The following is a 144,179-nucleotide window of genomic DNA, read 5'->3' as shown; positions in this document are numbered from 1 at the left end:
GACTAAAACCAAACAGACGAACAGATGGAAAGTCCAGACAACAAGCCGAGTCACAACGTGACAGGCAGATTTACTAATACAGAGGTATTCCTTATTAAGTTGACTGTCGTGGCATGCTACATAGTTACATTACTATGCTCTTTGTGTAACCCAGCAGTCAATACAAAAGAATAGGCTTATACAAATATCGTAAGCAAACACCTGTGGCGCACCAAACGTTCATTAGGCGCCTATCCCATCTGTAGTTAGACAATGCAAGCTTAGACTAGACGGTCTTAAAATGTACCAGATTTATTACAGTAACTTGGGCTGGATGATACATTTGATGCATCTTTAGATACCTTTAACCCTTTCTCACGCTGTCTTTTTATTTTATCACTTTCACTTTTACCTCCTCAGTTTCCAAAAGTCATAGCTGTTTTATTTTTCCGATGATATAACTATATGAGTATTTGTTTTTTGCAGGACGGGTTGTATTTTTCAGTGGTTTATTTAACATGCTATTAGAGATGAGTCAGCACCAGAATGCTCGGGTGCTCGAGCCAAACTTTTTGTGATGCTCGAGAGCTCGTTTCGAGTAACGAACAACATTGAAATCAATGGTAGACCCGAGCTTTTTTCAACAATGGTCTGCCAGCACCCCTGCATTGTTTTTCATGGAAGGGCTCTACATATAAGTCCCTCCCTGAAAAACAAGGATTTTCGTGTAAAAAAAAAAACTTAGCTTTCCGCGGCTGCCGTTTCCCCAGCTAGTAAAAAAAATTCCCTGCTGCTACATCTGCCACATCTGTGACAAATGCAGCAGAGGGATTCTTCAATTACCAATTGATTCTGCTGCTGGCACACCGTCAATGGATTTCAGAGAAGGGCTTTGCATATAAGCCCTTCCCTGAAAGTCCAGTAAAAGTGCTGTAAAAAACAAAAAAATAGATACTCTCCTCCCTTCAGCTGCTGGGGCTCAGCCATGTCTTCCCCTCGCTGTTCCCGACTCTATAGTGCTGATCTATCAGCAAGCTGGGATTTAAAATCCCCGCCTGCTGAAAGAGCTGATTGTGACTGGCTGAGGTGCTCAGCAAATCACAGGCAGCTCTCGCCTGTCATTCATTTATTTTTTTTTACACTTAAATCCTTGTTTTTCAGGGAAGGGCTTATATGTAAAGCCCTTCCATGAAAAACAATGCAGGGGTGCTGGCAGACCATTGTTTTCAATGGAGCCGCTGGCAGCAGCTGCTGCTCTATTGAAAACAATTTAGAGTGGAGAGGGTGAAATGTTCTCGAGCACCCGCTCACCGCGTGATGCTCGCTTGAGTAACGAGTACTATCGAGTATGCTAATGCTGGAACGAGAATCAAGCTCGGACAAGCATGCTCGCTCATCTCTACATACTAGATAATGTATTGGAAAACTTTAAAACATTTTTAACTGGGAAGAAATAGGAAAGGTGCAATTGAGCCATTCGTTGGGGAAGGAGGAGGGGGGTGGTGGAGTTGTCCGCAGTGCAGTACAGATGACATGCTATCTTCATTCAGTGGGTCATTATAATTACGGCAATATCCTATTTAAATAGTTTTGTCTGTAGTACTGCCTAAAATATACCTTTTAATAATAAAATAATAGCTTTCGGTTTCCATCTTTTGACCTCCAATAAGTTTTTTATTTTTCCATTGAAGGGGCTGTGTGAAGGATCATGTTTTTGTGGGATGGCCTGTAGTTTTTATTGATAGTATTTTGCGGTACATACAACTTTTTATTTGCTTTTTTCTTATATTTTTTCTTGGAGTTGGGCTGACCATAAAAGCGCAATTTTTTATTTTCTGACAGTACTTACTGTGCAGAATGAATAACGTGATATTTTAATAAATTGAACTTTTGCGGACACAGAGATACCAGTTTTTTACAATTTTTTTTGATGGCATAACTGGGAAAAGTGTTTTTTTTTTTTTTTAACTTTTACTCATTTTCAGTTTTTCTCATAAGTAAAATAGTTTTATTTTGCTAATTTTTACTGTTTTTTAAAAAAATCCCCAAAGCGGACTTGAACATGTGAATGCCTGATCATTTATACAGTATAATGCAATATTGTAGTATTGCATTATACTATTTTCATTACTGAAAATCTTCAAACATTTAACAAACTGGAGAGGCAACAACCCAAGTCCAAAACATAGATTCGGCAAACGTTTCTCGGTATATAAATAGGCAGTTGTCAAAAAGGAGTACATATTTTTATACAAACCTAATTGCTTACATATGAAATAACAAAATATTGCAGGTAGAGTGTCCACCACCATTAAACAGGGTACCAGTAGACGCAAAGGTTGACCATGCTGAAATATCAAATCGTGTTGCCTGATGTGACCTGGGAATCCGGCACAAGCAGCATAATCACCATCAATAGAACAAAATAGACAGTATAAACAACTACAGACAACTAAAGGGATTCGTAGTGAGATCTCTGTCCAGGGTGCCGAAGAAGAAAATATGGAAGTCTTAGCAATGTGAGGAAAATGTGGGAGATAAGAACTGAATAAAAGGATGGTAACTAGAGTTAAGCGAACATACTCTGCCAAACTTGTTGCTCGTTCGAGTATTAGCATACTTGATGGTGCTCATTACTCGAACGAGCATCACGCTGTGTTCGACCCCGCCCCAGTTTTTGGCTCCTCCCAGCTGTGATGTGCCTGTTTTGGCCCCTCCCCGCATGATGCAGTGTGCATCATTGGCAAATTTTTTGTCTGGCAGGCTGGGGAGAGAGAGAGAGAACACAAATCAAGAAAAAAAGAAAGCTCGGGACCTGGCGTCCCGCATACAAAAAGGCTCGAGTCTCCCATTGTAGTCAATGGGGTTCGTTACTTGAGTAGAGCTCTTGAATTTTACGAAAAGCTTGACTCGAATACCGCGGACCCGAGCATTTGGGGGCTCGCTTATCTCTAATGGTATCCTATTCTTGTATAGAAAACAGAGAGAACAGCACTGGCTTTGGGGGCCTCTCCTGTTATATGTTTGAAGATTTTCAGTAATGAAAATAGTATAATGCAATACTACAATATTGCATTATACTGTATAAATGATCAGACGTTCACAAGTTCAAGTCCACTTTGGTTTTTTTTTTAAAAGAGTAAAAATGACACGTTGCAGTGTGAGCAAAATCAAAGATCATATTCCCAAAAGAAAAAACAAAAAGGTAAGACCACCAGAAGTGAAAATAAGTGGCCTTGAGGCTGCAACCGCTCCACTGGAGAGATATAATAGTTCATCTTAGCAAGCCTAGTTAGGTGCCAATGCATAAATATTTTCTGAAAGGTCTCCCAGTGTTTAATTTCATGTGATACCTTTTTTGTCTAGAAGAGAGCAGATGACCTTCAATCCTCCAATCAGAATTGTGGTTTAAAATTTTGCTCCCACGGTAGCACATGTGAAAACTTACTTTGATTCAGGAACGCTATTATTTCTCCTTAGGGAGAGCGCCTAAAATGTGAGTGAGGAGACGTATAAGGCCATGCATGCTCCTCTGGGTAATATGTAAATAAGGGCGATGGAATTCCTCTGCAGCGCCACCTATTGGAAGGCAGCAACTTACTTTGAGAAACTAAGAAATACCTTTGGATGCATGAGTAGACAGGGAAAGGCAGACCTGGGAAAAACGGCTTGTGAGCATCATGGGTATAAAAAGCATGCTGCAGCCTTAAGAAGGCAAAGAAACAAACTACTAGGTAACTAGAGTGATTTACATAATGCAGAGAAGTCCAGTATAGAGTTATTTTCATATTCACCTATTTTTTTTATTCCCAGAGATTTCCAGCTACCAAATTCAAAGTCTGCAAGAATGGAGTAAAGGAAACATAGAGAAGGGCCAAGATCAGAACCAAAGGGGGCGATAAAAAAACAAAGTGACGGCAAACAAAAACAGAAAATTGCAGACTGTATTCTGACCAGCATTCTCCCAAGCCCGCCCCATACACAGACACACATGTACAGAGCATATCATGAAGGGGTTAACTTTATACCAACTAAGGGCTGGTTTAGATGGGCATATAATATGTAGCGTATTTACATGACCGAAAATCACATATTTTCTGCTTATCTCAGTCTTTCCGCATGTTTTTGGCAGGTAAATATGCAGTATATTTATGAGTGCAAAACAAAAACGAGAAGCACCTATTGCGCAAATACACAGGCCCATTGACATCAATGGCCCATTTTGGTGCATTGTACACACCAAAATAGGAAATGCCGCATAATTTTTCGCGCGATCGAGAGTCCTGAAAAAATATACATATATGAATGAACCCATTGGAATTATTGGGTTCTATTCACTTTGTATTATGTGCGTGTAATATATGCATGTAATATGTGGTGTAAATAGGGTTGTGTAAACAAGCCCTTGCAGTTGGATTAGTTTACACCAGGTTTTTACATCAAGATTTTGGTGCAAATTTTGCACAAAATATCACATTTAGCCATTAAACCTTTACCCTAAAGCCATGCCCCTTTTCAGAACAGGGGAAAAAAAGGTGTAAATTGGCTAAAACACATAAAATATGTGATGTAAAGCATGTGAGACAAATTTCTGGTGCAATTTGCACGAAAAAAAACCTGTCATATTTTCAATTGTAAATCTGCACCATTGATTTCTATGGGAAAATACTGTGGCCATAGCCAGAGGTAACTGTGCAAGGAGGGGAAGGAGGGATATGGAGCTAACCCGTCTTATCAGTTCCTGTATGTGCTGGAATTACTTATTATCCACTGCCAGCTTTATGACAGAGGTGATGAATAGAGATGAGCGAGCATACTCGTCCGAGCTTGATGCTCGTTCGAGTATTAGGGTGCTCGAGATGCTCGTTACTCGAGACGAGCACCACGCGGTACTCGTCTCGATTAAACGAGCACTGACCATTGAATTCAATGGAGCCGGCAATACAGCCGTCTCCATAGAAAGCAATGGGCTGCCGGCGATCGCGGGATGAATTGTCGGGAAGGGCTTAAATATATAAGCCCTTCCCTGCAATTCATCCAGAAATGTATAAAAATAAAAAAAATGTAAAGGTGAGTATATATATATATATTTTTTTACACATTTCTGGATGAATTGCAGGGAAGGGCTTATATATTTAAGCCCTTCCCGACAATTCATCCCGCAATCGCCGGCAGCCCATTGCTTTCTATGGAGCCAGCTGTATTGCCGGCTCCATTGAATTCAATGGGCTAACATCGTTCTTCTCTTCCACAGCTGTTACAGCTGTGGCAGAGGAGAATGATCTTTACGCTGACAGGGGGGAGGGGGGGTCTCACTCTTGCCACTATTGTGGCTTAATAGTGGGACCTGTGAACTTGAGATGCAGCCCAACATGTAGCCCCTCGCCTGCCCTATCCGTTTCTGTGTCGTTCCCATCACTTTCTTGAATTTTCCAGATTTTCACAAATGAAAACCTTAGCGAGCATCGGCGATATACAAAAATGCTCGAGTCGCCCATTGACTTCAATGGGGTTCGTTATTCGAAACGAACTCTCGATCATCACTGAACGTTCCACTCGAGTAACGAGCACTCGAGCATTTTGGTGCTTGCTCATCTCTAGTGATGAATTAACCTTAAATTTTAGGTTGGCCAAACACCTGTCAGCCATACATGTACAATTTTGATCATGTTATCAGTTGGAAATTTTCTGCCAGAAGCCATAGCAAAAAAATGTTCATGTTAACTTTGCGGCCACTGGTCGACCAAAATAGCCAAAATCAGCTATTATGAGTGACTTTTATTTCATTCGTATGGCCATCTTAAAGGACCACCTACTGTCACCTTATCTGTCACCTACTTTTAACCCTAGAAGCTAAGTTCATTGGCTGATAATAGGTGACCCGCTGAGTCCGGCGATGTAAGTTTTATATTTATCTTCCCCGTAGTTCCCGGTGTCAGCGCTGTAAACCGCCTTTCAATGCATTGAGCGGCGCTGCTGCATAGTCCACCATGTCTCCTTGCTGACATCATCTTTACAGGCTGCAGTAGCCTGAGCCATCTCCAAGCAAGCTGCTGCAGCCAATGACAGCACTCAACAATTATTACTTAGCACTGTCATTGGCTGCAGCAGCAAGATTACAGAATGTCACAGGCTAACTGTAGCCTGTGAACAAGGCTGCCATGACAGCCTGGGGCCTTCTGAAGGCCTAGGACTGCTGTGGCTGATTGACTATCAAACTTTGCCTGTGATGTTGCTTTATGGACTGCCTATCAGAACGTGGTATAATGCAATACTGTGGTATTGCATTATACACTATGAGCGATCCAACAATCGCAATTTCAAGTCCTCGTTGGGGGCTAAAAAAAAATATGTAAAAAAAAAGTTTTATTAATTATTAGTAAAAATAAAAGTAAAAAAAAACCCTTTCCCATGTTTATAACAAAAAAAAAAAAACATATTTGGTATCGCTGCATCCATAAAAGTTCAATCTATCAAAGTAATGCATTATTTACCACGCACAGTGAACATCGTCAGAAAATAAAAATACGCAATGTCAGAATTTGCACTTTTTCTGGTTACCTGTCTCTAAAAAAATGTATTAAAAAGTCGTATGTACTCCAAAATGGTGCAAATAGAAACTATACAATATCCCACAAAAAACGAGCCCTCCCACAACTATATCAACAGCCCTTTGTCCGCAGCCAGCAATTGGATGGGGGCAGGATGGGGCAGAGCTTAGCACCACCCCTGTCCCACCCCCTCCTATCGCAAACAGCCGGAGGGGAGGAGAGAGGCAGAGAGCTGGCGAGGGAAGACAGCTCACATTGTAGCGTATATCAGCCGCCCTTGAAAACGGCGGCCGATATACGCTACTTTGAATAAGCCCTAAGCCTATGCACCTGGAACATAAAGGGGTTAATATACTGCAAAGTAATGACCGCTTCCCTTTAAAAGCTATGTTTCCGATGAAAACCCAGTTTATACAAGAGGTCGTTCACTGGTGACACATTCCCCATAAGCAACAGGTCATTTTCCGACGGCAGCGTCCCTTTGAAAAAAAAGTTTTTGTTTTAAATCTGCACTAATCCCCTTTCCCTGAAACATTTACATAGATGGAGTATTTGGCAGTAGTCATTGGCAAGGATCTCTTCTCGCTTGGCCCATTCCATTCATCTGCTCAGTTGTCTGATCTTCGCCCGCTCCCTGTCTACGAAAAGAGTCCAGAAGATTTCGTTATTATGTGTTTCACTAAACCCAAACCGCTAAATCCCGAATCCCCGTCTCTGAAAAAAATAGCATCTGAATAACCCAATCCTCCTCGGATTCTTCAGTGGGTGTAAATGGCTGCGGCTGGGAAGCATATGCTAAGAATTTAGATTAGAATCTCGCTAATTTGTGAATGGTATGCAAAATAGTAGTGTGCACAGCCGAAGACATGCCGGCTAATTTCTGGTGGTCGCCTTTAATTGGAGATGAATGATGGCTCGGTTATTTCCTGGGGAAATCAGTGCTTTTCTGCTTTCAATTTGCAAAGCTGTTTAGGAGGATCCCAAACTTTGGCCACATTTTTGCAACATTCATTTTAGTATCCAATGAAGATCCTGAATGCAACTTTAATTACTTACTGTAAACTCTTTTTTCTCCCCCAGCCAATAGTTTCTGAAGACTTTTCCGCCAAACGTTCTCCTTAGAATGCACTCATTTTGCAATTCAATATCATGCATAATTTCCCCCGCTGAACGTGTTAAATAAATGTCTCTGCCTAAATGCTCCAGGGCAAGTTTAACTTATTATGTTAATGACTATTTGCCCTACTGAGCAGGCTTGTTCCATCATGATTCTTTAGACTCATTCAGAAGGCTGAATAATGCCAATCTACATGTACGAGCAAGCCGAGAATCAGCTGCACAAATTGCAGGGGACGACTGTGAGACTGGAGTGATCGTCAGCAGCCGAGTACAAAGAGTGCCAGAGGGAGAAGTTTTTATGGACAGTACTAGACAGTTCTGGTCTTGTCGTCCTTGTAAAGCAAGAACTATAGATGGTATATGCAATCGATAAATAGATCTTTGATGACGGCCAGAATAGGCTCATTATGGGTTGAGGACCACGTCTCTGTTCTTTCATCAGCTGGCCTTACAGTTTTTCAGTATGTGGTTTGTGTGAACTGAATGAGATGTATCATATACGATAGTGTGCGAAAGTTGTAGGCAAAGATGCTGCGAAGGAAGAAGGATTTCAAAAATAGAAGCATTTATAGTTTTCGGGACAATGAACAAAATGCAAAGTGAAGGGAAAAAAGAGAAATCTAGATCGCATCAATATTTAGTGTTGCCGCTCTTTGACTTCGCAACGGCATCAGTTCTTCTAGGGACACTTGCACACAGTTTTTCAAGGAACATGGCAGGGAGGTTGTTCCAGACATCTTGGAGAATTAAGCACAGATCTTCTATGGATGTTGCTCGCTCCAATCCTTCTGTCTCTTTATGTAATTCTAGACAGACTCGATGATGAGATCAGGGCTCTGAGGGACCAAATCATTACTTCCAGGACTCCTTGTTCTTCTTTACGCTGAAGATAGTTCTTAGTGACATTGGCTGGATGTTTTGGAGTTGTTGTCCTGCAGGATAAATTTGGATCCAATCAGACGCCTCCCTCATGGGATTGCATGATGGATAAGTATCTGCCTGTATTTCTCAGCATTGAGGATACCATTAATTCTGACCAAATCCCCAACTCAATTTGCTGAAATGCAACCCCAAACTTGTAACCCCCACCATGCTTCACTGCTGCCTGCAGACACTCATTATTGTACTACTCTCCACCATGCTTCACTGCTGCCTGCAGACACTCATTATTGTACCGCTCTCCACCATACTTCACTGCTGCCTGCAGACACTCATTATTGTACCACTCTCCACCATGCTTCACTGCTGCCTGCAGACACTCATTATTGTACCACTCTCCCCCATGCTTCACTGTTGCCTGTGGGCACTCATTATTGTACCGCTCTCCACCATGCTTCACTGCTGCCTGCAGGCACTCATTATTGTACCGCTCTCCACCATGCTTCACTGCTGCCTGTGGGCACTCATTATTGTACTACTCTCCACCATGCTTCACTGCTGCCTGCAGACACTCATTATTGTACCGCTCTCCACCATACTTCACTGCTGCCTGCAGACACTCATTATTATACTGCTCTCCACCATGCTTCACTGCTGCCTGCAGGCACTCATTATTGCACCGCTCTCCACCATGCTTCACTGCTGCCTGCAGACACTCATTATTATACTGCTCTCCACCATGCTTCACTGCTGTCTGCAGACACTCATTATTGCACCGCTCTCCAGCCCTTCTGTTACACCCAGATAATTCATATTTTAGCTGATCAGTCCAAAGCACCGGCTGCCATTTTTCTGAACGCCAGTTCCTATGTTTTTGTCTATAGATGAGTTGCTTTAACTTCTTTCTATGTTGTTTTTACATTGAAGGTATGGCTTTTTGGCTGCAGTTCTTGTATGAAGATACTTTTGGCCAGACTTCTCCGAACAGTAGATGGGTGTATCTAGGCCCCGCCGGTTTCTGCCAGTTCTGAGCTGATGGCACTGCTGGACATCTTCCAATTTCGAAGGGAAGTAAGCCTGATGTGTCTTTTATCTGCTGTAATTAAAGGCTCAGTACAATCCACATCATTTTGGTATAGATTTGGCCACTGTGGATTTCTAATATATTTACTGCAGGTTTCCTGCTGTGGAAAGTCCATAATAGATACACGCTGTGTGAAGGCGCCCTAAGGGCAGTTTTCAGATGCATGCATTTGCAGAGGCATTTCCATCCATGAACATCTCGCCTGTATAACGCGACGAAGCGAAGGCATTGATTGCAGTAGATTTGTTCAGACGAACGTGTTTTTGGCGCGCAAAATCTTTGTACGAGAAAAGATGGGTCCTGCTCTATCTTTATCCATGTTACGCAGAAAGCTGCTGTAGAAGTTTATGGCTGCTTAAAAAAGGGAGGAGGAGGGCGTTACCCTGCGTAGAATGAAGGTAAACGAAGACAGCTGGCCCTAATTTGACATTTAATTGCCTTACTATTCCGTGGGAAGGCTGTAACATGCCAGCGCAAAACTGGCATTTCAAGTGCTAAAATAACAGAAGTATATGCCGGCATGGATGTATCAGTCAGTTTGTTGCCCTCTCCTAACCGCGTATACAGAGGCGTAACGTGAAGCTCCCGGGCCCCGATGCAAAACTTGTAACAGGGCCCCCAACTATAATGGTTTATTCATAGTACTGGGCTACCTATATGGAGAAGAGAGGCCTTATGGGCCCCCTAAGGCTCCTGGGCCCGGGTGCAACCGCATCCCCTGCATCCTCTATAGTTACGCCCCTGCGCGTATTGGCGCAAATGCGTTCCATACCGGTGAAAGTATTTGCACATATGTTCGTCTCAAACTACCCTAAGGGTGCATTCACACAAGTGGAATTATTCTGCAAGATGCCCTGAAACACACATCGTAGGGCAGCTTCAGATGGCCATAGGCACAACCACACTCGCCGGTAGTTGCGCCTCAATGAAGTTTTTCTCTGGCTTTTTCAAACTCTGCACCATAACGGGAAGATAGGTCCTGCATGTAGTTAATACCATGTGCGGGGAAGATAGGGCAAGTCTTATCTTTTTTTGCCCGTACAATAAACGGGCAAGAATCCCGGTAGTGAAAACGAAACCACTGAAATCCATTAAAATTAATATTTTCGTTTCACCCCGTTATGCGGCCGTGATCATCACGGCGGCATAATGGGAGGAAAAGACGTTGATGCGTTTAAGCCCTTATAGCTACATGTCTCACCATTCACATCAGGCTTCCCATTTATTCTTTCCCTTACACTTTAGGAGTTGCCTCATTTCATTGAAAACATGAGTGTTCACTACTATATCCCACATTAGCAGTCAGTTTATGGAGTCATTAGCCGGTTAATCACATGGAGAGGTTATAATAACACATTACATAATGCTGGAGCGGGTATTGCTCCATTGATTTGCAGCATCTGAATTGACTTAGAGAACCTGTTCCAGTAATGTGAAGAATTAAGAATGAACTCCATACACATTCCCACACAGAGATAGCAGCTACACCCAAAGACAGAGCCTGATGAGAGAACACTACAGGACAGGAGAAATCAGACACCCATGTGAATAATATCTAGGGTAACCTGTTTACTGTCTTGGAACACAAGATGATGTAATGCATAGTAGTAATTATATGGTTTTGGTTGCAGGGCTATTGAGAGAAATGCAGGACTGCACTAAACAATAATGCTGCAGACGTGTGGAGGGACTGGGGGATTATTGGATCCCAGCATCAAGTGTCAAGGTGTAAAGAAGAAACGGTCGAGACTAAAGAGCTCAGAATAAAGTGGATAAAGTAGTAATGTGATCAAATCCAGGAAACGGAAGCGAAACTTAAAGCGACCCTCTAGTATCAGGAGAGAATTTCTGGAGGAGGATGGGGTATATTACTTGTTCTTCTCTGACGGTTCTCCGAACCTCAGATTTCGGATCACCCCATAAGGCCAACAAAATCCTCAGACTACTTCATTGCCCAATGTGCATGTTTAGTTTTAGACTACTAATGCGCTATACCTGCTTTCTGATTGGCTAGAGTTGCTCTTGTGATCAGCTCTGGCCAATCAGGGAGCAGTGAACAGTGTTAATTAGGTAGTTACTCCACTTGCACATGGGAGTCCCTCATATCTATACTGAACATTCTATATATATGAACATTGGGTTTTGTCAAGAAATTATCATTATTCTATTCTGGGTAACATGTTTGAAGGGTTTCTCAGAGATGTTATCCTGGAGAACCTCAAGGAACATAGCTGTATAACTCTGTATCAGCATGGGTTTATGAGAGAGCGCTCCTGTCAAACCAATCTGATCAGCTTCTATGAGGAGGTAAGTTCTAGACTGGACCGGGGAGAGTCACTGGATTTTGTGTATCTGGACTTTTCCAAAGTGTTTGATACTGAGCCGCATAAAAGGTTGGTATATAAAATGAGAATGCTTGGTCTGGAGAAGAATGTGTGTAAGTGGGTAAGTACCTGGTCAGTGATAGAAAGCAGAGAGGGGTTATAAATGTTATAAACTCTGATTGGGGCACCGTTACTAGTAGGGTACCACAGGGGGGCAGTAATGGAGGGGTCACCATACTAGTGGGGTACCACAAGGGGCAGTATTTGAGGGGTCATCATTACTAGTGGGGGTCGGTTTTGGCCCTAATCTTTTAATTTATATTTATTAATGACCTGCTGGAAGGATTATACAGTAAAATAGCAATGTTTGCAGATGACTCAAAAATATGTAAAATAATTAACACAAGAGAGGACACAATGCGGTTGCAAGAGGATCTGGATACGTTGGGGGCAGAAAAGTGACAAATGAGGTTGAACACTGATAAATGTAAAGTTATGCCCATGGGGGCAGAAATACATGCCCCCATTACACAGTAAATGGGAGATCACTGGGTCAGGGTGGTTTCACATCTACACTCAGGGTTACGTTTTCCTGCTCCATTCAAGGAGCAGCAAGGGGGAATCCCCATGGCCAAATGGCTCTGTTTCAGGACCGAACCAAACAGCGCTGGACAGACTATGTGGCCCTGGATCTGTCATGCATTACATGCCCAGCATGGGTTCACTCTGCTCCATTGCCATTAGAGACGACTGCCGCCATGTCTCCAGATGATCTGACGTGGCTCCCCTCACTCAGCTCTGTGGCTCTGCACTCATAGCACAGCTGTCATTTCTTATACAGCCAAGATAGCCACATCATTCAAATGAAGCCGCGGGTTTCAAATCTTATATTTAACCATATGAATAACTAGAGCTCTTCTAATTGTCAGCCATATTATCCGCAAAACCTCCTACATACGGCTGCAGGTGATAAGAGTAGCATACCTAATGGCTGGCTCCAGGACAGCTCTATGCAGCTTTTGTATAAGCCATGAAATATACGAAGAACCCCTTAATTCAATAATAATATATCTAGTAGATAACAAGACAGTCATTAAAAGGAAGCAATTCACTAATTAGGAAATGAGCCACAGATCACCCTGCTGATTCACAGAGTAAAGAAATAATGATGTCTGGATCCTAAGGAATGGACAGCTTCATATAAAAGACATATACAGGAAATGATAAAAGGGACAATGTCAAAATCATTTGGTGCAAATGTAGTAAATGTTAACTTGACACTTATCACATTCTAACTACAATATACTATAATGCTGTAAATCAAGTGTTACAATGTGACAGCCATGTTTAAGGTGTTTGATGACCTTTTTCGAGCTGATGACCTCTCCTCTAGATAGATCATCAATAGTTGATGGACGGGGTCCACCGCACGAGATGCCCATCCATCAGTTGATTGTCTGGCCCACTATCCAGTTCAGTGGACAGGGGAGAAAGTGGAAGTGTCGGCTTCACTTTCATTGAAATCACTGGGAGCACATGTTGGCTATTACACTTCCTGCTCATGTTACTGACATCCTGTCTTAGGCAGGAAGTGTAATAGCAGGCGGTGCTCCCATTGATTTCAATGGGAAAGGAGCCGTCACTTCCACTTCCTCCCCTGTTTGCTGATCACGATATATGGTCTGGTGTATTGGACAGTCGGCTGGATGATCAGCTGATGGATGGGGATCCTGAGTAGTAGACCCCTGTTCATCAACTGCTAATGAGATGACCTTGTCAGAGAATAGGTCATCAGTTGAAAAAAGGGCAAAAAAAACTTTAATGATTGCTACATCTGTAAGTAACTAATAACTGACTTCATAGATCTCAGATAAAGGAATCCAAGAAGTAAGATGTAAAGATTACGGTTTTGAGCATTTGTTAGTGGATGCATATTATTACTATGTCTAGGTCCCGCGTAACGTCATTGACTTTAAAACTTTCCGTTGTCCCTTTCAGATCCCTTCCAGTTCTGCCTCAGGCTCTTGCTTACTTTACCAACATGTTCTTCATATTTGGTGCCCGTTAGGCAGAACATAAGAAATAACACTTGGATACACAAGCTACTGAAAAGTATAACTACTCCCTATCTGCAGCTAAAAGGGTCAAATTGCCCAACTTCTACATGTCCGCTCCTTTGTTTGATCATTGCCCTGTTTACATAGAATGAGAATGAGCGTACTGCCCACATAAAAGGACTTTATAAGAGATGTCTCACTTCTAAGATTGATGACCTATCCTCAGATAGGTTTTGAATTGCTGATCAGGATCCATATTGGTTATGTGATTGCAAGGCTGGTGTTCTAATGTATGGAGCTGCTGTGTTGCGGGAAGCAAACGGGTCTGAATATTATGCCGAGGCCTGATATGGTACTGCAAGCTGATTCCCATTGAATTGGATAGGACTCAGCCTCCTGTACCATGGAGGGCTACTTAGCAATGTATGGAGCTGTCTGCGTCCGGCAACAAAGTAGTTCAGGTACAGTAGAACAACGGCCCCCTCAAACAACTGGCTGCCAGGGGTCCCAATGGTATGTATGGGAATAGAAGTACCAGTACTATTGTTGGGGTGGAAGTTATAGTTTCTGATGTTCTATGTGCAACAGTTTCATTCAGTTTATGTTACAGACCCTTTTCTGGCTACTTGGATATAGTGTGTATGGTCTTAACCCCAGTGAGGTGGTCATTGCAGGTTGGCATAACTGGCCACTACACTGGGGTAAGGCAGGTGAGTTTGGTGGACCAATGGTAGGACAAAACTTGTCTTCAAGAGAGGTTTTCAAGAGAGGTGCCTGTGTGTGGTTCAAAAGGTGGGGTGTGACATGCATGTGTGGACATAGAATGAGCTTCTGTTGTGGAGTTTGGTAGCAAGTATTGGGTGCAACTAACAAAAATGAGCTGTGAGAAACCACTGGAGCCTCCTGGCCGTGGAAACAAAGAGAGCTCCGGTAAGTGACCTGGGAGCCTCCCAAATCCCAACTAGTGTTGAGTGAACCAAAAAGTCAAATCTTGTTTTTGGTCGAACTTTGGTGCAAACACAAAGCTCAGGCAGTTCATTGCAGCTGAACCCACTAAAATGCTCCTTTGTCCTGTTCAAACAAATTAGAACCCAACCAAACATTTTGCTAATATTTGGCAAAACAACTAAATTTTTGAAAAATTTGTTCATCAGTATTCGCAACCAAAACGTGCACGATCCCCTTGGATTGATGGATTTGATCTAGAAGATATGCTAAGCCAGTAATGCACACAAAGAGACTGTATCCTGATCCTATCAAGCAGTTCCTCAGTTGCTAAATTCTAGAGATTGTGTTGCCAGTTTTTCTACCTAGTAAAAATTGCTACTGTTTACTACAAAGGGGAAATTTACCAAGCCTGGCATTTCTGACGCTGGGCTTAGTAAGATGTCTTCCGAAGCATGGTGCCGCGGAATACACTAACAGGCGCACACCTTTCTATGTATTTTGCGCATCTCTGGCTCCTCCATATATGCCAGGTCCAACCGGGTGTACATTTTTGGCATAAATTATATATAAACCTATGGGTACGGACAGCCATGCCCCTCCCGACAAGCTCCATCCACTTTCGAAAGGTGCTAAATGTTGCATATTTTTGTGCAACTACCCACTTGTGCATAAAATTGCAACTTTTTAACACCAAAAACTAGCGCAAAACTTTTTTTCAGTGTGTCTCAATATGTGCTACGTCTCTTAATTCCCCTAGCTGAGGGGTTCAACACATGAGCCCCCTCTAATCAGCTATTGATGACCTATCTAATAAGGGGAATATAGTCTATATAAATTCTAGGATAGTTGAGTTATCGGATCTCATGTCTATCGTGCCAAAGAATTCCGGTTTCCTGAACGCTCACATCTTCCTCTCCACGTCCGTCTCTCTCCATATAGCAGTGATTTGTACTGTGTTTTCGTCTCATATATTCTGACTGCAGATGCGGCTGTGACATGGATCTGTTGTGAGCTCAGTTCGAGGTTATGCGGAGTGGTTGACATTGAGTATAACGAGCTCTGGCAGCTTATATGCTGTTTTCTAGTCTAACGTTATATGAAGTGGCAGCAAGACAAACTTAACTTGCAGTTGATAATTTCAAAGGAATACATTAATGTCTTACTGTAGGTAGACTCTCATCCCAACTTCTGATACATACATTGTAGTTGGAACAAGAGAACACAAAGACGCTCACTTGACATAAACCCAGGAGGTCCACGGAATAAGACGGAAATTAGTTACATTTGCACATAATGGTTTGGAAGCTTTATCGCCGTCCCATTGCAGCCCTTTTTGGGTTTTTTTGTTTCCATTTTTCCATTCTCACTTTCAAAAAATTGTAACTTTTTTATTTTTCCGGTGACTTATCTGTATGAGACTAATTGTGAACATATACAGTTTTGTTTTTAATAGAACACGCTTCATATTAACACTGTTGTGTCTGACCCAGCAGCCTGGAATCCCCTGTGATCCATCTCTGGTCAGCAAGTGGAGTGTGCCCCCCCTGGCTCAGTGGGCCCTAGCATCTGACCGAGTTTGCCGGGTTCTGACGCTGAGCCTGTTTACAATATAGATGTATGAGTTCTTAAACAAACATTTAACATGCAAATGCTGTTTACTTTGTGCGCTGAAGGATCGCTCAGTGCCTTACACTATTTGTGTAGCCCACTGCAGTCTAATGACTTCTGCAAATAGTGTAGGCATGCTGCAATATTGGTGCAGCACATAGTGCCAGTTCATGTTTAAGAGGAATGCACGTGTATAAAAAACCCTTTTTTGCATGTATCGCATTAGGGCTTAGTCACACGAGTGCATGCGGGCACCGATGCACCCGTCTTCCTGCACGAAGAAGACGGCCGCACCTGCAGTCAGTCATGTGTTCTTTCTGCCAGCGGTGCGGAGAATCGTCCGTACTTGCAGTGCGGCCGTCTTATCCTGCAGGAAGACCAGCGCATGCGCCCGTTTGACTAAGCCCTTATACTATATTTTAACAGGCAACCTATTAAGACATGCCATAGGCACGTCTTAATAGACCAACAATTATAGCAGCCCAAGTAAACTTCAAAAGGCATTACACTCAAATGGTGCCTCGTGATCTCTTTGTGGGGGAACATTTGGGACACCTTAATCTAGATTGGGCCGCCGACCTCATTGAGAACATATACTAAAGATCGTTCTTCTCTGCCACAGCTGTCACTGCTGTGGCAGAGGAGAAGGATGTTCTCCCATTGAATCCAGCCGGCTCCATTGAAAGCAATGGGCTGCCGGCAAGCGCTGTATTCATTTTCGGGGAAGGGCTTCAAATATAAGCCCTTCCCTGAAAACCATCCTAAAAAATTGTAAAAAATAGAAAAAAAATCAATACTCACCTCTCTGCAGCTGCCAGGGCTCAGCCTCGTCCAGCCAGCTCTTCTCCTGAACTGCTTTCAGTAGTATTTAGCAGGCAGGGATTTAAAATCCCCGCCTGCTGAATGGGCTGCCTTTGATTGGCTGAGCATTTGTGACCAATCAGAGGCAGCTCTCAGCTATTGAATCCAAGCTATTGCATTACATGCACCCAAAAATGATACCAAAAAACAAGCCCTTATATGGCCATGATGACGGAAAAATAAAAAAGTTATGGTTCTTGAAAAGTGGAAATGAAAATCACAAATATTCGTTGCGTCCTCAAGCCCAAAATAGGCCATGCCCTTAAGAAGTTAAAGGGGATATGTAATCAGAAAATACCTCTTGTATAAATGAAGCTTTTATTTTAAATTGTAAATATGTTATTAAAGATTTTTTACATTATTTTCAACGTCCCAGGAACTGACCCTCTGACTTCTTTGGGAGAGTGTTTTGGGCACCTCTGCACCTGCTTTGATTGACCAGTGCTGCCCATATGAGCAATATCTTACATACTATACACAGTGTGCATCAGATAGTCATAGAAGTGGTTTGGCCATCTTTGTTTCTCCAGGCCCAGAGTTTCACATTAATTGTCGCTCCCATAGGAGGAAGGCATGGGGGGGGGCGGAGGGAGGGCTTAAAATAAAAGCCTGCCCCCAAAAATAATCACTAACCACACTACATGAAAAAAAAAAACATTACTCACCTAGCAGTTGCCATTTGAGTCCCTCTCGCTGAGCTGCAGCGTTAGGCCAGTCTTCTGTGTAGTCCTCAGCACTGAGTGAGCATTCTCTTCTTGGTAACTGGGCTTGAATAGCCTGCTTCCAGTAAGAGATTGCTGTGATTGGTTCAGGAACACCGCCTGAGCCAATCAGAGCCGTCGCTCGATGAATTAATCAAAGCCATTCAATTATGTCATTCAAGTGTAATGCCTACACTTAGGCCTTGTTCACACAAGCGTGCATTTGCACGTGCGTAGGTGCGCACAAATCCATGCGTCCACGCACATACTAAAACACACGTGAACAAAGCTCCATGCAGAATTGCTCTCAATGGGGCTGAGCGCTGCCTGTGATTGGCTGAGTGGCTGAATGGCTGAGCGCTGCCTGTGATTGGCTGAGTGCTTAGCCAATCAGACATAGCCCTTTCAGTAGGCGGAGATTTTAAATCCCCGCCTGCTGAAATAGCTTCAGAGCAGTGCAGGGAGAACAAGCGGCTAGATGCGCCTGAGCCCCAGCAGTGGCAGGCAAGTGGGTATATGTTTTTTTATTTTTTACTACAGCTAGGGACAATTTTCAGGGAAGGGCTTCTAATTAAAGCCCTTCCCCGAAAATCACTTCGGGGTGCCGACATCCTATTACTTTCAATGGGACCGCCGGCAGCGGCATCCCCATTTAAATCAATGGGAGGGCTTTGTGATCCTCAGCCACAGCTGTAATAGCTGTGGCAGGGGATTCCTTACTCCCCGCTGGGAGTCCCCTTGTCACTGAACACTGTGATAGTGCTGTCACAGTGTTCAGTGATGAGGGGACATCCCGCAGAGATGAAGAAATCCTCTGCCACAGCTGTCACAGCTGTGGCAGGGGATGATTTACTCCCTGCGGGGAGCACCCTAATCACTGAACACTGTTACAGACCAATTTCAATAAGAGTAAAGCCAGCGCTCCCTTTTTCTGTCTTGTCTTGAGATGACGGCGAGCAACTTTCTGCACCAACAGCGGGCCACACAATCAGCTAGATGAGAATGTCTTTCATCAACTACTGATGACCTATCCAGAGGATAGATCATCAGTTAAAAAAAGGTGAAATACCCCTTTAAGAAAGTTGAATCTGTTATATAAAGAACATATTTTATACCCGGAATACACAGAAAGAATAGTTGTTCGGATTTTCAGATTTCTGGATAATTAAGCTGTCTGAGGACGATTTCAGTTTTCACAAGGTCAGATAGAAAATAAAATTTAGATTTTGGCTGTGTCACAATACGTGGACTTGTGTGACCTTTATGGATACAAAGTGAACTTTTACTTGACAAGATAAATGAGATTGTATTATAAAATGCCAAAACGTTGCTCTTATTTCTTTCTTCATTTGAAACCTACTTTCTTTTTTCTGTGGTAATGTGCGAGATCTTACATTGCATAGATGTATTTTTCACACCCGTCCTCCATCTCTACACAGTAGACTCCTCCCCATTGCCTTAAGATGTGGCAGCAGAGGTGTCTGACATCTGCTCATTCCCCATCCCCCCCCCCCCCCCCCTTCCTTCTGTCTTTTCAGGTTTAATCACTAATTATTACAAGAAGTGTTGAGAGAACTAAAATAATCTACCCCCGTTTTGGATGAAACTTTGCTAACTGTTTGGTCTAGCACGAACCCGGACCTCAGGCGGCTTGTCTCAGTGGAACCCACTAGAAGAGGAAGAAAAGGGAATTGCAAGAAGAGGAAAGGGAAAAGAAGAAAACTTCTTCCACTTCCTCTTCCATTCTCCATATACTCTTGATATTGTTAGGGCACCTATATACAAGCATATGCACATTTGTAAGTGCAACAGCACTGCGATTTTGCGGAAGGAACAATGCTTTCTTGTGTGCATATCGGCGTACTTTACTGTACTTTTCCTGCCCACATCGCATGTTCGTTGCACTGCTTGAATTTGCTGATTTGAGATGTGTTCTTTTCCCAGCGGAATTACGCAGTGTGTTATGCATATACTTGTGCCTTGTGCGTACCTTCATTGACTTCTAGGGGGATTGTGCAGAAAAATAGAGCATGCTGCATTTTTTTTTTGCGCAACCAAAATGAATGCTCAAAATACAGAAATGTAAATGAACCCAATGAAATCAATGGGTTCTATTCTCTGCGTATGGCGCATGCAAAATTTGCGCACAAATATGTGTGTAAATACGTCTATGCGAAGGAGCCCTTACATGAGAAAACCCAACTAGCACCAATGCCCATGACTCATTGGAAGTTGCTCAATATTAGGGCTTAAACAGACGGGAGCATACGCTCGCCCCTACGGAGCATATTAGTGCATGAAGCAGGGGATTTTTTTACTATTCAAACTCTGAAAAAAAAGCTGGAAGGTAGGACCTGCCCTCTCTTTCTCGCACATAGTATAAACACACAGAAACCCCAATAGTCAAAACAATGGTCTTGTTTCGCCCATTTTACGGCCGCGATTTTCACGCCCACAAAATGGGCCAAAATCAAGGTCAACTGCATAGAGTTGAGCGAACATACTCTGCCAAGCTTGATGCTCATTCGAGTATTAGCGTACTCGATGGTGCTCATTACTCGAGCGAGCATCAAGCTGTGTTCGACCCCGCCCCAGTTTTTGGCCCCTCCCCACCATGACGCAGCGCGTCAATGCAAATTTTTTGTCCGGCAGGCAGGGGAGAGAGAGAGAGAAAGAGAGAGAGAGACGAACCTAGGGAAAAAAAAAAAAGCTCAGCACCCGGTGCCCCACATACAAAAATGCTCGAGTCTCCCATTGTAGTCAACGGGGTTCGTTACTCGAGTAGAGCTCTCGAATTTTATTTATGAAAAGCTCGACTCGAATAACGCGGACCCGAGCATTTGGCTGCTCGCTCATCTCGATTTAAGCCATTATTTCTTTTACTCATTTGTGTAGCACCTTCACAGATTCTCATCACTTACTGTGGGTCCTGTCTCTGTGAGGGCTCACAAGCTTTATTTTGCCCATAGTTTGCTTATGGAGTGTTGGAATAAACCCACGCAGAAACAAGGAAAGCCTACAAACTCTATGCAGATATTGCCCCTGTTCAGATTTGAGAGCAACCACCAAGCCACCATGATGCCCAATCTGTGTTACTATGTTCCTACTAAAGCTGATTCATGGATAACTTGTCACGTGATTTTATGCTGCACTCCAGGCTGTAATTTCTATACATGAAAGCTCCTATTGTGAAAGGGCCAGGGACTCTAATCTAGTGGCCATCAATTAGACCCCTCACTCTAACTAAAGAGCCCCCAGCCCAGTGGTAAGGGGTGTCTCTTGAGTTTCAGCCTGTAAACCAGTGGTCCAACGGATCGGTGCCCTCTATGAAGAAGTGGCAAGAGCAGCCTGTGAGAGCAGTGACACCTGGTTAAAATGGACTTGGTTGTAATGAATAGTTAGTGAACCGGCTCCTCTATTCCCGTCCTTGTCGAATCAACCCAAGCAAAGTGAAGAACTGCCATAGACTTTATTGTTACTACTGTTGCTGAAGTAGCTTTGCATCCAGATTATATGACCTTCCCGGGAACCCTTCTCTGTACCCCAACTGGTCTGATATACTTCCTCATCCCACCAACTGAACTTAGATTCCTCATCCCACCAACTGGAATCCAAGTCAGAGCTGTACACAGCACCCATGCCAGTAAAGAAGAAAGAGAGGACTGTGGTTTGCAAAATTAAAACGAGAGGTGAGATGGTTGGCCCCTATTGATCCTGGGAGTTTGTGCCACCAGCCCATACTTCTCCCGGCCAACTACAACTCTATCTGAATTCTAGTTTCACATGCATACTGCCAGGGTGATTGTTAGGCATTCCAGAACTCTCGGTGAACCATTTAGTTCTAGGTTCAAGTGCAGTTTCCGCCAATTATGCACAACTAATGTCACCTTGTATTCATAAAAGAGCAGAAGTTACTAATTAACACAATGTAACTCTTTGTACACAAGGGCAGTAATTAAATAGCACTGTCCTTGCTGTGTACTGAATAAACTTCTTACGAATGTCTTTCAAGGGTAGGCATCTGGATGTTTAGTCCCTCGCTGTGTTTGAACACTCCACTGACCAAATTTATATTCCGTATACAGAAATCTGCAATATAACAAAATACTTGGTCCATCCCCTGTATAGCTGCATTTTTCACTTTTAGATACACAGAGGAAGCCACAACAAACTGAGGTTGTCTTAAATGAGCCTCTGCATTAGAAATAACACTATTTATGACCATTATATGACTTGGAAAAAAAAGAATCCAACCAGCAGCACCAAAGGCATCCCACACTGGGTCAGGCCAGAACATGCAGTAGCCAGGAAACGAGTTCAAACCAGGAAAACTCCAAAAGGTAGATAGTCCGATACAGAAATGACTGGCAACATAAGCGGATGTAGTAGAGAATACTTTATTGCCCCATCACCACAGAAGCCACGTTTCGGCCAGAATGACCTTCTTCAAGCTTGAAGAAGGCCATTCTGGCCGAAAGGTTGCTTCTGCGGTGATGGGGCAATAAAGTATTCTCTACTACATCCACTTATGCTGCCAGTCATCTCTCTATTGCATTATATGACTTGGGTCGAACTGTACATTTATTTCCAGTTTTCTGCTCTGCAGACTCCATCTCTAATTTTCAGTTATCTCTAAGCTGGTAGGTGTAGACTAGCTGCTCTGATGCTTTGTATACACTGCACATGGAGAAAACTACAGATTCTGCTCCCTAAAACACAAACAGAGAAATAACTGCATCAGTGAAGATGATGGCAAAGTACTGAGCAGTGTAGATGTGATTTTAGTAGCTCTGTGATATTAAATCACTCACCATTAGCTCCAGCAGCCCCACCTCTTTGAGCATTCTTCTCTGCTTCCTTTTCTCCATCTTGCCATCTCTGTTACCAGAGATTGACCTCACTTGATATCAGTCAATAAACAGAAAGTTTAAATAGAGATGCCTAGTGGTCATCAGGGGCACACACTTTACTGAGGCACCCAATGGTAAAATGAACAGCAGCAATACAAATTCATTTTTAAAGGACCATCCTGCACGTGAGGGGAATTTTCCAATATTCCACGTATGAAAGTTGTTTATGCTATGTTACGCATGCAAATCATGCTTACCCTTTTATCCTCTCCTCCATTTCTGCTGTTTCCACACATCACTATTTTCCAAGGTGGCTGCCGCATGCTTGTCAATATGCAGCTTGAAACTTCAGTGTGCCAAATGTTGCGTCAAAATTATTGTGTGTGCCAAAATTTGTGTCAAACTTCTGTGCTAAAGAGCCTAACATGGTTAAAGGACAGTTGCTGATTGTTTGAGACTCCTAGATAAAATGGACAATTTCTGGCTATACAACAAGAGAGCACAAGGTGTTATGTAATGAGTTGGAGGTGCTGCTGGAGCACTGCTGAAGAGGGGTGCAATGGTCTCCAAAGAGTGGCTGCCGGGAGTGGAGAAGTAGTGGAAGCTACTGAGAGAGCCCAGTGGGTGCAGGATTAAGGACTGAGAGACTGCTGCTACTGGAAGCCACCAGAAATGGAAAGAGAGATTGATCTACATCCTCAACTGCATTGGGCATTTGGACATCAACAAGGATCTAAGGGATCGGGTTGGAGATTTTGAAGGGTCCTATTACGTAGAGGGACAAAAAGGTGTCCCAATTACTTAGAAAGGCATTATTATTTTTGTAGGGTGCAAAAGAGTGGGCTCTATTATTTTGTGGGTCCACAGGGGGGCACTGTTTGTTTGATTGGGGCACTAGCACTTTGATGGAGACATAGAGGGGGCTCTATTATTTTGTGGGTCCACAGGGGGGGCACTGTTTGTTTGATTGGAGCACTAGCACTTTGATGGAGATATAGAGGGGGCTCTATTTTTTTTTTTTTGTGGGGGGTTATTACATTTTGGGGATCCAGAGGGCACACTATGACTTTGTTGGGGCACAGAGGAGACACTATTACTTTGATGGGCACTGAAGGGGCACTATTACTTTGAGGGCAAGGAGGTATTACTTTTTAAAGGGTACTAAGTGGACATTACTACCTCGTGAGAGCACCAAGGGGAATTATTATTATGTGGTTGCACAAAAGAGGTCACTAATGCTGTGAGGCATTAATTATTTCTTGTGGTGGGAAGTATGTGGGACTTATCACTGTGTGGGGGCACTATTACTATGTGGGGAAGAGTGGGGGCACTACTAATGTGTAAGTGGCATCGGAGGTATTGGCAGGAGGGGGAGAGTGTGCGGAGCTGAGTTGAGGCTGGAAGATGTCTTCATGGTGGTCTGGGCCCAGATAGAGAAGTTAAGGGAAAGTGTATGTCTCCAATCATAGCTGTCACCTTTAATCACTGGAGCTGACTGCGCTGTATTCACTATCACTACAATGTAGACCAGTGCTGATATATATATATATATATATATATATATATATATATACACCTAACTAAGTGTCCTCCTCCAAAAAGTAATTGTCCTCCTTGCAGAAGCTGTAAAGTATGTGTTTTAAGTAAAAAGCTCACTGTCTCTATTTTTCCATATCTTTGATGTAATTTATGGACCTGGCAGTTCCAGGTGTCATAGACAGCTGTATAATTTAATATATCTTTTAACATTCCCCAGAGCACAGCGCCACGGACAGACGACAACACTGGTGATAAATTACCACAGAAAAGGACAACTTTACGAAAATATCCCTTCTTTGAAGCATTCCCTTCTGCTGAGCTCAGGTAGTAATCCTGCTGCCAGAGAGATATAAATTGCATCGCTGTATCTATCGCAGTGTGACGGTCGGGTTATTTACCTCCAGAGGCACCACTGTCAATATGTTTGCTGACTATAGAACATGTGAATGTCACATATCAATATAATTGGCATATAGATTAAGAGGAGGCATCCTTGCCCGTATACCCAGGCTTTAATGCGCTGAATAATGTAGATGTTGTCCTACAGAAATGTGATACTACGTTTTTAAAGTATAATGCTGGGGAATGTTTACATGCTGTAGATAATATACTTCACATTGGGCTAGGGCGTACTCAATCATAGGTACATTAGCAATAGTAATAATAATAATATAATAATAATAATCTTTATTTGTATAGCGCCAACTTATTCCGCAGCGCTTTCAGGCATGGATAAATGCAAAACAATACAACAATTACAATATAAGGTACATTGGGTTAGACACAAATGGGTTGAGGGTGGTACAGGAGGGGCAGGGGGTGGGGAACACAGGCAATAGGAAATATTATGTACAGATCATTTATCAGAAGGCAAACAGGGTGGAGCACCATAGTGAGGGGCGAGGGACTAGGTCAGGAGATTTGGTATGCTTCCCTGAAGAGGTGCGTTTTTAAGGCACGTCTGAAATTTCGTGCATCGGGAATTGTCCGGATGCCTTGGGGTAGAGCATTCCAGAGGATGGGTGCTGCTCTAGTGAAGTCCTGTAGGCGAGCATGTGAGGTTCGTATTACAGGGGTGTTTAGTCTGAGGGTGTTAGCCGATCGGAGTGAGCGGGCTGGGTGGTGTACTGACAGGAGGGAGGTGATGTATGGTGGTGCAGCGCCATGCAGAGCTTTGTGAGTGAGGTAGAGGAGTTTAAATTTAGTAAGTCCAACTACTGAAGGCGGAAAAGGAAGAAGAAGTAAAAGCAAGCTATATACTGTAAACTATAAAGATACATAGACAATAAGATAGATATAAGATAGATAGATATGAAATAGATAGATAGATATGAGATAGATAGATAGATAGATAGATATGAGATAGATAGATAGATATGAAATAGATAGATAGATGATAGATAGATATATAGATATGAGATAGATAGATAGATATGAGATAGATAGATAGATAGATAGATATGAGATAGATAGATAGATATGAAATAGATAGATAGATAGATATGAAATAGATAGATAGATGATAGATAGATATATAGATATGAGATAGATAGATAGATAGATAGATAGATATGAGATAGATATGAGAGAGACAGAGATAGATAGATATAGATATGAGATAGATAGATATAAAATAGATAGATAGATTGATAGATAGATAGATATACTGAATGACCCAGTAGAGACTCTGGCCTTCTCACGATTGGAGCTTCCCTATCTGGAACTGACCCGGTGTCCCCGGAGTGCAGTATAAAATCACGTAACAAGTTTTCTGTGGATCAGTTTCAGTGTGAATCCACATTAGATGGGAAAATCCAGCGATCTGAGCGACTTCCAACAAGGCCTGGTCATCAGTGCTAGACTAGCTAGATAGATAGATAAGAGATACATAGATAGATAGATAGATAGATATGAGATAGATAGCTAGATAGATATAGATATGATATAGATAGATAGATATAAATTAGATAGATGATAGATAGATAGATAGATATAAATTAGATAGATAGATAGATATGGGATAGATAGATGGATAGATAGATATGTGATAAATAGATAGATAGATAGATATGAGATAGATAGATATGAGATAGATAGATAGATAGATAGATAGATAGATAGATATGTGATAAATAGATAGATAGATAGATAGATAGATAGATAGATAGATAGATAGATAGATAGATAATGAGAAAGATAAATATACTGAATGACCCAGTACAGACACTGGCCTTCTCACGATTGGAGCTTCCCTATCTGGAAATGACCCCGTGTCCCCGGAGTGCAGCATAAAATCACGTAACAAGTTTTCTGTGGATCAGTTTCAGTATGAATCCACATTAGATGGGGAACTCCAGCGATCTGAGTGATTCCAATGAGGCCGGGTCATCGGTGCTAGACTAGCTGGGGCCAATATTTCACTGTCAAACTTGTGGGGTTGGCACAAATCTATGAGAGAGCACACGGGACTCTGAAAAGAGTTGTATTTTCGTGCGTTGCATGGACTTCAATGGGCTATAGTGCTGGATCGCGAGAGCGAGTGAATATAAAAAGTACATCCCCCAGCTCCCTGTCACTTCCCCTAATAGCACCATAAGTTAGTTTATAGTGCTTTGACAGGTTCCCTTTAAAGCATATTTCTACAACACGATCTATAAATGTTCTAATCATTAACCTGTCACCTCTGATTAGCACCATAAGTTACGGTGCATGTAGGTCAGATCCCGCTGAGTCTGGAGACGTCATTTTTTAATACTTACCAGGCTCCATATTCCCCCACTCCGTCTATCAGTATGACTGTTTCCATTCCGTCTGTACACTCTTTATGGGAATGCGGACTAAACAAAAACAGTCGTACTGATAGTCAGAGCGCCAACTTCCCAGGGTGACGGTGCAGGGAAAGAAAGCCCGGCATATATAAAAATAACAGCGCCGGGCTCAGCGGGACCGGTACTATCAGCGCTATGACTTCGTTTTACGATGCTTATAGTAGGTGACAGGTTCCCTTTAATACAATGTAGCTGAGTGTATAATATGCATCCTAGTTATTATAGTCAAGTTGATATTTTTTGCCTGGGAATTCACGGACTTCTCTGCAAATCGCACAATGATTACTCAATTTATGTGACTTCTGTCATTTGCAAAAGAAATATATCATGATTTGTGTGAAAATATGTTTCATCTGACAACAAGCCTCAGGCTTCCCGATGTGTAATCCCAAGTGATGCCATTGTTCAGTAGCCTGACACCTGTACGGGGAGTTGTTTCATCACAGAAGCAATTGCACAATTCGGCCTGTAAGCATTTAGCCTTGTCAAAGATGTAAATAAATGTTGGCAAACGAAGACTTACATCTTAGATATGGGAAGAATAAGATTAGATAGTAATCGGGCAAGGGCTGCCTCTCCCGACCCACCCAGAGCCACGCATGCACCATTCTGCTAAGTGCGTATGTTCAGTGCAAAACAAAAAAAGTTTAGTACCGTGTTAGCCAATAAAGCAAAATGTGATTGTCCCCAGTAAGAGAAACCAAGTAATCTTCTAGATATGAGACCTTTTACTAGCTGAGAAAAATACATGATGTTACAGTGAGCTTTCAAGCCTACTCAGGGTTCTTCTTCAGGCATTATGCCTGAGGAAGAACCCTGCGTAGGTTCGAAAGCTTGCTGTAGCATCATGTATTTTTGTTAGACATTAAAAGGTATCATATCTACAAGATTACTTGGTTTCTCTTACTGAGAACAATCACATTTTGTTCATTGCAATGCACAAAGGATGAAGAAGACGCTGCCTGACTCTTCTCCTACAGGGACTCTTGAGCTTCCCATTTTTTTTGTCCCATTGGGAGACAGGTTGTCAATTCTAATGGGAACTGTGGAAGGGGGTTATCACACGTGGCAGATTTGTCTGGAACTAAAAATCAGTTCTATTCATCTAAGGCTCTGTTACATGTGTTGCTGGGATCTGTAGTTCTAAGCTTCCTAGCAGCATAGCCCTCACAGGGTTAATTGATTGAGCTGGCTGGGTGTGGTACTTCCTGCTGGCCAATCTCCTGGGTCTGTGCTCACATATAAACCCAGCTCCTGGTCAGTCTGTCTGGTGTTCAGGGTGAGCAATCATGAATTCTTGTCTGTTGAAGTTTGCTGTGTGACCTGCTATCTGTGTTTTGTTGCAGCTTGCTATGTGATCTGTGCCTTGCTCTTCATGTCCGTTTGTACATTTATTTTGTGTCAGCTTGGTCTGCTGAGTTTGTTTGCAATGTCTGCGCTAGATTGGCCCCTAAGGCCCTCTAATAGATGTCTCTTGCTAGTTTAGGGACTGCAAGATACGAGGGGCTTTGCCGGGGCTTGCAGCTTAAGTTCTTTGACCAATGTGTGAACTAACACCTCGCAGTTATATTCAGCTTATCATCTGCTATTAGTGTTTGCATTGTGGCTGCTGTATGCTGTGTATTCTGGCTCTGTGTGTCCTGTTGTTCAGTCCCTGTCATGTGGCATGTGAATGCATCCTGTTCTGGTGCGTGGCTCCTATGATCAGCTAGGGCCCAGATCCGAAGACCGCTGGGCTGCCCTTATTGGGGCAATGTCCCTGCTTAGGTAGGGCCAGGTCAATCTCCCGGTAGCACAGGGTCAGTTTGCCAGAAACCTGTGTGCGTACCCAGTCCTCTTTGGTCACGAACGCAACAGGGTCCTTTTAGACAAGACGATAATTGCTTGACTGAGCGAGTGATATCATCGGTAGCTCTTAGGAACTCATGCAGACAGCTTAGTCAGGTAAATACATTGTTGGCTCGTTCAAACAAGAATCATTAATTCTTTCATATTCACTGTATAAGCGAATGAGAGGGACTGAATGGGAGCTGTTTAAGGGCTCCTTCACAAGGGCATATTTGTGCACGTTTTTGTGCATATATAGAGAATAGAATCCATTGATGCTTTTCTCGGTCATGCAAAAAAATAGAACATGCTCTTTGTTGCACACCAAAGGGCTTCATGGAAGTCGATGGGGGGGGGGGGGTGCACAAATGAGCACATAATACACAAGGGTTTGTGCGAAATACGACTCAAAATCTGTAGGGAAAGGAACAGATCTGGACCTCATAAAGTGAACAACAAACAAAAAGTGAATGATTACTAGAGATGAGCGAACGTACTCGTCCGAGCTTGATACTCGTTCGAATATTAGGGTGTTCGAGATGCTCGTTACTCGTAACGAGCACCACGCGGTGTTCGGGTTACTTTCACTTTCATCTCTGAGACGTTAGCGCGCTTTTCTGGCCAATTGAAAGACAGGGAAGGCATTACAACTTCCCCCTGCGACGTTCCAGCCCTATACCACCCCCCTGCAGTGAGTGGCTGGGGAGATCAGGTGTCACCCGAGTATAAAAATCGGCCCCTCCCGCGGCTCGCCACAGATGCATTCTGACATAGCTGAGGGAAAGTGCTATCGTGTTGGAGCTGCTATAGGGAGAGTGTTAGGAGTTATTGTAGGCTTCAAGAACCCCAACGCCCCTTCTTAGGGCCACATCTAACCGTGTGCAGTACTGTGGAGGCTGCTTTTTGCAGTGTTGCACATTTTTTTTTTTTTGGTATATCGGCCGTGCAGAGCATTGTGCCCTGCAGTAATACTCCAGGGACAGACGTGCGTAGGCAGGGAGAGCGTTAGGAGTATTTTAGACTTCAAGAACCCCAACGGTCCTTCTTAGGGCCACATCTAACCGTGTGCAGTACTGTGGAGGCTGCTTTTTGCAGTGTTGCACATTTTTTTTTTTTTGGTATATCGGCCGTGCAGAGCATTGCGCCCTGCAGTAATACTCCAGGGACAGAAGTGTGGAGGCAGGGACAGAAGACATATTATTGATTGAATATAGGCAGTGGGCCTTTTCTAAAAAATATTGGGCAAAAAATCTATTTGGCCTGCCTGTCACTGTGCTCAGTGTTCTGGGTCTGTGTGTGCTGGGTGTAGTAGTTCTACAAAATCATACGCAGCCAGCTAAGTGTTACAGCAGGCTTGCGCCAAATTATTTCCTGGCGTTCCGTAAACGAAGTCAGCCTCCAACCACAGGCCAATAAGAGGCACATTTAATTACAGCGTTCTGTTTCTGCACTACTGGTAATACACCATGCTGAGGGGTAGGGGTAGGCCTATAGGACGTGGACGCAGGCGAGGACGCGGAGGCCCAAGTCAGGGTGTGGGCACAGGCCGAGGCAGTGCGTTGGCCAGGGGCAGAGGCAGGGCCAGACCGAATAATCCACCAACTGGTTCCCAAAGCGCCCCCTCACGCCATGCCACCCTGCAGAGGTCAAGGTGCTCTACGGTGTGGCAGTTTTTCACAGAGACGCCTGACGACCGACGAACAGTGGTGTGCAACCTTTGTTGCGCCAAGATCAGCTGGGGAGGCACCACAACCAGCATGCGCAGGCATATGATGGCCAAGCACCCCACAAGGTGGGACGATGCCCGTTCACCGCCTCCGGTTTGCACCACTGCCTCTCCCCCTGTGCCCCAACCTGCCACTGAGATCCAACCCCCCTCTGAGGACACAGGCACTACCGTCTCCTGGCCTGCACCCACACCCTCACCTCCGCTGTCCTCGGACCCATCCAGCAATGTCTCTCAGCGCAGCGTCCAGACGTCACTTGCGCCACTGTTTGAGCGCAAGTACGCTGCCACGCACCTGCACGCTCAAGCGTTAAATGTGCACATTGCCAAATTGACCAGCCTGGAGATGCTGCCGTATAGCCTTGTGGAAACGGAGGCTTTCAAAAGCATGATGGCGGCTGCGGCCCCGCGCTACTCGGTTCCCAGTCGCCACTACTTTTCCCGATGTGCCGTCCCAGGCCTGCATGACCACGTCCCCCGCAACATTGTACGCGCCCTCACCAACGCGGTTACTGCCAAGGTCCACTTAACAACAGACACGTGGACAAGCACAGGCGGGCAGGGCCACTATATCTCCCTGACGGCACATTGGGTGAATTTAGTGGAGGCTGGGACAGAGTCAGAGCCTGGGACGGCTCACGTCCTACCCACCCCCCGAATTGCGTGCCCCAGCTCGGTGGTGGTATCTGCGGCGGTGTATGCTTCCTCCACTAAACCACCCTCCTCCTCCTCCTCCTCCTACGCAACCTCTGTCTCGCAATCAAGATGTGTCACCAGCAGCATGTCGCCAGCAGTCGGTGTCACGCGGCGTGGTAGCACAGCGGTGGGCAAGCGTCAGCAGGCCGTGCTGAAACTACTCAGCTTAGGAGAGAAGAGGCACACGGCCCACGAACTGCTGCAGGGTCTGACAGAGCAGACCGACCGCTGGCTTTCGCCGCTGAGCCTCCAACCGGGCATGGTCGTGTGTGACAACGGCCGTAACCTGGTGGCGGCTCTGCAGCTCGGCAGCCTCACGCACGTGCCATGCCTGGCCCATGTCTTTAATTTGGTGGTTCAGCGCTTTCTGAAAAGCTACCCGCACTGGTCTTACCTGATCGGAAAGGTGCGCCAGCTCTGCGCACATTTCCGCAAGTCCCACACGTACGCTGCCACCCTGCGGACACTGCAACATCGGTTTAATCTGCCAGTGCACCGACTGCTGTGCGACGTGCCCACACAGTGGAACTCTACGCTCCACATGTTGGCCAGGCTCTATGAGCAGCGTAGAGCTATTGCGGAATACCAACTCCAACATGGGCGGCGTAGTGGAAGTCAGCCTCCTCAATTATTTACAGAAGAGTGGGCCTGGTTGGCAGCCATCTGCCAGGTCCTTGGAAACTTTGAGGAGTCTACCCAGATGCTGAGCGGGGATGCTGCAATCATTAGCGTCACCATTCCTCTGCTATGCCTCTTGAGAAGTTCCCTGCAAAGCATAAAGGCAGACGCTTTGGAATCGGAAATGGAGGCGGGGGAAGACAGTATGTCGCTGGATAGTCAGAGCAACCTCATGCCTATATCTCAGCGCGTTGAGGAGGAGGGGGAGGAGCATGAGGAGGAGAGGGAAGAGACAGCTTGGCCCACTGCTGAGGGGACAGATGCTGCTTGCCTGTCATCCTTTCAGCGTGTATGGCCAGAGGAGGAGGAGGAGGAGGAGGAGGGGGAGGAGCATGAGAAGGAGGGGGAAGAGACCGCTTGGCCCACTGCTGAGGGTACAGATGCAGCTTGCCTGTCATCCTTTCAGCATGTATGGCCAGAGGAGGAGGAGGAGGAGGAGGAGGATCCTGAAAGTGATCTTCCTAGTGAGGACAGCCATGTGTTGTGTACAGGTACCCTGGCACACATGGCTGACTTCATGTTAGGATGCCTTTCTCGTGACCCTCGCGTTACATGCATTCTGGCCACTACGGATTACTGGGTGTACACACTGCTCGACCCACGGTATAAGGAGAGCCTTTCCACTCTCATTCCCGAAGAGGAAAGGGGTTCGAGAATGATGCTATACCACAGGGCGCTGGTGGACAAACTGATGGTAAACTTCCCATCCGACAGCGCTAGTGGCCGAAGGCGCATTTCCGCGGCCCAGGTAGCAGGGGAGGCGCAGAGATCAGGCAGCATGTACAGCGCAGGCAGGGGAACATTATCCAAGGCCTTTGCCAGCTTTATGGCTCCCCAGCAAGACTGTGTCACCGCTCCCCAGTCAAGGCTGAGTTGGCGGGAGCACTGTAAAAGGATGGTGAGGGAGTACGTAGCCGATCGCATGACCGTCCTTGGTGACGCCTCTGCCCCCTACAACTACTGGGTGTCGAAGCTGGACACGTGGCCTGAACTCGCGCTGTATGCCCTGGAGGTGCTTGCTTGTCCTGCGGCTAGCGTCTTGTCAGAGAGCGTGTTTAGTGTGGCTGTTTGCCCACCTGCATTACAGCTGACGTAACATCAGCTGTGTTGGGCACTGCAATGGGATATATTTATGTACCGCCGGTGGGTTCCAGGGAGCCACCCATGCTGTGGGTCCACAGGGAGTTGTAACTGCATCTGTGCACTTCTAAAGAACCCCAGTCTGACTGGGGCATGCAGTGTGGGCCGAAGACCACCTGCATTAAACATGACATTACCTCAGCTGTGATGGGCAATGCAATGGGATATATTTATGTACCGCCGGTGGCTTCCTGGCACCCACCCATGCTGTGGGCCCACAGGGACTTCACAATAGGGAGTTGTACCTGCCTGTGTCTATGAATTAAAAACCCCGGTCAGGTTGGGGCATGCAGTGTGGGCCGAAGCCCACCTGCATTTAATCTGACGTTAGCTCTGCTGTCCAGGGCACTGCAATGGGATACATTTATGTACAGCCGGTGGCTTCCAGGGAGCCACCCATGCTGTGGGTGCACAGAGAATTCCCATTGCGGAGTTGTACCTGCCTGTGACTATTTATAAAAAACTGCGGTCTGACTGGGGCATGCAGACACCTTGACAGAATGAATAGTGTGTGGCACATAGGTTCCCCATTGCTATGCCCACGTGTGCAGCTCCAGATGGAGGTGGCACAGGATTGGATTTCTCATTGCTTCTGTACAGCATTGTGGACTATCGCCCCGCCCCTTTTAAAGAGGGTCGCTGCCTAGCCGTGCCAACCCTCTGCAGTGTGTGCCTGCGGTTCCTCTGGCAGACGCACTTATAAATAGACATGAGGGTGGCGTGGCATGAGGGCAGCTGAAGGCTGGGCAGGGACAGTTTGGTGTGCGCTGTGGACACTGGGTCGTAGGGGGGGGGGGGGGTTGGGCAGCATGTTACCCAGGAGAAGTGGCAGCGGAGTGTCATGCAGGCAGTGATTGTGCTTTGTTGGAGGTAGTGTGGTGCTTAGCAAAGTTATGCATTGCTAATGAGGGCTTTTCAGAAGTAAAAGTTGTTGGGAGGGGGGGGCACTCTTGCCGCTATTGTGGCTTAATAGTGGGACCTGGGAACTTGAGATGCAGCCCAACATGTAGCCCCTCGCCTGCCCTATCCGTTGCTGTGTTGTTCCCATCACTTTCTTGAATTGCCCAGATTTTCACAAATGAAAACCTTAGCGAGCATCGGCGATATACAAAAATGCTCGGGTCGCTCATTGACTTCAATGGGGTTCGTTATTCGAAACGAACCCTCGAGCATCGCGAAAAGTTCGTCTCAAGTAACGAGCACCCGAGCATTTTGGTGCTCGCTCATCTCTAATGATTATCGTTCCTTGTTCGATTGTTGGCTGTGTTTAGATTGAACGATTATCATTAACTTTCGCTCAACGATTTTTTGAACGATAATCGTTCCGTTTAAAAGCATCTTAAATAGTTGTTTTGACGACAAGGACATGGATTTCTGCATGCGTATTTAGACAAATGAACAGTCACAGAAAGTTCTGCAACAACTTTGCCATCTATGAATTTTGCTTCCTTAAGACTTTCATCTTTGAGGCCCGAAGGCCTTACGTATTTGAAGCTATGTGCTACCTGGGTCAATCCACAGACAGCACATGCCCCAATAAGAAGCTATAGGGATCCACTGCGCACATGCACATTGTTTCATACAGACCCATGATCCATAAATAAAATTTCATGACATGTCTCATTCCTGTCAGTTTCACAGGAGAGAAATAGGACATGCTAATGCGTGTCAATGTGTATTAACCGTATATCGGATAGCACATGGACGTCTGTGTGCTGTCCAATGCGAGTTGTGCCCGAGTCTCTCAAGCGTGATTCATATTACAGCAAATGTGCAACTAGCCAGTCGCTAGGGTGGTGCCGCAGTGGAATTGAACACTTGCTGACATTTACCTCCACAAGTTACAGCTGATTGTATAAAGAGGTTTTCTGGGAGTTGGGTATTGATGATATATGCTTAGAATAGGTTATCAAACTAAATACTTGTCCTTTGTATTTATGTGTGTGGGTGCTTCTCATGCTCCACCCCTGGTGATGTCATCGCTTCGCCCCTTGTGACATCATCGCAGGTCCTACAGCGTATGTAAAACACAGAGCCTGACTGACAGAAGAAGAACAATGTTAGAGCTCTTGGAAAGGGAGGACAAAAATAACAAAATGAGAATGCAACTAAGCTATTATTATCTCAGACACAACTCAGCAGTTCTGACAGAAGACACCGACCTACCGCCATCACAGAGATACGGTGGGCTGAAGGACCTGTGATGATGTCACTGTTATGGGAGGAGCTATTCTGGAGTTTGGTACAAAGTACTAAATACTGGATAAGCAGCTATCAGGACCTGTGATGACGTCACTGGCATGTGATCACCTATGTGGGTGGAGTCAGGGATCACATGACCAGGGGCAGATCACTGTATCCAGGAGTCTGCTGTGCTGGTGATGTCTGGAAATCAGGATGGATGTGGATGTACCACAGATGTGTGTGTGATGTGTGGGAATCAGGATGCATGTAGTAGAGCTGTGTTATGTGTGGGAATCACCATGGATGTAGTAGAGCTGTGTGATGTGCGGGGTCAGGATGGATCTAGTAGAGCTGTGTAAGAAGTCTGGGAATCAGGAAGGATGTAGCATGTAGTGCAGCTGTGTGTGTGATGTGTGAGAATCGAGATGCATGTAGTAGAGCTGTGTTATGTGTGGGGCTAGGATGGATGTAGCACGTAGTACGGCTGTGTGGTGCATTGCGCATACCAGAAACACTGGTACTATAATTTCCTAATAATTACTAGTCGATATCTGATTGGTGGAAGTTCACCGATCAGGATCTCTGGCAATCAGCTGTTTCAAGAGACTGTGGCACTCGGGTGACTGTCATGGCCTCTTCAGTGAATACCAGTCACTGGCCTTCACAGAATCCCGACCTAAACCTACTGAGCATCTTTGTGATGAACTAGGATGTCGGATCAGGAAATATGAATGCAGCGTCCCAGCGGCCACCTAGACATGAGGCTTACACTGAGAAGCTAGGAGGGTAGAGTTAGCACTTGTCATGGTGGCTCTTACAAGACTTCTTCCTGGAGGGACGCACGCAACCTTGGTCCAAGTACCGCTAGGGCTCTTCCGGACAACCCTGTGACAGAGATGGCCTATATATGTGTGGTGGATTGCAGATTTGTCACGCGTGACGCCACCATTCTTTACTCACCGGAATGAACCTCGGTAGAGAAATAAAGAAAGCCTACACACAGGCTTAACTTTTAGTACCTCAGTCCCTGGGAATGGTCAGGGCCTGGCAAAACCTTACTTGTAGCTTGAAAGATTTCAAATTAATTACGTACCAGTGGAGGCATGACAGTAAACTCAAGGTCAGGGAGGAAACTCAGGATGATATCGGTCCTGCAGTCCATGTTATCTGCCAAGTATCACTCCTAGAAGAGGAAGCTCTCTAGAGAAGGACAGGGTAGGAACTCTCCACAGACACTCACTTGACTCAGACTTATATCTCTCCACTCTCCTCACTCAGCTCTCTCTCTCTTTCTCTCTCTAATGGTTCCTGGAATTGGGGACCTCAGGTAATCTCTCTTTGTCTTCCATCACTCTTCACCACACAAGGGTTGGTAGTAAAAAGTATACCACAGAGAGTATCCAATGTCATTAGGTCCATAGTAATAACACATGGAAATAAATACTACTTTTGAGCCTTGCTCTAATGTCCAACTAATTCTTGTAGGATAGTGTAAACCAATATCCAGTCCAATTGGAAAGAATTAGGACGCTCTACGTGTCTTTAAAAAAAAAAAGAAAATATTTGGGTAGACTGAGAAACACAATGAAAAACTTCCTCTAAAATTCATAATTTCAGTATGTGAAGACCCAACACATCCCCTTTGTCATGAAAGGGCTAAAAAAGAACAAGAAGCACATCTCCCCGGGTCTCTGAGGTGTAAGACCGAATAAACTTTTAGATTTCAGCTTCATGTTTTCTACAATAGAGTGAAGTGTTAAAGTAACAGAGCAAAAAATCAATCTGCCCTTTAAAAATATATCACCTCTACGTCTGCCTGACTGCGAGACACATTGTCACCAGATGGTTCTGTTGCTAGGAGACAAGAACACAGAGTCACTAAATTTAAGGCAGGGAGGGGGGTATAATTTAATAAATGTAACTACAGTACAACAGGTTGCAGTCACAGCCAGACCAAATCCACAAGGAGCCGAAAAGCCCCTCTACCACATAAGATACCTGTTCTATAAATGGCACTTGCTATGTAGAGGGCCTAGTTACCGGTGTTGAATTAGGACCAGGAGCTCCTGGATATGCTTCTTTATAGATCAGAAGATGGACTTTAACCCTTTGCAATCCAATTTTGGATTCAGGGTTTCCAATACAATGGCACCACCTACTAGCTAGAGCTAGTACTGCGGTATTGGACATGCTGGAGGGGCCCCGACAACAGAGCAGCCAGTAATAAACAGTAAGAATACCCTGCCGGATGTCTCCTGACATCAGAAGCTGTGCAGCCTTCAATCAGAATGTCTTTAGACGTCAGACAGTGGATTGGAAAGGGTTAAAGGGAATGAGATGTGTCATCAGAAAAATTACCTCTTGTATAAATGGAATTTTTATGTTGAACATATTTTAAAGAATTTTTGGCTTTTTTTTTGAGTTTTCAATGCCCCAATCTATATTAAAAATCCTGAAATCCTGCAGTTCGCACACTGAGCACTAACCTTAATAGTAGTCTGACACGTCCTGTTCTGCAGTTTTTAGTAGTCACCTCATTATCATCACAGGCAAGATTATAATAAGAGATGACACATATGCACAGTGGGCCATAGAAAAGTAGCCCGCCTCGACCCCGGCAATCCTGAAATCCTGCAGTTCTCACACTAAGCACTAAGCCTAATAATCGTCTGATACTTTCTGTTCTGTAGAGAAAACTTTTTAGCAGTTATCTCATTATCATTATAGACAAGATTACAATGAAAGGTGACATTTACGCAGAGTGCACCATGGAAAAGTAGCCGCCTCGACCCTGGTATCACACTCTTTGGAGGACGTTCAGCCCTCAGCGGTATTAGGAATGCGAGCCGTGCTGTGATTGTTTGGCATGAGCAGCAAAGACAGATTTCATAAATTTTTCATAAATAGACATTGCAGACGTTGGCGCATGTGCAGTGAATGGAAGATTTCCAGGCGCAGTTATTCAGCTTGTACCCAGCTCGGGGCAACATACTCGGGCCAGTGTAGATGAAAAAAAGGAGACATGCTGAGCTCCATAGCGCTGCAACGCCCGCAGTATATACACAGCACAGTGAAGATTGATTAGCCCACTAAACGGAGCACAGGCTCACCGGACAAATAAATGACATAAATAAGGCAAAAGCCCTCGTATGCGCAAAGAATGGTGATATTTCAGACGCGATTATTTAACTGATGTGCGGATGTGCATGTTACGTGTGTTTTTGTTGCGCATGTGCATTTTTCTAACGTCTATGTTGTACCTCTGTGTCATCTGTCTTTCGCGGGTGCAAAAAAAAATAGTAGAAGACCCACGTGATATCTGTTTTGTCACAACCACAGAAAGCATTGCATGTAAAAATTAACGCAGTGAACGTGGATGCTAATGTCCACATGGTCACTTCGGGGATGCAGGGATCCTCTGACGCGGCTGTTACAGCCGAGGGAGCGGATTGCAGAGTTTCTCCCACTGCTTTCAATGGGGCCTGCAATTGAGAACAATGGGCGGTGCGATGCGAGATCATGCACAAACATAGTAACATATAGTAACATAGTATGTTGGGCTGAAGGGAGACAATGTCCATCTAGTTCAGCCTGTTTCCACCCCCTCATGTTGATCCAGAGGAAGGCAAAAAACCCCAATGAGGCAGAAACCAATTAGCCTCCTTGTGGAAAAAAATTCCTTCCCGACTCCATAATGGCAGTCAGAATAATCCTGAATCAACGTTTGAAAGTTCCTACCTGACTCCAAGACCCGGATCAACAACCCCGCTGGTATTTAATGTCTATATCCTGTATGTCATAGCGCTCTAAAAAGACGTCTAGTCCCATCTTAAACACTACTACTGATTTTGCCATCACCACGTCCTCAGGCAGAGAGTTCCACAGCCTCACTGCTCTTACAGTAAAGAACCCCCTTCTATGTTGGTGATGAAACCTGCTTTCCTCCAGACGTAGCGGATGCCCTCTTATTGCCGTCGCAGTCCTGGGTATGAACAGATCATGGGAGAGATCCTTGTATTGTCCCCTCATGTATTTATACATAGTTATTTGGTCGCCCCTTAACCGTCTTTTTTCCAGGGTGAATAATCCCAATTTGGATAGCCTCTCTGGATATTCCAGTCCCCTCGTTCCATGTATTAGTTTAGTTGCTCTTCTTTGAACCCCTTCAAGCGCTGCAACATCTTTCCTGAGCACCGGGGTCCAGAACTTTACACAATATTCCATGTGGGGCCTGACTAGTGCCTTATATAGTGGGAAGATAATGTTCTCGTCCCTCGCCCCTATACCTCTTTTAATGCACCCCAAGACTTTATTTACTTTTGCAGCAGCTGACTGACATTGGTTGCTCCAGTTGAGTCTGCAATCCACTAGAACCCCCAGGTCTTTTTCCATCTCACTGTTCTCTAGCAGTACCCCATTTAGTGTATATTGGTGACATCAGTTTCTCCTGCCCATGTGCATAACCTTACATTTATCAACATTGGACTTCATTTGCCATTTTTCACCAGATAGAACATGCCGCGATTTGTTTCCTGCATCACAATGCCATTCAGGAAAACAGCGCTCATGTGTATGGCCCATTCAAAAGAATTGGGTTCATACTTGTGCGTCTCGCAATGCAGAAATCTCACGTGATTTTATTGTCCGTGTGAAGCCGGACTATATCTAAAATGTTGAGGTTTTTTTTATTTTATTTTTTACAAAATTGCAAGTTTTAAGATAAAGTTACATTTCTTGAAATATCTTAAAAGATTGAAACTAAATAAATACAGTATTGGTTTCTGAAAATTGTCTGTATTTGCATAAAAGATCAGAGTTAATTATAGTCAGACCGTCTGTGAATCTTCTTGATTTTTTTGTGCTTTAATTTTAATTATCAGTGTTTGACCCTAATTGCTTGTCACGGAAGAGACGAAAAAAGATTAAAAAGTTCTTCCGTTATATACATCCAATAGAGGGATTATGTCAATGCAATTAGTGTTTTTTTTTACATGCACTGGGTAATTGTATAGCTTGTGCGTTAAGGAGATAATTGAATTTAGACTTTCATGAAAATCTATATGGATATAAAGAGTTAACTGCCTCTTCTCCCTATGGCGTAATCCTCCCGCTAGACTGTACCCGGCGCACTTTCTAGCATGTTATGATATCTAGAGATGAGCGAGCGTACTCGTCCGAGCTTGATGCTCGTTCCAGTATTAGGGTACTCGAGATGTCCGTTACTCGAGACGAGCACCACGAGGTGTTCGAGGCACTTTCATTTTCTTCCCAGAAAAGTTTGCGCCGTTTTCTGGCCAATAGAAACACAGGGAAGGCATTACAACTTCCTCCTGTGAAGTTCCAGCCCTATCCCACCCCCCTGCAGTGGGTGGCTGGGGAGATCAGGTGACACCCGAGTATATAAACTGGGGCCGGCCGCGGCTCGCCACAGATGCACGCTGAGAGACATTAGGGAAAGTGCCGTCCTGCTGTAGCTGCTATAGGGAGAGTGTTAGGCTGTTATCTTCGTCTTCAAGAACCCCAATGGTCCTTCTTAGGGCCACATCTGACCGTGTGCAGCACTGGTGAGGCTGCTTTTAGCAGTTTTGCACATTTTTTTTTTTTTTTGTATATCGGGCATGCAGACCATAGCGTCCTCAGTCTGTAGTCATTTTACTGAGTATAGGGGCAGTACTGGTGAGGCAGGGACAGTGGTACAGGGAAAGAGATATACTGGCTATATAGGCAGTGGGCTTTTTCAAAAAAATTGGAAAAAAAAAATCTTTGGGCTGCCTGTGACCGTGTTCAGTTTACTGCGTGTCTGCTGGGGGTAGTAGTCGCTCACTATTACCCAGCTAGGTGTTACTGCAGCCTTGCGCATATTTTTTTCTGGCTGCACTGTGCTTTCAATAACCACAGTCATCCTCCAACAGGGAAATCCATATACAGGCTATATAGGCAGTGGGCTTTTTCCCAAAAATTGGAAAAAAAACCCTATATTTGGGCTGCCTGTGGCCGTCTTCAGTTTACTGCGTGTGTGCTGGGGGTAGTAGTCGCTCATTATTACCCAGCTAAGCCTGTGACCGTCTATAGTTTACTGCGTGTCTGCTGGGGGTAGTAGTCGCTCATTAATACCCAGCCTTGCGCATAATTTTTTCTGGCTGCACTGTGCTTTCAATAACCACAGTCATCCTCCAACAGGGAAATCCATATACAGGCTATATAGGCAGTGGGCTTTTTCCCAAAAATTGGAAAAACATACTATATTTGGGCTGCCTGTGACCGTCTTCAGTTTACTGCGTGTGTGCTGGGGGTAGTAGTCGCTCATTATTACCCAGCTAAGCCTGTGACCATCTACAGTTTCCTGCGGGTCTGCTGGGGGTAGTAGTCGCTCAATAATACCCAGCCTTACGCATAATTCTTTCTGGCTGCACTGTGCTTTCAATAACCACAATCATCCTCCAACAGGGAAATCCATATACAGGCTCTATAGGCAGTGGGCTTTTTCCCAAAAATTGGAAAAAAAATACTATATTTGGGCTGCCTGTGACCGTCTTCAGTTTACTGCGTGTCTGCTGGGGGTAGTAGTCGCTCATTATTACCCAGCCAAGCCTGTGACCGTGTACAGTTTACTGCGTGTCTGCTTGGGGTAGTAGTCGCTCATTATTAAGCAGCTAAGCGTTACAGCAGGCTTGCGCATAATTGTTTCCTGGCTCTGCTGTGTCCGCTGCATTTGGTGTCTGTCTGGTTTTTCACCTCACCATTTTAAAAAATTGAAGCAAAATTCTTAAGGCCTACCACTGGCCTTTGGCCACTTGACTGGTTCTTCGCTGTGAATTCCAGTAGCTCAGTCATACGCACCTAGGTCTGACTACAGGCTTGCGCATAATTGTTTCCTGGCTCTGCTGTGCATTCCATAAGCGAAGTCAGCCTCCAACCACAGGCCAATAAGCGGCATATTTAATTACAGCGTTCTGTTTCTGCTCTACTCGTAATACACCATGCTGAGGGGTAGGGATAGGCCTAGAGGAAGTGGACGTGGACGCGGGCGAGGACGCGGAGGCCCAAGTCAGGGTGTGGGCACAGGCCGAGCTCCTGGTCCAGGTGTATCGCAGCCGACTGCTGCGGGATTAGGAGAGAGGCAAGTTTCTGGGGTCCCCAGATTCATCTCACAATTGATGGGTCCACGCGGTAGACCTTTATTAGAAACTGAGCAGTGTGAGCAGGTCCTGTCGTGGATGGCAGAAAGTGCATCCAGCAAATTATCCACCGTCACCACCCAGTCTTCTACGCCGTCCACTGCTGCATCCCTGAATCCTCGCGCTGCTTCTCCTCCATTCTCCCAGCCTTCTCCCTCCAAGCAAATTACACATTCAGAAGAGCAGGCAGGCTCCCAGAAACTGTTCTCGGGTCCCTGCCTTGAGTGCAAAAAAATGGATCTTCTATCACCTGAGGAGTTTCTCATGACCGATGCCCAACCTTTGGAAAGTTCCTGGGATCCAGGTGAGGAGACTGGGGACTTCCGGCAACTGTCTCAAGAGCTTTCTGTGGGTGAGGAGGACGATGACGATGAGACACAGTTGTCTATGAGTGAGGTAGTAGTAAGGGCAGTAAGTCCGAGGGAGGAGCGCACAGAGGATTCGGAGGAAGAGCAGCTGGACGATGAGGTGACTGACCCTACCTGGTTTGCTAAGCCTACTGAGGACAGGTCTTCAGAGGGGGAGGCAATTGCAGCCGCAGGACAGGTTGGAAGAGGCAGTGGGGTGGCCAGCGGTAGAGGCAGGGCCAGACCGAATAATCCACCAACTGTTTCCCAAAGTGTCCCCTCGCGCCATGCCACCCTGCAGAGGCTGAGGTGCTCAAAGGTGTGGCAGTTTTTCACTGAGAGTGCAGACGACCGACGAACTGTGGTGTGCAAGGTTTGTCGCGCCAAGATCAGCCGGGGAGCCACCACCACCAGCCTCACCACCACCAGCATGCGCAGGCATATGATGGCCAAGCACCCCACAAGGTGGGACGAAGGCCGTTCACCGCCTCCAGTTTGCAACACTGCCTCTCCCCCTGTGCCCCAACCTGCCACTGAGATCCAACCCCCCTCTCAGGACACAGGCACGACCGTCTCCCGGCCTGCACCCACACTCTCACCTCCGCTGTCCTCGGCCCCATCCAGCAATGTCTCTGAGCGCAGCGCCCAGTCGTCGCTGGAGCAACTGTTTGAGCGCAAGCGCAAGTACGCCGCCATGCACCCGCATGCTCAAGCGTTAAACGTGCACATTGATCAGCCTGGAGATGCTGCCGTATAGGTTTGTGGAAACGGAGGCTTTCAAAAACATGATGGCGCTGGCGGCCCCGCGCTACTTGGTTCCCAGTCGCCACTACTTTTCCCGATGTGCCGTCCCAGCCCTGCACGACCACGTCTCCCGCAACATTGTACGCGCCCTCACCAACGCGGTTACTGGCAAGGTCCACTCAACAACGGACACGTGGACAAGCACAGGCGGGCAGGGCCACTATATCTCCCTGACGGCACATTGGGTGAATTTAGTGGAGGCTGGGACCGAGTCAGAGCCTGAGACCGCTCACGTCCTACCCACCCCCAGAATTGCGGGCCCCAGCTCGGTGCTGGTATCTGCGGCGGTGTATGCTTCCTCCACTAAACCACCCTCCTCCAACGCAACCTCTGTCTCGCAATCAAGATGTGTCAGCAGCAGCACGTCGCCAGCAGTCGGTGTCGCGCTGCATGGCAGCACAGCAGTGGGCAAGCGTCAGCAGGCCGTGCTGAAACTACTCAGCTTAGGAGAGAAGAGGCACACGGCCCACGAACTGCTGCAGGGTCTGACAGAGCAGACCGACCGCTGGCTTTCGCCGCTGAGCCTCCAACGGGGCATGGTCGTGTGTGACAATGGCCGTAACCTGGTGGCGGCTCTGCAGCTCGGCAGCCTCACGCACGTGCCATGCCTAGCCCACGTCTTTAATTTGGTGGTTCAGCGGTTTCTGAAAAGCTACCCACACTTGTCAGACCTGCTCAGAAAGGTGCGCCGGGTCAGCGCACATTTCCGCAAGTCCAACATGGACGCTGCCACCCTGCGGACCCTACAACATCGGTTTAATCTGCCAGTGCACCGACTGCTGTGCGACGTGCCCACACGGTAGAACTCCTTGCTCCACATGTTGGCCAGGCTCTATAAGCAGCGTAGAGCTATAGTAGAATACCAGCTCCAACATGGGCAGCGTAGTGGGAGTCAGCTTCCTCAATTCTTTACAGAAGAGTGGGCCTGGTTGGCAGACATCTGCCAGGTCCTTGGAAACTTTGAGGAGTCTACCCAGATGGTGAGCGGCGATGCTGCAATCATTAGTGTCACCACTCCTCTGCTATGCCTCTTGAGAAGTTCCCTGCAAAGCATAAAGGCAGACGCTTTGCGCTTGGAAACGCTGGATAGTCAGAGCACCCTCATGTCTATATCTCAGCGCATTGAGGAGGAGGAAGAAGAGGTGGAGGGGGAGGAGCCTGAGGAGGAGCAGGGGGAAGAGACAGCCGGGCCCACTGCTGAGGGTACCCATGCTGCTTGCCTGTCATCCTTTCAGCGTGTATGGCCTGAGGAGGAGGAGGAGGAGGAGGTGGAGGAGGTGTTCCCTATCACCATAAAAACGGGGACCTTTTAGCTTCATCAATCTGTGTATTATATTCATCCTCCTCCTCCTGCTCCTCCTCCTGAAAGCTCACGTAATCACGCCGAACGGGCAATTTTTCTTAGGTCCACAAGGCTCAGTCATATTACTTTAGTAAACAATGTTTATACGTTTCAATTCTCATTAAAGCGTTGAAACTTGCACCTGAACCAATTTTTATTTTAACTGGGCTGCCTCCAGGCCTAGTTACAAATTAAGCCACAGTAACCAAAGCGATTAATGGGTTTCACCTGCCCTCTTGGTTGGGCATGGGCAATTTTTCTGAGGTACATTAGTACTGTTGGTACACCAATTGTTTTGGGCCCTCGCCTACAGTGTAATCCTAGTAATTTTTATGGGCTTCGCCTGCACTCATGGTACAGCAAGGTGTGTGGGGTTGGCCTACACTTTTGCTACATAAATGTAACTGGGGCCTTGTCTATACTGCAACTACTGAAATGTGAAAGAGACTGTTATCTCCCTAAACTGCTGCAACGGGGATGTTACTGTTGCCTGTCTTGACTGCTTCTACTACTGAAATGGAACTAATACTGTGCTCCCCCAATACTGCTGCTAGTGATATGTTACTGGGGCCTGTCTTGACTGCTACTACTACTGAAATGGAACTAATACTGTGCTCCCCCTATACTGCTGCTAGTGATATGTTACTGGGGCCTGTCTAGACTGCTACTATTACTGAAATGGAACTAATACTGTGCTCCCCCTATACTGCTGCTACTGATATGTTACAGGGGGTGTATTCGTCACACAAAATTTGCAAGCACAATACGCAATGAATAGAACCCGTTGGATAGGTTTGTTCACATGCACGTATTTTCCCTGTACGTATTTTTTGTTTTAGTGCATCTGATGCATGCGGAACCCAACTTTTAGCAAAGTTCAACCTGAACAGGGTTTGACTGCTTCAGTTTGCTTAACACTATTGCTAGTCATATTATAAGGCCCATCAGAAGGTGAGACATTGACACTAAGGGAAACGACTAGAGATGAGCGAGCACCAAAATGCTCGGGTGCTCGTTATTCGGGACGAACTTTTCGCGATGCTCGAGGGTTCGTTTCGAGTAACGAACCCCATTGAAGTCAATGGGCGACCCGAGCATTTTTGTATTTCGCCGATGCTCGCTAAGGTTTCCTTGTGTGAAAATCTGGGCAATTCAAGAAAGTGATGGGAACGACACAGCAACGGATAGGGCAGGCGAGGGGCTACATGTTGGGCTGCATCTCAAGTTCACAGGTCCCACTATTAAGCCACAATAGCGGCAAGAGTGGGCCCCCCCCTCCCAAAAACTTTTTCTTCTGAAAAGCCCTCATTAGCATGGCATACCTTTGCTAAGCACCACACTACCTCCAACAAAGCACAATCACTGCCTGCATGACACTCCACTGCCACTTCTCCTGTGTTACATGCTGCCCAACCGCCCCCCCTCCCCCCCACAGCGCACACCAAAGTGTCCCTGCGCAGCCTTCAGCTGCCCTAATGCCTCACCACCCTCATGTCTATTTAGAAGTGCGTCTGCCATGAGGAGGAACCGCAGGCACACACTGCAGAGGTTGGCACGGCTAGGCAGCGACCCTCTTTAAAAGGGGCGGGGCGATAGCCCACAATGCTGTACAGAAGCAATGAGAAATAGAATCCTGTGCCACCGCCATCAGGAGCTGCACACGTGCGCATAGCAATGGGGAACCTATGTGCCACACACTATTCATTCTGTCAAGGTGTCTCTGCATGCCCCAGTCAGACCGGGCTTTTTAATTCATAGACACAGGCAGGTACAACTCCCTATTGTGAAGTCCCTGTCGACCGACAGCATGGGTGGCTCCCTGGAACCCACCGGCGGTACATAAAAATATCCCATTGCAGTGCCCAACACAGCTGAGGTAGTAATGTCGTGCTTAATGCAGGTGGGCTTCGGCCCACACTGCATGCCCCAGTCTGACTGGGGTTCTTTACAAGTGGACACATGTAGGTTACACTCCGTGTGCACCTACAGCATGGGTGGCTCCCTGGAACCCACCGGCGATACACAAAAATATCCCATTGCATTGCCCAACACAGCGGATGTAACGTCAGCTGTAATGCAGGTGGGCTAAAAATTAATTTGATTACACTGTAGGCGAGGGCCCACAAAAATTGCTGTATCAACAGTACTAATGTACATCCAAAAAATTGGCCATGGCCAACCAAGAGGGCAGGTGAAACCCATTAATCGCTTTGGTTAATGTAGCTTAAGAGGTAACTAGGCCTGGAGGCAGCCCAGTTTAACGAAAAATTGGTTCAAGTTAAAGTTTCAACGCTTTTAAGAGCATTGAAACATATAAAAATTGTTTAGAAAAATTATATGAGTGAGCCTTGTGGCCCTAAGAAAAATTGCCCGTTCAGCGTGATTACGTGAGGTTTCAGGAGGAGGAGGAGGAGGAGGAATATTAGACACAGATTGATGAAGCAGAAATGTCCCCGTTTTGGATGGTGAGAGAGAACGTAGCTTCCATCCGCGAGTGCATCCTACGTATTGCTTACGTATCGCTGCTGTCCGCTGGTGGAGAAGAGAAGTCTGGGGAAATCCAGGCTTTGTTCATCTTGATGAGTGTAAGCCTGTCGGCACTGTCGGTTGACAGGTGGGTACGCTTATCCGTGATGATTCCCCCAGCCACGCTAAACACACTCTCTGACAAGACGCTAGCCGCAGGACAAGCAAGCACCTCCAGGGCATACAGCGCGAGTTCAGGCCACGTGTCCAGCTTCGACACCCAGTAGTTGTAGGGGGCAGAGGCGTCACGGAGGACGGTCGTGCGATCGGCTACGTACTCCCTCACCATCCTTTTACAGTGCTCCCGCCGACTCAGCCTTGACTGGGGAGCGGTGACACAGTCTTGCTGGGGAGCCATAAAGCTGGCAAAGGCCTTGGAGAATGTTCCCCTGCCTGCGCTGTACATGCTGCCTGATCTCCGCGCCTCCCCTGCTACCTGGCCCTCGGAACTGCGCCTTCTGCCACTAGCGCTGTCGGATGGGAAGTTTACCATCAGTTTGTCCACCAGCGCCCTGTGGTATAGCATCATTCTCGAACCCCTTTCCTCTTCGGGAATGAGAGTGCAAAGGCTCTCCTTATACCGTGGATCGAGCAGTGTGTACACCCAGTAATCCGTAGTGGCCAGAATGCGTGTAACGCGAGGGTCACGAGAAAGGCATCCTAACATGAAGTCAGCCATGTGTGCCAGGGTACCTGTACGCAACACATGGCTGTCCTCACTAGGAAGATCACTTTCAGGATCCTCCTCCTCCTCCTCTTCCTCCTCCTCAGGCCATACACGCTGAAAGGATGACAGCCCAGCAGCATGTGTACCCTCACCAGTGGGCCAAGCTCTCTCTTCCCCCTCCTCCTCATCCTCCTCATGCTCCTCCTCCTCAACGCGCTGAGATATAGACAGGCGGGTGCTCTGACTATCCAGTACCATACTGTCTTCCCCCGGCTCTGTTTCCGAGCGCAAAGCGTCTGACTTTATGCTTTGCAGGGAACTTCTCAAGATGCATAGCAGAGGAATGGTGACGCTAATGATTGCAGCATCGCCGCTCACCACCTGGGTAGACTCCTCAAATTTTCCAAGGACCTGGCAGATGGCTGCCAACCAGGGCCACTCTTCTGTAAATAATTGAGGAGGCTGACTCCCACTGCGCCGCGCAAGTTGGAGTTGGTATTCCACTATAGCTCTACGCTGCTCATAGAGTCTGGCCAACATGTGGAGCGTAGAGTTCCACTGTGTGGGCACGTCGCACAGCAGTCGGTGCACTGGCAGATTAAACCTATGTTGCAGTGTCCGCAGGGTGGCAGCGTGCGTGTGGGATTTGCGGAAATGTGCGCAGAGCTGGCGCACCTTTCCGAGCAGGTATGACAAGTGGGGGTAGCTTTTCAGAAAGCGCTGAACCACCAAATTAAACACATGGGCCAGGCATGGCACGTGCGTGAGGCTGCCGAGCTGCAGAGCCGCCACCAGCTTACGGCCGTTGTCACACACGACCATGCCCGGTTGGAGGCTCAGCGGCGCAAGCCAGTGGTCGGTCTGCTCTGTCAGGCCCTGCAGCAGTTCGTGGGCCGTGTGCCTCTTCTCTCCTAAGCTGAGTAGTTTCAGCACGGCCTGCTGACGCTTGCCCACCGCTGTGCTGCCACGCCGCGTGACAGCGACTGCTGGCGACGTGCTGCTGACACATCTTGTTTGCGAGACAGAGGTTGCGTTGGAGGAGGAGGAGGAGGAAGGTGCTTTAGTGGAGGAAGCATACACCGCCGCAGATACCACCACCGAGCTGTGGCCCGCAATTCTGGGGGTGGGTAGGACGTGAGCGGTCCCAGGCTCTGACTCTGTCCCAGCCTCCACTAAATTCACCCAATGTGCCTTCAGGGAGATATAGTGGCCCTGCCCGCCTGTGCTTGTCCACGTGTCCGTTGTTAAGTGGACCTTGGGAGTAACCGCGTTGGTGAGGGCGCGTACAATGTTGCGGGAGACGTGGTCGTGCAGGGCTGGGACGGCACATCGGGAAAAGTAGTGGCGACTGGGAACCGAGTAGCGCGGGGCAGCCGCCGCCATCATGCTTTTGAAAGCCTCCGTTTCCACAAGCCTATACGGCAGCATCTCTAGGCTGATCAATTTGGCAATGTGCACGTTTAACGCTTGAGCGTGCGGGTGCGTGGCGTCGTACTTGCGCTTGCGCTCAAACTGTGGCACTAGCGACGTCTGGACGCTGCGCTGAGAGACATTGGTGGATGGGGCCGAGGACAGCGGAGGTGAGGGTGTGGGTGCAGGCCGGGAGACGGTAGTGCCTGTGTCCTCAGAGGGGGGTTGGATCTCGGTGGCAGGTTGGGGCACAGGGGGAGAGGCAGTGGTGCAAACCGGAGGCGGTGAACGGGCATCGTCCCACCTTGTGGGGTGCTTGGCCATCATATGCCTGCGCATGCTGTTGGTGGTGCCTCCCCAGCTGATCTTGGCGCGACAAAGGTTGCACACCACTGTTCGTCGGTCGTCAGGCGTCTCTGTGAAAAACTGCCACACCGTAGAGCACCTTGACCTGTGCAGGGTGGCATGGCGCGAGGGGGCGCTTTGGGAAACAGTTGGTGGATTATTCGGTCTGGCCCTGCCTCTACCCCTGGCCACCGCACTGGCTCGGCCTGTGCCCACACCCTCACTTGGCCCTCCGCGTCCTCGGCCGCGTCCACGTCCTCTAGGCCTACCCCTACCCCTCAGCATGCTGTATTACCAGTGATTTGATTTCCCAGGCAGGAAATAAATTGGCGCAAGCCTGCAGGCCAAATATAATTTTTTCGCTTTTTTGCAAAGGGAAGGCCCCACTGCGTATATTCAATGAACAATACGTTTAATAACTGTGGTGTGGCCCTCAAAAAGTGTCACACAACTTTAGTGTAGCAGAGTTATTAACTCTAGCAGAGCAGGTATTTGCCAGTCAGGAAAGACAATGGCACAAGCCTGCAGTAAACCGTAGCTGGTTGCGTCTGATTTTTGTACGTTGTCCACGCAGCACACACGTACACGGAGACCTTAGGACTGACACAGGCAGGCCAAATATAATTTCTTTTCCTTTTCTGCAAAGGGAAGGCCCCACTGCGTATATTCAATGAACAATACGTTTAATAACTGTGGTGTGGCCCTCAAAAAGTGTCACACAACTTTAGTGTAGCAGAGTTATTAACTCTAGCAGAGCAGGTATTTGCCAGTCAGGAAAGACAATGGCGCAAGCCTGCAGTAAACCGTAGCTGGTTGCGTCTGATTTTTGTACGTTGTCCACGCAGCACACACGTACACGGAGACCTTAGGACTGACACAGGCAGGCCAAATATAATTTCTTTTCCTTTTTTGCAAAGGGAAGCACCCACTGCATATATTCAATGAACAATAACTTTTAGAACTGTAGTGTGGCCCTGAAAAAGTGACACACAACTTTAGTGTAGCAGAGTTATTAACTCTAGCAGAGCAGGTATTTGCCAGTCAGGAAAGACAATGGCGCAAGCCTGCAGTAAACCGTAGCTGGTTGTGTCTGATTTTTGTACGTTGTCCACGCAGCACACACGTACACGGAGACCTTAGGACTGACACAGGCAGGCCAAATATAATTTCTTTTCCTTTTCTGCAAAGGGAAGGCCCCACTGCGTATATTCAATGAACAATACGTTTAATAACTGTGGTGTGGCCCTCAAAAAGTGTCACACAACTTTAGTGTAGCAGAGTTATTAACTCTAGCAGAGCAGGTATTTGCCAGTCAGGAAAGACAATGGCGCAAGCCTGCAGTAAACCGTAGCTGGTTGCGTCTGATTTTTGTACGTTGTCCACGCAGCACACACGTACACGGAGACCTTAGGACTGACACAGGCAGGCCAAATATAATTTCTTTTCCTTTTTTGCAAAGGGAAGCACCCACTGCATATATTCAATGAACAATAACTTTTAGAACTGTAGTGTGGCCCTGAAAAAGTGACACACAACTTTAGTGTAGCAGAGTTATTAACTCTAGCAGAGCAGGTATTTGCCAGTCAGGAAAGACAATGGCGCAAGCCTGCAGTAAACCGTAGCTGGTTGCGTCTGATTTTTGTACGTTGTCCACGCAGCACACACGTACACGGAGACCTTAGGACTGACACAGGCAGGCCAAATATAATTTCTTTTCCTTTTTGCAAAGGGAAGGACCCACTGCGTATATTCAATGAACAATAACTGTGTTGTGGCCCTGCCTACACAATTCTGTCCCTGTAGTATCAATGGAGGGTGCAATGCTCTGCACAGACGATTTTTAGAAAGAAAAAAAAATGCAACACTGCTAACAGCAGCCAGCACAGTACTGCACATGCTTCAATTTGGCCCTAGAAAGGACCGTTGAGGTTCTTGAAGGCTACACTCACTCCTAACACTCTCCCTGCCTATGCACCACTTCTGTCCCTAATGCCGGGTGCAATGCTCTGCACTGCCGATTTTGAGAAAAAAAAACAAAAAACACTGCTAGCAGCAGCCTGCACACAGGTAGATGTGGCCCTAAGAAGGACCTTTAGGGTTCTTGAAGCCTACACTGACTCCTAACGCTCTCCCTACAGCAGCACCAGCACGATTGTACTTTCCCTCAGCTAACTCACAAGGCATGTGTGGCGAGCCGCCGGAGGGGCCGACTTTTATACTCGGGTGACATCTGATCTTCCCAGCCACTCACAGCAGGGGGGTGGTATAGGGCTTGAACGTCACAGGGGGAAGTTGTAATGCCTTCCCTGTCTTTCAATTGACCAGAAAAGCGCGCTAACGTCTCAGAGAGGAAACTGAAAGTAACCGGAACACCGCGTGGTGCTCGTTACGAGTAACGAGCATCCCGAACACCCTAATATTCGCACGAATATCAAGCTCGGATGAGTACGTTCGCTCATCTCTAGAAACGACCTACCAATCGGTGGCCCTGCGGATGCATTATACCCTCTGCCATTTGCATACGAAATTTTCCAGAGGAGATTTGCATGGTCTATAAGTCTCCTCACGCCTACTACCCTGTTTCCCTGAAAATAAGACATACCCTGAAAATAAGACATAGCATGATTTTCCAGAATTTTTGAGGATGCAAAATGATTTTTTAGGCTTTTTGAGGATGCTTGGAATATAAGCCCTACTCCAAAATTAAGCCCTGCTAAAAGTTAATTTAAAAAGTCAATTTAAATAGTGTCCAGGCAGCTATACATGTAAAAAAGTTAAAGCTTTTCGAACAAAAATTTTTATAAGACACTGTCTTATTTTCGGGGAAACACGGTAGCAGGTCTCCACAAGGAGAAGCAGTACCCCTCCTGACCCAAATCAGTACTTCAGTTTATGATTATTATTCTTTACGCATTGCTTGCTCCCTAGCAGCTTTTTAGCTCAGCTATGATCTATGACTAGAGTTTAGCTATAGTGCCTAAACTAAGGATAGGTCATAAAATTTTTACCGTGGAGGTCCTCACCACTGCCACTCCCAACAATCCTAAGAATGGGGGTCTCCTTTTCTCCCTCACTGCAAAAAGGAGGATCATGAATAGAGCCACAGACAAGCATGTACACCCAAGCAGTAGAGATAGCATAGTACAAGAATGCACACTTGGTTGCTGCTCCATTCAAGCTCTTTCTCATTGTTAGGGGTACAGTAAGAAGGAACTGTTGACCCTATTCTTTGAATCAGAGGGGGTGCTAGTGGTGAGACCCAATAATCAAAATTGTATCTCTTATCTTGTGGATGGGTGATAAAAGTGAATTCTGGCACAACCCCTTTAATAATATGTGGGTGAAGATAAATAATTAGGGAAGTGAACTGAGTCTTTGTCTTAAATGATATAAAGCATAGCTACTGATGGCAAAAGGGAAGCAAACTGCCTCTCAGCTCCTCCCTTATCTCCCCTAAGAACAAACAATTGGGCATGTTGAAATCCAACTGCTTGATCTTTCTCTCCGCGACATCTGACATCAAAAAGTTGGGATGCCCCCATATACATTAGATAGTCATTAGGGATGAGCGAGTATACTCGCTAAGGCACTACTCGCTCGAGTAATGTGCCTTAGCCGAGTATCTTCCCGCTCATCCCTAAAGATTCGGGGGCCAGCGCCGGGTGGGGAGCTGCGGGGGAGAGCAGGGAAGAACGGAGGGGAGATCTCTCTCTCCCTCTCTCCCGCCCGCTGTGGGAAACAGGGGGGAGCTCTCTCTCTCTCTGTCCTCCCCCCACTCCCCTCTGCAATGCCCTGCTCACCCCCGGCGCCCCCCGAATCTTTTCGTCCGAGTAGTCAGTTACTCGGAAAAAGCGGTGCTCGAGTGCAAAAACACCCGAACCGAGTACGTTCACTCATCTCTAGTCCCTATCCTCGAACTTCATGGAGGACCCGAAAACCACCCCTTCTTGCACTTGCATCTCTAAACTGGAGAGGCCAGGATGCAAGGCAAAGTTTAAGAAATTATTAAAAACTCCAGAATTAGTATTCCATAGGGAATTAAAAATGCACTAAAACAGACATACCAGGAGTGGTGACAGGTCCTCTTTAAGTGTAACCAGTTTGAAAGAGAAATTACTAAGCTAGTATAATGTCCAACGCAGTTAAAGATTTGGGGAGCAGATATAAGAGGGGGTCAGGGGAATATAGTACTGTATATGTGCGTCTTAGATCTGTTTCTCCAGGACATTATATCGTCATCGCACTCGAGAGTTCCACATTTTATGGTGAAATAAAAAGTTGCACAATCAATTTACAACCAGACAAAAGTACAACGCGGGGGGTTTATTAGTTTTTACAAGTGTTCCTCTTTTATAACCTTCAGGAAAAATAAAAAACAGGTTAAAGCAAATCTGTCACCTACTTTTAGCCCTATAAACTAAGCTTATGGGCTAAAAGCAGGTAGCTGGCAGAGTCCGGATATGTAAGTATTAATACTCACCTTCCCCATCATTCCCCGGTTTAAGCGCTGGAAGCCACGTGCTCAATAGATCTTCTTATTTGTATAGTGCCAACTTATTCCACAGTCCTTTCAGGTAATTTATTTATTACCCCCCACTAAGCTGGGTATTCATTTTACTGACCTCGGAAGGCTGAGTCAACCTTGAGCCGGCTACCTGAACCTTGCGGGGATTGAACTCACAACCTTCAGGTCGTGAGCGAGAGCTTAGGAGTGCATTTCTGCACATGGGTCTCTGTTCTAATTTTATGAATTCTAATGCATTGAATGGCGGCTTTCAACACTCACACCGGTTAAACGATGGGGAGGTTAGTATAACACATATCTCCGGGCTCAGTAGATCATCTACTTTCAGCCCAAAAGCTTTAAGTGTCCTTTATACACACAAGCGCCTTCATGCAATTTTGTGTAATTTTTTAAGTGTACGTTTCCATAAAACATGCTCCAAAATTTATATTAGAGGCTAAAAATGCGACTTAAACAGAAAATTAGATACTATACCTCCTAAACATAAAAGTTCAACAAAGTTCTTTCTATACCACTTATGTTTATGTTTACATGCACATATGATTGTAAAATCACCAAAACTGGAAAATCAGGTTTTAAGTTGCAATTTTTTTTAAAAAAAAGTAACAAGCTATAAAATACAGAACTTATACTTATCTTGAAGAATAAACACACCCCTAAACCCTGTGTATTTCCTGAAAGCAGACAACCTGCTTATTGCATTTGCTTTGACTGGCTGCTCACACAATGTCCATCTTCTTGCAACTTTGTGTCAAAGAAAAATAATTTTTAAAAATGCAATAAATATATATTTGTGTCTAAAACTCACATGGACTTGCTGTATCAGTGTCACAGGTGGTAGTTCCATGCAGATTCAGGATGGTACAGCCACTGACAGATGGAAATGGAGGTGAAATCTTTTTATAAAAACATATTTTACTGAATGAACTGGTTTATTATGAAAAGCTTTTTCTCCATAGGAGGGTATTGGTACCTTAAGCGTTATGTTACCGCAATCCCACTTAACGTACATCTCCACATGTCAATATAAGGGGATCACTTTGGCAGGAGAAGAACTTCTCTCGTTGCTAACCACTATAAGTATAGGACTCTAACTTGTTTGCGTACTCCGTCCTATCTCTCCAAGGTCCACGGCATCACTAACCTCGAGGCCTCAAGCACTGTAGGTGACAGAGTACCTCACTAAATCTTGGAGCTTTGCGTCACTGCGGACTCAAAGGCGGCACCTGACATACTAACACCATCTCACATGCACTTTCATCTCACATCATCTTAAGCGGGCGCATAACGCCCCTACCCTGATGCACCTTGTCCCCCATTACATCACTTTATACATCACATCAATGAACATCATAGAACTGTCAACCCTTCACTTCTCAATTAACTACAGTCACAGCATACGTGTGACCCCCTTGGGGAGATACTCCTCCAGTGCATATCCATCTGTCATAGTCTCTAATATTGTGCGCCCGCTAACATCGTTGGACTGGTCTTAAATATCCTGCAACTTTTATCGTTTTGGGTCCACGGTGCCATATGATTTTTTTGGAGTCCCCTGCAGAACGGGGACCCCTCTACTTCCATGTGATTTGTTCTTTTCGGACCCTAGTCGTCAGGTTCTTTCAATGTCTCCATGTCTTTGTGCTGCTCCCCAACCATGGACAGTGCTCATGGTGCTCTCTATTTCCACGGAAGCCACTGCATCACTTTTGTGGACTGCTGCCCTTTTATATCCAATCCTAGGTTCTATTGTTATGTGCTGCCAAGTCGCACATACTGCTATTGCGTCTGCCTTACTTGCTGGCTAATTTCAACTTGCTGTATCTTAGGCTGGGTTGTTGATAGACCGTTATTGTTGGTCTTTTTAAAAAAACAAGATTCTTTTCTTTAAAACAAGACCCCAACCAAAGCTCTATCTGCAATACAACTGAGATATAGCCATTTGAAGCAAGGACATGCCTATTATGTCCTTGTCTACTGAAGTACTACTTTGCATGAACATAGTACATACTGTATGTCCTTAGTAGGTTAAAGGAGACCACCAGTACATATAAACTTTCGGTTTTGAGTTGATTCTCTTTTTTGATCAAGTGCACTACCATAGCCTTACTCTTTCATGTGCCAGGGGTAAGGCTTAGAAAAATGTCTTTTCGTTCATTCTTTAATGCTTAATAAAGTTTTCTGTGTGGTTAACTGCTGAAGTCTGTGATTGGCTGCAGCAGCCTGTGATGTTCCATCCGCAGCCTTACTGCAGCTTGTAATCGGAGTGCTAGCAGGGAGAGGTGGGGTAAAGGTGTGGGGACGCAGGATTGGTGAGTATAGGTTAGGTTATTGCTTTGGGACATGGGCAATTATGCTATAAAATTTAACTCAGACAACCCTTATAAGGACACAGCCCACTTTTGTACCTAATGCCAAGAATTTTTTTTCCCTATTTTTGCATTTCAAAAGCTATGCATCTTTTTATTTTTCATGCTACATAGTCATATGTGGGCTTTTTATTGTGAAACGAGTTATATATTTTAATTGACCTATTTGGGTTACATGCAATGCACTGCATAACTTGTTTAGGGGGAGGACAGGGTGAAGAAGCAGCAAATTCGTCATTTTTTTAATGGCATTCACCACACAGTATAAATAATATGGAACTTTTTTCGGTGGCTTGTTACCAATGACAGTGATACAAACATTAGCAGGGTCTTAGCAGAACCAGATTAGCTCTGCCAGTAGCTATTGTCACTATAGAGGGAAGCTTTCCCTCTAACTGGAGCTTGTATGGATGCTGCTCCTATGGATGCCCCACAGTGGAAAACTGTGAAATTAGAAAAAAAAAGATGACAGTGTGAATGTTCCCCAGAGGGTTTTTATATGACATCATGGGAAACAGAGATGTTGAAAAAATAGTTTACAGGATAAAAGAAAAATGTATAAATGCATAAAAAAAGAAAATAGTCCACCGCCCACACCAACCCAAACCGTCTCCATATCCGCCCTGTAATCCGAAACAACAAATTATATATCAAAAGATCTTAAAACAAAACAGGAAACCCATTGCTGCACTTAACTTTAGTGTACGTGTACTAATTTTGACATTAAAAGAACTATAAAGTTTTTTTAAAAAAATCAATTTTTGGACACAATACTAAAAAAAAACAAGAAAAATAAAAAATCGGTGAAAAAAAGTATTAAAAATAGCCCTACATGCAGTAAAAATCATTTCAGTAGCCCAAGAAAAAAAAATAGGGCCATAAAACCACTACGTGTAAAATCACTAAAAAGTGTCTGGTCACTTAGGACCGAAACACCCTGGTCCTTAAGGGGTTAAAGTCACATGCAGTATGATCTACTAACTAGAAAATACTTTATAGAACAGCACCAAACGGTCAATGAATATGGCACAGGCTGCATACTGCACTATGAGTTTCATCAATGAACCCTGGGTGGGATGTGTAATAACTGATCAGTTCTTGCCAAGTTTTCAAGCAATCACATACAAGATACTGCATGCAATTATCCCGGGGAGAAGATGTACAGCAGGGAAAGATATGTCTGGGAGGAAAATGTCTAACAGGCCGATTGTCCTTTAAATGATAATCTTAGTTATCATTCTTTGTAAACTACTCAGATGTAGAAGTCTGGGGTGAAAAGTGTCAAAAACAATTTTGCAATGCAAAGTCATTGCTACATCAAGAACTTAAATGTATCCACATGATGAAAGGATTGCTCAAATGTTTTTCTCAGACTGGAAGTTGGCGTGGCAGATTCAGTGGGACTACTGCAGTTCTTACACAATGCACATAGTTTCATACTTTCTACCTCAGAACACATAAATAGATAAGTTAGCTAAAGAAAGGAAGCAGCGTTGATCAAAATGAACCAAACCAGTTGAACCCTCTCTCGGGTCGAACAGGTTTGATTTGCTGCAAAACGGAACCTCAGGTGATTCGTCCCAGTCATACCAACAGAAGAGGAAGGAGGTGGTTCTCCAGTGGCTCAGCTGTTAGCACTGTTGCCTTGCAGTTCTGGGCTCCTACGTTCAAATTTGCACTGTACGTACTTCCTGTGTTTGATAATAATCACCCTTATATATCTAGCGCATGCTTATTACTCAGTGCTTTATATCACTCAATATTTTCTGTCCCCCATTGGGGCTCACAATCTATATTCTCCTATATTAGTATGTTTTAGGAGTGTGGGAGAAAAACTACACAAATAGAGCAAGAACATGCAAACTCCATGCAGATGTTGTCCTTGATAAATTTGAACCTAGCTGAGCCTCCTCCTCCTCCCACTCCCCATTCGACTTAAAGCAGGGTTCGCCTGGCTTGGTTCACTCAACATTACATATAGCCTTTATCATTCAATTGGTTATGGTTTTCCAATATGTCTGTAAAACATGTTGCCCATCTATAATTTTTAGATAAGTTGTCTAGAACAACCACCGCCGTTTGCCCAGGACCATTTATTTCAGAGGTATTGGTGAAGTTTTGGTTTTCCAAAATTGTGCGAACTGACTGAACCAAACTTTTGAAAAGTTCACTCATCACTAAAGGGAAGGAAGGAAAGAAGGAAGGAAGGAGTTTTAACATCAGATTGGACAAAGCATTACCAAAGCTGGTCTGTTGTTGCTCACAACAGATAGAAAAATGTCCCAAACTCCCTCGTTTAGTATAACTCACTTTGTCAAGTTTATATATGCACCACATTAGACATTCTAATATAGGATGGCAAAGGGGTTTGTAATATCATTCCAGTCATATGCCTGGGGGTCTAGAGTGGCCTACCAGTTATTACATAGTATTTCTGGGTGTCTAGTGTGATTTTATCATCGCCATTCAATCCTTGGCCACAATGGGACTTACAATCTGGTATATGTATAGCAAACATACAGACAGCCAATTTCATAGGAAACCAACTGAGCTATCCCAATGCATTTGAAGTGTGAGAGCAATTAGCAGAAGGCAGAGCAAACCCACACAAATATATGCTTACCAGTAAGCTACCATGCTGATCCATCTACTTTTGTCTTGAAAGATAACTATACTATTGGTGTAACCAGTCCCTTCCAACAGGGGATGTTCTTGATGAATGGAAAATAGCCAATTTTGTACCCGTTCATTAGAAGAAATAGGGAACTACAGGCCAGTTAGCCTGACATCTGTAGTAGTTTAATGGAAACTCTCCTGAAAAAGAGAACATTTGACCACTTAAAAACCAACAATTTGTTGGACTCTGAACAGCGTAGCTTTATTGAGGGAAGATCATGTCAAACTAATGTCATTATGTCACAATAGTGGTGGATTAAGGTGGTGCCGTGGATATCGCCTATCTGGATATCAGTAAAACCTTTTGTACAGTTCCACGTAGACCTTCAGAAGGGCAGGGAACTCGGCTGTATAATGGGCACATAAACAGGCCTGTAATATGCTTGTCTGCAACTGGGTTTACTCACGATGCTGAATAGAAGTCCAGAAACGAGGATGATAAGCAATGCCTGATGTTATTCATTGGTTTAATCCAATAGATCAAGGTTTCTTAAACCTTTTCTATATGGGTCTCATCAGTCAATCTATGGCCTCACTAGCAAACATATACTATCACGCAGTCTCAAATACCACCATGCAGCACCCCTACTATCCCCAGCAGAGCCAAACAAATGTCAGCATACATACTATTACCTCCTAGCTATATCAAACACCCCAACGCTGCACAAAATATTGTCCCAACAGAGTCAAATATAAGCTCATTTTATACAAATTGTCACCTTGGTTCAACCTTCTATTTTCCTAAATTTCCCTAATTTCTTACCAAGAGTTTAGTAATAAATTTACAAAATATGGATGACAATTAGGTGATCAGAGCGCACATCGTCCTGGAGATATAATCCAGAGAAGCAGCTGTTCCACATTAGCGTGGATAAACTCTTAGCAAACTGGAGTCTCTCCTTGATATTTAGCAGGTTTCTGATAATTGAATCATGTTAGTGAGGAAAGATGATTACGACCGCGTCAGTACACTTCACCCTGCAGGTCACACTTTCTGCACGCCAGTGAGAAGTTAATCTACCGGCCTAAAATAATGTCTGAGAAGCAAATACTAAACGGGTGCACATTTATTTCATATTTCCACTTAGTTATATAAGAGATTGAGTTCATTTTTTTGACCCTTTGGTGACATCCAATAATGGGCTTTAATGAGGTTTTACCAGAATTTCAAGTTATCCCCACAGGATAGGGAATGACTTGCTGAATGGTGGAGGTCTCACTGCTGAGACCCCCGCCGATCTCACTTTCAATGGGACTGCTGACACAACCAAGTGGCAACTGCTTGGGTATTCCGCCAGCCCCATTGAGATGATTGGAGTGACCACGCATGTGCAACCAATGCTCTATTCAGAGTGACCCCTGCAGTGGAAAGAGAGCAGGACACAGGAGTCCCGTTCTTGAGATTGTCATGGGTCCCAGCGGTGAGAGCCTACCCATCAGCAAGTTATACCCTATCCTGTAGATGGAGGATAACTTGAAATTCTGGTACAACCCCTTTAAACCTACACTTAAAGCTTTTTAAGGCAATGGCTTGGCTGACTACCATCAGCCAGGCTCCTGATCTAGCTACTAGGAAGAGAGAAACTTCAGATCCAGGCTGTTTAACCCCTTATATATCACAGTCAATAACAACTGCAGCATGTAAAGAGATGACAGCGGGAGGGGATTCCTCTTGTTACCAATCAGCACCCCACTTTGCGATTGCTAAGTAGCAATGGGCTCTAATCGAACCTAAAGGCCTGACAAAGGAAACCAGGTCCATGATAAGGACTGAATCACCCATCAGATGGTTTAGTCCTAATTAGCATGCATTAGGCCTCCTTCCCACGAGCGTGACGGGCTCCGCAGCGTAATATTACGCTGTGAAGCCCGTCACGGCGCCCCCCAGAGCCCCTATACTTACCTGCGGGAGATAGCGTGAAATCGCTTCCCCGCCCACCGCCGCCGCGTCACCGCCCGTCACCGCCCACCGCCCTCGCGTCACCAGCCGTGTCACGTGCACGGCCGGCCGTGTCACGTGACGCGGCCGGACCGCGTCATTTGGCGTCATATGACGCTCGGCGGTGGGCGGGAAAGCGTTTTTTCATGCTATCTCCCGCTCGTTACAGCGGGAGATAGCGTGAATGGACGGCTTCCATTGACTGCAATGGAAGCCGTCAGCGCGTACAGCCCGTCCTCACCCGCAGAAAATAGAGCATGCTGCGGGTGAGGACGGGAGAAATCGCGGTGCGTAATTCCGCGGTGGAATTACGCATCGTGAGCATTGTGCTATTAGGTTCAATAGAACCTAATAGCTGCGGGCAACGCAGCGGATTTTCGCCGCGAATTACGCGGCGGAAATCCGTTCATGGGAAGGAGGCCTTACACAGAGTGAAAAAAAGCAAATTTCAGAGTCATGGAACTGCTCTAAATAAAAGCTAAAGTATGGATAGGTTGGTCTTTATTTCCCATTTGTAGATGTTGCGAATGGTGGGTGTGGCCCACCGTGCTAACTTACTAGCTAGGCTTTGGACCAGATGTGGCGTGGTTGGCAGCTGACCCCAGCGGACAGAGGTACTGGAGCAAGACATTGCGAGATAGACTGACCTATGAGCAGGAACAGTACTAAGATACACCTAGTACAAGCAAGGACTAATGACCCCAACCAGGCAACGTCAGATGGAAAATCTCATCCTAGGCTAATCAGGGTAATGGGAGGAGCCCTGCCTATGAACAGGATAGGCATCCCATGGTCTTCAGATCGGGACTAACTCTCCCTGACAGGGCAGAGGAGAGGTGCACTGAACAAATGACACACCACAGAGCACAATAAACACAAAACAGTAGTGATTTACCACAGAGATGGGAACGATACAAAGACAGGAAGGCAATGGACAAAACGCACACAAAGAAAAGCACTGGGGAAAGAACATTCAGGAACATCAGAAGCAGAGACCAAGCTGGGTGACTGTGAAAACTACACACACCAACACTAAGGCAATGAGGGAGGATTTTCAGCTCAGCCTAATAGGGAAGAGATTGCTGATGCCTTGCAACTGAGCTTGGGAGCATTGAAGAGAGTAACGCTTGCATTCCTGTCAAGAAGTGTACAGCAGTTCAAGTTACAGAGGAAACAGGATGATGTCTGCGAGAAATAGCAGTAAGCAGGCAAGTCTAGGAAGTGGCCCTAATAGTAGATAGGATTCATAGATAGGGAAGGAGTGACCGACCTCCTTCAAAAGATTTTCAGTAAGAAAAAAATGGTTTAAAAATATTTTGGACCTGTTCATTGTTGACCACTTACAAAAAAATCATTCCATTTAGGCTTAATGGTTTAAAAAGTTTCCAGGAAGAAGAGCAGCTGAGATGACCAAACAATTGCTGAAGATATTCCTACAAAGCTCTTATGTGAGCAAAGATTTGGATGTCATACAGCTGCATCTCCCACAGCTTGATGAACACCCAACATTGGAACAATAGTATGAATAATTGTCACATTGGAATGATTTTCCTTGGTAAATTCCAGTTTTATGATTTTGGTGGTGGAAAATGTGTTTCGTGCTAATGGTGAAATCTGTTTCCTCTACAAATAGAATGTGCCTTCTTAGTATACTTTATGTGGAAGACATCAGTTATACAACACACTGGAGAATTACTGTACAATGCTTCTATTTTTCACCCAACACAGGCCACATCTTTCCGTATGATGGATCAAATTTTTGGCAGAATTAGTCGGCAAATGAACACTGGTTGTTTTTTTTTTCTTTTCAAAAGATCAATGGTCAAAATGGCTAAAACCAGCCATTTTGGACTACTTTAATCTTATGTGTATGAGTAGTGTCAAGCAGCTTGACAAAGACCACTTCATTCTATGGTCGAAACGTTGCTTATTTTTTGTGGACTTTTGGAATAAAGATACTGTTTAACATATACAACCAGCGGTAAGAAAACTCATTCCTCTGTGCTGCCATTTCCTATTTATACTAATGGGCACTTATAGACATACAGCCTACATAACATATAGGTAGCTAGGGCTAGTTCCAATGCACAACTACTCTGGCAAACAACTGATCTGATATACATGATCAATTCTATGGATAGGTAATTGATAAAAAAAAAGTCCTGGAATGCTACTTTTCTTTTCTGGACCCTTGCCTTTGTTCACTCTTAAAGGGGTATTTCCATCTGAGACTTTCTATGTATGCCATTAACGTCTGATAGATGCAAGTACCACCCCTGAGACCCACAATTATCTCTAGTTCTGGCCCTGACCAACCCTGGCTTGGCTGATGAATGTGGTGGCCAGGGGTCGCTAACAGAAACAGCTAAGTGGGCTTCGCTATTCAGTTTCAGCAACTCCCTTAAAAGTCAGTTGGAGTTAAGGAAACAATGTAGCACAGAAAGCTATCTTGTTACATCAGCTCCCAACTTACAAAAACAGTGCAGCTCGCTGTGCTACACTATTTCTATTACTCCAATGGACTTCTCTGAGAGTTATGGAAACAGCGTAGTAAAGCCAACACAGCCAATGGGGGTTAGAACTAGATATAGGGGTGGGTCTTAGAAGTGGGACCTGCATCTTCTAGGCATTTATGGCATAGCCAGTGGGTATGCCATAAGTCCAAGAAGGGAATACCCCTTTAAAAGCAACGGAATTATCTGTAATGTAAGACATAACCGAGTGCCAGCCATGGATAAGCGCATGATAATTCTGTATATACAAAGCATCGCTGAAGCCTTACGTATTTTGGTACAACTGGAATCTCTTAGCAATTTCTCTGATTTAACTAGCAGACATTTCATAGTAACTAAACATCAGGAAATGCTCCTGCAGTGTTATTTAAGTGTCAGTAATGTCTTCTTTTCACTGTTAGTAATATTTCATAGGGCCTTAAAAAGTCATTTTTGTGCATGGTCGAAGCAGTAGCCATCAAATGGCAGGAAATTTTTACAAGTCTTCAAGGCTCATTAAATACTAGACAGAATGTTTCCATTAGGAAAGATTAAGAGTGAAAATTCTCTTACTGATATAGTAATAAAAGTTAAGATGAAATATTAAGCCATTTTAGCTTATTACGATGTTATACCATTATTGCCATCATACATAGTACTGCGATACAAATGGATCATTTACCTCACTAAACTTTCCTCACTCCCTCCTCTTCCTCTGTTAGTTTGATATTGTAATGAATCAGAATTCTGCCGACATCTGTGAACTGCTTTCTGCATGTCTACAGATATTTTATAATCTACATATACAGTATATTACATATTCCGGAGATATATGATGGCATTGAGTGTGTTGCTACCATAACTCCTCGGCAGCACGCCCGCTGTCTTGGCGTCATATTTGATTCCAATATTTCCTTCACTCCGTATACTTAATCACTCCCACACTCTTGTCACCAGCACCTCAAAAACATCTCTAGTATCCATCCTTTTCTCAATGTGGATACAGCAAAAACTCTTATTATTACCCTGATCCATTCCTGTATTGGTTACCATGACTCACAATTGATGGGTCTTCTCCTCACTAAACTCTCCCCTCTCCAACATATCTCCACCCTGTATCAGTCACTACACTGATGCCTCCCCCCTGTGCCAATCACTATAGTAATGTCTGTACCCTGTGCTAGTCACTGCATGGAGACCTCCACACTGTGCCAGTCACTGCACCAATTCTTTCCCCTGTGCCAATCACTATAGTAATGTCTGTACCCTGTGCTAGTCACTGCATGGAGACCTCCACACTGTGCCAGTCACTGCACCAATTCTTTCCCCTGTGCCAATCACTATAGTAATCTCTGTACCCTGTGCTAGTCACTGCATGGAGACCTCCACCCTGTGCCAGTCACTGCACCAATTCTTTCCCCTGTGCCAATCACAATATTTATGTCTCTGCAGCGACCGAGAACCAGGCCTTCAACCGGGAAGACAGCAGAGTACAAGATGGCAGAGGTTCAGGGTGGCTCTACTGTTTCCTTTTTCCAAAGGCTGAAGTATAGCCCAGTTCAGTCACTAGCAAGGGAGATAAGATTTTAGCAGACTTGATTACCACCGATCAGTCCTAGATTATTGTCGTGATGCCAGTGTCCATAGACAAGCGAAGCGACAAGTCACTCATGATGCATAAATGAATCCACAAACAACGATGATCTTCAAAATCGGGGACACACGGTTTTCTTTTACTCACTACCCAACTTTGATTTTCCAATCCAGGCAATTACTTGTACTTCTCAACACGAAAATGAATTCTGCTAAACAGATTTTGAGCTCTACCTTTCACACTTGACAACAGAGAGTTCTTTTTTCCAAGGCACACATATCCTCAGTTGATGTTATCTGATGGACACTTTTTTGGGACGGCCATTCTTGTGTTACACGGACTTTGAATCACTCTTACTTTCGCTGCTAGTTGTAGCATGTTTTTGCACTTCCCCTCTGGATGCGATTCAGCGAGGGGAGTGTGCGGTACTTGCACTCCCACACCAACTTCTAGGAGGCATCTCCTGCACCTCCATCCCTGAAGGGTACAAGCCTCCTAACAGAAGAGACATAACCACTGCTTAGCCCTGGCAGGAGCATAAGCCCGTCTCTCCTGCACGCACCTCCTTCTCTCTTCTTCTCCCTCTCATCCTCTCTCAACTCCTCCCCCAATTCCCAAACTACCAATCACACTAATAGGATAGGGAGACAAACAGACTTACACAAGATTGACATCACTGAATTAAAGGCAAACAGGCTTGCAAATGATAGAGGGACCCTAACTCTGGGTCACTACATCTCCACCCTGTGCCAGTCACTGCAGGGATGGTTCTCCCTTGTGCCAGTTACTATATCAATGCCTCCCCCTGTGCCACTCACTGTACTTGTATCTCCACCCTGTGTCAGTCACTGCATGGATACCTTCACTCAGTGCCAGTCACTGCAATGAAGCCTCCATCCTGCGCCAGTCACTGCTCATGTCTTTTATTGAGCACACTGAGTATCCACAGTGTGGAGGAAAAAGTAAGGGATGCTTTGTATAAATGAATTCACTAAGAGCTAATTGGCGAAATGTTTTTCAATTAAAAAGATGAAATGGGAAGTGCAGCTTTCATAGACTTGAATTAAATAACCTGTAGATCCTCCTTTAGCAGCAATCACCTTCACCAAATGTTTCCTGTAGCTGCAAATAAGATTTGTACAACGATAAAAGATAAGGATGAATTTTAGACCATTCCTTCCTATAAGTATGTTTCAGTTCATCAGTATTTCTGGGATGCCTTGTATACACAGCTCTCTTCAGGTCATGCCATACCATCTCCAAAGGGTTACAGATAGGGCTCTGACTTGGCCAATCCAAAACACAAAACTTCTTCTTTTCCACCATTCTTTAGTTGATTTAGTTGTATTGTTTATGTTATTGTCTTGTTACCTCACCCAACATATTTCTATGGCACAAACATGGTGGAAATATAGCCTTGAATAAATTATGATTTTATAGTCTGATCTAACTATATATGATAAATACCCCACATATAACTCTCCCAGAATGTCTGACAGACTCCTGACAAGGAGGTGAGACCTGTTGAAAGAGTCAAAAAATCTCCCAGGTGCCTAATATACTCACCTCTTGTATCTTCTCTTCGCTTCAAAATGCCACCGCAGATAATATCCTGGCATAAAGCAGCCTCAGGACATATTCTGCAGTGGTGGGCAGGAGAACAAGAAAGTGCAGGAACAGGAAAAATGAATTCACTAAGAGCTAATTGGCGAAATGTTTTTCAATTAAAAAGATGAAATGGGAAGTGCAGCTTTCATAGACTTGAATTAAATAACCTGTAGATCCTCCTTTAGCAGCAATCACCTTCACCAAATGTTTCCTGTAGCTGCAAATAAGATTTGTACAACGATAAAAGATAAGGATGAATTTTAGACCATTCCTTCCTATAAGTATGTTTCAGTTCATCAGTATTTCTGGGATGCCTTGTATACACAGCTCTCTTCAGGTCATGCCATACCATCTCCAAAGGGTTACAGATAGGGCTCTGACTTGGCCAATCCAAAACACAAAACTTCTTCTTTTCCACCATTCTTTAGTTGATTTAGTTGTATTGTTTATGTTATTGTCTTGTTACCTCACCCAACATATTTCTATGGCACAAACATGGTGGAAATATAGCCTTGAATAAATTATGATTTTATAGTCTGATCTAACTATATATGATAAATACCCCACATATAACTCTCCCAGAATGTCTGACAGACTCCTGACAAGGAGGTGAGACCTGTTGAAAGAGTCAAAAAATCTCCCAGGTGCCTAATATACTCACCTCTTGTATCTTCTCTTCGCTTCAAAATGCCACCGCAGATAATATCCTGGCATAAAGCAGCCTCAGGACATATTCTGCAGTGGTGGGCAGGAGAACAAGAAAGTGCAGGAACAGGAAAAAGTATGTGAATATCTGCTCTGAGGTGAATTCAAAAAGAGAGGGAAAGAGCCAGGACATCAAGGGCTCCAGAGACCCCAAAACAGCATCAGACCTAAATTCCTAAAGATAAAGACAGAGCCAGCGCACCATGGGCACCAAGGCATTCAAATGTGTTACTGGAAGGTTGTCAATATGATCCTCACAAGGACTAGGATCAAGATCTGAATGTCAATATTGGATGAATACACCAAATATGTAGTTACTGTTGTGCTAAGAACTTTCAAACACAGGCTCCTGGAATGTGCTGTAGGAGTGGAAACCCGGGCAACCCTGGGTATATGAGTTAGTGCTATATATTCATTGCTCAGCTAAAGTAATATGACTAGAGATGAGCGAACGTGTTCGTCCGAACTTGATATCCGTGCGGATATTAGGGTGTTCGGGATGTTCGTTATTCGTAACGAACACCATGCGGTGTTCTGGTTACTTTCACTTCCTTCCCTGAGACGTTAGCGCGCTTTTCTGGCCAATTGAAAGACAGGGAAGGCATTACAACTTCCCCCTGCGTCGTTCAAGCCCTATACCACCCCCCTGCAGTGAGTGGCTGGGGAGATCAGGTGTCCGCCTAATATAAAAGTCGGCCCCTCCCGCGGCTCGCCTCAGATGCCTTGTGAGTTAGATGAGGGACAGTGCTGTTTGTACCGGAGCTGCTGTAGGGAAAGAATTGGTAGTTAGTGTAGGCTTCAAGACCCCCAAAGGTCCTTATTAGGGCCACTGATAGCTGTGTGTTGGCTGCTGTTAGCAGTGGCAATTTTTTTTTCCTCAAAATCGGCTCTGCAGAGCGTTGCACCTGGCATTAGGGACAGAAGTGCTGCATAGGCAGGGAGAGTGTTAGGAGTGAGTGTAGCCTTCAAGAACCTCAACGGTCCTTTCTAGGGCCATATTTAACCGTGTGCAGTACTGTGCTGGCTGCTGTTAGCTGTGCTGCATATTTTTTTTCTTCTCAAAATCGCTTCTGCAGAGCATTGCACCCTCCATTGATACTGCAGGGAAAGAATTGTGTAGACAGGGCCACAACACAGTTATTATTCATTGAATATACGCAGTGCGGCCTTTTGCTTGTAAAACAAGTGAAAAAAATTCTATTTGACCTGCCTCTGTCCGTCCTAAGGGCTGTGGACACGTGTCGGCTGCGTGTGCAACGTTTAAAAATCAGACGCACCCAGCTACGTTTTACTGCTGGCTTCGCCATTTGCTTTCCTTAATTGGGAAAAAAATACCTGCTCTGCCAGAGTTATAATAACTCTGCTACCGTCACGTTCTGTGACACATTAGCAGGGCCACAGCACAGTTATTAAACTTCTCATGTTCATTGAATATACGCAGTGCTGCCTTTTGGTGGAAAAAAACTGAAAAAAAATCTATTTGTCCTGCCTCTGTCCGTCCTAAGGGCTGTGTGTACGTGTCGGCTGCGTGTGCAACGTTTAAAAATCAGACGCACCCAGCTACGTCTTACTGCTGGCTTCGCCATTTGCTTTCCTTAATTGGGAAAAAAATACCTGCTCTGTCAGAGTTATAATAACTCTGCTACCCTCACGTTCTGTGACACATTAGCAGGGCCACAGCACAGTTATTAAACTTAGATTATTCATTCACTAGAGGCAGTGGGGCCTTTCGTTTTCAAAAAAGGGAAAAAATTATATTTGGCCTGCAGTCTTGCGCCAATTTATTTCCTGCCTGTGAAATCAAATCACTGGTAATACAGCATGCTGAGGGGTAGGGGTAGGCCTAGAGGACGTGGACGCGGCCGAGGACGCGGAGGGCCAAGTCAGGGTGTGGGCACAGGCCGAGCTCCTGATCCCGGTGTGTCGCAGCCGACTGCTGCGCGATTAGGAGAGAGGCACGTTTCTGGCGTCCCCACATTCATCGCCCAATTAATGGGTCCACGCGGGAGACGGTTATTAGAAAATGAGCAGTGTGAGCAGGTCCTGTCCTGGATGGCAGAAAGTGCTTCGAGCAACCTATCGTCAACCCGCAGTTCTGCGCCGTCCACTGCTGCAAATCCGAATCCTCTGTCTGCTGCTCCTCCTTCCTCCCAGCCTCCTCACTCCACTACAATGACACCTGCTCAGGAGCGGGAACACTCCCAGGAACTGTTCTCGGGCCCCTGCTTAGATTGGGCAGCAGCGGTTCCTCTCCCACCAGAGGAGTTTATCGTCACGGATGCCCAACCATTCGAAAGTTCCCGGGGTCCGGGGGAAGAGGCTGGGGACTTCCGCCAACTGTCTCAACAACTTTCTGTGGGTGAGGAGGACGATGACGATCAGACACAGTTGTCTTGCAGTGAGGTAGTAGTAAGGGCAGTAAGTCCAAGGGAGCAGCGCACAGAGGATTCGGAGGAAGAGCAGCAGGACGATGAGGTGACTGACCCCACCTGGTGTGCAACGCTTACTCAGAAGGACAGGTCTTCAGAGGGGGAGTCAAGGGCATCAGCAGGGCAGGTTGCAAGAGGCAGTGCGGTGGCCAGCGGTAGAGGCAGGGCCAGACCGAATAATCCACCAACTGTTTCCCAAAGCGCCCCCTCGCGCCATGCCACCCTGCAGAGGCCGAGGTGCTCTAAGGTCTGGCAGTTTTTCACAGAGACGCCTGACGACCGACGAACAGTGGTGTGCAACCTTTGTCGCGCAAAGCTCAGCCGGGGAGCCAACACCAACAGCCTCACCACCACCACCATGCGCAGACATATGATGGCCAAGCACCCCACAAGGTGGGACGAAGGCCGTTCAGCGCCTCCGGTTTGCACCCCTGCCTCTCCCCCTGTGCCCCAACCTGCCACTGAGATGCAACCCCCCTCTCAGGACACAGGCACTACCGCCTCATGGCCTGCACCCACACCCTCATCTCCGCTGTCCTCGGCCCCATCCAGCAGTGTAGTTTAGCGCACCGTTCAGCCGTCGCTTGCGCAACTGTTGGAGCGCAAGCGCAAGTACGCCGCCACGCACCCGCACGCTCAAACGTTAACCGTCCGCATAGCAAAATTCATCAGCCTTGAGATGCTGCCGTATAGGGTTGTGGAAACGGAGTCCTTCAAAAGTATCATGGAGGCGGCGGCCCCGCGCTACTCAGTTCCCAGTCGCCACTACTTTTCCCGATGTGCCGTCCCAGCCCTGCACGACCACGTCTCCCGCAACATTGTACGCGCCCTCACCAACGCGGTTACTGCCACGGTCCAATTAACAACGGACACGTGGACAAGCACAGGCGGGCAGGGCCACTACATCTCCCTGACGGCACATTGGGTGAATTTAGTGGAGGCTGGGACAGAGTCAGAGCCTGGGACCGCTCACGTCCTACCCACCCCCAGAATTGCGGGCCCCAGCTCGGTGGTGGTATCTGCGGAGGTGTATGCTTCCTCCACTAAAGCACCCTCCTCCTCCTCCTCTGTCTCGCAATCAAGATGTCTTAGCAGCAGCATGTCGCCAGCAGTCGGTGTCGCGCGGTGTGGCAGCACAGCGGTGGGCAAGCGTCAGCAGGCCGTGCTGAAACTACTCAGCTTAGGCGATAAGAGGCACACGGCCCACGAACTGCTGCAGGGTCTGACACAGCAGACCGACCGCTGGCTTGCGCCGCTGAGCCTCCAACCGGGCATGGTCGTGTGTGACAACGGCCGTAACCTGGTGGCGGCTCTGCAGCTCGGCAGCCTCACGCACGTGCCATGCCTGGCCCACGTCTTTAATTTGGTGGTTCAGCGCTTTCTGAAAAGCTACCCACGCTTGTCAGACCTGCTCGTAAAGGCGCGCCGCCTCTGCGCACATTTCCGCAAGTCCCACACGGACGCTGCCACCCTGCGCACCCTGCAACATCACTTTAAGCTGCCAGTGCATCGACTGCTGTGCGACGTGCCCACACGGTGGAACTCTACGCTCCACATGTTGGCCAGGCTCTATGAACAGCGTAGAGCTATAGTCGAATACCAACTCCAACATGGGCGGCGCAGTGGGAGTCAGCCTCCTCAATTCCTTTCAGAAGAGTGGGCCTGGTTGGCAGACATCTGCCATGTCCTTGGTAATTTTGAGGAGTCTACCGAGGTGGTGAGCAGCGATGCTACAATCATTAGCGTCACCATTCCTCTGCTATGCATCTTGAGAAATTCCCTGCAAACCATAAAGGCAGCTGCTTTGCGCTCGTAAACGGGGGCGGTGGAAGACAGTATGCCGCTGGATAGTCAGGGCACCCTCCTGTCTATGTCTCAGCGCGTACAGGAGGAGGAGGAGGAGCATGAGGAGGATGAGGAGGAGGGGGAAGAGACAGCTTGGTCCGCTGCTGGCGGTACACCGGCTGATTGCCTGTCATCCTTTCAGCGTGTATGGCCTGAGGAAGAGGAGGAGGAGGAGGAGGAGGATCCTGGCAGTGATCTTCCTAGTGAAGACAGCCATGTGTTGCGTACAGGTACCCTGGCACACATGGCTGACTTCATGTTAGGATGCCTTTCTCGTGACCCTCGCGTTGCACGCATTCTGGCCACGACGGATTACTGGGTGTACACACTGCTCGACCCACGCTATAAGGAGAACCTGCCCACTCTCATTCCCGAAGAGGAAAGGGGTTCGAGAGTGTTGTTATACCACAGGACCCTTGCGGACAAGCTGATGGTAAAATTCCCAGCCGACAGCGCTAGTGGCAGAAGGCGCAGTACCGAGGGCAAGGTAGCAGGGGAGGTGCGGAGATCGAGCAGCATGTACATCCCAGGCAGTGCAACAGTCTTTAAGGGCCTGGCCAGCTTTATGGCTCCCCAGCAAGACTGTGTCACCGCTCCCCAGTCAAGGCTGAGTCGGCGGGAGCACTGTAAAAGGATGGTGAGGGAGTACGTAGCCGATCGCACGACCATCCTCGGTGACGCCTCTGCCCCCTACAACTACTGGGTGTCGAAGCTGGACACGTGGCCTGAACTAGCGCTGTATGCCCTGGAGGTGCTTGCTTGTCCTGCGGCTAGCGTCTTGTCGGAGAGGGTGTTTAGTGCGGCTGGGGGAATCATCACAGATAAGCGTAGCCGCTTGTCAACCGACAGTGCCGACAGGCTAACACTCATCAAGATGAACAAAGGCTGGATTTCCCCAGACTTCTGTTCTCCACCAGCGGACAGCAGCGATACGTAAGCAATACGTAGGCTGCACCCGCGGATGGAAGCTACGTTCTCTCTCACCATCCAAAACGGGGACATTTCTGCTTCATCAATCTGTGTCTAATATTCCTCCTCCTCCTCCTGCTCCTCCTCCTGAAACCTCACGTAATCACGCTGAACGGGCAATTTTTCTTAGGGCCACAAGGCTCACTCAAATAATTTTTCTGAACAATTTTTATAAGTTTCAATGCGCTTAAAAGCGTTGGAACTTTAACTTGAACCAATTTTTCGTTACACTGGGCTGCCTCCAGGCCTAGTTACCACTTAAGCCACATTAACCAAAGCGATTCACCTGCCATCTTGGTTGGGCATGGCCAATTTTTACTGAGGTACATTAGTACTGTTGGTACACCTATTTTTTGGGGCCCTCACCTACAGTGTAATCATAGCAATTTGTATGTTCTTCGCCTGCACTCATGGTACAGAAAGGTGTGTGGGGTTGGCCTACACTTTAGCTACATAAATGTCACTTGGGCCTTGGCTATACTAAGGCTACTGAAATGGAACTAAGACTGTGCTCCCACTATACTGCTGCTTCAGAATATTTACTGGGGCCTGTCTTGAGTGCTACTATTGCTGACATGGAACGAAGACTGCGCTCCCGCTATACTGCTGCTTCGGAATTGTTACTGGGGCCTGTCTTGAGTGCCACTATTGCTGACATGGAACGAAGACTGCGCTCCCGCTATACTGCTGCTTCGGAATTGTTACTGGGGCCTGTCTTGAGTGCTACTATTGCTGACATGGAACGAAGATTGCGCTCCTCCTATAATGTTGCTACTGATATGTTAGTGGGGCCTGTCCTAATGCTACGGCTGAAATGTTACAAATTCTGGGCTCTGCCTATACCGCTGCTAATGGTATGTCTCTGGGGTGTGGAAACAGAGGCTTCCCAAAGACATGATGGCGGCGAGGCCATTTCCCACCAACGCGGTTACTGTTAAGGTGCATATAACCACGGACACGTGGAGAGGACACGTAGTGCCTCAAAAACATCCCCCTCCTCCTCCAACAGGGAAAACATTCTTGGCAAATGCCTTTGCATTGGTTCGTCTGGTGGCAGTCCAAGAATTTCACCTTTACCGACACAACAAGAGAGCCCCCACACCATCCCCCCGCCACGGCCCACTTAATCCTGGCCGCATTCCGAAAACCAACAAAATACAACCGTGCTACTAGGTCCGCAGTCACCACCACATTACCACCAACGCGGTTACTGTTAAGGTGCATATAACCACGGACACGTGGAGAGGACACGTAGTGCCTCAAAAACATCCCCCTCCTCCTCCAACAGGGAAAACATTCTTGGCAAATGCCTTTGCATTGGTTCGTCTGGTGGCAGTCCAAGAATTTCACCTTTACCGACACAACAAGAGAGCCCCCACACCATCCCCCCGCCACGGCCCACTTAATCCTGGCCGCATTCCGAAAACCAACAAAATACAACCGTGCTACTAGGTCCGCAGTCACCACCACATTACCACCAACGCGGTTACTGTTAAGGTACATATTACCAGTCTGACTGGGGCATGCAGACACCTTGACAGAATGAATAGTGTGTGGCACATAGGTTCCCCATTGCTATGCCCACGTGTGCAGCTCCTGATGGCGGTGGCACAGGATTATATTTCTCATTGCTTCTGTACAGCATTGTGGGCTATCGCCCCGCCCCTTTTAAAGAGGGTCGCTGCCTAGTCGTGCCAACCCTCTGCAGTGTGTGCCTGCGGTTCCTCCTCATGGCAGACGCACTTCTAAATAGACATGAGGGTGGTGTGGCATGAGGGCAGCTGAAGGCTGCGCAGGGACACTTTGGTGTGCGCTGTAAAGGGGAGGGGGGGGGGGTTGGGCAGCATGTAACCCAGGAGAAGTGGCAGTGGAGTGTCATGCAGGCAGTGATTGTGCTTTGTTGGAGGTAGTGTGGTGCTTAGCAAAGGTATGCCATGCTAATGAGGGCTTTTCAGAAGTAAAAGTTGTTGGGAGGGGGGGGGGGCCCACTCTTGCCGGTATTGTGGCTTAATAGTGGGACCTGTGAACTTGAGATGCAGCCCAACATGTAGCCCCTCGCCTGCCCTATCCGTTGCTGTGTCGTTCCCATCACTTTCTTGAATTGCCCAGATTTTCACACATGAAAACCTTAGCGAGCATCGGCGAAATACAAAAATGCTCCGGTCGCCCATTGACTTCAATGGGGTTCGTTATTCGAAACGAACCCTCGAACATCGCGGGAAGTTCGTTTCGAATAACGAACACCCGAACATTTTGGTGTTCGCTCATCTCTAAATATGACATTTTTAAACAAAAAGTTCAATTGATTTTTTTTGGTATCTTCAAGGTTCATTCAGCCAAAAGGACCCTGCAGGGAACATTATCTGCGTATATTATCATATTGCTTAGCTTCACATATAATCAGGATCGTGTAAATAAAATCTAACATCGGTGACCTTTAACTGTGTATTTGGCATGACTGGTTAGCCAGTAATTCCGTTTCTAGTGAACCCAAAAATGACAATTGCAATCTAGAAAAAATCCACTAAGTTTGCTTTAACTCTGGCAGTTTCCCTTTTCAGGGTTTTTATCATAGACCACAAATTGCCAAATGAAACACAGCAGAATTTCAGACCATGGAAAGAAAAACATTTGTCAATAACCTAGGTTTATCCGTGTTTTCACAGTGACTCTACGCATCGATAACACCCATCAAACAACTGCAATATTGTTCAATGCTACAAAAATAATAATGTGATGGAGATACAACTAACATTTATATTTATACGTTAAAAGTCCTTTATTACAGGGTAAAGAAAAACACAGCTTGAAAATCCAGAACACATTCGATTTAAAGGGGTTGTCCAGTTGAAAACTATTGGTGGTCTATTCTCAGGATAGGTCATCAACAGTAAATCAGTGGGGTCTGTCACCCAGGAACCCTGCTAATCAGGTGTTTGCTGGACTATGCACTCAGATCAACTCTGTAGGTAGCAGCTCCGTTCCCACTGCAGTGGTCAGGCTTGGTATTAAAGGCAAAGTTTCTACTTACTTCAACTTGGCCTTGTTATGTCTGTGAAGGTCATGGGAACTATGTCCTACATGAATGCAACATGAATGGGAAAGCATATGTACTCGAATGGACACCAACAACAAACATAAACTGAACGTGCATATAAACAACCACAAAGACAACAGATGCCAAGATACTTACTAAATGTACTACAACTACCAGACAGGTGTAAATATCTATAAGTATGTACGAGGTATTGGTTTGTTATTTTGGCCAGAATACATAAGCTCACAAGCCCACATCATGGGTCCTCGTTGTTTGAGTCCCTACTCTGACAAGACAGCTAAAGCCACAAAGAAGGAACCCTGCCTACAAACTGGGGGAGATGGTCCCGATAGGAATGGCCCCATGCTGGAATCTAGGGGCCTGGATCACCCTAAATGGTAACAGGCAGGATCACCAGGCAAGGAAAATACAAGACACACTGAAACAGAGCAGTTCACATCTACCCTGTTTCCCTGAAAATAAGGCATACCCTGAAAATAAGACATAACATGATTTTCCAGAATTTTTGAGGATGCAAAATGATTTTTCAGGCTTTTTGAGGTTGCTTGAAATATAAGCCCTACTCCAAAATTAAGCCCTGTTAACAGTTAATTTAAAAAGTCAATTTAAATAATGTCCAGGCAGCTATACATGTAATACAGTTAAACCTTTTTGAACAAAAATTAATATAAGACACTGTCTTATTTTCGGGGAAACACGATAGTGACTGCAACATAAAGGGAATATGCAGACGGTAAGATCAGGTGTTCAGACCCTCTTCAGGGAAAGTGGGGAAAGTAACTCAAACTAGAAGCATGCATAACACCAAACACCAAGTACTGAGTGGGAAAGGGATAATTGATAAATAACCATTAAGAGGGGCTGGAATTTATATGCAGCAGACCAGTGGTGATTGGCTGGCTGGTGAACTCCACACCATTAATCAGCCAAATCAACCACACCTGTAGCAGTGTGCTCCTGGAAACCCATAGAACTGCAGGTCTCAGGAGCACAACATTACAGGCCTGCAATACCAAGCCTGGCCACTGCTGTGGAGTGGAGCTATCTCCTTCCTGCAGAAATCTACTCAATGCACAAGTGCAATAGCCAAGAAGACAGTTGACTAGTCGGGTCCTGAGCAGCAGACCCCTGCTGATCTATTATCCTGAGGATAGACCATCAATAGTTTTCAACTGGACAACCCCTTATCCCATTGCTGATGCATAGGTTTACCAAGCTGACACTGATTATTAATTCTGCCAAAATCAGATAAAAGGAGCAAAATTAAATGTCATTTTATACAATACTATCAATGACCAAGAACAAATAAGAACTCTATTACATTAATGGTGTCCTCAACCACTCACTTGGCAGATGTACACTAAATTCCCCTTTATTATTAGAGCCTGTGGCCCTTTCATGATTACAGTCTCCTTGTATGGAAATTAGAGCCGTGACCCCAAAGTGCAACATAAATCACACGACAAGTATTCTGTGGATCAGTTTCAGTGTGAATCCACATTAGATGGGAAAATTCAGCGATCTGAGTGACTTCCAATGAGGCCGGGTCATCAGTACTAGACTAGGTGATCCAGGATTTCATAAACTGATAGTCTTGTGGGGTTTTCTCATGTAACAATGTGGAGAGTATACCGAGAATGGTGTGATCAAGAAAAAAATATCCACCAACAGAGGATCCTGTGGACCTAAACAACTCATCATCGAAAGAGGTCAGAGGAGGATGTCAGGAATCATCCAGACCAACAGGCGCTGCACAGTCACGAGCAGCTGAGCACAATCCTGGTGCTCCAACGAATATCTGAAAAGGGTCATCGATTCATGCTGCTTGTGCCAAATTCTAGCCCTCCCATTAGTATGGTGCAACAGAAATCTAGATTTATCTGACCAGGTGATGTTTTTCCGCTGCTCAGTGATACAATTTTTTATGCTCTTTTGCCCACTGAGTCTCACCTTTCTGATTCTCTTCAATACAATAGTGCTAGAACAGGTTGTCTGCTGTTATAGCCCATCCGTGCTAAGTAACAATGAGTTGTGCTTGGACATGTTAGTTGGAGCACCAGCATTGTAATCAGCTGTAATTCACTTGACATTAGAACAATTCTTGACATCCTCCCCTGACCCCTTTCACCTGTTTTCAGCATTCAGATGGAGCTATGGGATGGAACCCCTGATTGGGGTTCCGATTGCAATGTGAATGTAGCCTAACCAGACAGGCATTGTAAATATTCTGTTTAATTTTCTTTTCTTTTTTTTTTTGCTATAATGGCACATATTGGGGATAATCTCTTCTCAGCCTTGCGATTCAGAAATGATTTTCAGGTTATAACAGTGATTTTGCACACATTGAGATTGTTCTGACATGTATATTACTTCTTTTTCTATGAAACCTATTATTTTTAGCAAATTATTGTAAAGAATTCCTATCTCGGCTTTAATCTCTTTACTTCTTCATTTTTGTATGTCTTCAGTTAAAGCCAATTACATTAACCTTAGTGGCTTGTCAAATATAAATTTTCCAAAGCTCGTGGTAATAATCTTTCCAGCACTAAGTCATAATAAATGTACTCCAGCCGGCTCCTATCAGAAACATTTATATCAGTTTCTTATTTGTAAAATATTCATATGTCAAAATTAAAGTTCTAATGTGTCTGCCGCTCACTTACATTCTTGTAGATGGAAGGAGAATCAGATACAACCCCATCCCCCGCTGTTATTTTACCAGCATCTTATCCTTTTTCTGGAAAACTACAGGTACCCTTTATTGTATTATTATATTTCCAATTTATAAAAAATCCCATTATCCACATTACTTTTTTTTAAAATTTATGACCTACAGACACAAGACCTTGAATTTAGCAGATACCAGCAGCAAAACACACTATCCTACCAAAATAATCAAAAGTAGTATTCATTTTACATATGTTAACACTTAGTGAGGCTCCTTTGCCTCTAATGACATAAGATATTCTCTGTGGCAAACCTTCTCCTAATGTCTGATACACTAGGCTAGTATTTCCCTCCATGTATCCTGCAAATGCCTATAAACCATCAGCGCAAATTTAACATGGCTGATCATTTGTGATAGAATATGGCAGACTTCTCATGTTGGAAAATTTCCAAAAGATGTCTCCAAAATTGCAAGTCTATAGCATGATCATCTGAATCTGACCAATCATGCCATTTTTCAAAAGCCATGGAGTGGAGTAAAATAGAAAAATAAACCTATATTCACCTACTTTAAGTGTGCCTTCCTCTAGCACAGGAGCCGGGGTCACCGCCACCCTGAACCCGCAAGAGACTGGTAGCAGTCACATGCTGTTCCTTGTGTATGTGATTGCTACCGGCTTCCTCTGGCTTTGGAGCTGCGGTGCTCTTCTGCTCTACACAGGTGAGTATAGGCTTATTTTTTTATTTAACATTCTGGCTTTATTTTTTTTTACCCCCCTCCCCACCGTCCAGACTGATGGGTGGAGTTGTCCATACAAATTATCCCACAGACAATTGATCTATTATACGTGTGACCAGATTTAATAAAAAGCCAATTGATTTTAGAAGTCACATCATTGATCTGGTTGAGATTGTTTTTGTGCCGTTGAGGTGTTTCAAATGATTGTAGTACAAAAAAAACAGCATCTGAGAACTCCAACATCATCATGAAGACACATGAACTTAAAAATAAATGCCAAATTCTGCCCAGGTTGGTCTCGTAGTAACTTTTTGAAATATATTTAACTGCCTAGAAAAATGTTAGGGCTACTTTTTGAATATTATTGAATATTGGAACCAAAACAGCTACAGATAAACATGAGTCCGCCAATGGGTCAATGTGATTCGTCACCTGTGATTGACAGCATAGGCTTTGCCGCAGCCTGTTTCGCATGCGTGTGAATGTGTTACAGCCTAGGCTGTGGCCAAGTCCAGGTGCTTCTGCTGTAGTATTTGCTGAGATGTGTGTGCTGGGTAGTCCACTGTTCGTGCATGCGCACAGTTGAGTACTAGAGATGCGCGAGCGTACTCGCTAAAGCAAACTACTCGAGCGAGTAGTGCCTTATGCGAGTACCTGCCCATTTGTCTCTAAAGATTCGGGTGCCGGCGGGGGAGAGCAGTGAGTTGCGGGAGTGAGCAGGGAGAAGCGGGGTGGGGGGGGGGGGAGGGAGTGAGAGAGATATACCCCCCCTGTTCCTCCCTGCTCTCCCCGCCACTCCCCGCCCCCCGCCGACACCCGAATCTTTAGAGACGAGCGGACAGGTACTTGCATAAGGCACTACTCGTTCGAATAGTTTGCCTTAGCGAGTATGCTCGTTCATCTCTATTGAGCACATGTCATTGTGCATGTGACCCCTCAGCCACTCACAGGCTTCAGTGGTAATTCTTCTATGGCCATTGAAGCCTGTGGGTGGCTGAGCCCTAACGTGCACAATGAACGGCACGTGACCACCCTCCGCTTCTCTCGTATTCCATGCTGCAGGAATTGGGGCTGCAGCACTAGATGGGTAGCCATCGGGATAGGTGAGTAATCAATTTTTCTTTATTTTAAGGCCATATACCTTTTTTTAATGTCCCGAAAAAACCCTTTAAAGCATATTTTTGAATCTATCTAGAAAAGACCATCCTCAGAGGCTAACTGACAGGTCAGAAGGTCACAAAGCCACAAGCTCTGTGGTTCAGAAGTTAAAAAAGTTGCATGCAAGAAGGGTTATCCGGTGACTTCACCAATTATAGCTTTCTGGTTGAATGTCAAAGCTACCGATGAAAGAAATATCTGAGATGCATTAGATACATTTTTCAAAAGACCTTTGGGGAATCGTGTGAGAAAAGGTTATAGGAGCCGATGATTTTTATTTTATCTGCACTGGAACTGATGCGCTTAAAGCGGGGGCATTGATGTGATTCACAGAGGGCAGCCTCTGTGTCAACCCTTTATTAAGTCATTTAATTATCACACTCTGATTGGACCTTCATAATAAAGGGACTTTCTGGGACAAATAAATCTAATGAGCCTGGATTGTTGTAAAATAATAATTCTAAAAATTAGCCGTATTTACCTCCCGAAATGTCCCCTCATCCAGTGTAGGAGCCCGATGTCCACCACTCTGATCCTGGAAGAAGATGCAGTGCTCACGTGCCATTTATTATGCACTTGACCACTCAGCCAATCATTCAGCAGTCATATGTCATTTATGGCAGAATCACCAATGAAGTCATTGATTGGCTAAGCAGTCACATGTAGAATGGACAGTATGTGACCCCTGCAGCTTTTTCCAGGATTGGAGTGGCCGGGATGAGGACTGCTACACGGCATCCAGGAGCCATTTAAGGAGGTGAGCATAGCTTATATATTTATATAACAGCACAGTTGAAGCTCTAGTGATGCGTTTTTGACCGTGCAGCTCAGAATGATTCCTGCCATCCTCCTCTGACCCCTTTTGTCGATGAGTTCTTTCCATCTACAGGATCCCTTTTCGCTGGATGTATTTCCTTGATCACACCATTCTTTGTATACTCTCGATAGGAAAACCCCACAAGGTTGGCAGTGACCCCTGACCCCGACTAGTCTAACACTAATGACCAGGCCTCATTAGAAGTGACTTGTATCGCTGGATTTTCCCATATAATGTGTATTCACACTGAAACTGATCCACAGAAAACTTCTCATATGATTTTATGCTGCACTCTGGGGTCTAATTTCCATACAGAGAAACTCCAAGCATGAGACGTCCGGGGTCTCTAATAAAGTGGCCAATCAGTGTGTACATATACATTTTATTAGATGGAACCCACAGTAGGTTAACTAGATACTTTGCAGTCGAAATAATAATAATTCCACCCTTTTGTTCTATAGCGCTAATGTATTCTGCAGCAATCAGCGGTTATATAGGATAGATAATAAATAGATTACGCTCATGTGCCCTGAGTCTGCGGTGTTCTAATTAAATATTTAGGTATACGCTGCGCAATACACATACGGTATTTCATTTTTATTGACTTTGTATTAATGAATACATGACATCCTTATTGCATTTACTTTAGCACGGTATAGCAGGTGTCTCGACTGTAATTACATTTTATCACAAAAGTCAATCAAGGTGTCTGTTACCGAACAGCGGCGGTAGAACTTCTGATCATAGGAACGACTGAGCAGCGAGCCGCAAAACACGAGAACTCTGGAAGGAACTGCTGTCTGGACATATGGCTCTAAGACTTTATCACTGACAGACCAAAAACTGTGAACTGATTAATGTTGTAATGTAGAGCATAACTCCTACTGAGTTACAGCTTTCTCAAGCGGCAGCGTAGAAGCTTGAAAAAGAAGACAGCTGGGCCATTTCCAAATGCAAATGCAACCGACTGATTAAACACAGCCAAGAATATATGTCATATGTATTGTATAGGGTCTATATTGATTTGTTTTAATATCTTTTATTTTTCTGTTTGCCTCAATGCACCAAATTCTAAAGTCTAAAACTACAGACATCTTGGGTTGTGAATAATGGCTCCTGAGAAAGGTAAAGACGATGATGTATAGAGGTTATGTGGTTTGGAAGGGTTATGTGTGACCCTGACGTATTGTCCAAAAGGACACACACATATATATATATCGGGAATCTAAACCTAAATAGAGGGGGAAAATCCTGTCTTGCAGTGGGACACTTGCCCTGATAAGGGCGACCTCACGTCAGAAAACAGGCATGACCCTGACTTTCCTTAGGTGGTGACAGGGAATAGTGGCAAAGGTCATACGATAGTCTATGTGTGTATCTATCATGCTCACACACGGCATGACATTCTGCAGCTGCAGCTTCGCACTCAGCCTGCATTCTGCAGCTGCGGCCCTGTTCATCTCATTGAGGAGCTGCAGGTGTAGAGCAGGGTCCTCTGTGTCCAAGTGTTGGAGGGCCCTCTGCATAGAAGTGTCCCAGTTGGAGTCCACTTACAGGCCTGTGCTGCCTGGATCTCCTTGATCCTGACCCATAGTCTGTTCTCCAATGGAGTCATCCATCTCTGGCTTGGAGTTCATGATGGTGCTGGACATTGTCCTCTTCCAGCACCTCGGTCATCTTAGCAGCCGTCTGGCTCCAAGTTGTCATCTCCACGGTTTCTTGCCAAATAAAAGAATAGAAAAAATTAAATATTAGGACTGAGTCAAAGCCTTGTAAAAGTTTCATGGTGATCTTTGCAAAGAGTCTGCTAACATTTCATGCAAGGATTAATTGCTTAATTCTTGCACAAACATTTAAAATATCCAACCACTTCTACTAATTTGTCACAGTCGAGAAATAATACTTAGCCATCATCTGGGCCCTACAGAAATTACAGCCGTATTTATACGGGCATAGCTTCATGATAATCATGGATCACAACCTGCTCAGTTGGTTGAACCGTGTGGCCGGAGAAAATGGCAAGCTCCTGCGCTGGAGTCTGGTGCTTCAGTCCTATGACTTCACTATTTAGCACAAGAAAGGAAGTGAATACGGCAATGCGGATGGATTGTCCCGTCAAGACAAGGCGACAGGGATAAGCTTTGGAAGTGATCTGTAGAGATCAACCACTGTCACCCATCTAAAAAGAGGAAGTGTGGTGTAGAGCCTTTCGGCTGTCAGACATTTCGTGTGTCAGGCCATGGGCCTGTCTCGAATTCCATTTATTTGCTTTTTAGTTTGTCAGGCCCTAGGAAAGCTGAATGAATTCAATGTTCTAATCTCCTCTTCCTCTCTTTTATTCGGCAAGCCTTTGAGGTACAAGAGGGCAGGAAACCCCTTGTCCTGGTGGCCATAAACTGGCTAATGACAAGGAGATGCTAAATTGACCCCATGCTCGTGTGGTGTGACACCTTCCTCCATTCATACAGTCGAAGCGGTGCCAACTTCACATCAGGAGATCTTTTACTAAAAGATATTTGGGTGTATGAAGGTCCTAGTCCGATATGAATTATATTTTCAGAATTGGGAGGCCAGGTGAACAAAACGCATCTACACGGCTTGAGGTCCAAGGCCCAGAACAACCAGAACTGCATATGTGGGAAAACATGGAATTGAACCCACCTGTGCATGGGATCAAAACATATGTAAAATCATGACTAAAAATATGCCAGGCCCAAAATCATGAGCGGAGGCCTGCTCGCCGAGATGTGACTAAAAGTGGGGAATTATGATTTTTCCACAAGGGATACAGGACTCTACCCCAAGCCTCCTGAATAACATCAGAGGGGGCGGGGGAAAGAGTGTTTTGAGGGACCATTTATAATGTGGGACCCCCACAGGCCCAAAGGGTCGGATCCTACAGAGATATGCCTCGGCATAAGGCTGTCCCATTCACTTCAGTGACTGCACATATTGGAATATTGAAACGATATCCAACTCTGATATCTTTCTTTTATTTTCCCCTATTTATTTTAAAAATTTGTCTTGGTGTGAATTTATACTGTATTTCCTTATGCTCCCATGTAACAACCTTTTTTTGATATATCTTTGTACATATAAGATGTTTTGGCACTGCTAGATCTTTTCTAGATTAAACTGCAATTTAAAAGTCAGCCTTGTCCGTTTTAAAAACGAACCATAACTCTGTAGATTGTGTTCATTATTCATAAATCGGGTTCCAGTTTACCGATAACAAAACTGGTGGTGGCAGCATTTATTTGTATGAGTATTGCAGAGCTCTGGAGTGTGCTAGAACAGATCAGGTGGTGATTTGAGCTTTCGCTTTGCATCCATGCAGAAGCCCTGGAAAGCTTGGTACAAATTAGCCTGTATTCTAATGACTTCAGATTTCCAATACCACTAGAGTGATCGAGGACAGAGGCAAGATCGATAGGTATCATCCCTTCTCCTCTCTCCTCCTGTCTGCTACGTGACACTATGCATGTTAAACCACAAGTATGCAGGGAATAAGACATTCAAACAGCCGAGATAAATACAAAAACAATCAGCAGACTTATCTAAACCAAGACGAAAATCAGAACAAGAAGCCACCAACAGGACCAAAAACACCTTCAGGAAAAAGTATAACAGGCGTCCTCTGAGAGGAGGAGCCAGAATAAATACGCACAAACTATAGCCGACTGGCTGACTGTGATACATACCTCCTAACCAACCAATCAGTCCACAGACCAGTAGGGAAGTGTCCCTATCAGCGTCCAGTACCAAAATGACAGGGAGCATACCCTGGAGTGAGGATCATGTGAGCCGGGAATAAAGGTGTGATGTTGTCTGGTCCTAATCCTCATACGGCTGGTGAGCCATGACTAAAACAGTTTATCAACAAAAGCCAAAAGATCAGCTGCTATGGTAGCGGGACTCTCACTTAGTTGCACATTCCTATAGTAGTACATGACTTCTATCTCAATGAATGGGTGACTATGTAATGTGATTACAGCAGTTGAACTAGGAATAAGAGTTATCCCCTATCCATAGGATAGCAGACAAATTTCATATTGGTAGGGTCCAACTGGTGAGACCTGCGCTGTTCTGGAGAAACTCAAACAAACTCAAGATAGGTGTAAGTCCCAGGGGTGAGACCTGCATCTATCAGACCTTTATGGCTTATCCTGTGCTATAAAAGTCCCAGATGGGAATAACCCTTTAAGTTACCTATTCTACATCTTTATCCATATCATTCACCATCATAGTAAAGTGAGTCAGCAGATATATGTATACCTCTTTGTTCTGCCCATGTACATACTCATTGTACTAACAAAGGTATTGAGACATCAGTAACCAGCAATCGAGGTCTGTGTAATAAATATGACATAACATAAATACAAGGGCGTAGGTAACATAAAGGCAGACCATGTGGCTCCTATGGGGCCCATGGAGTGAGGGGACCCAGCAATATTCGGTTCCACCCCTTTTTCTACTGAGTGGCTGGAACCAATGTTGGAATCCTCTCTCAAGAGGAACTGAATTGCTTGAAAAAAGGTGGTTGGAGTCTTAAGAGTTATAGAAAAGGAGTGGAGGGAAAAACAAACACCAGACCCTTCTGTCCTGGGTGCGAAAATCCAGCACCTTAGTTAGGAGCCCAATTTAATTTTTTACTATGGGGCCCCCTCTCTTCAGCATAAGCCACTGTATAGGTAGACTTTTTTAACCCATTAAGGACCAGGTCCCATAAATAGCCAGAACTTAGTCCTGGGCTTTAATCCTGGTCAATAGGAAATATATGGTGCAGGATTAAAGCCTCTCCTCCTGCAATCAAGCAGAAGCAGGTTGGGTTCTCGGCTGTCCGGCACAGCTGAGGACCCAAAGGAGAAAACAGAAGTGGTTTTTAACCACTTCCACCTTCTCTTTCACAGGCTACATAACACACAATGTAGAGAATGCAGGAAGTGGCAATGCGATTTTCTGCATGCAACCTAGTAATCACATGATCGCTGGCAAGCCTCGAAATGTAAGAGCTGCAAGGTCTTAGCAGACCCCTGACCAGCTCTGACAGTCACAAATGTTACATTAGGGGGATGTTTTTTCCTATAACTGGGGCTCCTGTGGATGCCCCTGCTACAATGGAAAAGGGGGAAATTTAAAAAAACGACCCGCAGAGGCCTTATATAACATCATCGGGGGACATAGATGTTAAGAAAATAGATACAGAAATAAGTAAAAACAAACAAACAAACAAAGTAAAATAAAAATATACTTAAAAAAAAGAAAACCACTTATAGCTGACGTCAACCTAAACCGCCGCTATATCTGTCCTGTAATATGAGATTATACAAATTATATATCCAAACGTTCAAAACAAAATAGCGAACCCGTTCCTACACTTTAATTCAACATAAATTTAATAATTTTTAAAATAAAGAACTATACATTTAAAACATCTTTTTTTACATTTTGTACCTATTGCCCCCAATTAAAAAAATGAAGTGAAAAAAAAAATATTAAGAAAATAGCCCTGTATGTGACAAGAGAAATGCGCAGCTAAAATACTCTGGTCTTTATGGGGTAAATATGAAATCCCCACAAATAATTTTCATTCATTAAAATGGTGTTTGTATGGTACAACTGATGTATATTCCAGGAAAATCCTCAGATGTTTAGCCAGATGCATATAGTTGAATGCTATGTGATTGCATATGTCTGCCAGTGACTCGCATTGTAAAGTATGCTGCATGGTACAGGGTTTATTCTGCTGGATTATGTGGACTATGCTTTGCAAAACAGTTTTGAAAAGAGGAGGATGTCAAGAATTGTTCTGACCGACAGGTGCAGCAGTCAAGAGTAGCCATATTCAACGCTGGTGCTCCAATTACCACGTTTGAACGTACAACCCATAGTTTCTTAGCATAGATGGCACATAACAGCAGAGGACTCGTTCCAGCGCCATTATGCCTAAGAGAAACAGAAAGGTGAGACTGCAATGGGCAAACAAGAACAAAAATTGTAGTCCTGAAGAGAGGAAAAGCATCACTTGGTCAGATGAATCCAGATTCTATGCTGATGATAGATCACAATTTGGCACAAGCAGCATGAATCGATGACCCCTTCCTGTCAGCTGGTCAGAAGATGCCAGACCTCCATCTAATCGGTGGCTACTTTAAGAAGCTTCTTGTCTGCAGGGGCCGATATTCTTGCACAATATCTAGTAGAATCTACTGTACGCTAAAAAGAATTATTGCAGTTTTGGAGACCAACGGAGGTCCACTATGTTACTAGATGGGGTCTGAAATACAGGGGCCATTCAGGGTATATTCATGTCTTTTAAAGTAAAATATTAGTCCATTGCAATAGTCATACTTGAGAATATTTGGCATCTTGAAAATGTTATCATCCTGTATGAGCTGTAAAAATGCCTCAGAAGTTTACATTCTCTCAGATAACCTGAAGTGTAGTTGGTGTGATGAAAGACCTATCTTGTGTCCAGTACCTCCTCGAAGGAATTCCTTGCAAGATGACAAATCATTTTGAGTTCTTCGTAAAAATGTTTACTGTAAGGAATGTCTTTTACGTTGAAGAAACGTCAGCTTTGTGTGTATTCTCTACGACTAATCTTTTATCAGTACTACTAGGTATTTCCAGGCCTGATATCTGCAGTTGAGGGAGGTCTGGCCCAGAAATTAAGGAAAACATTTTTCCAGATCTCTCCTGTGATGTAACATCTTAAGAAAGGTTTATTTATCCAGTGTTAACTCAAGACTGCAAGATTGAGAAGAGACCTAAAACGTCTGTTCGTTATCTCAGTGCTTTGAGGTCTAGAATTTTTTGCAGATTTACAGAGTGATAATCTGATTTTTTCCTCTGCTCTTTTAGGCTTTCGAGCGGCCATGTTTACATGATGTGGAGTCTTTGGAGTCTTGTTCAAATGCCAGATTAAAAGAGTCTACTACTACCGTAAATATATTTGTTGGACCCCATACAGAGAACATTGCTTTCTATCGTTTTCAAAATGTGTTGTATTATTTTCAAGTGCCCTGTAATTTTGCATGGGCCAAATGTATGCCAAAGAGGGTCACCAAATGTATGCCAAGAGAGTTGTGAGTCAGGGAGAGTATTGTTTTCCTTAAGGAAAGCACCTAGAAGGTGTGTGATAAATAAAGATATTATTCAAAAATCCGCCTTGTGACTAAACTGAAAAAAATGTCTATGGAGAGTGAATATTAACTCACCCGGAACTTGGTGGGTTGACTTTGGGAAGAAGAATCCCACCGGTAGCGGTAGTCCAAGTCTGTGTGTAGTCTCCTTATCAGTCCACGATCCGGGGAGGTCCGGAGAGTCATTTGAGGCAGCGTGTCAGCTATCTGCCAATCTAACCAGCGTAAATAGAAAAAACTTGCTCCTCACGCTTAATGTTGCTTAAAAAAGGCATGTTTGTTTTGCCGAAACGCGTTGCAATAAAGAATTTATTGTGAGTCCACATTGAGCGTGAGGAGCAAGTTTTTTCTATTTACACTAGAAGATGTGTGAGGAAACATATAAGGTTATCTATGCTTCTCTGAGAAATATGCGGATGGCAAAATGGAAAAATACCTCTGCAGTACTGCTTATTGGAAGGCAACATTCCTTTAAGTCAATGCCAGAATTTTTAAACAAGCCTTTTAACAATGACTGTGAATTGTAAGCCAAAGCCAGAATAACCATACACAGACAGCTATTTCGGGTGATTGTCCCTCATCGGTGTGCAGAAGGTTTCTGGCTTAGCTAGGGAGAGGCCTAAAGACGTGGGTCAGGAAGGGTAACATTTTTCCTTAGGGAGAGCACCTAGAAGGTGTGAGGAGAATTATAAGGCCATCCATGCTCCCATGGGGGAAATATGGTGAAAGGAGAGGGTGGAGCTACTCTGTGTGTGGATATGCAAAGTTCGCTGGTGAATAGTGGTACAAGTGTACGTGGGAGGTGCTGCTGGCCAGACGTAGACCTGTAACAAACAGGTCAAAATATACACAGTAAAAGTGAAAGAAAAAATGGCTTAAGTAGCAATGACTCCAAAAAATGGTGATGATGGTACGATATAAGACAATTTTATTATCTGAAGAGTATGACCAGTAGAAAAACGCATTTTAAGTAAAAACCTCTTATTCAGTAAATGCTGGGGCATGACATGCTGGGTGGTAATGGTGAGTATTTAGGTTGCCATGCCAGTCGTTGCGCTTTGAGCCATTTTTCTTTCACTTCTGTGTACCTCTGGGAAATATGTAAATGGGAAAAAGAGTTCTAAAACTATGCCAAAGAGAGTCACCAAACCGTTTAAGATAAGATAGAAACAAGGAAATATATAGACTCATACCTCTCAAGTATCCTTTTTGTTGTGGCTCAAACGTCTATGTTCCTCGATGCTCCTGAAATGTTCCTCGTTTAGATGTAAAGGGGTATTCACAGCTCAGAGTTTCATACCATATATACAGGTATGAACTGGAAGGGTCAAAAGATGTTTGTTAGCACTGGGGCATGATACCAAGGGATCAGGCTAGGATGCAGCCAGGTAACAGGCCAAAGTCAGATGAGGCAAAGTTTGGAAGATCTGGATATTCAGACAGAGGGTCAACACTGAAAAAAAAACAAAATACAGAAACACCTTCACTGGAATACTGGGAACCTTACTGCTCAGTCACCTTCCAGTGTGGGAAGGCGGCTTAAATAAACTTAGAAGGTCTAGGATAGGCTGTGGACAAGAAAGCTAAGTGTGCACACTTGTCTCTTAAAGGGGTATCCCCATCTTGGGAATCCTGTTTCTATGTGTTCGAAATACAATGCACTCACCCATAAGATGTTTATTTCCAACATGCTCCATTTTCCAGATAGTGCTGAAAAGGATTCCTCTGCCCTCTGGTGCTTACTGCTTATTGTTAGGGAAACAGACCACCTCTACTATGGAAAGAAGTAGCTGAGCACAACGGCAGCTGGTGGCTGGGCTGAGAGCTAGTGCGCATGCAATCCTGAGATCTCCGCCACCAGATTTAGAGAAAGTAAGTCTGTAAATTCTGGCCTCCTCTGTTATTTCTTTCTATAGAAGAGGTAGTCTGTTACCCTGCAACAGCAGTAAAACAGCCAAAGGGTAGAGGAATCATTATCTGCCATATCTGAAGAATGGAGCATTTTGGAAAAAAAGCATCTTATTGGTGAGTGTATTGTTTTGCAATCTTAAACACATTGAAATAGAAATACGAAGATGGGAATCCTCCATTAAGGTGAAGGTTTGGCACTTGCACTTGACCTATGGGATTGGGCAGTGTCAGGAGAAATAACGCGCCAACTGTACAAAAGAGAGGAAGGCAGAGGGTACCAGTGACTGAAAGCAGCAGCTGAGGGAGTTGAGAAGGGGCAACAGGCTGTGACCGCTGCCATCACATTACCACTCTAAACCCGATGATGTCACTGGTATGATATGGCGGATATTTTCAAGTGTGATTGTTCTCGGTAAGAGAAACGACGTAATCTTGTAGATATGATACTTTTTAATGGCTAACAAAAATACATGATGTTATAGCGAGCTTTAAGGTGCCTAATGAGCCTGATGAAGGGTCAATAAGAAGAACCTGAAAGCTTACTGTAACATCATTTATTTCTGTTAGCCATTAAAAGGTATCAAATCTACAGGATTACTTGGTTTCTCTTACTGATAACAATCACACTTTACTCTACTGGCTAACATGGTAGCAAACATTTTTTTCAGATATATTCAAAATATGGATGCTGGTCTGTAGATTTGACTGTAGCAACTAAATGCTTAGCCTACATGCACTTGGTAGGGTATAGTATTCTTGTAGTATTGAGAGAACCAAATCAGTAGAACCCTCTTTCAGATTGAATTCTACTGAAAGTTTTGTTCAGCATGAACCAAAACCACGCTTTTGGCAAAGTTTTATCCAAAACAGGGTTCTACTGGTTCAGTCTGATTAACACTAGTCTTGAACACTGGCATATACCATTGCCAAAGAGTTATAAAAGCCTTGCATGACACTCTGAGGCCTCAGTCAGACGGGCGTTTTTTCACGCGATTTGCGCATGCGTCCGGCGATTTTTTAAAACCATTGCTTTGCAATGGTATCGGACACATGGGCGCTTTTTATGCGCTCGTCCGATAAATTATAGAACAGAAATTGCAGATCGCACCTATGTGCGATCTGCGATTCCTGTTCTCTTCTCTATATGCGCTCAACGGGGCCGGCGGCAGCAGCGCCGACCCCATTGAGAACATATAGAAGACAAATCATTCTTCTCTGCCACAGCTGTAACAGCTGTGGCAGAGAAGAACGATGTTTGCTCATTGAATTCAATGGAGCCGGCAATACAGCCGGCTCCATTGAAAGCAATGGGCTGCCGGCGTGCGCGGGATGAATTGTCGGGAAGGGCTTAAATATATAAGCCCTTACCTGCAATTCATCCAGAAATGTGTAAAAATAAAAAATATATATATACTCACCTTGTCCCGGCAGAACGATGTCAGCCCATTGAATTCAATGGAGCCGGCAATACAGCCGGCTCCATTGAAAGCAATGGGCTGCCGGCGATCGCAGGATGAATTGTCGGGAAGGGCTTAAATATATAATCCCTTCCCTGCAATTCATCCAGAAATGTGTAAAAAAAAAAAAATATATATATACTCACCTTGTCCCGGCAGCCGGAGTTCAGCGCGGCCGGCCTGCAGTGGGTGTGAAGGGGGTGTGACTCAAAGCTGCCCCTGATTGGCTCAGCGCTGAGCCAATCAGAGGCAGGTCTCACTCACACCCATTCATGCTGAGCCAATCAGAGGCAGGTCTCACTCACACCCATTCATGAATTCATGAATGGGTGTGAGTGAGACCTGCCTCTGATTGGCTCAGTGCGGAGCCAATCAGGGGCAGGTCTGACTCACACCCCCTTCACACCCACTGCAGGCCAGCTGCGCTGAACTCCGTCTGCCGGGACAAGGTGAGTATATATATTTTTTTAATTTTAACACATTTCTGGATGAATTGCAGGGAAGGGCTTATATATTTAAGCCCTTCCCGACAATTCATCCCGCACTCGCCCGCAGCGCATTGCTTTCAATGGAGCCGGCTGTATTGCCGGCTCCATTGAATGCAATGCGCTGGACAGCTCCGGCCCGTTTCTAATGAAACGCGGCTAGGAGCAGATTTTCGGGAGATTTTTGGGCCCCGGTCACGTGATTTGCGGATGCGCATCCGTCATGCGATCCACAAATCGCGCGAAAAAACGCCCGTGTGACTGAGGCCTGATTGTTATACAGTAGTTTTTAGGTGTTTTGGTGAACTTCCAGTTTGGTTCAAACTAATTCGAACACGACAGCTTTTTGCAAACATTTAGTGAACGGGCCTAACTGAACTTTTCAAAAATTCACTCACCACTAATGCTGGATATTATGTATTCTTTTTTTGTTTCAATTATTTTCATTCAAAGTTTTTCCATTTTTAAAACAGGATACAGTAATGATCAAATAATCTTTGTGCAAGAATAATCAAGACATGCTTTGTAGCAAGTTAGTCGATTGTACAATAATATGAAATTGAACTACAACTAAGATGCTTAAAACTTAAAAAGAAAAAAAAAGAGAGCATAGAAAAGAAAACATATAGATATATAGCTAATTACCAAGGTTAGTAACCTCGTAAATTTAGTCTTTCACATACTTGCCATCTTACTTTAATGGTATATTGATTTGTTTCAGAAGTGAAGGTCATGTTCTGTTACACAGTAGCTACTAGATGACCATGTTCTTCAAATAGGATAGAACTTGGAAAGCGTGAAACTATTGGCTGCCAACAATTTCTTATACCTATACGTCTGATGAATTAAGGTAAGAGCTTCTCCTATGTTAGGAGTGTCCGCGCTTTTCCAAGTGTCTCAGTCTAGTCAAGTTAGACAAAGCTAACATTTTACAAATTAGTAGCCAAAAGATTGGTTGGACCATGTGTGATTCCAAATTCAATAGAGCTAGAGAAGAAGTCTTCAATACTACACATCTGAGGCTTTAGTCAGACGGGCGTTTTTTCGCGCGATTTGCAGATCGCATGACGGATGCGCATCCGCAAATCGCGTGACCGGTGCGCGCAAGTTGCCCGCAAATCGCCCGAAAATCTGCTCCTAGCCGCGTTTCATTAGAAACGGGCCGGAGCTGTCCAGCGCATTGCATTCAATGGAGACGGCAATACAGCCGTCTCCATTGAAAGCAATGCGCTGCGGGCGAGCCCGGGATGAATTGTCGGTAAGGGCTTAAATATATAAGCCCTTACCTGCAATTCATCCTAAAATGTGTAAAAATAAAAAAAAATTGTATACTCACCTTCTGCAGGCAGCCGGAGCTCCGCGCGGCCGTCCTGCAGTGGGTGTGAAGAGGGTGTGAGTCAGACCTGCCCCCTGATTGGCTCAGCGCTGAGCCAATCAGAGGCATGCCTCACTCACACCCATTCATGAATTCATGAATGGATGTGAGTCAGACCTGCCCCTGATTGGCTCAGCGCTGAGAGGCAGCAGTCACTCACCCATTCATGAATTCATGAATGGGTGTGTGAGTGTTTTCAGCCTCTGATTGGTCAGGGCTGTGACCAATCAGAGGCAGATCATTCAGCAGGCGGGGATTTTAAAGCCCCGTCGGCTGAATAGTGCCAAGAAGCAGTTCAGGAGAACTGACAGCGGCCGCGGCTGGACTCCGGCTGCAGCGGAAAGGTGAGTATACAATTTTTTTTTATTTTAACACATTTTAGGATGAATTGCCGGGAAGGGCTTATATATTTAACCCCTTCCCGACAATTCACCCCGCGCACGCCGGCAGCCCATTGCTTTCAATGGAGCGGCTGTATTGCCGCTCCATTGAATTCAATGGGCAAACATCGTTCTTCTCTGCCACAGCTGTTACAGCTGTGGCAGAGAAGAATGATTTGTCTTCTATATGTTCTCAATGGGGTCGGCGCTGCTGCCGCCGGCCTCATTGAGCGCATATACAGAAGAGAACAGGAAACGCAGATCGCAGATAGGTGCGATCTGCGATTTTTTGTTCTATAATTTATCGGACGAGCGCATAAAAAGCGCTCATGTGTCCGATACCATTGCAAAGCAATGGTTTTAAAAAATCGCCGGACGCATGCGCATGCGCAAATCGCAGCTAAAAACGCCCGTCTGACTAAGGCCTGACCAAGAAGGAAATCCCCTACTGGAGAAGTGGACAACTGCCCAAAATATGTAGTAGTGTTCCTCTATTGCCTCAATTTGTCCAACAATTTGCTGAGCCTTTAAGATATATCTAAGCTAGGACATAGTACCAATGTAAGATGATTTTCACTAGTGTTTCCACACAGGAGCTATATTTAAGTTCTTTGTGGATTAGATAAACAGCTTTTTTCCTTTCTCTACCACTAAACGTCTGGGCAAGTTGTAGGTTACTCGGTAGTGCAGAAATAGGTTTTAAATCTTTAGTTTCTCTGGAAAATACCTTAAATATACTTCGGTTGCCTAGAAAGATAAAGGATTTATGTGCTTTTAGAAAATAATGTATTTGTAGATAGTTATAGTGATCTCCAAAGGCCAGATGATACTGAGATACCAGTTGATCAAAGGATTTGACTCTCCTTGCCTAGTTGCACCAGCGTAGTGATACCTAGCAAAATCCACTCAGAGATATTTAAGTCGTTGATGGTATATCTGAACAGTTTGAGGGGAATATACTTTCCCTGGAGAGTTCCTCAGAGTTTTGCATGGTTGTGAAATATTTTCCACATTGTTAATGAGGTTTGACTTAGGGGAGAATGATAAGCTGGTGTATGCAATTGCCCCAAAGGTAGTATAAGCAAAGATTTGATTGAGACAGGTATCGCAAAAAATATTTTTTATATGGACCCAATGTTTCTGGTATTCAGACCTCCACCAAGGAGCTGATTGAGAGATATGTGTAGCTAGGGAATAATTCTAAATATCTGGGAGACCTAGTCCTCCTAGCCATCTATTCTTAGTGAGTAGAGATGAGCGAGCGTACTGGCTAAGGCAAACTACTCAATCGAGTAGTGCCTTATGCGAGTACCTGCCCGCTGGTCTCAAAAGATTCGGGTGGGAGAGAGCGGTGAGTTGCGGGAGTAAGCAGGGAGGAGCGGGGGGTAGAGAGTGAGAGAGGCCCCGCCGCTCCCCGCCCCCCACCGGCACCGGAATCTTTTGAGACGAGCCGGCAGGTACTCGCATAAGGCACCACTCATCTCTATTAGTGAGCATTTGTTTGGGCAGGCGAGGTAAAAAAGTGTTTTAGCAGGGCTATAAGAGGAGCACAGATCGAATATAGTAGTTTTGGGTAGTAAAAGCATTTTAACGGCTGCTCTTTCCCCTAGCCATGATATTTCAAATTTAGAAAGTCTTAGGCCTCATGTCCACGGGCAAAAGAAGACTTAAAATCCGCAGCGGATTTTAACTCTTCTCCCGGCCGCGGATCCGCACCCCATAGGGATGCATTGACCACCCGCGGGTAGATAAATACCTGCGGATGGTCAATAAAAGGGAATTTTAAAAAAATGGAGCATGAAAAAATCCGGACCATGCTCCATTTTCGTGCAGGTCTCCCGCAGGGACGGCTCCCGCGGGCTTCTATTGAAGCCTATGGAAGCCGTCCGAATCCGTGGGAGACCTAAAATAAGAATAACTTACCCGCAGCGGACCGGGCACGTCTTCTCTTCTTCACGGCCAGGTCTTCTTGCTTCGGCCCGGCGGATGTGCCCGGCGCATGCGCGCAGCACGCCGTCGACGTGCCGAATACATCTGCCGGCCGAAGAAAGAAGATCCGGCCGTGAAGAAGAGAAGACCTTCCCGCTCCGCTGCGGGTAAGTTAATTCTTATTAATTCTTCTTTTCAGCACTCATATCCACGGGGCAGGAGGGATCCGCTACGGATTCTCCATGGAGAATCCGTAGCAGGTCTGATTTTCCCCGTGGACATGAGGCCTTAGGGATTCTTTTTGTATCACCTTTATATTGCGTTGATAATGACACTGGTATAGGTTTTTGTGTAAAGTGGTTATTGTGGTGCCTAGATATTAAATACCCTCGTATTGCCAGTTAAATAAGTTTTGGTTTTGAAAATAGTGCAATGTATCTCCAGATAAGTTTAGGTAAAAGCTGAGATTTTTGTGTTTATTTTATAATAAGCGATCTTACCAGAATCTGTGATACACTCCAATGCAGCATCTAGAGAGTGTATAGAGTCTGTTAAAGTTAACATGATATCATCTGTGTATAAAGATGTTTTATTATGTGCCATCTTCAATTTGGATCCCCATTAAGTAAGGGATTTTCTCTAAGGGCATGAGCTAGAGGTTCTAATGATAATATGAAAATCAGTGGGGTAGTGGACATCCTTATCAAGTTCCTTATGTGATATTAAATGCTGTTGATACATTCCCATTGGTGAAAACTTGAGCTAAAAGGTTGGAGAATGGTGAGGATATAGCGTGGAATAATGAGCCCCCAAAACCCATTTTGTTTAAAGTCACAAACACATATAGCCAGTTTATGCAGTCAAATGGGTTTTCCACATTTAAATATAATATTGCAGTAAGTTTCCTAGATTCTATGAAATATATGATATTTAATACTCATCGCAAAAATTTACTTGGCCTTCCCCAGTTAAGGATGGGTACCAATCTAGAGACTAATATTTTGCCATAAATTTTAATGTCTGCATTTAATAGTGAAATAGGTCCAAAGTTTTGAGGGGTATCTGGGTTTTTTCCCGGTTTAGGAAGGGTGACCGTTAAAGCTTGTTCATTTTCCTCTGGGAAGCAGCCTTCCATAGCCGCTAATTGGAAAGCTTTGCACATAAATGGAGACAAACTTGCTCGGAAGATTTTATAGTGAGCATTTGTGAGGCCTTCTGGACCTGGTGATTAACCCACTGGTAAAGAGTTAATGTGTTCAATCACTTCTTTTTCTGTAATCGTGGAGTCAAGGGATTCTTTCTGTGCTGTGGAGAATGTGGGAGGATTGATCTTTGGTAAAAACGTTTGAATATGGTGAGCTGTGCTCGGAAATGTGAAAGGGTCATCTTTTAAGTTATACTCATTGTCAAACAAAATCAAGCACCTAGAAGGAGTTCTGGGAATTGAATGAAACTTTCTTTGTGTGATTGTAACATTGATGTAAGTAAGTGATTACAATATCAGAGCAAAAGGATCATTTATTATAGAAAACGGAACCCTTGAAGGGAGGCTCCAGTACCCTGTTGGGCCACCACTAGTTTGGATGCAATATATGACACGGTGAACATGGAGGCATACAAGTTCCATATGGTATCCTGTGGTATATCAGTCCACATTTGCTGTAAGTGAGCCTCTAGATCATGAAAACTCATAAGCTGCCAACGTTGGCATTCCATAGTCCCATACATGTTGTATTGGCAATAAATCTGGCTACTGGGCAGGCCATGGAAGTGTGGCATGTTGTGGAGGCAATCCTGTTATCATTATCCCTTGTACCAATATTAGGGTCGACTGTCTGTCGTATGTGATGGCCCACCAGACCAGGGGGGCAATGTGCTGCTACACAGCAAAGACAGGATCGAGGTGCTCACCTCTAGTTCTGGAAACACAAACAAGACCATTGTCAATGCCAAACTAAACCTGGATTCATTGCAGTTTCACTGCAAATGGAGGTGGTTAGGTGTCAAAGGCAGTACACGTAATGGGTACATTGAAACCAAATGTCAAAGTGCCTAGAAATGATTCAGAAAGACACATGGGCCCCTAATGATGGTGCCACCTGCCTCTGTAAGGTGGACAATGAAATAGTTGCAGCTGCTTATGCTTGTCAGACAATCAGGCGATCCTCTCTACTGATGGTCTGTTGATAGCGTCCTGACTTGCCTTATGTGAGTGCCCTCATGCATCCATTGGTCCCAACACCTCCTAACAGTCGGGTCAGAATGGCCCAGCTTGTGGGAAATCCATCAATATGACCAGCCAGCTTCTTGCATTCTAATAATGTGTCCCCTTTCAAACTCTTTTAAATAAGCAAAATCTCTTTGATTGCATCATAGAGGTATATCTCTTGGTCAGCAAGCTCTACAGAATCGGAAAAAGAGGGTCCACTACACACAAGTAGTCTCTGAGAGCCTTTTTATAAGCCAAGGGTAGAATCAAGACTTCTCCAGAGCAGTTTCAGTCCTCTAGAATGCGCTACCCAAAACTGTTGATGCAATCCCTGATTCACAAAACTTCAGGTGTGCTCTAAAAATGCACCTCTTCAGGGAGGCATACCATATACCTAAACCAAACTCCTCTGTACTCCACCTGATAACGTGCTCCCTGTTCTAATGACTGCAACCCCTGCTAGCCACCATTAATTGCCCCCAGCAGTCACACCGATTCGGCCACCGCATGGCTTAATGTCTGACCATTGTTTATCTATATAGAATCCCACACTCTCCGCCCCACCATACTGTGCACATCTCCAGACCCTTAACCTTCTGTATCACCCCATTATCTGTAGTATGTAAGCTCATTAGAGCAGCACCATCACCCCTACTGTCTCCAACTGATTACTATGTAACTGTGGTTTTTGTATTTTTGTACTTTTGTCTTTCTGTATCCCCCTGTTTTTGTAAAGGCCCATTTAGACACAATGATTATTGTTCAAAAATCACTCAAAGCCATCTTTTGAGCCATAATCATTTAGTCTAACTGCCCTGACATCATGCAGTTTCCGTTAAACCATCACTCATCGTTGTTTTTCAGCATGCTGAAAGACAACAATGAGTCTTATCAGGGATACAGCTGATATTATTGTTTTAGCTGTATCCTGCTCCTTGATGACAGGCGGGGTATGAAGAACGCATTTGTTCAGCTGCATTCTCCATACCCCGCACGGAGCGCTTGTCTTGTCTTCTGCATCCTCCGCTCAGAGAGCTCAGCTGTATAACAGCCGGGCGCTCCGAACGGGGAACAGCTGGATGCAGAAGACAAGCAGGGACACCCCGCTTGTCTTCTGCATCCTCCACTCAGAGTACTTGGCTGTATAACAGCCGGGCACTTGAAGGGGGAAACAGCTGGATGCAGAATGCAAGCGGGGACACCCCGCTTGTCTTCTGCATCCTCCGCTGGGAGCTCTTGGCTGTATAACAGTCGGGTGCTCGGAGTGCGAAACAGATGGATGCAAAGAACAAGCGGCCCCCCGCTTGTTTACTGCATTCTCCGGAGCGCAAGGTGATCGCTCAATGTGAGGAGTATTAATTATAATTATTATCATAATCAAAAATTATGTTGCCTTTTTAGCTTATGAAAGAGGTATCAGACCCCAAGGTTGATATGTCATCTTAGACCATTCCATAAACAATGTGGTTTACACAATAGGTTCTATCTATACTCCAAATAAAAAACAAAGAAGCCTCACGCATAGGGTTTTCTATATCCTTTCAAAACTTAAACAAGGCAAACTACATATCTGTGGAGATTTTAACGAAGTTTCCGATGTTAGCATAGACATAACTTCTTAACTGCAGAGACACATCCAATCCTTGGGTCTAGGACGTCCTCTACCAGTAAGAGCGGGGGTGTGGTGATGTTATGTGGATTATCATTGACCTTTGTATCAGAATGTCCATTCTTTGTCTCTGTTTCTCTAGACTAGCAGAGGGAGAAGAAGCTGTGAACGCCATGTGGTCAAGCTGTTGATAATGATGACTCTGCCTTTATGGAACCTCCAGGGGTTCTCTGAGGTATACTCTATACAAACGATCAGAGCAGTGAGACAAAGAAGAGACACTTCATTGTGCAAATATTTGGTGCTGTGCACTCATGGAGGCTCCATAGATTCTATGCACTCAGGCGAGCGCTCCACTGTCTCCGAAGAGGGAGAACTACCCCGTAGACTTCCAGCCATGCTATCTTTGCCCCACGGCAGGGGCTGAGAAGAAAATAAATTAGTAGGCCTGCCAAGACTAGCAGCCAATCGCTTTCCACTCTGAGGCATCCTGGATGTATTAGGAACAGATAAGACCTGGGTAGCAGGTTATTTAGCCGGCCCTGGTGGGGAAGGAGCTCTGCACTAGGCAGCCAATCAGTGCAGCATCCAAGCCATGCCCCTAATATTATGTATTTTATAGACTTTGACAATCTTACTACTTTTTATCATCTGGACCAGCCAGTAAAGTCCTACCTAAGAAATATGCACATCATTACATTTAGAGAAGAAAGTTGAACATCGTCTTCTTGGACTTAGTCACTCACGCTTTGGGAAGTCTGCCTTCAATTGCAATAAAGATTATAATTATCAATTGATTGTGAAAGCATCAAAGAGGTATTGAGACCCGCAAGGTTTTGGAAATGTTTGTACTTACAGTAAATTCTTGGCTTCAAAATGGAAAACTAAATTCATTCCATCTATTTTTAATATAAGGGAAAAAAAGACGTAAATCTGTCAAGATCAGCCTTCAGGGAATAGAGTTAAGGACTTATGTTTCAGTACTGAGCCGTACTTTTCTAATGAAACCGCACTAAAGAAAATGACACTTTCCTAAATGCATTAAGTGCTATATTAAGATTATGTTTCATATCATACATTAATGTAAAACGGCAACAAAAGCTCTACATGTATTTAAATTTCTGTTCCACACTAAACTCCATTATCATAAACGCTAAAATATCCCAAATTCTATAATCTCATAAAGTGAATCTCCATTTTTTTAACACCTGGTTGGTTTTAGGTCAAATATTCTATGCTGATTAATCCCTTAAAGGATCAGATTTTATCATTTAACTCAATGTCCTTGCAGGGGGATTTGGAAATCTGTACAATATTAAGGGACCTCTGACCATTATAGAGCTATATTAGGAAATTGTTCAGCACAAAATGTTGGACCTGAAGAGGACATAATGTTTACAAAAATGGACAGTCATTTTAAAGGGATGGTATTATCAGAAAATGACCTTTTGTATAAAACAAGTTTTTATGTTAAACACATTTTTAAAGCATTTTTGGTGATGTTTAAAATAATATATCTTGTTATTTGTATAACGCCAACTTATTCCGCAGCGCTTGCAGATAATTTATTTTTTACCCCTAACCAAGCTGGGTTCTCATTTTACCGACCTCGAAAGGATGAAAGGCTGAGTCAACCTTGAGCAGGCTACATGAACCAAGCGGGTATTGAACCCACAACTTTGAGAAAGTCGTGAGAAAGAGCTTAGGACTGCATTTCTGCTGCCTTAACACTCTGCACCACAGAAGGCTATCTTTTCTTAAAGAGACCCTCCAGGCCTGTAGAAACAAGGATGGCCCAACCACCTATCTGACTACCTGATGCACAGTGCTCCTGCTTTTTCCTCTGCTCGCTCTCAGGATGCTGCCAATAGAGCTCCAACTCAGTCTCTTAAAGGACCGGTGCACACCCTATGATTCACCCCCCCTCTAATTAGGTTCCTGCACTCCTTATATTAGGCACCCACACCCTAGGGTGAATATCTAGGCAATTGGTTTCATACTGCCATTTGTGACAAAGTCTTTGTTTGTGTTTGTTCTGGTTCTGACCCTTGCCTGGGTACTGACTATGCTATCTGCTGTGTTCACTGACCTCGGATCTGTATTCTGGACCTGCTGCCTGTCCTGACCTACAGCCTTGACCTCATTTACATATCTATGCTGCTAACCTTGACTCTGCCTTCAGGCATCATGCCCCTGCCCAGTGCAGTATCAGCAGCCATATTACTGGAACTATCGGTGTGTAATGCCTAGGGAACCCATAGCAAAGTCAGTATTCCCCTTGGAAGGGTCATGTGTGAAAACCAGGGTCTTCCAGGTTCTGCCACCTTATCCAGCCCAAAGCCAAACTGGTGTACGAGAAGGCGGATCCACATCCGTCTACCTGACAGTGGGCAGGGCCAGGTAAAATGGGGTGTGGCTTATCACAGCCAATCAGATTTACTATAATTTACACTAGAAACTGGTATATTTTCTAGCTGAAGCTTAGCTATGGTAGCTGGCATAGGTTTCAGTCTGGCACACAGAGATGCTGTCAGATGCTACAAATGCATTAAGAGTCTTGCACCTCTTTATACATGTGTTGCATTTATGCCAATGCATATTTTCTTTAGACTAGCATATGAAATGCCAGTCTAAATAAATCTGCCCCAATAACTTTACTTGTCTTCCACTTCTAGCCATGTGTAACATAATTAAATTAGGGTGATATATCATCCCACCTCCACACCATGTTCTCTGATCAAGACTTAGGAGTACCCCATGGATATAGTAGCATTTACTATTGATGACCTATCCTCAGGACAAGTCATCAATAGTTGATTGTTGAGGATTCATTTCATGGGATTCCCACCGATCAGTTGATCATCCAGCCTGCTGATAGTGCACAAGGGCTGGATATCTGGATTGGGGTCAGAGGCGTAAGTGTAATAGACAAATTTACTGCCATGCCTTCCATCACACTTCCATCTCCGACTGCAAGGAGGCACAGGAAGTGTAATGGAAGGCTTTGCTCCTATTTCAATGGGAACAAAGCATCCTGGTACACTTCTAGCTCTGCAGACATCTGGCTCTGCACTAACCGCGGGATGAAGGATCAGATGATCATCGGGGATCCTGAGCAGTGAACACCCATCTAATTTGACTAGAAATGAGCTATCCTGAAGATAAGTCGCTGATAATAAATGATCATTATATATTTTTAATAAATAGTAAATGCCAAGAAAATTCAATTCCTTTAAACACCCCAATATGTGTAGTTCGGTATGTACTACAGGAAGATCTGATTTTTATCTGTATTAACTAATCATAGTTTACTTGCATCTCTGAAATTACTGCTTACAGATGGTGCCACTTAAAAGTATCCATGCATTTTTGCTACTTTTCAAACTTTCTCTGTAGCACAAGACGTGTGATCTTCATATTATATTATAATACGGAAGCTCAAATTTAGATTATTTTGGACTTATCTCGCACGCATTTGATGGAATTGTTTAGAGATAAATAATCCTAAAGATTGTGAAGCAGAAGCGCATAATTGTAACCTACTCTAATCCATTTATACTCTGCCATGGTAGTCTAGGTATAACTATGTCATTCTGTGTTTAGGAATGCATATCACATATTATCTCTCACATTCAGATGCAGGACATATCTGGAGTCTTGTATTTTATTCCATTTCCTGTACATTTTTAAGGCCCAATATTTAAAAAGAACTTTTGGATCTCCTTGTCCTTACTAGAAAAGAATTTCTTGCATATAAACATCTTAAAGGGAACCTGCCACCAGTTTGGAGCAGCTATGGAACAATAAATTACAGAGTAGTGATGACCAGTAGGTATGACAAACTTTTACAAAAAGTTCAGTTCACTCCAAATTAGTTTAAACTGAACAGGAAGTTCATCCAAACCTCTACAACTGGGGTATAACACTGTTTAAGCATCATAAAAGCCCAGTTCTCTCACTGCAAACAAAAGCCCAGTTGGAGTGTTATACAGAGCTTTTATGGTTGTTACGGGTAGAACTTTGCTAAAATCTCTATTCAGGTTGATACCGAACAGAACTTTCAGCAAAGTTCAACCCGAAACAGGGTTCTACTGGTTCAATTCGCTCAACACTATAAAATATCCTTCCAAAGGTGGTGTTAATGAAAAAAAGTTAGCCAGTAGAGCAAAATGTGAGTGTTTCCAGTAAGAGAAACCAAGTAATCTTGTAGATATGATACCTTTTAATGGCTAACATAAAATACAAGATGTTAATGCAAGCTTTCAGACTTTTACTTTCAGTCCTTCATCAAGATTGTGTTCTCACAGCAACTTGTAACGACTGTGGATGTGGAACCACTGTATCAACCTACCGGGTAAGTGATGATCTAATCCAGCATGGTTGACAGCTGACCCCAGCATGGGAGGTAAGATACCAGATGTACAAACCCCATATGCAGATGGAAACTAGGGAAAGTATCTTGCCCTGAACTGATAACCAGGAGAGGGAGACCCCTGCCTATAAGCAGGGCTGCCGTCCCGATAGGGACGACCCCACGGTCTTCTTCTAGGTGCTGACTGACCCTGACAGGACAGAACACTTATAAAACAAAAGACAGAACAATACCAGGGCGTACAGAAACAAAGGAGGTACAGGCTGACAAGGACAAACAGAGAGGCAGACTCACGAGGACAACAGACAGCTGGATATACGAACGGAGGACACAGAACACGAACAAAAAGCAAGGTAGCAAGAAAACTGCTGGACCAGTGGCTAAACATGGATTTATGGACTTGAATCACACAACAACAGAACATCACTGACTGAAAGGCCCAGGGCAGCTATATAGGGCGCTGATTAGAAAAGATGCATCAGCTGAGCAGGAGGCCCAGAAGTAATTAACCCTAGGAGTGCTGGAAGAAAATAAATGAAAGTTCAGTAAACAGGGAGAGCAGGACAATGCCCATGCCTGCCAGACACAGAAGCAGAGGATTGTGTCTGACCAGGGCACCTAATACAACTAATGCCCGCATAGCTTGTAAGATTGAGTTTCAATAATTCCTGTACTGTATTTAAATTTTTGCTGCCCACAACACGCTCCGATCCTGAGCATTTTTTCTGAGTGATTTGTGATGTGAATGATGTCTTTTACATCATCCACAGTCTCATCCAAATCTGTGCTGAGCCACAGACCAGTACATGCACAGAAGAGCTAGTCAATTCTGCCCACAGCGGGATAAATGATCTGTGCATGGACCAGTCCATAGATCTGGATAGAACTGTGGATGTCCACGTCACTCATAGAGAGAAAGTCCGGGGATTAGAGTGCAGAGAGGACAGAAGAGTTGGCTTGGGCCCAACCACTGTCCTGTTTGAGTATGATTTACCACATGTCCAGCACAGAAATTATTAAAACTCAATTTTACCAGCTACGAGCACATTAGCCACTATAACACTATAACCAGCATCACCTTTGTATGCTCTGTAATTTATTGTTCCCTACTTGCCATTGGTTTTACCAGCTCCAAACTGGTGAATGGTTTCTGTCAAAAAGTTACATTGTTCAAAGTATGATTATGTGCAAACTGCACTTTTGAAAAACTTGTGACATGTCTAAGTGATTTGTTAAAAGCTTAAATCCTTGGTGTTTCAGCTGCTGAGACCCCCAGGATCACTAGCACAAACCAGCTGAAGTCACTGCTCTCTAGCTGCAAACAGACTCAGCAGGAAGCCCAGATATCTATTTTGGGCAAAACAGCTCTTTTGAATGGAATGTGTGGATTCCTTATGGGTTGACCACTAGCCATGCAATGTATTCCACAGAAAATAGGAGGATGGAACAGCATACCAATTAAGACAAAGACACATTTTTTTCGAATTCATAGAAATTATTGATTAATGATCTTATTGTAACTGCAACGTTTCGAGTCCGAAAACCCTTCGTCAGGCAGGATGATATCTAAGTCGAAAAGAGAAAAAACAATCAAAGAATGTATATACACTGAATTTCTATGACCCAGCTCCTGCTGGAAAAATGTAGTATTACAAGACAGATGTTCATATGAATGACCATCCTGTAATACCAGAAAAGGTAGCCAGAATGGAAGTCGCTCTTACTGACTGGTTCCTGTTCTGGGTCATAGAGGGGGTTCCCGAGTGAGTGACCCTTCTCTATGACATTGATGTGTCCTGATAGGGCATATGAACGGGAGCCATACTCTTGGAAAAAGACTTTTTAAAAAAAAATGGGAAAATGAGTACAAATACAAATTCCAGATGATTAATGGCAAGGAGTGTTCACATCATTACTTTACTGATCAAGATGCCCAACTCATTTTGAAAATTCACAAAAGGGCCTCTTATACAGATGGTATCTTACACCTCTAACTCTCAATAAAATATCCCCTAGATTTTCAATTTGCTGTTGGGGATGCTGTTCATCAGATAGTATTTTACTCCACTTATGGTGGCATTACCTCTATCTCAGGAGACTTTGGAACCAAGTTTTCCAGTTGAGGTCCAATATCACTGACATTCAAATTCACCCCATTCTAACCCCACTTTGAAGGGATTGTCCTCTGGATTGGTCATCAATAGTTGACCTTTCAGGGTACACTGCTTGGGACAGCACTCAAAGCCAATAGCACAGCCAACATTGCAGTGGCCTGATTTGGTACTACAAGCACAGCTCCAAATTAATTTTTCCAGGAGCTATGCCTGTAGTATAAAACTGGGCCACTGCAATACAGATAGCGCTATCTGCTTCCAGCACTGTCCACACTGACAGTAGGCCCAGCGATCCCAAGTGGTGGAATCAACTATTAATGACTTATCCTGAGCATAGGTTATCAATAGTAAAAGTCCCAGACAACCCCTTTAAGTGTTGGAATGTGCGGAATTGAACACAATTTGGACTGTTGGTTTAGTAGAGAACAGCTTAGATTAAGAACCGAAGTAAGATTTGAAATACATAAGAAGTCAGGTCGCTTTTAATGGAGTAATAAAGTTTAATGTTTTTACTGTGGCTGCTGGAGAATTCCAAGCACTTTCCTATTGCACATGTTTCCTGGCCACCGGCCCGGTGTTTTTCTCCTGGCACCCAGCTTTCCACAGGATTGTGAGTGGATTAATTTGCATTTTGTTTCCATAACATTCTACTTTTACTAGAGTATGCCTAGAGAGTAAGCTATTGAGACAATGGAGTATGCATGGCAAATGTGCTGCTTCTACTGCCATATTACAGTATATTGAATTCATATAAGCAGTCTATTAAGCCATGCCACAGGCACAGCTTAAAAAGAGGCAGAAAAACATGGCAGCCCAGGGCCTTCACAAGACCCCTTGCTGCCATGACAGCCTAAAGGCACCTTGCAATCTCATCGTGGGAGCCGTCGGGCCTTTTAAATGCTGTTCTCAGAATTGACAGCAGCACCTAAAGGATTAACGGCTGAGATTGGCGTTATCTCCGATTGCAGTCATTGCAGCCGGGTGTCAGCTGTCAAAGACAGCTGATACCTGCTGTATATGGCTCCTAAGCCTGTTCCATACAAACCCTGCACACAACCACTATATATGTATGTCGGCTATCGCCAAGTGGTTAAAGAGATTAACTATAGACATATACTTACCCCTATCCAATATGGGTTCAGCAGTGCGGGTACCTCCACTTCTGGCCCATTTCTGACAAGGGTCACATGGTATAAACCCCTTCTTGTCTGTGATGTCATCTCAAAGGGGATAACTAAGTTCAATAACTAAGCCAGCCACTTTTTCTATATCGGCCATGACAGAGAAGGTGACTGGCTTAACTATAGAGATAATCCAGTTACCAACAAAAAAAGGTCCGAACTGAGATAGAGGTGGAGGCACCAATACTGCTGGACCATGATTGGTTTGGGGTAAGCATATGTCTGCAGATAATCCCTTTAATGCTTTAGTCTGTCATTCAGACAGGTGCCTCAACCGAGAAGATGATAATGTTGGATCATCAGTTGGAAAATGGACCGGATATGTGTTTAGATAAGTTGTCACCCAATTTATTGTAACTTACTGTATTAAAATATGTGTGACATACAGGGGCATACTTTTAAGCAGCTGGACCCCAATGCAAAATCTGTAACAGGCCCTCCAACTATAAGGCTTCATCTTTAGTACTGGTCTCCTCATATAGGGAAGAGAGACCTTAAAGGTCCCCTAAGGCTCCAGGGTCTTAGTGCAACTATAGCCTCTGCACCCCCTCTAATTACACTCATGGTATCACACAATTGTAATCAGAATACAAGAAGGGTGCTTTCTAATGTGCTGTATAGTATATAATGCAGACCAGGGGCGTAACTGAAGGTTCAGGGCCCCTGATGCAAAAGGTGAGCTGCCCCCCCCCCCCTCTATCTGTATCTGTACCCGTACCCATACCTAAACCATGCTGCACAGAGACATAACTTGAAGCTTCTGGGCCCCCTAAGGCTCCTGGGCCCGGGTGCAACCGCATCCCCTGCACCCTCTATAGTTACGCCCCTGATGCAGACAGTAGCACTAAACAATAAATGTATGATCGAAATATAGTTGGACCAAACTGGTTTGCAGAATATAGGTGCACATGAGGGAATATTGGTACAAACTTATAATTTAGGCTCCATCGAAACTGCAAATATTTGAGAATCTGAGCTGTGTGCACTAAGGTAAGCAAGAGCAACATGTATAGCCCTAACATCAAACAACGGCACAACATGCACTGCACATATACAATAGTAAATGTAAGAAATGCAATACAAGCTGTCCATGTTGACTGATGTCAGTAAATAGATTAATATAGATTACATCTATCCCATTGCTTCACCATTTTTGTTGTGATGTTGTTTTTTCTTCCATGTCTGTGTTCCACATTGATGATTAGTAATGAGCAAACGTGTTCCGATTTGCCGAACTTTGCAAAATGTTCGGTTCATACCAAATTAGTTTGAATGAGATGCTCACCAAAAACCCCTAAAACTGCTGTATAACACTGTCTAAGAGCCATTAAAGCCCTGTATAACGCTCTGAGAGTCATATGCAGAGCTTTTGTGGCTCCTAGACACTGTTATACACCAGCGTCCAGGACTAGGGTTAAGCCAACGGAACCAGTAGAGCCCTGTTTCAGGGAGAACTTTCCTAATAACGCAGTTGAGGTTCCTGCCGAACCAAACTTTTAGTAAAGTTCAACACAATACAGAGTTCTACTGGTTCAGTTCACTCAACACTAATGATTATACTCATGAAGATGTTAATTCTCCTGGAGGAGATAGTGGGCAATGCTTCTTAGGAAAGGTATGCAAGATATCTCCCCTGCAGAAAGGAGAAACCTATGTTTTTAGTGCCGCCTATTGGTGAGTACACTGCAAATCAGAGCTTTCCAACCTTTTGTGCCTCGCAGGTCACATTCAATTATAAATAAATAAAAAAGTTGCTCTCCCTAAGGAGAAAAGAGCATTCAATTATAAGTAATGGTCAGGAGCCACAGTCAACTCAACAATGGATGAGAAAAATGTTTAGGCTATAGTTACACGGACACTTTGGGTGTGATACAGATCACTTCGCTGTAGATTGTATTATAATTAGAGATGAGCGAACACCAAAATGTTCGGGTGTTCGTTATTCGAAACGAACTTCCCGTGATGCTCGAGGGTTCGTTTCGAATAACGAACCCCATTGAAGTCAATGGGCGACCAGAGCATTTTTGTATTTCACCGATGCTCGTTAAGGTTTTCATGTGTGAAAATCTGGGCAATTCAAGAAAGTGATGGGAATGACACAGTGACGGATAGGGCAGGCGAGGGGCTACATGTTGGGCTGCATCTCAAGTTCACAGGTCCCACTATTAAGCCACAATACCGGCAAGAGTGCCCCCCCCCCCCCCCTCCCAACAACTTTTACTTCTGAAAAGCCCTCATTAGCATGGCATACCTTTGCTAAGCACCACACTACCTCCAACAAAGCACAATCACTGCCTGCATGACACTCCACTGCCACTTCTACTGGGTTACATGCTGCCCAACCGCCCCCCCTCCCCCCCACAGCGCACACCAAAGTGTCCCTGCGCAGCCTTCAGCTGCCCTCATGCCACACCACCTTCATGTCTATTTAGAAGTGCGTCTGCCATGAGGAGGAACCGCAGGCACACACTGCAGAGGGTTGGCACGGCTAGGCAGCGACCCTCTTTAAAAGGGGCGGGGCGATAGCCCACAATGCTGTACAGAAGCAATGAGAAATATAATCCTGTGCCACCGCCATCAGGAGCTGCACACGTGGGCATAGCAATGGGGAACCTATGTGCCACACACTATTCATTCTGTCAAGGTGTCTGCATGCCCCAGTCAGACTGGTAATATGTACCTTAACAGTAACCGCGTTGGTGGTAATGTGGTGGTGACTGCGGACCTAGTAGCACGGTTGTATTTTGTTGGTTTTCGGAATGCGGCCAGGATTAAGTGGGCCGTGGCGGGGGGATGGTGTGGGGGCTCTCTTGTTGTATCGGTAAAGGTGAAATTCTTGGACTGCCACCAGACGAACCAATGCAAAGGCATTTGCCAAGAATGTTTTTTTTCCTGTTGGAGGAGGAGGGGGATGTTTTTGAGGCACTACGTGTCCTCTCCACGTGTCCGTGGTTATATGCACCTTAACAGTAACCGCGTTGGTGGGAAATGGCCTCGCCGCCATCATGTCTTTGGGAAGCCTCTGTTTCCACACCCCAGAGACATACCATTAGCAGCGGTATAGGCAGAGCCCAGAATTCGTAACATTTCAGCCGTAGCATTAGGACAGGCCCCACTAACATATCAGTAGCAGCATTATAGGAGGAGCGCAGTCTTCGTTCCATGTCAGCAATAGTAGCACTCAAGACAGGCCCCAGTAACAATTCCGAAGCAGCAGTATAGCGGGAGCGCAGTCTTCGTTCCATGTCAGCAATAGTAGCACTCAAGACAGGCCCCAGTAACAATTCCGAAGCAGCAGTATAGCGGGAGCGCAGTCTTCGTTCCATGTCAGCAATAGTAGCACTCAAGACAGGCCCCAGTAACAATTCCGAAGCAGCAGTATAGCGGGAGCGCAGTCTTCGTTCCATGTCAGCAATAGTAGCACTCAAGACAGGCCCCAGTAACAATTCCGAAGCAGCAGTATAGCGGGAGCGCAGTCTTAGTTCCATTTCAGTAGCCTTAGTATAGCCAAGGCCCAAGTTACATTTATGTAGCTAAAGTGTAGGCCAACCCCACACACCTTTCTGTACCATGAGTGCAGGCGAAGAACATACAAATTGCTATGATTACACTGTAGGTGAGGGCCCCAAAAAATTGGTGTACCAACAGTACTAATGTACCTCAGTAAAAATTGGCCATGCCCAACCAAGATGGCAGGTGAATCGCTTTGGTTAATGTGGCTTAAGTGGTAACTAGGCCTGGAGGCAGCCCAGTGTAACGAAAAATTGGTTCAAGTTAAAGTTCCAACGCTTTTAAGCGCATTGAAACTTATAAAAATTGTTCAGAAAAATTATTTGAGTGAGCCTTGTGGCCCTAAGAAAAATTGCCCGTTCAGCGTGATTACGTGAGGTTTCAGGAGGAGGAGCAGGAGGAGGAGGAGGAATATTAGACACAGATTGATGAAGCAGAAATGTCCCCGTTTTGGATGGTGAGAGAGAACGTAGCTTCCATCCGCGGGTGCAGCCTACGTATTGCTTACGTATCGCTGCTGTCCGCTGGTGGAGAACAGAAGTCTGGGGAAATCCAGCCTTTGTTCATCTTGATGAGTGTTAGCCTGTCGGCACTGTCGGTTGACAAGCGGCTACGCTTATCTGTGATGATTCCCCCAGCCGCACTAAACACCCTCTCCGACAAGACGCTAGCCGCAGGACAAGCAAGCACCTCCAGGGCATACAGCGCGAGTTCAGGCCATGTGTCCAGCTTCGACACCCAGTAGTTGTAGGGGGCAGAGGCATCACCGAGGATGGTCGTGCGATCGGCTACGTACTCCCTCACCATCCTTTTACAGTGCTCCCGCCGACTCAGCCTTGACTGGGGAGCGGTGACACAGTCTTGGTGGGGAGCCATAAAGCTGGCCAGGCCCTTAAAGACTGTTGCACTGCCTGGGATGTACATGCTGCTCGATCTCCGCACCTCCCCTGCTACCTTGCCCTCGGTACTGCGCCTTCTGCCACTAGCGCTGTCGGCTGGGAATTTTACCATCAACTTGTCCGCAAGGGTCCTGTGGTATAGCAACACTCTCGAACCCCTTTCCTCTTCGGGAATGAGAGTGGGCAGGTTCTCCTTATAGCGTGGGTCGAGCAGTGTGTACACCCAGTAATCCGTTGTGGCCAGAATGCGTGCAACGCGAGGGTCACGAGAAAGGCATCCTAACATGAAGTCAGCCATGTGTGCCAGGGTACCAGTACGCAACACATGGCTGTCTTCACTAGGAAGATCACTTTCAGGATCCTCCTCCTCCTCCTCCTCCTCAGGCCATACACGCTGAAAGGATGACAGGCAATCAGCCGGTGTACCGTCAGCAGCGGCCCAAGCTGTCTCTTCCCCCTCCTCCTCATCCTCCTCATGCTCCTCCTCCTCCTCCTGTACGCGCTGAGAAATAGACAGGAGGGTGCCCTGACTATCCAGCGGCATACTGTCTTCCCCCGCCCCCGTTTCCGAGCGCAAAGCAGCTGCCTTTATGGTTTGCAGGGAATTTCTCAAGATGCATAGCAGAGGAATGGTGACGCTAATGATTGTAGCATCGCCGCTCACCACCTGGGTAGACTCCTCAAAATTACCAAGGACATGGCAGATGTCTGCCAACCAGGCCCACTCTTCTGAAAGGAATTGAGGAGGCTGACTCCCACTGCGCCGCCCATGTTGGAGTTGGTATTCGACTATAGCTCTACGTTGTTCATAGAGCCTGGCCAACATGTGGAGCGTAGAGTTCCACCGTGTGGGCACGTCGCACAGCAGTCGGTGCACTGGCAGCTTAAAGTGATGTTGCAGGGTGCGCAGGGTGGCAGCGTCCGTGTGGGACTTGCGGAAATGTGCGCAGAGCCGGCGCGCCTTTACGAGCAGGTCTGACAAGCGTGGGTAGCTTTTCAGAAAGCGCTGAACCACCAAATTAAAGACGTGGGCCAGGCATGGCACGTGCGTGAGGCTGCCGAGCTGCAGAGCCGCCACCAGGTTACGGCCGTTGTCACACACGACCATGCCCGGTTGGAGGCTCAGCGGCGCAAGCCAGCGGTCGGTCTGCTGTGTCAGACCCTGCAGCAGTTCGTGGGCCGTGTGCCTCTTATCGCCTAAGCTGAGTAGTTTCAGCACGGCCTGCTGACGCTTGCCCACCGCTGTGCTGCCACACCGCGCGACACCGACTGCTGGCGACATGCTGCTGCTAACACATCTTGATTGCGAGACAGAGGAGGAGGAGGAGGGTGCTTTAGTGGAGGAAGCATACACCTCCGCAGATACCACCACCGAGCTGGGGCCCGCAATTCTGGGGGTGGGTAGGACGTGAGCGGTCCCAGGCTCTGACTCTGTCCCAGCCTCCACTAAATTCACCCAATGTGCCGTCAGGGAGATGTAGTGGCCCTGCCCGCCTGTGCTTGTCCACGTGTCCGTTGTTAAGTGGACCGTGGCAGTAACCGCGTTGGTGAGGGCGCGTACAATGTTGCGGGAGACGTGGTCGTGCAGGGCTGGGACGGCACATCGGGAAAAGTAGTGGCGACTGGGAACTGAGTAGCGCGGGGCCGCCGCCTCCATGATACTTTTGAAGGACTCCGTTTCCACAACCCTATACGGCAGCATCTCAAGGCTGAGGAATTTTGCTATGCGGACGGTTAACGTTTGAGCGTGCTGGTGCGTGGCGGCGTACTTGCGCTTGCGCTCCAACAGTTGCGCAAGCGACGGCTGGACGGTGCGCTGAACTACACTGCTGGATGGGGCCGAGGACAGCGGAGATGAGGGTGTGGGTGCAGGCCATGAGGCGGTAGTGCCTGTGTCCTGAGAGGGGGGTTGCATCTCAGTGGCAGGTTGGGGCACAGGGGGAGAGGCAGGGGTGCAAACCGGATGCGCTGAACGGCCTTCGTCCCACCTTGTGGGGTGCTTGGCCATCATATGTCTGCGCATGGTGGTGGTGGTGAGGCTGTTGGTGTTGGCTCCCCGGCTGAGCTTTGCGCGACAAAGGTTGCACACCACTGTTCGTCGGTCGTCAGGCGTCTCTGTGAAAAACTGCCAGACCTTAGAGCACCTCGGCCTCTGCAGGGTGGCATGGCGCGAGGGGGCGCTTTGGGAAACAGTTGGTGGATTATTCGGTCTGGCCCTGCCTCTACCCCTGGCCACCGCACTGCCTCTTGCAACCTGCCCTGCTGATGCCCTTGACTCCCCCTCTGAAGACCTGTCCTCCTGAGTAAGCGTTGCACACCAGGTGGGGTCAGTCACCTCATCGTCCTGCTGCTCTTCCTCCGAATCCTCTGTGCGCTGCTCCCTCGGACTTACTGCCCTTACTACTACCTCACTGCAAGACAACTGTGTCTGATCGTCATCGTCCTCCTCACCCACAGAAAGTTGTTGAGACAGTTGGCGTAAGTCCCCAGCCTCTTCCCCCGGACCCCGGGAACTTTCGAATGGTTGGGCATCAGTGACGATAAACTCCTCTGGTGGGAGAGGAACCGCTGCAGCCCAATCTAAGCAGGGGCCCGAGAACAGTTCCTGGGAGTGTTCCCGCTCCTGAGCAGGTGTCATTGTAGTGGAGTGAGGAGGCTGGGAGGAAGGAGGAGCAGCAGACAGAGGATTCGGATTTGCAGCAGTGGACGGCGCAGAACTGCGTGTTGACGATAGGTTGCTCGAAGCACTTTCTGCCATCCAGGACAGGACCTGCTCACACTGCTCATTTTCTAATAACCGTCTCCCGCGTGGACCCATTAATTGGGCGATGAATGTGGGGACGCCAGAAACGTGCCTCTCTCCTAATCGCGCAGCAGTCGGCTGCGACACACCTGGATCAGGAGCTCGGCCTGTGCCCACACCCTGACTTGGCCCTCCGCGTCCTCGGCCGCCTCCACGTCCTCTAGGCCTTCCCCTACCCCTCAGCATGCTGTATTACCAGTGATTTGATTTCACAGGCAGGAAATAAATTGGCGCAAGACTGCAGCCAAATATAATTTTTTCCCTTTTTTGAAAACGAAAGGCCCCACTGCCTCTAGTGAATGAATAATCTAAGTTTAATAACTGTGCTGTGTCCCTGCTAATGTGTCACAGAACGTGAGGGTAGCAGAGTTATTAACTCTGGCAGAGCAGGTATTTTTTTTCCCAATTAAGGAAAGCAAATGGCGAAGCCAGGAGTAAAACGTAGCTGGGTGCGTCTGATTTTTAAACGTTGCACACGCAGCCGACACGTGTCCACCGCCCTTAGGACGGACAGAGGCAGGACAAATACAATTATTTTCATTTTTTTTCCACCAAAAGGCAGCACTGCGTATATTCAATGAACATGAGAAGTTTAATAACTGTGCTGTGGCCCTGCTAATGTGGCACAGAACGTGAGGGTAGCAGAGTTATTAACTCTGGCAGAGCAGGTATTTTTTTTCCCAATTAAGGAAAGCAAATGGCAAAGCCAGGAGTAAAACGTAGCTGGGTGCGTCTGATGTTTAAACGTTGCACACGCAGCCGACACGTGTCCACAGCCCTTAGGACGGACAGAGGCAGGACAAATACAATTATTTTCAGTTTTTTTCCACCAAAAGGCAGCACTGCGTATATTCAATGAACATGAGAAGTTTAATAACTGTGCTGTGGCCCTGCTAATGTGGCACAGAAAGTGAGGGTAGCAGAGTTATTAACTCTGGCAGAGCAGGTATTTTTTTTCCCAATTAAGGAAAGCAAATGGCAAAGCCAGGAGTAAAACGTAGCTGGGTGCGTCTGATTTTTAAACGTTGCACACGCAGCCGACACGTGTCCACCGCCCTTAGGACGGACAGAGGCAGGACAAATACAATTATTTTCAGTTTTTTTCCACCAAAAGGCAGCACTGCGTATATTCAATGAATAATAACTGTGTTGTGGCCCTGCCTACACAATTCTTTCCCTGCAGTATCAATGGAGGGTGCAATGCTCTGCAGAGGCGATTTTGAGAAGAAAAAAAAAATGCAGCACAGCTAACAGCAGCCAGCACAATACTGCACACGGTTAAATATGGCCCTAGAAAGGACCGTTGAGGTTCTTGAAGGCTACACTCACTCCTAACACTCTCCCTGCCTATGCAGCACTTCTGTCCCTAATGCCGGGTGCAACGCTCTGCAGAGGCGATTTTGAGAAAAAAAATAATTGCCACTGCTAACAGCAGCCAACACACAGCTATCAGTGGCCCTAATAAGGACCTTTGGGGGGTCTTGAAGCCTACACTAACTACCAATTCTTTCCCTACAGCAGCTCCGGTATAAACAGCACTGTCCCTCATCTAACTCACACGGCATCTGAGGCGAGCCGCGGGAGGGGCCGACTTTTATATTCGGCGGACACCTGATCACCCCAGCCACTCACAGCAGGGGGTGGTATAGGGCTGGAACAACACAGGGGGAAGTTGTAATGCCTTCCCTGTCTTTCAATTGGCCAGAAAAGCGCGCTAACGTCTCAGGGAAGGAAGTGAAAGTAACCCGAACACCGCATGGTGTTCGTTACGAATAACGAACATCCCGAACACCCTAATATTCGCACGAATATCAAGCTCGGACGAACGCGTTCGCTCATCTCTAATTATAATGTAAGTAAATGTGGTCATGTTGATTCCCTGAGGAAGACACGTAAAACACTTGTTGGGGTGGTAGAGCAAGAGGCCTTATGGGTATGTGTGAGATCAATCATTTGATATTGATTTATATTGACTAATGCATCATTACTTGGATATTACTTTGTACTCCTACTTTGTTGATTATGTTTCGCCAAAAAAACCTTCAGGCATCTGCTAAAAACCTAAAGAGGAAGAAAAAGTCACCATTCAGCATAACAACGACCCAAAGCATACCTCCAAATCAACAAAAGAATGACTTCGCCAGAAGAAGATCAAAGTTTTGGAATGCCCCAGCGAGAGCCCAGACCTAAATCCCATTAAAAATCTGTGGAATGACCTGAAGAGGGTACTACACATGATGCAGCATCCCGAAGGGTGTCCCCAGACACATGGCATGCGCTGTGGAGCTGGGAAGGCAAGCTGCTGGCTTGTCACGGTGGTACTTACCACGCTCCCTGCCTGAGAGACACATGCAGCCAAGGCCAGGGCAGCAATGGGCCTCTTCCGGATACCCCCAACATGGGTATGCCCAATAAACATTAGGACGGGTGAAAGGGTTGCAACGGGTGATGCCACCGTTCCGGTTCCCACCGGCATGAACTTCGGCAAGGAAATAAACGAGCCACAGACAGTTGTATAGTACCTCAGGTCCCCGGGAATGGTCAGAGCCTGGAATATCCTTTACTTGAAAACTTCAGTGGTACAAAGGACAAATGACAAATTTAAAATGTGGAGGAATGAGATTAAACAAAGTACCTCCACATGGCAGACCCAGACTTTAGGCCACCCGTGTGTGATTAAATAAAGACGCGTATTTCCACTCAGAAGGACTCAGACTTTAGACACTTGAGTGCGAACAATGAAACTGAAGTACTTCCACCTAGCGATCCCAGACTGTAGGACGCGCGGTTGTGAATTGATTGGATCAGAGTACCTTCACTAGGCCTTGATACAAGAACACGCACACTCAACTCGTGCTCTCTCTCTCCTTCGGGGGGGTCACTCCTCTAGCAGCATTTCTGGTGGTGTGCAGGAAACCTCTCTTCCTCCTCTATTCTTCACTACATGAGGGCTGAAGGTGCCCCCATGTAGCTGAAACTCTTTGACAGGAACTCAGAAGACAAGGACTAAAATCTAAATTCTTTTTTTTTTCCTTTGCCCTCATGCACTCCCATTTATACCTTCTCTCACACCACGTGACAGGACAGAATTGTTACATTTACCAGACAGTCTCCATGATTTGCAGACACTTAACCCATCACACGCTGCAGCTGTGCAATACACATAACAGAATGACAAGACAGTTTTGCACAGAGCATCTACATAAGACATAGATGTATGACATTATGGAGGAGGCCAGGAAAGCATGTACTGTGAGATGCCCTCACAATCTGATTGATTTGGAGTACTTTCACAACTAAGAGTGGGCAAAGATTGCCAAGTCAAGATGTGCCATGATGATAGACACCTACCCAAAAGACTCAATTCTGTCATAAAGTGAAAGGTTACATCAACAAAGTATTAGTGTTAGTCCGCCTGCAGACGACCGCGTCGGATTCCCTGCGAGAATTCTCACAGCGGGATCCGACCCGCGCCCCTGCAAGGACCAGTGTGAGTTTCATCTCCTCCCGCGGCTTTAGCTCTCTGATGTGCCGGCTGCCGCCCAGCCGGCGCATGCGCAGAGCAGAGACGGTGGCCGGGGAGTGACATTTCTGTGCGGGCCTCTGCGAGACCCACACAGAAATAGTACATGCCGCAATTTGTTTTCTGTGTGTGTCTTCACACGGACAAATCGCGGCTGTGTGCATAGGATTGCGTTGTTCAATGCAATCCTACGCATGCGGGAACGGGCGGAAATTCTGCAGCGGGATTTCATGCAGAATTTCCGCTGGTGTGCAGAAGGCCTTAGGGTGTGTATATTTATGCAACCAAATTATTTTAGGGGCTTTTTTTGCACTAGAATTGTGCAGATAATGGGTCACATTAAAGATGGGAATAAATCTGAAATTATTTATCTTTGGCAGAATTTTTAACAAAACGGGGCATTTTATAGGGGCGTGTAGACTTTTTATATCCACTGTACATGGGCATTTTGGTTGTGATAAATCACGTCTGAAGATCGCACTGTAATATAAGTGAATGCAGTAATTTTGCATCTCACATGTTGCTGTGACCTAACAATTGCAAGAAATCCAAATCTAATAGATTTCTTGCAATTGTCAGGTTGCGGCACCTTGCAAGTTACAAGTCACTTACAATAGGATGTGATGTAGCAGAGCCATAGTGCTATGTGTCATGCCCAATGTTACCGTCTAGCTCTAGTCTAATGTTGAGAATCAAGAAATTGTGAATTTGCTAATAAATATTTCAATGCGTAAACTAACACTAGTATTATGCCGTTTGGTGTTAGGATATGTCCACAATAATGTCAGTTGTCTGCCCATGTGGTAATAACTCAGAACTGCCATGGAGAGCCATATAGCAAGGGTCAAGAGCTACATGCAGTTCCTGTGAAACAGGTAGTCAACCAGTGCTGTAAGCCAATGTCTAATGTCAAAACAGGCTTTGAAAAAAGGTTCTGGATATGAGCCAAATCAGAGCTATGAATCTGTAGATAGAACTATTTTAGTTGCTTCCCATCAGTAGAGAGTTCTGGTTGGCTGTGAGATGTCCTTTGTATGTCTTTCGGAAGGGTGTTGTCATCCATCATTTCATAGTCCATGTGGAAATGTGTTTATTTACCTGTAGTAATATGATGGACAGGCTTCATACTCATACATCCCTTCTCATTGTCTTCTTCAGGTTAAAACTTCGAGGAAACTAAAGAAATTGTTGCATATCATTTTATTAGTGCTCTATCCCATGTTACACCCAATATGTATTTGGCATTAGCACAACTTGTGTAGTTCTATCATGTTTCTAATGAGCTTGTAAAACCACAAGTTCAAGCATATGTAATGTATGCCTCGCCTATTTAGGAGTCCACCTTCGCTCCGGGAAAGAAGCTCATGGTCTTGTAGATACCTGTCATTAAGACTTTTAAATCCTCCAAGTTACCAAATTTTCAGGTTACTACAGTGCATCAATACAAGAAGAATAAATGCATAGAATAGCGTGTTAACCTTATAGACTTGTTGGGTGGATTAAGAGACGGAATATGGAATCCAATAAACAGCAATAAGTTTACGTGACAGCAGGATCATTCACTCTCCAATATCAGAACGTTCCAACACAATCTCAAACACGTCCGCAGTGCTGACTTTGCTCTTTGGCAACATTGTCTTGGTTTGCCAAGCTTTGCAGGAACAAGTCTACAAGAATGGGCCCGTTGCAGCTTATCAAACGTTTCATACATCCACAGCCAGTTACATTGAAGGCCACTTAATATTTAACGACCTATTTTGGGCACTCATAGTTTCTTCGTTACTTTCATGCCTCTCATGCTCCAGGCACACTCAATAGGTTACAGAGTGTTAAGCACTCCCATTCCGTGTGGTGGACGACTTTCTGTCTCGTTCAGCAACATAGGGAAAAACAATGAGAGCTACCCCAGCGACTATAGTCTGACTGTCCAGGAATTCAATCTTCTTCAGGGATTCTCTCACATGATTCTATGTCTACCAACTTCTCTGCCCAAGCAACCAGGACTCTTGTAAGATGGTGAAGTAGTTTGTTAGATGGGTCAACCGCTACCTCCCCAGTCATATATAGCTCATCAACACACTATCACCTTTTGCTAGCGCTCAGTAGGCTTGGAACACTCAGCTATCACATTGGGGCTGGATAATAAAATAGGAAAGGAGGAACTCCAAGGCACGGTTTTTAGATGCTTTACTAACAGAACAGGAACAAACTTAATCACTAGTTTCTCACCGATAGGTAGTAATAATTGTCCAGATGATTACTTCCCACTAGAGGTGGACAACATGAAAGGGAAAAGCGCTAATGGTACTCTCACACTCTTTGAAGTCAGCTTACACAGCGGGCTGTCATTGCAGCTCGCTCTACTCTCTCTTTGCACCTTGCTCTACTCTCAATGGGTGGGAGCTCAGAGTTTTCAGACCTCTACTATGTGAACAACAACTCATCAAGATGTCACGTACATGCGCCCCGTACCTTTTCCTACTTCTGGTTTTCTGGCTGGAGCAATGTTGCCCTGATGCGGTGTCCGTCTGCTCCCGCATGCACAAAAACATCAAACAATATTCCAATATTAAACATCATACTCCACGTGGTATCAATAAACACTTTTGGTGCCATACACTGCCATGAGGCACTAAGCATGACCACGCTACACTTACACAGCCCAATTACTCTTGTTTGCGCTCCTCATCACCATAGCTGTACAATGACAACCTGAATGCCACATCCTGCCTTTTATACCTCACTTGGCAACACCTTGTAGGGTATGATGTGTCCTTCATTAGTTCATAGATGCATAAGTCCCATGTAGCACAGTGATCTGGTGCTTTACACTTTCAAATGGTTTCCAGGTCCGGAATTCAAGACCACACAAGCACATCCACATAGGACATAACAGAGACTCTTACAACTATCCAACTGTACAGTTAAGCACAAACTGTATAAGCCATATCTCAAAGGGAACTTGTCACCTCCAATAAGCACCATAAACTAAGTTATGGTAGGTCCCACTAAATACAGAAGTATAATATTTTTACTTACTGGGCTTTTCATTCTGTTATCCCGGGAAGTCTCCATCTGCTAGCTTGATGCTTTTCATTCTGTCTGTGTGCATGCACTCCACTGTTCTCCATAGGAGCATGTGTGCACAGACTGATAGATGGAGCGCCAACTTCCCAATGTGACAGTGTGGGAACATAGAGCCCAGTAAATATAAAAAATTACACTCCTGGACTCAGTTGGACATGTCTTATGAGCACCATATCTCAGTTTACGGTGCTTATACGAGGTGACAGATTCCCTTTAACAATCAGTTGCCCCAGGGACATAACTAAAGGCTCAGGGGCCCTGATGCAAAAGGTGAGCTGCCCCCCCCCCCTCTATCTCTATCTGTACCCATACCCATACCTAAACCATGCTGCACAGAGAAATAACTTGAAGCTTCTGGGCCCCAATGCAAAACCTGTAATAGGGCCCCCAACTATAATGCTTTATTCATAGTACTGGGCTCTCTATATGGAGAAGAGAGGCCCTATGGGCCCCCTAAAGCTCCTGGGCCCGGGTGCAACCGCATCCCCTGCACCCTCTATAGTTACGCCCCTGAGTTGCCCAATGCACAGTTACAACACACCATCACCATTCACAACCATGTAACAACCATCCATCTCCACAGCCCCGCACAACAAATGCCATTCACGAAGGGCATTTCCCCCAACAACGCTAGAGTGTCTACAACACCTTCCTAGTATACATTTATTACTTCACTCTCTCACTAACTAATGCAGGTACACATGTAAGAGTTTCCTGGGTAAAAGCTAAGCATTTATAACATTTTCCTAGTAATTTGTAGCATTATTGGCTTTTACTCTACTAAACACTAGAATTATAACATTTTCGGGATATCCATTAGTATTCTTCACAGTCTTCCTAAAGAAGCCCTTGACATTTTTTGTAAATACGAGATATTACGTTTTCCATCCCTCTTATAGACTGGAGCTGAAAAAAAAATGTGTTTACACGGCTGAATAAAGTTAGAATTACTCAAACGTAATCTAAGCGGTATTAATGAAAAAAACAACAATATATGTATAAAAAGGAATAAAATAACAATAAATGTAGATTTCCACAAATGAAATCAGAAACGACACGGCAAACCAATCATCTTTAATTATTCCAGTGCAGCATAATTCATAAATGAAAGGCTATACATCTGTGTAGGTTTTATTATGTGTTTGTAATAATGAAATGTCTTTCCACATCCCTAAGTAATTATAGAGCTGTATACGGCATAAACATCCACTCATTGTCTTTCAAGCCCTTGTATGGATTTCATTTAATTTTCTGCACTGCTAAACATTCATTATGTTGTAGGTTGCAATCTGTACATTTCCACTAGAACATTTTCTTAAACTTTCTTGCTTTGCTCTGGGAAGAGTTCCTATGTGTAACATGGAGGATTTATGAACCAACGGTATCTCCTTCAGAGGGACTTTGGTCTACTCTCCACTTAACACTTTAACTACTAGAGATTTTCCTCTTCATTTTTCTGTTGACGCGGCTGTATGAGGGCTTGTTTTTTGTAGGATGACTTGTATTTTTTAAGTGTAACTTTTAAGGCACCATGTGATGTATTAGGAGTCCCTTAAAAATGGGGTGAAATTGAAAAAAAAAGGTAAAATTTTACGGTGGGGGAGGCTGTAGAGATGAGCGAACGTACTCGCTAAGGCAATTTACTTGAGTGAGTATTGCCATTTTCAAATGCATGCCCGCTCGTGCCAAAAGATTCAGGGGCGGTGGGGGTGAGCGGTGAGTTGCGGGAGTGAGCATGGGGGAGAGAGAGATCTCCCCACCATTCCTCCCCGCTCTTCCCCGCCGCCCCCCGCCTCCAGCCGGCGCCCCCGAATCTTTTGGCACGAGCGGGCATGTATTCGAAAATGGCAATACTCGCTTGAGTAATTTGCCTTAGCGAGTACGCTCGCTCATCTCTAGGGGGCTGTTTTCGTGGTGTTTATGGTCCTGCAAAGATATGTTAACTTTGTTCAGTGCCATTACGATGATATGTTTATAGATTTTTTAATGTTTCACTACAATTTAAAAAATAAAAAAAACTTTTATTAGAAAAATGTTTTTTTGCTGTCATATTCAGCACCCCATAACTTTTTTTATTTTTCAGTCAATAGGGATGTGTCAGGCTGGGTTTTCACACAGCGTATTCCCCGCAGAAATCTCGCGGTTTAGCCGCAGCGAAAAACCGCAAGATTTCTGGCAGGAAAGTGCTGCTTCAAAACCCGCGGGTTTTGAATCGGCTTGGCCCCACGCTTTTCCATTACGGCTGCTGCTTCGATAGGGGAGAGCACGGCCGCAGCGGGAAAAAAAATGAATGGACATGCTGCGGCCGGTGAATCCCCGCGGCAACACTGGCTTCTGCCGGCTTTGCTGCGACGGATTCACCGTCCTGTGTGGATGAGATTTCTGTATTGTGGGTGGACAAATGATACCATTGGGTATAAGTCTAAACAACCATTCAGTGAACCCTACTGCGTATAAGGTTTTAAAGCAAATGTATGGTCATTGCACCTTGGCTAACAAAGGCTTCAATTTACACGGCAGCATTGGAATCGTTCCACCGCCGATTGGCAAAGAGTTGTCTTCTATGATGCATCATATTTTTTGCTTCATCAAATAGATGGACGTTGGCATGTCAAGCGAGAAACATCAATGAACAAACATCCTGCAACCATTGCTAGAAGAAAGCAAGCTGGTGGTCTGGGGAATTTTTTGTGGTATTCTCTGGCCCGCTCATCCATGTAGAAGGCACTCTGAACCGACTTGGTTATGAATCCATCCTTGTAGATCTCATACACCCATACATGCTGTTGGTCTTCCCTGGGGCACATAGGAATTTCCAGCAAGCCAATGTGACGTAACACAGCTAGAAACTTTCGACAGTTGTTAGAAGAGCATGATCAAGACTCCCAAGTATTTCTGTGATCTCCTAATTCCCTGAACCCAAGTAAGCATCAGTGGGACCACCTTTATTGTCATGTTCGCTCTATGGATCCTCCCCCAAGCATCTCCAGCAACTGTGGGATACACTGCAGTCAGCATGGCTCCAGATATCAGAGACAACCTACCAGTACCTTACTGAGTCCGAACCCATCTAGATGCTGTCCGCGTGGCATAGGCGGTTACTCTGGGTAATAGTTGGTGGTCATAATAAGGTCACTGAACTTTATATAATTTAAACTTTCAAATATTAAGTCTTCCACAGACATGGCTTAATAGGGTTAAACATATGGCAGCCCTGGGAGCCTTCACTAGACCCTCAGCAACTATCAGTGCTCCACAATTGCATCAAGATGGAACGATGATGAGTCAGAGAGGACCCTTCATTCCAGCTGACAGCTTACATGTTGCAGTCAGGATCGTCAGTGCATGTAAGCTGTCAAACAGCCCTGATCAGAGCTTGTTTCAAGCAGACGTCACCCACTGGGTACATAGCGGGCATGGCTTCCAAACAGCACCTGTGTGACATACACGTATGCCATAGAAGGAAAAGTAATTAAAGAGGATGTGTTATCAGAAAATCAACTTGTACATAAATTAAGATTTTATATTAAACACTTAAAAAATTTTTGGGGGTGATTTTTATTTTTAATTTTCTATGTCCCGATCTGCATTTTGAAATGTGTGGCATTGACCTGGTATATCTTTTCTGTTGGCAATAATGCAACTCAATTCCCATGTACTGGTGATGGGCTTATGTGCAGTTTTTCGTTAAGGAATCGCTGATTGTTGTCTTTCAGCGTGCTGAAAGACAACAATGAGCCTTATCAAGAATTCTCAGTGGGATACAGCTGATACTATTGTTTCAGCTGTATCCCGCTCCCTGAACACAGGCGGAGCATGAAGAACACAGCTGTCCAGCTGTGTTCTTCATCCTCAGCTCGGAGCGCTCAGCTGTATAATAGCACTCCGAGCAGAGAACAGCTGGATGCAGAAGACAAGAAGCCCCGCTTGTCTTCTGCATCCCCCGCTCGGAGTGCAAAGTGATAGCTCAATGTTTGAGCGATCACTTTGTGCTTAAAGGCACACAACAATTATTGCTCAAAAGTTGCTCAATATATTTTTTGAGCGCTAATCGTTGTGTCTACATCAGGCTTTTGTACTCCCTAAAGTTTAATGCTGCGTTTACAATGCACAATTATCATTCAGAAAATCGTTCAAATGAGCAAAACTGAGAGATGATGAAACGCTGGCAACGACTGACCAATGAACAAGAATTGCCGTCCAGTCTAGATAAGCGTCCAGTCTAGATAAGCGGCCCGGACACGGATAAGCTGGTGATGACGCCACCAGCTTCTTCACTCGGGCAAACGAGAATCATTGGGTGTAAAAGGGGCATAAGTTGAGTTCAGACATTGGGTATTTGTTGCACAATTTTGGGAGTTGTGTACAGAATCTGCACTGAAATTTCCCCGAAAAATGCAGTGCAATAGTTAAAGCCATTTTCCAAGCATTTAGCATTGATGACCTATTCTCAGCATACGATAGGTCATCGATAGGTGATCGGAGGGGGTCCATCACTCTAGATCCCCTCCGTCAGCCAAGCTGGATATTCGCATCAGGGGTCAACACCAGAAGTGTAATAGAAAGGCTTCACTCGCATTTTAATCAATGGGAGTGATGCTTTATATTACACTTCTACTTTCTCTCAAGGCACAATAGGTATAGAAAAAAATCCCCTAAATTTCTATACCTATATTGCCTTACCTGAACCTACAGCCCAGACCAAGACTGCATCCCTATGACGACTCTTCAGGAGGCTGGATTGAGAACCCAGAGTGGTTTATAGGCTATCGTGGATATTGGGTGCCAGTGGTTTCTCTATCCAGAGAATTCCACTGAGCACCAGGTGAGTATCTACCCACCTGTTTATTCATTATACTCACTTGGTGGAATATGAGGCACTGATTGATCTACTCACTTCTGCCTTCCCATCGTGGTCATAGCCAAAAATGTAATAAAGGGCATTGCCTCCATTGACCACTGTTGCAAACGTGTGGCTCAGCTGCACTGACAGTAGACATAGATTCAGATGATGTGCAAGGATCCCCAACAGGGGCGTAACTATAGAGGATGCAGGGGATGCGGTTGCACCCGGGCCCAGGAGCCTTAGGGGGCCCATAAGGCCTCTCTTCTCCATATAGGGAGCCCAGTACTATGAATAAAGCATTATAGTTGGGGGCCCTGTTACAGGTTTGCATTGGGGCCCAGGCGCTTCAAGTTACGCCTCTGATCCCCAATGGTGGACCCTCGCTAATCATCTAATAATGACCTATCGTGAGGTTAGGTCATCAAAAGTAAATGCCTGGAAAACCCCTTAAATGGAGAAAGGACCCAAAATTAGGAGTATTAGCCAGAGAGAAAAAAGCCACAACAAATTGTGTCTCTCACTCTGGAGGACCAGAAATGTTGGTGGATTACATGGGCAGAATATTGATTTCAGTGGGAACTATGTAATGCTTTACTTGCCCCTGCGGTGGCACTACCAGAGAATTGAACACTTCCTACCAAGTTCCCCTATGGATTACAGTAGGGTAATCAGCTTATCCTTAGGGGATCCAAAGTGCAGAACTCTTTTAAAATTGCTTGCACTCTGACAAGGTGATAAGGTGATTAGTGAATATTCTTGTAATATTAAGATTATAATAGAAAACATAGAATACTTGCAATTCTCTAATATCAGTTTCAAACAAGTTTCAAATACAGAGAGTGACATCAACTTTTTTTTATAGGGGGATAAAGCGTGTGCTTTTTAAAGAGGCAACCAAAGTAATATGATTTCTCCAGAGTCTCAATAAGCCTGGCAGACGGGAGACACGGGAATGGTTTCTAATGGACCATCAAGATGAAATATGAGTAGCTCTACGAAGCACAATTCCAAGGACTCTTTGTGTCACAACGTGTATGTTAACATGACTAGTCAACCAGGTAGCCTTACCCAGAGGTCTTCCCAAAATAGTATATTTTCTCTACACGATTGACTCACATCCTGGCCTGAAATACCCTCTGAGCCAGGAACATTCCCTTACTTTCCAGTAATTACTTTCTTGGTGAATTGCAACAACTAATCCAGATGGGAGGTTCCAACTTGTAAAAACATTTTTTTAACATAAGGAAATAAATATTTGACAATATGAGGCGGCTCAAAGGAAACTTTCACTAAAGATTTTCTTGTTTTCGGTTTCTTTAAAATGAATGTATCATCAGAAAAAGACCTCTTCAATAAATCAATTTTCTTATGTTTTAAAATATCTCTTATGTTTATTTCTAAACATATTTTTTAAAAAATTTTTGGTGTTTTTTTTAATTGCCAATTTTATATTCTATATTTTAAAAGAATCCTCAAAAGTCTTATGTCCCCCATATGGAGAAAGTGGCAGTCAAGCAAGCATGGTCCATTCATCTCAATGAGACTGTTGGGGACGGCTGTGGCCAGCAGTGGATAATGACTGATTCCTGTTCTAATGATCAAAGGGGTCTCAGCAATCAGACCCCACCAATCATATATTTATGCCCTATCCTACAGATAAGTTGAAAACCTGGCACACTACATTTAACTCCTTCTGGCCACAAAGTGTAAGTGTATATCCTGGCAGCGGGGTACTTACTGCAATAGGATGTACACTGACGCCCTGTGGATGGCGCCAGATCAGAAGAGATCCCGCGCTATCCGGCAGCAGGAGTCGGCTGTCACCAATAGCCGGCCACCAACTGCAACAGCAGGGGTGCATCGGGATAGCAACCCCTGCTGTTAACCCCTTACATGCCGCGATTTATGTAGATCGTGGCATGTAAAGGGTTCACCAAGAAAGCGCATTCCCTCTGTTACGTCAACAGACTCCCGCAATGTAGATTGGGGGGGTTTCCATGGCAACAGGACGCTATATACAGGCGTCCTACTTTGCTGGACAGAAGTCCTGCAATGCTTTATCATAGCAGCTATGGTACAAATCCCAACAGAGATATAAAAAGTGAAAAAAGAACTTAAAAATAGTGTAAAGAAAAGTTTAAAAAAAAACTTTTTTTGTGCTTTTTCCCTTACTAGTACCAAATTTTTTTTGAATTCCCACATATTTGGTATAGTCTTATCGGTAATGACTCATACAACAAATTGAGCACACTTTTATCCTGCACGGCAAAAAGTGTTTAAAAAAACCCCTAAAAATGCTTATTTTTTTTAATTTTGCCTCCCTCCCAAAAAAACGCAATAAAAGCGATTTAGGAAAGAAATTAATTTCCCAAAAAAGGGTTTTTATTACGGAAAAGTGGAAAAACCTAAAAAAAAAAATAAGAATTTTGGTAATGTTGTAATCGTAGCAGCCCGCAGAAAAAATGTATTGTGTCATTTATGCTGCAATTGTATTATTTGCAAATTTTACCCACATCTGAATCCACATTTGAAGGGCATTTGAAGCCCCAATTAAGAATTCAGTATTTAACAGATTCGTCTACAATCCCATGAATGATTAAAAAAAGAATGCTAAACTGATACAAATGAAAACTAAGTTTTCCTTTTTTTTGGACAGAACAGTTTGATGGATCCATCCAAAAACTGAACCTTTAGCCTTCATTTGTATCAGTTTGGCATCTACTTGCATCTTTTGTAACTTAGCTGTATTCTATATGTAAAAGCTATATTTTTCCAGTTTCCTTCTGAGCATGGCTGGAAGAAGAGATGGATCCATTAGGGCTTATACAGATGGGTGCAGCTCGCCGCTGCGGAGCGTAGTTGGGCATGAACCAGGTTTTTTTTTTGTCGATTTTCACGGCTGTATAATGGGACAAAATCACACCCTGAAGCAGAGCAAACAACGGATACAAAGAGAAGGCCTTTTATTTGCATCTGTTCACCGTCGACAACGATATAAAAGAAGGAAAAGCTATGTTCCATCAAGTTTCCTTTTTTCGGGCAGAAAAAATAATGCTGTTGTTGCAGTGACAGAACTGAGAAAAATGAGAGCCCTAAAGCATTTGTTTGCACCCTATGACAAAAGAGAAGAATGGAAACCCCGGACACAGATGTGAAGAGAGCCTAACACAGGTGCGCAAAAAAAACCTTTATGCCCTAAGGGCTCATAGCGAGGTCCCTGGGACCTATTAACCAGAATCCTGCCCTGTAGGACCCACGGGTTCGGTAGAGTTGCAAACCCTGTGTGCCGAACTGTAAGTGAGGTCGACTTAAGTAAAACTGCTTGGTTTGCACACTGATACAAACAGATGTTAGCAGGCCTGCTATAGGAGTTATTATCATAAACACTGAACTATGTGTCAGCTTCAGGTGCTCAAACTCAGTTTGTTGTTGTTGGCCATTTAGTTATTCACTCCCCTCAGTGACCCTAAAGGCGAGCTCCTTCCATGGTTTTGCACTTCTTCTTTCCGTTGGTTGATATCCATGCCAGTATCAGCTTTGACAGTATCAGTCATCGTGTTCTTTGGCGGCCAAGTCTTTTTTTTTTTTTTTAAATCAATTTTTATTAAAGATTTTTTCAGGTTTTTACTTGCGGCATAAGACATCCAAAACCAACAATATGTTACAATCTATGAGTGAATATGCAACTGTCAGATATTGTATTTCTGGCTGAGTCTCTCTTGATCCGTAGAACCCAAGGGAGGCTCAGAGCAGTACATCCTACTGAAAGTGGAAAGAGAAAGCAAAGTTAGGGAGAACACAAGGGGGAAAGAAAGGAGGAGAAGATAAGAGGTGGGAGAGGGGTATGGGAGGGCACAGGAGGGGCGGGTAACTGCAGAGTCTGACCTTATCACTGTCATCAATGCCGCCTCCAAGGTCATCATCAAAATCATCACCAGAACCGCCATCCAGGTCAAGGTCCACCGCCCAGGGTCCCCGCGATCAGTACTGCGTCCAAGAGACACATCCCATTTCCGTGACCTTATTTGGCCAAGTCTTCTTGACTCTGCTCACATTACATGGCCAAAATACGTGAGCCTGAGCTCATGTAAAGGACAGTATTACTTAAAGGTACATCACACAAGTATACAAAACCCAGCTTGCCTAAAAGACTAAGTTAGGGCATTGACTACAAAAAAGTGAAGTTGTACTTTGCATTCCGCCATCCATATTTCTTCTAGACAGTATTGTTACTTATCGAGTGCTATTGATATTGCCCACAAAGCGGTGCTGTTATTGGGCATTGTGCTTAGCGTGTTGTTTTTCTTATGTTTTAGCTAGTGGTAGATTGGGCCTAGGGACTCAAAAGTACAAGTTCAATTGCTCAACTAACATTATGATATTGTTTATTTGTATTTCTGTATTCTAAAATAAATATTGTGAACTCTGGATACTCCTTCTGCTACATCGCATCGTGAATCCTACATCACCGCCACCTTCAGTGGCAACTACAATCTCTCTGCATTGTACAAATCACTGCACAATCTGCATGCAAAACACATTTTGTGTCAGGTTTGCTCCAGATCTACTGCAAAATCGGTAGTGGTAAAACCTAGAGTTCAGAAGTAACCACAACCCAGGGGCGTAACTAAAGGCTCAGAGGCCCTGATGCAAAAGGTGAGCTGCCCCCCCCCCCTCTATCTGTATCTGTACCCGTACCCATACCTAAACCATGCTGCACAGAGACATAACTTGAAGCTTCTGGGCCCCAATGCAAAACCTGTAATAGGGCCCCCAACTATAATGCTTTATTCATAGTACTGGGCTCTCTATATGGAGAAGAGAGGCCTTATGGGCCCCCTAAGGCTCCTGGGCCCGGGTGCAACCGCATCCCCTGCACCCTCTATAGTTACGCCCCTGCCACAACCCTTCCCCTTCAAGATACACCCATCCACATGAGAGCTGTCAAAAGGGTCTTTGCTAAATATTTCATCCAGCGACATTTGAGAACTTGAGAAAAGCCAACTGAAATTTCGAGTCAACTTCATGCTACATCAAAGCACTGAACCATTGCATCTGCTTTTATTGTGCGCTGTGATTCATGTGGGAAGAGCACAAACATTCACATGCAAACAATTACAATTTAGCTTTATTTGTGGGAACACGAGCCAAAAATACTCCATCAATCTGTGTTATTACAAAAACAACAGCAAAAACCGGAACACAATTATGGAAGATGTCTAAGTGATATTTCTTAAAGCTGAGATGGCAGTTGTGAAATATGGAACGTCTGCTATGGAATAGCATATTCCTCAAAGAAAGCGTTAAAGAAGCCTTGCAGGAAAATCATGGGCAGTCAAGCATGTCTGGGGTTACATAACAGTGATTTAGATCTTTTGGCTCCAGTTCTCGACATTCCCTGCTAGTTTGCCGGCTTCGCATACGGTTACAGAGATACTTGCTTCTGAAGTGATTTATACTCATTGTCCAAAAAAATCAAACACCTAGAAGTTGTCAGAATCGAATTAAACTTTATATGTGTGATTGTAACATTGATATAAGTAAGTCATTACAATATCAGAGCAAAAGGATAGTGTCAAGGGACTAGGGTCCGGGTACGGGAAGTCCCTAGGAGAACTGCCCGCAACCCCTGTCCCTACCTACTTGCCCCCCTGGGCTAATCCCCAGGGCGACAACTGGATGACGGTATCTATACTCCTCTTGGGATGCGGGGCAGGAGTCAAGGTACAAACAAACGCTGAGACAAACAACACAAAGACTGGTCAAGAAATCTGAGTTGCCAATAGGAGGGTACGCAGTACAAGGGGTCAGGCAAAGGCACGGTCAGGGTACACGCAGTAGTCAATTAGGAAGTCGATTTAAAAAAAGGAATGGGAGTGCTGCAGAAGAACAAACAAACACTGGAAAGACAGGAGGTAACAGAGGCATTTAAATGCTGCCAGAACTCCTGCCCCAGCAGCTGATTGGGGCAGAGAGTCCTGACAGCCACAGGAACCAATCACAGGGAGCCAGGAAAACCAGCCCCTCTGCAGCAGCATACCAACAGAGCCCAGCCGCCAGGGTGTCATTGCAACGGGATGCAGCAAGGCGTGGCACCCGCCGCGCCCCTAGCAACCCAGCGGCCTCCAGGATACCTGTGGCCGGGGGAGGTCACAAAGACCGGACTCCCCCTGCCTCGCACCCCTGCAGACCAGGTGCCAGGACCGTCAGTGAGGGCATGAGACCCTGAGAGCTGCCAGTCCTGACAGATAGTTTATTGCAGAAAACTGAACACTTAAAGGGAAGTCTAGTACCCTGTTGGGCCACCTCTAGCTTGGATACAATATGTTATACGGGCAAGCATGGAGGCTCTAGTACGTTGGGCCACCTCTTGCTTGGATACAAGATGTGATACAGGCAGGCATGAAGGATCTAGTAGCTTGTTGGGCTGCCTCTAGCTCAGATACAAGATGTGATATGGGCAGGCATGGAGGTTCCATATGGATGGTGCCACCTGTGTCCAGATGACGGACAACAAAGCAATTGAAACTCGTGCTTTGTCGGACAATCAGGCAATCCTTTCTACTGGTGGTCTGTTGAGGGTGTCCTGAGTCTGGTCACCTTGCATGCATGCTCTCACACATCCACTAGTCCAAACACTTCCTAATAGTCTGGTCAGAACAGCCTAGTTGGTAAGCAATTCATCGATACAAAAATGTGGCCCCTCTCAAACTCTGATAGCAAGGCAAAATCTCTTGGATTGCATCATAGAGGCAGCTAGGAGTCAACAAGCTCTGCTCAAGTGGAAAAAGAGGGCACTACACACAAGGAGCCTCCGAGATCCTTTCAATAGGCCAAGGGTGTAACTATTTTAGGGCCTCAGGTGGCAAGACTGTTCATCTTATGTCACAACTCTAGTCATTTACATATCTACCTGAGATGTAACTGCATGCTGATTTTTGCAGCAAAACTACAAATCCTTTTTTTTTTACAAGGAGTGTATATAGCATACATGGGTACTTTTGATGCAAAATTCCTGAGTGCACCAAAGTTGTAAAAATAGTTACAGTAGATGCAATTTTTTTATTCTCAGAACGACCCCACCAAAAGAAAGAGCGACCCATCTGTAGACAGACTCTTGCCCTGTAGAGTGAGTTCTCGTTGTTCAAGAGTATAGAGATGAATGAAATGTCACTTGAGGGGACAGGATATTAGCTCTTATTGAGAAGATTCAGAGATTGTACTTATTTTCAGGCAATGCTCTATGGGAAAAAGTATGAAATAATCTCATGTCAGCCAAACCAGAGACTCCACCAAAAAGAAGAGCGACCCACCTGCGGAAGACTATTTTTGGTTTCTTATCAGTACAAAGCACTGCCATCTCCACCAGTCCACTGACAAGGCTGAACCCCTAGGGTTTTAGCCCCACTATGGTGGGATTCTAAGTGGCATGGTGTATAACTAAGGTAACCCTCCGATATTATACTTAATTATTAGAGATGAGCGAGTATACTCGCTAAGGCACATTACTCAAGCGAGTAGTGCCTTAGCCGAGTATCTCCCCGCTCGTCTCTAAAGATTCGGGGGCCGGCGCGGGTGACAGGTGAGTTGCGTTGGGGAGCGGGGGGGAAAGAGAGAGAGAGAGATCTCCCCTCCGTTCCTCCCCGCTCTCCCCCGCCGCTCCCCACCCCCCGTCGGTCCCCGAATCTTTAGAGACGAGCGGGGAGATACTCGGCTAAGGTACTACTCGCTCGAGTAATGTGCCTTAGCGAGTATACTCACTCATCTCTATTAATTATGTATTGTCATTGGTTATTCCCCGATATAGCATCTGTATTGGTATCTGACTCTAATCGAGATATGGAGGGATATGTTTACATGTTTTAGACATATGTGCATTTTTTGAGCATCACCAGAGATATAGATTTGCATGTATACATATATGCTCTCCGTTATTTCCCGCCTGTGTGTCATATTTTAATTGTTTTTATATTGTAGGTGTTTTTTTTCCTTTTCTGTTATAAGATTGTCTATATACACAATAAAAAATGTAATTCTTAGTAAGTCCTGTACTCCATTCCTTTTTTTCTGCTTTTGAAAGTACATATTAGATATTAGTAGAAAGTATGCAATAAAGAGTATCCAATGCCATTAGTGCCAAAGGAGCCCCACTAAGTATTAACCCTTTCCAATCCAATTTGTATCCTGCTTTTCCTAGGGAGCTTACTCTTTTTCTGCCGTTATACAACGGCGCTATATGCTGGCTAAAGCCAGTACTGCATGAGGTGACACGTTAGATAGGCTCCGACAGCAGAGAGGCTGGCAATATACAGTAAGAGAACACTGACGGATGTCTTCCAACATCGGAGCTGTACAGCCTTAAATCATAATGTCTTCACAGGTCAGACAGTGGATTGGAAAGGGTTAAGATATGGAAACAAATACTACTTTTCATTCTTGCTCAGGTGTCCAATTACTTTTGTAAGATAGTGTAGATGCAGCTTCGAGAGGACTGGCTTTCATTGGAGAGACCCAGCGGATGTATGGAGACCTAATTGCAGGCAATGATCTATGGGAAAAGTCTGGAACTTGACAAACCAGAGACTCTACCAAGAAGAAGAGCAACACATCTGTAGACTGCTGTTTTAGGGTTCTTGCTGTTCATCAGTACAAAACAGGAAATTGTCTAGATGAGATGCCATAGATGCAACTCAAGGAGGACTGGTTCTGATTGAAGAGACTCGACAGCTGTATGGGGACTTATATGCAGGCAATGCTCTATGGGGAAAAATATGCAAATTTGTCTCATGTGAGACGAACCAGAAACTCATCCAAAAGAAACAGCAACCCATTTGTAGACATCTGTTTCAGGGGTTCTTGCCCTTTTCATTATAAAGCAGGATGTGATGCCGTACTCTGATTCCATAGAGATTTAGGAAACAGGTTGTTTTGCCAGATAACATTTAAATAAAAATGTAGATTTTGATTCAGAAAGCACATAATTCCCATCTCCTCTATAGAAACCGCCAGAACCTTTCACTGTATGATAACTGTGTCATCATGGGATGGATCACTGGGGAGGCACACTGCATATAGACTTCATGAGATTGCTGATTCAGAAGGCCAGCAGAGAACTTTATTGAATCTCTGAAAGGATTGTAGATATTTTTGCTCTTAAGTGTAGCAATATCTATTCTTCAGTGATATATAATCATCTTTATTTGTATAGAGCCAACATATTCCGCAGCGCTTACAAAGACAAGGGGAATACAGAAAGACAAAAGTACAAACATTACAGAACCACGGTTACATAGTAATCAGTTGATGGAAACAATAGGGGTGAGGGTCCAGCTCCAATGAGCTTTAATGGGGTGATACAGAAGGTAAAGGGGCTGGAGATGTGCACAGTATGGTGAGGTGGAGAGTGAGGGATGCTATACACACAGACAATGGTCAGACATTTAGCCGTGTGACGGCAGAATCAGTATGACTGCAGGGGGCAGTTGATAGTGGCAGGGATTGCAGTCAGTAGGTCAGGGAGCATGTTATCAGGCGGCGTACAGAGAGGTTTGTTTAGGGAATGCGGTATGCCTCCCTGAAGAGGTGCGTTTTTAGAGCACGTCTGAAGTTTTTCGAGTCCTGGATTGCCCGGGTGTTCTTTGGTAGTGCATTCCAGAGGACTGGCGCTGCTCTGGGGAAGTCTTGGAGGCGGGAATGAGAAGTTCAAATTAGGAGGGCGCGCAGTCTAGTTTCGTTAACAGAGCAGAGAGCTTGGGCTGGGTGATGGATTGAGATGAGGGAGGCAATATAGGGAGGCGCTGCACTGTGGAGGGCTTTGTCGATGAAGGTAGTGAGTTTGAATTGAATTCTGTATTTAACAGGCAGCCAGTGCAGTGACCGGCACAGGGCAGAGGCGTCCAAGTAGCGGTGATAGATATATATATATATATATTTTTTTTTCTTTTTTGTGTGTCTGTCACACTACTGTATTTTTCGATTTATAGGATGCACTAGATAAGACACACCCCTGTTTTAGAGCGGGAACTCACCCAGGGACGGTGCAGGGGATAGTGTCGGGGACGGAGCAGAAGGAGCAGCAGAGCTCTGAAACACTGGAGCTCTGTATCACAGCGATGCATCTTCAGCAAGAGGAAGGGAAAAAGCCGATTGGTGGAGGCGGGGAAGCAGCAGCAGTTCCCACCTGGGCTCACCACCAATCAGCGGCACGTATGGGCAGCAGTGGGGAGGAGAGAATACTTGTAAGTGATCGCGCATTTTTGTTCTCCCGATCACGATTTTCTTCGCGTGACCATTATTTTACTAGCGCGTTTGCGTGCTTAAACAGGTAATCGCGCAAAAAAATGCCAGTGCAACGAAGTTCGGCACATTCGCTTTATAAGACGCAGTGATATTTTCCCCCCACTTAGGGAGGAAGAAAACTGCATCTTACAGAGCAAAAAATACAGTATTTCTTCTAGCTTTACACATTTTTTTCGGGCCTTTAAGCTTTATTTCAACAACTTACATTTCCCAGACGCCTGCACATTATCAGTCACAGTTCTCTATTGTTGTTACATTCATTTATTGTCTAATTTTTGGGTTTTAAAGGGCGAAACCAGTGAAATTTATTTCATCATTCATTATGTAGCTATTCCCCCAGCTTAGTCTTACCTTAGTTAGTCATTAGAGATGAGCGAGTATACTCGCTAAAGGCAATTGCTCGAGCGAGCATTGCCTTTAGCGAGTATCTCCCCCGCTCGAGACGGAAGGTTCGGGTGCCGGCAGCGGGCAGGGAGCTGTGGGGAGAGCGGGCGGAATGGAGGGGAGATCTCTCTCTCCCTCTCTCCCCCCCCGCTCCCTCCTGCTGACTGCTGCTACTCACCGATCCCCGCGCCGGCACCAGAACCTTCAGTCTCGAGCGGGGGAGATACTTGCTAAAGGCAATGCTCGCTCGAACAATTGCCTTTAGCGAGTATACTCACTCATCTCTATTAGTCATTCCTTTCTATCTGAAACTACTGGAGTCCCTTCCTCAGAAGTTCACGAGATCTTAGTTCTGATGAACTCGAATTTACTTGGGTTTATGTAGTCTCAAATTAGTCAGTTTTGCAGTCAGTCTACTTCTTATGTGATGATATTACATGGACCCTACCACAAAGCTCTTTAGAGACAGACACAGACTATTGGAGTTACCGCTGATGATTAGAGGCTCGTGCCATTTCGTTAAAATGAATAAGATGACCATTCAGCCTCCTGACTGTATACTTATGGTCTGTAGTTCTGTTTAGGTGAATACAGAATGTAATGGCAGTGTCCCCCCAGCAGACAGAGATGATACAGGCTTTAGCATATAATGTTGTGCTGAATGCATCATGAGATTGATAGCACAGAGTAGAGAAAACGTGAAAGCATGGAGAAATGTTAGCAACAAGAGGGTGCCTGATAAGCATCAGACAGGAGACTACACTGCATGAAAGTGACTGCAATATACATAGGAGAATTACAGGGGGGGGTGAGAGGGCAGGGTTTGAAAAATGTGTTTTCACCGGAATGGCCCTTTAATATATCTATGCAACAAACAATTTTATTTTATATATATATTTTTAGACATGATTTAATAAGACTATATATTCATTGCAGATTGTAGAGTCAAAAGATGGCGGCAGAAAGCTATTTATTATTATTACACCTCATCCTGCAAACAGACTCTCAGGTAGCTATGTCACTGGAGAAATAAAAAAAGGTTGTGCTTTTTGAAAATGGGGATAGTGAAAAGAAAACAAAAACAGTAAGGGCTGCAGCAAGAAGGGGTTAATGAATGACTGCAACCCTGAAAATACCCTTTTCTCTGTTGTTTTGCTATCTTGCTCTTAACAGCTTTAATGGAATCCATTTATTTTTAGACGAGACGTCCTTGTGTCCTCCTATTAGGGGCAAAATGTTGGAAACTACAAAAATAAACATAAAGATCTTGGCTTCAGGTTAATGGTTTTCCATCATACCATTCTATATGTCACATTTATTTCGGGACTTGAGTGCCTTTCATTCATTAGGATATGTTTCCTGATGACAGCGGGCCTCTAGCACAATGTAGTTGACTGTCATTCTTTTACTTTCACAGTGGCGCTTTCTTTAATGATTTCGTAATACATTTTCCATTACATGCTATGGACGCCTTTGGGGGCAATTTTTTTTTTCACTTAAATGCACGTATTTTGGATTGATAATCATTTTTACAAAAGTTGATAGAACACGAGCGTATTAAATAGTCACCATAGGGCTGGGGAAATGAAAAGGAATCAAATGTTTTAAGACAAGAATTCAGTAGAGCTGACTGCACTCGTGGGACCTCTGAAGAGGAAACAACTCCAAGGATATCACCTTCTCTTCCACTTGCAGAAAACCACTTGCAAAACCTTGCCTGCTCTGTAGAGATGAGCGAGCACCAGAATGCTCGGGTGCTCGTTACTCGGGACGAACTTTTCGCGATGCTCGAGGGTTCGTTTCGAGTAACGAACCCCATTGAAGTCAATGGGCGACCCGAGCATTTTTGTATATCGCCGATGCTCGCTAAGGTTTTTATTTGTGAAAATCTAGGCAATTCAAGAAAGTGATGGGAACGACACAGCAACGGATAGGGCAGGCGAGGGGCAACATGTTGGGCTGCATCTCAAGTTCACAGGTCCCACTATTAAGCCCCAATAGCGGCAAGAGTGGGCCCCCCCCCCAACAACTTTTACCTCCAACAAAGCACAATCACTGCCTGCATGACACTCCGCTGCCACTTCTCCTGGGTTACATGCTGACCAACCACCCCCCCACGACCCAGTGTCCACAGCGCACACCAAACTGTCCCTGCCCAGCTTTCAGCTGCCCTCATGCCACGCCACCCTCATGTCTATTTATAAGTGCATCTGCCAGAGGAACCGCAGGCACACACTGCAGAGGGTTGGCACGGCTAGGCAGCGACCCTCTTTAAAAGGGGCGGGGCGATAGCCCACAATGCTGTACAGAAGCAATGAGAAATCCAATCCTGTGCCACCTCCATCTGGAGCTGCACACGTGGGCATAGCAATGCGGAACCTATGTGCCACACACTATTCATTCTGTCAAGGTGTCTGCATGCCCCAGTCAGACCGCGGTTTTTTATAAATAGTCACAGGCAGGTACAACTGGGAATCCCCAACTCCGCAATGGGAATTCCGTGTGCACCCACAGCATGGGTGGCTCCCTGGAACCCACCCGCTGTACATAAATATATCCCATTGCAGTGCCCTGGACAGCAGAGCTAACGTCAGATGAAATGCAGGTGGGCTTCGGCCCACACTGCATGCCCCAGTCAGACTGGGGTTCTTTAGAAGTGGACACATGTAGTTACAACTCCCTGTGGACCCACAGCATGGGTGGGTGCCAGGAAGCCACCGGCGGTACATAAATATATCCCATTGCATTGCCCATCACAGCTGAGGTAATAATGTCATGTTTAATGCAGTTGGGCTTCGGCCCACACTGCATGCCCCAGTCAGACTGGGGTTCTTTAGAAGTGGACACAGATGCATTTACAACTCCCTGTCGACCCACAGCATGGGTGGGTGCCAGGAACCGGTACATAAAAATATCCCATTGCATTGCCCATCACAGCTGAGGTAACGTCAGCTGTAATGGAGGTGGGCTAAAAATTCATTTGATTACACTGTAGGCGAGGGCCCTCAAAAATTGGTGTATCAACAGTACTAATGTACCTCTGAAAAATTGCCCATGCCCAACCAAGAGGGCAGGTGAAACCCATTAATCGCTTTGGTTAATGTGGCTTAATTGGTAACTAGGCCTGGAGGCAGCCCAGTTAAAATGAAAATTGGTTGAGGTGAAAGTTTCAACGCTTTAATGAGCATTGAAACGTATAAAAATTGTTTAGAAAAATTATATGACTGAGCCTTGTGGGCCTAAGAAAAATTGCCCGTTCGGCATGATTATGTGAGGTTTCAGGAGGAGGAGCAGGAGGAGGAGGAGGAGGAATATTATACACAGATTGTTGAAGCGAAAAGGTCCCCGTTTTTGATGGGGATACAGAACGATGCTTCTATCCGCGGGTGCAGCCTACGTATTGCTTAGGTATCGCTGCTGTCTGGTGGAGAAGAGAAGTCTGGGGAAATCCAGGCTTTGTTCATCTTGATGAGTGTTAGCCTGTCGGCACTGTCGGTTGACAGGCGGGTACGCTTATCTGTGATGATTGCCCCAGCCGCACTAAACACCCTCTCTGACAAGACGCTAGCCGCAGGACAAGCAAGCACCTCCAGGGCATACAGCGCGAGTTCAGGCCACGTGTCCAGCTTCGACACCCAGTAGTTGTAGGGGGCAGAGGCGTCACGGAGGACGGTCGTGCGATCGGCTACGTACTCCCTCACCATCCTTTTACAGTGCTCCCGCCGACTCAGCCGTGACTGGGGAGCGGTGACACAGTCTTGCTGGGGAGCCATAAAGCAGTCAAGGGCCTTAAAGAGTGTTGCCCTGCCTGTGCTGTACATGCTGCCTGATCTCCGTGCCTCCCCTGCTACCTGGCTCTTGGAACTGCGCCTTCGGCCACTAGCGCTGTCGTATGGGAATTTTACCATCAGTTTGTCCGCCAGGGTCCTGTGGTATAGCAACATTCTCGAACCCCTTTCCTCTTCGGGTATGAGAGTGGAAAGGTTCTCCTTATACCGTGGGTCGAGCAGTGTGTACACCCAGTAATCCGTAGTGGCCAGAATGCGTGTAACGCGAGGGTCACGAGAAAGGCATCCTAACATGAAGTCAGCCATGTGTGCCAGGGTACCTGTACGCAACACATGACTGTCCTCACTAGGAAGATCACTTTCAGGATCCTCCTCCTCCTCCTCCTCCTCCTCCTCCTCAGGCCATACACGCTGAAAGGATGACAGGCCAGCAGCATGTGTACCCTCACCAGTGGGCCAAGCTGTCTCTTCCCCCTCCTCCTGATCTTCCTCCTCCTCCTCCTCCTCCTCCTCACCGTGCTGAGATATAGACAGGAGGGTGCTCTGACTATCCAGCGACATACTGTCTTCCCCCGGCTCTGTTTCCGAGCGCAAAGCGTCTGCCTTTATGCTTTGCAGGGAACTTCTCAAGAGGCATAGCAGAGGAATGGTGACGCTAATGATTGCAGCATCGCCGCTCACCACCTGGGTAGACTCCTCAAACTTTCCAAGGACCTGGCAGATGTCTGCCAACCAGGCCCACTCTTCTGAAAATAATTGAGGAGGCTGACTCCCACTGTGCCGCCCATGTTGGAGTTGGTATTCCACTATAGCTCTACGCTGCTCATAGAGCCTGGCCAACATGTGGAGCGTAGAGTTCCACCGTGTGGGCACGTCGCACAGCAGTCGGTGCACTGGCAGATTAAACCGATGTTGCAGGGTTCGCAGGGTGGCAGCGTCCGTGTGGGACTTGCGGAAATGTGCGCAGAGCCGGCGCACCTTTCCGAGCAGGTCTGACAAGCGTGGGTAGCTTTTCAGAAAGCGCTGAACCACCAAATTAAAGACGTGGGCCAGGCATGGCACGTGCATGAGGCTGCCGAGCTGCAGAGCCGCCACCAGGTTACGGCCGTTGTCACACACGACCATGCCCGGTTGGAGGCTCAGCGGCGCAAGCCAGCGGTCGGTCTGCTCTGTCAGACCCTGCAGCAGTTCGTGGGCCGTGTGCCTCTTATCTCCTAAGCTGAGTAGTTTCAGCACGGCCCGCTGACGCTTGCCCACCACTGTGCTGCCACGCCGCGCGACACCGACTGCTGGCGACGTGCTGCTGCTGCTGACACATCTTGATTGCGAGACAGAGGCTGCGTTGGAGGAGGAGGAGGAGGAGAAGGGTGCTTTAGTGGAGGAAGCATACACCGCCGCAGATACCACCACCGAGCTGGGGCCCGCAATTTTGGGGGTGGGTAGGACGTGAGCGGTCCCAGGCTCTGACTCTGTCCCAGCCTCCACTAAATTCACCCAATGTGCCGTCAGGGAGATATAGTGGCCCTGCCCGCCTGTGCTTGTCCACGTGTCCGTTGTTAAGTGGACCTTGGCAGTAACCGCGTTGGTGAGGGCGCGTACAATGTTGCGGGAGACGTGGTCGTGCAGGGCTGGGACGGCACATCGGGAAAAATAGTGGCGACTAGGAACTGAGTAGCGTGGGGCCGCCGCCGCCATCATACTTTTGAAGGACTCCGTTTCCACAACCCTATACGGCAGCATCTCCAGGCTGATAAATTTGGCTACGTGCACGTTTATCGCTTGAGCGTGCGGGTGCGTGGCGGCGTACTTGCGCTTGCGCTCAAACACTTGCGCTAGCGACGGCTGGACGGTGCGCTGAGAGACATTGGTGGATGGGGCCGAGGACAGCGGAGGTGAGGGTGTGGGTGCAGGCCAGGAGACGGTAGTGCCTGTGTCCTCAGAGCGGGGTTGGATCTCAGTGGCAGGTTGGGGCACAGGGGGAGAGGCAGCGGTGCAAACCGGAGGCGGTGAACGGCCTTCGTCCCACCTTGTGGGGTGCTTGGCCATCATATGTCTGCGCATGCTGGTGGTGGTGAGGCTGGTGGTGGTGGCTCCCCGGCTGATCTTGGCGCGACAAAGGTTGCACACCACTGTTCGTCGGTCGTCTGCACTCTCAGTGAAAAACTGCCAGACCTTTGAGCACCTCGGCCTCTGCAGGGTGGCATGGCGCGAGGGGGCGCTTTGGGAAACAGTTGGTGGATTATTCGGTCTGGCCCTGCCTCTACCCCTGGCCACCGCACTGCCTCTTGCAACCTGCCCTGCTGCTGCCCTTGCCTCCCCCTCTGAAGACCTGTCCTCAGTAGGCGTAGCAAACCAGGTGGGGTCAGTCACTTCATTGTCCTGCTGCTCTTCCTCAGAATCCTCGGTGCGCTCCTCCCTCGGACTTAATGCCCTTACTACTACCTCACTGATAGACAACTGTGTCTCATCGTCATCGGCCTCCTCACCCACTGAAAGGTCTTGAGACAGTCCCCAGCCTCATCCCCCGGACCCCGGGAACTTTGCAATGGTTGGGCATCAGTCACGATAAACTCCTCTGGTGGGAGAGGAACCACTGCTGCCCATTCTGAGCAGGGGCCCGAGAACAGTTCCTGGGAGTCTGCCCGCTCCTCAGAATGTCTCATTTTCATGGAGTGAGGAGGCTGGGAGGAAGGAGGAGCAGCGGCCAGAGGATTCTGAGTTGCAGCAGTGGACGGCGCAGAACTGTGGGTGGACGATAGGTTGCTGGAAGCACTTTCTGCCATCCACGACAGGACCTGCTCACACTGCTCATTTTCTAATAAAGGTCTACCGCGTGGACCCATTAAATGTGCTATGAATGTGGGGATGCCAGAAACGTGCCTCTCTCCTAATCCCGCAGCAGTCGGCTGCGGTACACATGGATCAGGAGCTCGGCCTGTGCCCACACCCGGACTAGGGCCTCCGCGTACTCGGCCGCGCCCACGTCCTCTAGGCCTACCCCTACCCCTCAGCATGCTGTATTACCAGTAATGCAGAAACACAACGCTGTAATTAAATGTGCCGCTTATTGGCCTGTGGTTGGAGG

This window comes from Eleutherodactylus coqui, chromosome 12 (assembly GCF_035609145.1).
Source record: "Eleutherodactylus coqui strain aEleCoq1 chromosome 12, aEleCoq1.hap1, whole genome shotgun sequence".
Taxonomy (NCBI): Eukaryota; Metazoa; Chordata; class Amphibia; order Anura; family Eleutherodactylidae; genus Eleutherodactylus; species Eleutherodactylus coqui.
This window is presented reverse-complemented; position numbering follows the sequence as displayed.